Below are 127,906 nucleotides of genomic sequence, written 5' to 3'. Positions count from 1 at the left end.
TCTCTTCAGCACCAGAACACAGAGTCCAGTAAATAGTAGGGGCTCAGTAAATGTTTGCTAAATGGATAATAGGTGCAAAGGAGCTGTCAAGTCTCATGAGCCATGATAGAAATATTACAAAATAGATGTTAACATTGAAATCATTCATGTTTCTGTTTAGAATAATTTAACACTAAAATTTGAAGGTCTGGCAATACCGAGTGTTGGGTTAGGCTGTGACCAGCAGAATGCTCAAATGCTCTGGTGGAGTGTAACTTGGCAGAAGCACTTTGGGGAAACAATGTGGCTAGGTCTACAAGGCTAAACATATGCAAACGCTACGACCCAGCCATTCCACCCCTCGATGGACCTCCAACAGAAATATAGTCACACCCTGCACCAGAATGCCTGTGACAGCAATATCATAATAGCCAGCAGTTCCCATCTGGGAATTACCCAGATGTCCATGAACAGCAAAACAGACAAACTGTGCTATATTCACATAATGGATTATCATACTGCAATGAGAATGAATATTGACAACTATGTGTAACAATATGGATGATGTCCACAGTGATAAAACTGAGCAAAGGAAGCCATATACAAAAGAGCTCATCCTGTATGAATCCATTTCTATAAAAAGTACTAAAAAGGAGAAAACTAATCTTTGTTGTTAGAAGTCAGGAGTGTGGTGACTCTGGGGTGACCTCTTGCTTGGAAGATGGCATGAGGCAGAGCTGCTGGGAATGGACACATTGGCGTGCTCATTTGGTGAATATGCATCACATCGTACGCTTCTGTTAAGAGTGTTTTTCTGTTTCAAAGGTTTGGGAATCTGCAACAATTCAAACACATCAATGACCCAACAACGTGGATTCCACAGGGGTGGCGGGCTTCCTTCCTATCCTGTGCTGGGTGTAAAGACAGATGTTTGCAAAGAACAGCTTGAGCATGACAGCTTCCTCTCACCTCGTAGGTGCTGCCTCACATCAGCTCTGGAGAGCAACTTGAGCAGTAAGGAGACCCTCAGTCAAATCACAAGAGCTGGGGTCTGCCAGCCACTGGCTCTGCAACTCTAAACATGCTACATCCTCCATTCAGCTTTAGGTAAAAGAGCATAGGCTCCTACTGGGAATGAAGAGAGGAATGTGTGTAAAGTGCCTATCCTGGTGCATGGCACAAAGTAAGCGCTCAGGGATATTAACGGAAACTCCCAAAATGATCACATGGTTTTGTTTGAGGCTTTCAAGCCGATGATGAATCAGCCTGATGGAAGGAAGGGGCGAAGGAAAGGGCTAAGGAGGAGGCAGAGGATTGTGGGAGGAGAGACTTACCCTTCATGATGCTCAGGCTCTGCCCCAGTGGACAGAACCCCTTTAGTAACCTGGAATGTTGCATTACAAAAGCTGCACGCCATATGCTCCAACTGGCTCCAACCTGTAACAGAAGATACAAAAACAGGCAAAACAAATCTGTTCGTAGGAGTTGGTCTAGTGACTCCTTGTGGGAGGACAGTGATTAGAAGGGGGCACAGAGGAGGCTCTGGGAGGATGGTCACACTCTGTCTTCTTAACCTGGTGCTGGTTGCACTAATAAGTGAGGTTTGTGAAAATTTCAAGCTCAATACTGAAAATACGTGTCCTTTTCCTTATAGGTCTCAATGTAAGAATCCGGCCTAATTTAAATGCTGGCCTAAGAGAACTAAACTAGACGGATGAACACTACCCTCAGCCCTCTGTAATGTGGACTCCAAGTCAGGAAGGCAAATAAAAAGAATTCGTCCTGTCCCCTGTCCCATCGTTTTGCCAGCAGATGACACTTGTTGTAGAGAGAGAGAATGGAGGAGGGCCCCCTTTCCCCACCTTTGGGCAGTTTTCCTCCCTCCCTCCCTCCTTTCCTTCTTCCTTTCCTCCCTTCCTCCCTCCCTCCCTTCCTTCATATATTTTTATTGATTTCAGAGAGGAAGGGAGAGGGAGATAGAAACATCAATGATGAGAGAGTATCATTGATGAGCTGCCTCCTGCATGACCCCTACTGGGGATCGAGCCCGCAACCAGGGCATGAGCCCTTAACTGGAATCGAACCCGGGACCCTTCAGTATGCAGGCCGATGCTCTATCCACTGAGCCAAACCAGCTAAGACCTTTGGGCAGTTTTCTGCACAACCTGGGAGGCAAACAGCTCTCAGGTTCCTGGTGGACCAGCCCCATTGTAGGCAAAAGGTGTTCATCCTGCCGCAGGAGGATGCGCTGGTGGCCGGGGCCATCAGGTGCAAAGAAACCTGTCACTAAAGGTGTGCTGGGTCTAAGCTGCTCCAGTGCCCCAGTTATGTTAAAATCTGGACTAAAAGTAAAGGGCAGCTGGCTTTGTAGTACAGGTGTTGAGTCTTAGAGGCCAGGGAGTAGGCAGGTAACATGGAAGGAGCCACGTGTGCATGTTTGTGTGGAAGGGAGGTGACTATAGAAAGTGAACATTCTCCAGGACACAAGCAGTTACAAAGCAAGACTGCCAAGGACACTTCCTGGGACAGTCATGGGCTTCTGGTCTCAGATGAGCCCCATGAGGCTTTACAGCAAATAACATGGATAAGACCACCCCCTCTCTGTACAGAGTTGCTTGCCTTATTCTTTTTTTTTTCCAATTTTTTTATTAAGGTATTATATGTGTACATATCTTACAATTGCCCCCCCCCTTGCCTTTTTCTTTATGTGTCTGAATTCATCCAAATTGCTTTGGGTACAGTCTCCCCTATTTTTTGTTTTTTGAACTGCTTAAATAAATATAATTCACATTTACCCATTTCAGTTTGTTCACAGAATTGTGCAAACATCATGACAATCAATTTTAAAACATTTTCATCGCCCCAAAAAGAAAAACCCTCACCTGTTATCAGTCATCCCCCTACTTCCCCCAGGCCTAGGCAGCAACTAATCTTTCTGTCTCTATGGATTGGCCTGTTCTGAACATTTCATATCAATAGAATCATACAGTACGTGGTTTTATGTGCCTGGCTTCTTTCACTGAGCATCATGTTTCCAAGGTTCATCATATGTTGTAGCAAGTGTCAGAGCTTCATTCCTTTTTATGGCTGAATAATATGCCATTGTGTGGATAAACCACAACTGATGGGGTGTTTTGACTTCTTTGGCATTAGTGAATGTGAACATTCATGCTATGAATATGAACAAATGCTGCGGTTTTCCTGTGTACATGTTTCCACTCTCTTGGACATATTCCTAGGAGTAGAATTTATGATGAGTCATGTTTAATCTTTTGGGGAACATTTGCCTTTAGCTTTAAGTGCAAATACAGTTCTATCATCTCATTTATTCTTTGCTTCCTATTAACAGCAAGCGGGAGATGGCAGCTCTTTTTGTAAGGGAGGGGACTGAGGCTGAGAGCACTCAAAGGATAGCAAATACTAATAGTAAAACAACCATGAGTGCCAGCACATGCCAAGCACCATGTAAAGTGAACTAACTGCAGCCAGCCATTCCATCCTCACAACAACCCTAGGAAGCTGGCATTATCTTTATTCCCATTTTGTGGTTAGAAAATTTAAGTATTTTTTAACAAGGCCGTACAGTGATGTGGCCCAAGACTTGAACCTAGCTCCATCTCTGTACATTTTAAGCTCTCACTGGCTCCCAAACACTCTGCTATTTGGTGGATTCTGGAGGGTCAACAAATTCTTACCCAGCCTTTGGGATGGTAAGGTTTGCATGTCCTGTTCTACTTGACCTCTACTGCATGGGACACTGTGGACTACCCTTTGCCCTCCTTCTTCTCTGACCCTCTTCTCAGTCTCTATGGGTCTTTCCAGGATCTGTCCTGGAGTCCTTTCTCTTCCTTAATGGGTCTTCCTGCCTCCTATGTCCACTCTCTTCACACTGCCTGAATGCTCTGCTTAAAACACAGATCTGGTCATATCACAGCTTAAAGGTCTCAACATTCCCCATCACTACTAAACGGGATAAATGCTACACTTCATAGACTGGTCTATAAGACCCTCACCCTCTTTTCCCATCCTCTACACTCCCATTTCATACCCTACAATCCAGCCATAAAGAACAGTTTTCAGGGGGTGCAGTGGAGGGGGTCAATGAGAAAAAAAGGGGGACATCTGTAATACTTTCAACAATAAAGATAAATTTTTTAAAATAATAATACTCTGTTTCTGGGGCATTGTGCTATCCAACCCCCCCCCACACACACACACACACAAAGGAACAGCTTTCATTTCCCCAGAGACATTGTGCATGTCATATCTCTGTGACTTTGCAAAAGCAGTTCTTGCTCCTTGGAGTGACCTTATCCACAGAATTCTTACACATTCTTAAAGTCCCAACTTCAATGTCTCTCTTCTCTCTGAAGCCTCCCTCCTCTGGGTACTCCCCACTCAACTTCTCAAAGCACTTTGCTTTGAAGTCTTCAGCACAAGCTATTATATTAGTCTCCCTTGCTGACCTGTGTTCACTTTGAGAACAGAGACTGGGCTTTATTCAAGCCTGTATGTTTCCAGAACAAGACCTTGCTTGGAAGGTATAGAAGATACATTCCTTACAGCAATGGAATATATATTCTACTAGAGGCCCAATGCACAAAATTCATTCAAGAGTAGGCCTTCCTTCCCTCAGCTGCCGGCACCGGCTTCCCTCTGGCACCTAGGACCCAGGCTTCCCTCCAACCACTGGCTTCATCTGGAAGGTCGTCCAGAAGGATGTCTGGTCTAATTAGCATATTATGCTTTTATACTATATAATAAAAGCCTAATATGCAAATTGACCTAACAGCAGAATGACCTGCAGAACCACTGGTTGGTGGGGGGGCAGGGCCGGCAAGTGGGGGGCGGGGCCGATGAGCAGGCAGCACCAGGCCAGCCAAGATGGGTGCCAGCGGGGGGCCCCCTGATCGCCCCACCGGTTGCCCCACAGACTGATCCTGATCACCAGCCAGGCCTAAGGACCCTACCTAGGCCTGAATTTTGTGAATTCATGAATTTTGTGCATGCATGAATTTTGTGCACTGGGCCTCTAGTTATTTTATAGATATCTTCACTGCCCAATATGGTAGCCACAAGCCACATGTGGCTAATGAGATGTGCTGTAAGTATAAAAAACACACTGGACTTCAAAGACTTAGTGTGGCAAAAGAATGTAAAATATCTCTGATTTTTGTTTGTTTGTTTGTTTGTTTGTTTTTAATTTATTTTTATTGAATTCAGAAAGGAAGGGAGAGGAAGGGAGAGAGAGAGAGAAACATCAATGATGAAAGCGACATCATTGCTCGGCTGCCTCCTGCACGCCCCCTACTGGGGATCAAGCCTGCAACCCAGGCATGTGCCCTTGACTGGAATTGAACCCAGGACCCTTCAGTCTGCAGGCCAACTCTCTAGCCACTGAGCCAAACCAGCTAGGGCTGATTATTTTTTTTATATTGGTTAAATGTTAAAATAGTATTTTGTATACATTGGGTTAAATTAAATATATTAAACTCACCTGTTTCTTTTTACTTTTAAAACATGGCTGGTAGAAAAAAAAATTAAATGACATATGTGCTGGTCTCCCAGTTTTCTAACTGCTTCTTTTAGTCTAAAGAAACCATTCTCAACACAGCAATCAAAATGATTCTTTAAAATGTTAATCAAATCAAATACAGTTGGTCTCATTAGTGGTTATGGTCCATAAATTTGCCACAAACACTGAATTAGAGAATATTGAACCACTGCTCCTGGAGAAATACAGGGTAAGGTTCTTGCCAGACTCTGGTCACACTTGCATATGGATCAATACATAACCATGTTTTATGAGTGTTCCTATTTAATGATGCTGGTTTCATATATATTATTGATTCGGTAACACTGAACTCAATATAACTCATGCCTGTAGAAAGCTTATCTAACACACCCATTTTTCTCTGTAAGCACATCACAGCTTTCTTACACTTTGGAACTTTAGGCAGTACTTCAGCACTATGCTTGGGAGCCTTTTTTTTTTTTTAAATCCTCACCCTAGGATTTAATTTAATTGTTATATTTTATTCTTTTTATAAATATATATATTATTGATTTCAGAGAGGAAGGGAGAGGGAGAGAGAGAAATATCAATGATGAGAGAGAATCATCAATTGGCTGGTAGGGAAAGGGAGAGAGAGAGAAACATTAACAATGAGAAATAATCATCAATTGGCTGCCTCCTGCACACCCCATTATGGGGATTGAGCTGGCAACCTTGGCATGTGTCCTGACTGGGAATTGAACTGTAAACTCCTGGTTCATAGGTCGATACTCAACCACTGAGCCAGGCCGGGCAGCTCCAGCCCTAGGATGTGTTTTTATTTATTTTTTGAGAGAGAGGGTGAGAGAGAGAAACATGCATGGGTTGCCTCCCTTACATGTCAGACCAGGGATTGAACCCTCAACTAGGTATGTGCCCTTGACTGGGATTGAACCCTCAACCTTTTGGTGTAGGGGAGGACGCTCCACCCAATTGAGCCACCTGACCTGGACGGGAGCCATTTTATTATTACCGGTATTAATATTTTTAAATCCTCACCTGTTTTCCACTGATTTTTAGAGAGAGTGGAAGAGAGAGGGAAAGACAGAGAGAAATATCGATGTGAGAGAAACACATAGATTTGTTACATCCTGTACGCGCCTGGCCCAGGAGGAGCCTGCAACAAAGGTAGGTGCCCTTGACAGGATCAAACCCAGGACCCTTTGGTCTGCAGGCTGACGCTCTACCCACTGAGCCAAACCAGCTAGGGCAGGGCGGGAACCATTTTAAACTGCAAAATCACCAACCAAAATGCATAAGAATGAGAAAAACATTACACTAAACATAAACAAAAAGGACACTTGCTTTCAGTATTAGAGCTTGAACAGCAAGTTAAGAGTGCTACCTTATTAATCTTAGCTGGGAAAGTGCACACCAGGCAACAAAAAATCTTCCCCATTCTCTGCATATCTACAGAACGTATAGCGCCCAAACTGAAATGCAGGCGGGAGAAAGGAAAGAGAGTTCATGGGGTCCATCCCCTACATTCCAGTCACTCTCACTAGACACAAGCAGGTCAAACTCCCGGTCGCCAGGCTGCACGCCTTGTTTAAATAAGCCCTCACCACGGCTCAAAGGAACCTTCGTGCACTGCTGGTGGGAATGCAGACTGGTGCAGCCACTGTGGAGAACAGTATGGAGTTTCCTCAAAAAACTGAAAATGGAACTCCCATTTGACCCAGTAATCCCACTCCTGGGAATATATCCGAAGAAACTAGAAACACCAATCAGAAAGGATATATGCACCCCTATGTTCATAGCAGCACAATTCACCATAGCTAAGATTTGGAAACAGCCTAGGTGCCCGTCAGCAGATGACTGGATCAGAAAACTGTGGTACATCTACACAATGGAATACTATGCTGCCATAAAAAAGAAGGAATTCTCATCATTTGCAGCAACCTGGGAGGAATTGGAGAACATTATGTTAAGTGAAATAAGCCAGTCAATGAAAGAAAAATACCACATGATCTCACTCATTTATGGATAATAAAGAACATTATAAACTTGAACAAAAAGATAGATACAGAGACAGTAAAGCATCAAACAGACTGTCAAATTACAGGGGGAAGGTTAGGGAGAGGTGGGGGAGATAAGAGATCAATCAAAGGACTTGTATGCATGCATATAAGCATAACCAATGGATGCAAAACTCTGGGGGGTGAGGGCATATATGGGAGTGGGGTGGGGAGGGCAATGGTAAGATATGTACACATATAATACCTCAATAAAAAAAAAATTGAAATAAATAAATAAATAAATAAATAAGCCCTCACCACGGCTCGGCAGGTGTCGCCCCAGCCCCGCCCACGCGCTGACCTCATGGCCCCGCCCCTCCACGTGACGCCACCAGCCTCGGCCTTTCTCCAAAGCTCACCTGCCTTCTGACGAGCTGTGAGAGTGGCCGTTCCTGCTGTTGCGGCCGCCGCAAGTGCCAAGGAAACTGTAAGTCGCCTCAGCCACTAGAATCGGCTGCCCCCGGACCCCTCCGCGAACGGGGCTGGGCGCTCACGCCCCTTGGGGGGGAGGGGATGACCTCGGACGGCCGAGCCCCCTTGCCGCCGGCGCCCGCGGCGTTCGCGCGTTGTATGACGGACACTGTAGTCACCGTGGTGCGCAGATTGCACCTCGGCCGCACGGAGGGACTCTATCTCCCAGAGGCCTTTAGGCGGGCGAGGGGCTGTGGGCGCGTAATCCCTTCGGGGCTAAGGGTCTCGTCCTCTGAGCGCTGGACGCGGCCTGTCTCGGCGTGGCTCGGCCTGGGGCGCTCGGCCTCTCGAGGTAAAGGGACCCCCGGGGTCGGCGCAGCGGGTCCGTCGCCCGCTTCCAGGACGCTGATGCGACCCAGAGCGGTTCTCGGGGTTTTGACGTCGTACCAGCGCAGGGGTGGTGGCCACCCGCGGGGCTGCAGTGACAGCTTAACCAGGCCAGGGCGGGCGGGCGGTCGCAGGGGCTCTCTGGGGCTGCTGGCCCGCTCCTCAGCGTCCGGCTTATCATAGCTCCCACATCCTATGTCTGTCCGGTTTTCCGCGGTGGCTGTTTGCTCAGGGAAAGGGGATTGTGAAGAGAGTCCGGGCGACGAGCAAGTCCCTGCAGGGCGCCTTGGTGACCTTGCTCTCCCTCCCTTGCGCCTTGGCTCACCGACATCATTGAATCCCTGCACCCACTCTCGGCTGCACGCGCCTGGACCGGTTTGGGAGACAGTGACCTGGCATGGCTTTGGGCCCAGCTTCATGCCATCTAGGATTTTGGTACAGTTGAACTCACGGGGTCATGTGAGCTCGGGGTTGGGCACTTGTTTATGGGGGTGTGTGTGTGTTTCAGTTTTCCTCTAAGTGTTCCCAGGAGGCCTCTCAACAGGTGTCAGGTAAAGAGCAAGCAGCTGTTAGTCTCTCCAAGCGTGGGCCTAAGATCCTCTGCATCAGAATCACTGGGGCCCTTGTTGCAAGGGACAATTCCTGGGGCCCACTCCTAGAGGTTCAGATTCAGCAGTTACGGGATAAGCTCCCCAGGTAATCCTCAGGCACACCTGAGGCTGAGAACCTCTGTCCTAGAGTGAGGAGGATGGAGAGCCTGGGGCATCGTATTTATACCAATTTTGTATGTATTCTGGGGCCTGCTGCTGGGCAGGGCAGTGTGTTTTGGTCCATTGTTTCTTCCCTCAGGGCTGACCTAAGAGTTGGGTAAGGAGAGGTATGCCAGCTCTGCCTTGCTCTCTGCTCATTTAATTATGAAAATTTTCCAACATATAGAAAAGTTGAAGAAATTTTACAGTGAATACCCATAGAACACCATCTAGAACGTATAACATTTGACCATGTTTTTATCATAAATCTAACCATCCCAAAGTCCATCTTATTTCTTTATGCGTGTCAAAGTTGTAAACAGTCTAGTTTCCTCCCAAATAATCATGCTTATAATTAAGTACGGTCTTGGAATTAACATAAGCCCTGGGTATTTGAAAATCTGTCTTGTCTCCCATCCCTGAGGAGCTGGAGGTTTTTCCATGGATGGGCCTCTGGATCCAGGAAAGAGTTTTTCTGTTTTTGTTCTTTGTTTTAATGTCTTTACCCAAGTCCAGGGATCCTTTTAAAAAATATTTATTTATTTATTTATTTATTAAATATCTTTTTATTGATTTCAGAAAGGAAGGGAGAGGGAGAGAGAGATAGAAGAAACATCAATAATGAGAGAGAATCATTGATTGGCTGCCTACTGCATGCCCCCTACTGGGGATGGAGCCTGCAACCCGGGGCATATGCCCTTGACCAGAATCGAATTCAGGGACCCTTTATTCCCCAGGCCGACGCTCTATTCACGGAGCCAAACCAGCTAGGACCAGGAAAGAGTTTTACATGCCTCTTACAAAGATTTTAAAACAGCGATTTTAAATCGCCTGAAGAGTAGACACGTGGATTATGTGACAGAATAATACTTAAGGGACCAAAATTGTTTTGAAGGGGAGCTAATGGAATGTGCCCTGATGGCCCTAGCAGATCATGTTAGCAGTAATGGATTGATGTCATCAGCTTCCATCCTGTTTCTGCTCTTTACACTATAAGCTGGCCCAGTTAGAACCTGGTGTTTTCTAAAGCTCTGGGGAACAGGGCTGCGTAGTCCGGTTGATGAGCTTTGAGTCCCTTGGGCCCAGGTACTTTGTTCCATAGCCACAGACACCAACCCTAACCCTCTTTAATTGTCTGAGAGGGAGAGAAGAGACAGGTCCTGAGAAAATTCATCTCCACTTTCAGAAGCATATTTTTACTCAGAGGACACAGAGAAGTGTGGCTGTTATGGCATCTTATATTAATGTTTCTGTCCTTACGTGGAGAAATGAAGTCTTGTTGTTGAGAAGGCAGCAAGCACTGGGAACTCCTACAGAAAATGTTGGTCCTGCCCTAACTGGTTTGGCTCAGTGGATAGAGCATCCACTGAAGGGTCCCAGGTTTGATTCCAGTCAAGGGCATGTACCTTGGTTGCGGGCACATCCCCAGTAGGGAGTGTGCAGGAGGCAGCTGATCGATGTTTCTCTCTCATCTCATCAATGTTTCTATCTCTCTATCCCTCTCCCTTCCTCTCTGTAAACATCAATAAAATATTTTTTAAAAAAGGAAAGAAAAGAAAATGTTGGTCCTTAGTGGGAGGAGAAAGGAGAGCCAGGCCAGCGGTGGTGGTATGAGGTTTATTGTGCCCCCATGAGGGGACTTGGAAATGAAATTCACAGAATGGGAGTGTGCTGGTTTCTAGGACCCCACAAAGGGCTTCTGTTTCCTCATCTCTACACAATCAGGACTCTCCCAGAGAATTCTGGGACAACAGCTCCCTGCATTGCAATTTAGTGCTGCAGAGGAGAGGGGGTGCTGGGCCGAACCCTGGGTCAGAACCCTTCTCCCTGAGAGGGCCACCCACCTAGGGATATAGAGGTAGGTCACTCCTGAGCCTGCAGACCCATCCCCTTCCCACTACTCTGTGAGTCAGCAGGCTCTGGTGATAATGGTGGGGTCCTAGGACCAGAAATGCCCAGATTTGGCAGACCACGCTGGAGGCCTTTCTGTTACTTCCAAGCTGTGTGACAGGCATTTGCCCTCCCAGAGTCTCACTTGCTACATCTATGATAGGTGCAAAGCAACACCCAGGCCAGATGAAGACCTGTATCCCCTATATGTGCTGAAAAGACTAGGGTCCCCTAATGTTAAGCCAAGTACAAAACCAGGCATTGCAGGGTAAGGAAGTCAGTGACATTCTGATTATTTCCATGAAAGCAGTTATGATGTGGTTTTGGTGGCATAATTTTTCCAGAAGACTTCTCAGCACCGTTTTGGTGTTCCTGATCTGTGGGTGCTATGAGCTCCTGCATGTCTATTGGGTGACCCAGCACCATCTGTTTTTTACCACAAGGAGGTGTCATGCGGGTCCAGTAAAAACTGTTAACATGCTAGATACGTAATGTGTTCAGTAAGTGTTGATTCGGTCTGAATTCCGATTTATTCCAGTGTCTGCGTTTTTCCTTCAAGGAGAACTGGAGGCCAGGGAAGGAAGAAGCATGGAGCGGTTTCCCTGGGTGGGGTCTGAGGAGATCCTAACCCCTTACTAATTCAGGAACAAGTGAAATATGGCTGTGCTACTTTTAATTAGCATTAAGAGCAGTAGCCTTACAATTTACAGGTTGGGGAAACAGCAGGGAATGAAATTTCATTTGCAGTGTGCGCCCTTGGTAAGCGTTCTCCTGGGTAGTCGGCACCGTGGCCACGGGAGGTAGCACTGACAGGAAGCGGCCACGGGAGGTAGCACTGACAGGAAGCAGCCAAGCTACTGACTGACTTGCCCAAGGCTGCTGAATAGTGGAGAGCAGGGCTCCAGACGCCGCTCCCCTGAAACAGCAGGGGCCGTGGGAAATGTGTGCTCTCCCAGCCCCATTGTGAAAACTGCTCCATGGAGTTGACTGTGACTCAAGAAAGGGTGTGTTCTTTTTTCTTGTCTGAATTTTTGGCCATAAACAAAAGCACTTTCATCAAGAAGCATGGACTGCATCTCCGCTGAGGCTCTGTTCTGGCCCAAAGACTATGGGGAGTGGGCATTTGGATTAGACATAATAGCATGGGAACCCTAGTTAATTTAAGTTAACCCCAATCCTCACAGATTTGCTTATTTAACAACAAGGTCCCATGTGCTGATACAAGTGGGAGAGTCCCAGTGTTCTCTGATGGGGAAGAGTGAGGGATGAAAGATTTCCTGGCAGGGAATTACAGGAAAGGGTCAGGTTTGCTGGATAGAGGGTGGGAGAGTGTTTGGAGGCTGAGAGAATGATCTGTGGAGGGGTCCGTTGATGGGGGCAGAGAGGGATTTAGTTTGGAGAAGAGCAAGCTACAGTCTAGGGAGGCTGGAGTGCAGTGTGGTAGAGAGAGGCCAAGTCCAGACTTTTCTTCTTTCACCTGACCAGTAGATGAGATAGTGGATCTGAGAGCTTTTTGAACCATGGGTTAATAATACTTGCTGACAGGTCAAGGATTAAGGTGCAGAGAAAAGTCTGGAAGGCCACTCAGCCATGCATCGTGGTGACGGGAGTAGTGATAACTGACACAGGGCTCAGAGATGGGGAAGAGAGCTCCTGCCCAGGAGTACAGGCTGTGTTCCTCGTGATGTGCTACCTGGGGCTGTGGAGGGACTGGCCCCAAATACTACCCCTGCCCTCTAGGAGGTGCCAATCTGGCTGGGGAGGCTGGGTCCCTGACCACAACTTCCTCTACACCCCCCTCCCACCGCCCCCCATTCTTAGTGACTCTGTTGGCCCAGGCATGGAGCCTCTGTCTGCCTTCCTACAGAGGCTAAGTAGGACCCACCGAGTCCCTGAGGCCTCCTCAGTGCCCCACACACAAACCACCCCGTCTCCCCTGGAGCACCTGCCGTCTCGGATTCTTATTGGGGTTTTGCTGAGTAACTTTAGTAAGTTATTTTCAAGTGTTAACTGGCTTTTCATCTGGATTTGTGGCAACCTGAGAGTGGGGACCACAGATGAGTGACCTCCATGGAATGTTAGCTGAATTAAGGAGTCAGGAATCTTAAGTCTTTTCAAGTAGGTAGTCAATTAAAAGAAAGAAAAAAAAACAAACTTGGGTAGCAAAGGCTCTGCTGAATAAAACTGGTTTATCTTAGAACTAGAATTCTGTGCTTCTGCAGATAGAAGGTCTCATGTGACCATGTGGCCATCACTCAGTTCAGGCTACAGTGTCTGTCCAATGTGGACAGGTCAGGTTACATGTATGTTCACCTGATTTGCCTGGGGAGCACGAAGGCCATGCTGTGACCCATTTCCCCCAAGTGTAGCCCCAATCAAACTGGCCAAAGGGAAACTGTGCCTACTGTTGGTGGGGCCCAAGCCCTGTAGGCTTCCCCACCTCCAGCAGCCACCTATTGGTATCAGGACTCTTAGGGACTCGTGTTAGAACACTAGGCACAGTGCAGGATGCGGAGAGCCCTGGGACAACCTGATTTCTCAGGCCCTCATCTCACTAGGAGTAAAGGTGGATGTCCTTCAGTAGCTGAGGACCTGGCACATCTCCCCGAGCGGCCCGCTAAGCCTCTCTCCCTCAGCTCCTCACATTCTCCTGGCATCCACTCTACCCAGCCCCCGGGGCTGAACTTAGCCTCCCTTTCCACAGCTTCACACAAGGCTTGCTCCTCACCTCTGTCCCATCTGCCTGAATGTTCCCTGCTCAGAGAAACCCTCCCTCCTTAAAACAGCAGGCCACAGCACTCCTTTCCCTGCTCTTTGTTCCTCCACAGCGAGCATCCATACCTGATGTACTGTATACTTGACCTATGGCTGTGCTTTACAGCCCCCTCCCCCGTGGAAGGTCCATTAAGACAGATGGTGTAGTCCCGAGGTGTAGGGACCATGGTCTATCTGTTCTTCATTGCTCCAAGTGTGGGAAATACAGTTTTGAATACAGAGTTTAATTCCCAACTGAATATTCAGTAGTTAAGTTCTAAAGTCAGTTGGTCCTATCTCATAAAGTCCTTGAGTGGCCTGTGAGCTCAGAGGCACTGAAATTTCCCCTGAGGAGACAGCGTGTGCACTCCTTGGTTCCGTTCCCCTTCTGAGCCCTGTCCTCTCTGAGATAAAATCAGGACTGGTCAGATCATTTCAGTGTTTTTTTCTCTTTTTGTTCTGGGTGCATGAAATCCATGTAAACTCACACAATGGAATAACACTGTGCAAAGAACTTTGTTGGGAGTGTAAAATCCTGCTGAAGCATTTTTGAAAAACACTTTGGTGAATGTGTGAAAAAAAGAGACAAGGCAGAGACAGGTGTAGCTGAAGGGGCATTGGGCATGAGTCAGGGCATCTCTTGTAGCCACGGAGCAGCTGGAGGGCGCTTGCCTTGCCCACTGTTATTTCAGCTCTGTACCTGGTCCTGCCTTTGGAGGGTGCTTAGTTAAGTGTTGGAAGACTAAATGAATGGCAGCTGAGAATTGGACTTTGTGATTTCTAACGACGTTTTCAGCCTGAAAGGTGGTCTGATGTATGACTCATAGAGCAATATACACATGGCCAAATATAACGTGAGCTCCCATTTTTCCAAGGAGAAGATCCAAAATAGTTCTATCCCAACCGACAGGGGTAGACTCTTCAGGTCAGATGTCCCTTTAGTGATATGAATTTAGTTCAGCTTCCATATATTATTTCTTATAACATAATTTAAAATACTGTTTAGATTTGTTCCCACTCTTCCCTCTCACCTTTATACACTTCATGTCCTGTTACAGACACCAGCCCATGTGATTGGCAGTGCAGGCCGCTGAGCACCCCTGGCTACTGGAGCACATCCACTGGACTGTTCTACTTATCTTTGGTTTTTTTCATCGGTCCTGTCACACGACTTCTTACTGTGTTCCCTTTAAAAGGATGTTTATGGTAACATTCGACCATTGCAATTATGAGATCTCATGCCAGGAATAATTATCTGCTACATGTCTACTAGTTTTGGGGCTTTTTTCTTTTTACCGATTCCATCCAGGTGACCTCTAGAAGCTTGCCACACTGCCACTAAAGTTACTACAACTAATATTCTTCACCCAGCAGTACTTTATTTAAAAGAATTGAGATTAGCCCTAGCTTATTTGGCTCAGTGGATAGAGCATCAGCAGCACACTGAAGGGTCCTGGGTTCGATTCCAGTCAAGGGTACATACCTCGGTTGCAGGCTCGATCCCTGATCCCCGGCACTGGTTGGGATGCATGCAGGAGGCAACCAATCAATGTGTCTCTCTCACATTGATGTTTCTCTCACTCTCCCCCTCCCTTCCACTCTCTCTAAAAAAAAAAAAAATCAATAGAAAAATATCCTCAGGTGAGAATTAACAAAAATAGTAATAATAAAGAATGTGACTATTTTTTAAAAAAAGAATTGAGGTTGCCCTGTAAAATTAGGAATTGAAATGATGCAGAGACAGAGCCCTCAATGAACTGAGAGGAATGAGGAGGCTGTAGAATATATTCAGATATATATAGGAGCTCTGAGCATGTGAAGGCGGAAAGACAAAGCTATTCTCTTGGGAGTGTAGAGGTTTTCTCTCCCCTGTGGACGGGGGGACTTGGGCAAGGCCTGGCTGCAGGCTGAGCTCCTCCCCTGGGCCAGCTAGGCCAACAGGCATTTGTGTCTGAAATAAGACTCTTCCAACTGGGTGGCAGGGTCTGTGTAGTAGCCACGTGGCTTGGCTGCACTAAAAGGCCTTGCACTTTTTCCTGGGTCAGAATGGTATGTCATGATCTCAGATAACTGATGAAAATAGAGTTAATCCAAAGACTGTTCGTTTTGTGTCAGCTTCCTGAAGGCAAAGGTAAGGATTTTTTCTTTTCGGGGCTCTGTTTTGATTGCCTAAGTAATGCTCTTTAGACTCATTGCAATTCTAAAATTAGTCCGTCTTTTAGTTACCAAGTTCTGCCTGTCCAACAGGTGCAGATGACTTGTTTATTCACTGGTGGGTGCAGCTGTATCTGTTTTTCCACCCTTTACTCCTCATCCTCTCCTGTCTGTATGTACTTCCTTCTGTGCCAACAGTAGAACACAGAACCAAGCTCCTGAGACCCATCCTGCCAGAGAGGCAGCCCTGAAGGCGGGAGGAGGTGGCTGAATGACAAGTTGAAGGCCTGAATTATACTCCTAGCACTGGCTCCAGCTAGTGGCCTTGGGCAAGCCCTGTAACCTCATCAGTCTCAGGTTTATTGTGTCTCTTGGGTTTTTCTTTTCTGCTCTTGTCTGCCAGGTGACCTGTTGGCTCTCCAGGTAGGGTCTCTGAGGCTAGAACTACCTTGGATGGCCTTTATGGTCCAACAACAGGTCTAGACCCTCAGTTTTACTGGAACACTGGGAAGTGACCTGGTACAGAGAACAAACCATGCTACCAAACTCATATGGAAGCAATGGGAAGACCACACACCATCTTAAGAGAGGAAAATGAGCAAACAGCCAGTGCTCCTTGGAGCATTTCTTTTCCTGTGGGAAAGTCACCCTTCTGGACTGAGGAGGAATACACATAAACTTAGCACAATTATAGTGACCATTTTGAGGAAGGAACGTCAAAGGAGTTGACCATACTAGAAAAATTGGAACTACACATAAAAAGTTTCTGTATGTGTGTTTATATATAAAGAAATCACCTAAAATCCCACTCTGCAGAGAAAAGCAATTTGGTGTGTAATATACAGTTAAGCCTTGAACAATGCAGAGGTTAGGGGTGTCAACCCCTCACCCCCCATATACAGTCATAAATCTACGTATAACTCTTGACTCCCCCAAAACTTAACTACTAATAGCCTACTATTGAAACAGAAGCTTTACCCATAACATGAACAGTCAGCATATCTTGTGTGTGTTATTTTTCTTTTAAAAGAATAGTTTATTGACTTTTAGAGAGAGAGGGAGAGAAACATTAATGTGAGAGCGCAACATCGATCAGCTGCCTCCTGCATGTCCCCTACCAGAGACTGAGTCCACAACCTGGGCAGGTGCCCTGACTGGGAATCAAATCCGTAACCCTTTGGTACACAAGACGATGCCATACTGAGCCATACCGGCCAGGGCATATACTGTATATATACTGTATTCTTCTAATAAAGTAATCTAGACAAAAACTGTTAAGAAAATCATAAGAAAAAAAACAAATAATTTTACAGTATTTATTGGGGGGGGATCTGTTTAAGTGGACCCTCACAGTTCAAACTCATTGTTCAAGGGTCAACCTTATATGTAAAAACACACTTTTAAAGTAGAATCACAATACACATACTACTTTTATATGCCTTCTGTTACAGGCACCTCTCACCGGCACCTCTAACAGGCAGCCCCCTGAGTTGAAGGAAGAGGGCTGTCTGCACCCTCTGTGCTTGTCTTTTCATATGAATGAATTTATTTTTTTAAATATTTTTATTTATTTCAGAGAGGAAGGGAGAGGGAGAGAGAGATAGAAATATCAATGATGAGAGAGAATCATTGATCGGCTGCCTCCTGCATGTCCCTCACTGGGGATCGAGCCTGCAACCCAGGCACATGCCCTTGACCGGAATCAAACCTGGGACCCTTCAGTCTGCAGGCTGACACTCTATCCATTGAGCCATACTGGCCAGGGCCATATGAATGAATTTAAATGAGAGACCCTGATTGTGTTGTGATAAAGCCAATTTATTAACATAATTAAAGCAATCAAATTTATTAAAGAAACAAGGCAAGCAAACCTAGCATCTGGCCCAGTGGTCGGCAAACTGCGGCTCTGTTGACTAATGAGTTTGCCGACCACTGCGTAAGGCATTACCCTTACCCAGAAGTTTTGACTTCAGGTTAAAGACAGTACATTATTAAAATGTTTTTTAAATTAAAAAAAAATGTTTTTTAAGTGTTTTTCTCTAAGGCAGTGGTCGGCAAACTCATTAGTCGGCAAACTCATTAGTCAAACTCCCAAGCCGCAATTTGCTGACCACTGATTTGGCCTAACACGCGCAGATGGGCTCTCAGCTAATCCCGGGAGCGAGTTGAGTGAGGGTCCGAGGCGTTATACACCCTCCTGTCTATAGGTTTCAAAATTCCTTTGTTGAATATCTTGGTACAGGTTAATTCTCAAGGTCCCTTTTTACTTTGTTGTGGCCTTCCCACAATTCATAAGAAGCACCTGGCAATTTAATCTTGCCAAGCCTCAAAACTGCTAGCTTTTCTGCTTAGAGAATAAAACTGCCTTCTTTTTCTTTTTTTTTAATTTCCCCATTCCCCCTCCTTTCTTGCATTCTCGTTAGGGAGGCTTTTAACCATTTGCGCTCAATGCAGGGGTTAAGGGTGTCCTTGGTTTGGGGAAGATAATGACTTGTTATTTACAAGTTGGCTGCAAATTGCCCACATTGTTTGGCTTTGTTTTAACTTTCCTATCTCAGTTTCCTTATTCCTCTTGCCCTGGAGTTTTCCTGGCTTTTCACTGTCCTGTAACTTAGTGCTATATCAAAACCAGCTTTCAATCAGTAAAAATAGATCTATATTATTTTTTGCAGGGGTGAATATAGTTATATTGTATGAGTAAACCAGATGGTTAACCTGTCCCTTTGGTTGAACATCAAAACAATGATACTTAAAAACATTTTTAAAAAATATGTTTTTATTTATTTCAGAGGGAGAGGGAGAGAGAAACATCAATGATGAGAGAATCACTGGAGATCACAGCCCAGGCATGTGATCTGACTGGGAATCAAACCCTGACCTCCTGCCTCATGGGTCAGTGCTCAGTCACTGAGCCACACATGTGAATCTTTGCTCACAGGTTCATTTATCTCTAGGACAAATGCCTGGAAATGGAAGGGAGTGAAAAAGAATGTACAGGTAGCAAAACTGTCCTCTAGACCAGTCGTACTAACCTGCACTGCTGAGGCCCATGTGCTGTTGGAGCTCTCTATGGGAGTCAGAGTGGTTTGCCAAGGCTTTGACAGGAATTTAGCATGATGTGAATTGTATAATTAGTATTGTCATCATCATCTTAGTTCCTAGAAATCTTACTGCTTTTTAGTTTAGAACAGTGATGGCGAACCTATGACACGCGTGTCAGCACTAAATATTTAGTTTTTGGTTTATTAAATACAATTATATATAACAATTATACATTTATGTTATTTAAACTATAAATATCGCGAAATAATGTTTTTTCCTCAGAGTGACACACTAGCCGAGTTATGTTCAGTTTTTTGGCGAAGTTTGACACACCAAGCTCAAAAGGTTGCCCATCACTGGTTTAGAACCATTCTTTGAAACCTACATGCCTTTTGATTTTGCTTCTGATTAAGAGCAACCTATATAATCTCTCGTGGTTCTTTTTCTCTTGGGCACTAACTTTCTCATGCTCTACATGTGTCTCCACAAATACAAGTAATGCAAACAATGATTTGTATCTGTTGAACACTGTGACAGGCTCTGAGCTACGTGCTCTTCATACACGACCTTTTTTGTGCCTCAGCACAATTCTGTGGGTCAGGGGCTGCTGCTGCCATTTCACAGGTAAGAAAACAGATTCTAGAAGGTTAGAGAGCCTGTTGGCTGGTGTGAGACTTAGTTCTGTGGGGAGGATTCTGCCCTTCTAGCTTAGCCTGTGACATCAGGGCATGAGCCTTCCTGTGGACATTTGGGGCTTAGGCTGATACATCAGCTCTGAGTTGTGATACTGATCAGAGAGGAATGTGCAGGGCTGGGTGGGAGGAGACAGATGGGAAAATAAGATCTGCTTTCTGGTCCTTTCTGTGTCTTGTTTTGAAATATTTAAAATTCCCAAGGCATCAGATACACCTATGTTCAAGTGTAAAAATAAATGGTTCACAGCCACATGTGATGTTGTCTGAGAGGGATTGGCGCTCTCATCCTGCTTCCATCAGGAAGGGTGATGGAAAATGGGCTGCGTTCAGGATTTCCTGATGCTGCCAGTGCTAGAACTTTGCAGCCCGAGGGCCTGCTGAGCTAGCTGGCGACCTCTGAGGGTGGAGGTGGTGTGAGCTAGAGAAAGCCAAGTCATTGTGTTAGAGGCACTTCTCACTGACACCAGGGAGGTGATACCGGACAGCCCCCTGACTCAGTGGGAGAGGGCTGACGCCAACCGCCATCCTTGTCTTCTCGTATAAACTTTGCGTGTGAAAAGCCAGTCTATTAAAGCAATTAAAGCATGCACCTTTATTGAAAAGGCAAAGCAAGCAACCTGTACATCTAGCTTATGAAGTGCAGATGGGCTCTCAGCTAATCTGAAGGGACTTGGGTGAGGGTCCGAGGCGTTATATACCCTCCTGTCTATACATTTAAAAATTCCTTTGCTGAATATCTTGGTACAGGTTAATTCTCAAGGTCTCTTTTTACTTTGTTGTGGCCTTCCAGAATTCATGAGAAACACCTGGCAACTTTATCTCGCCAAGCTTCAAGACTGCTGGCTTTTCTGCTTAGGGAGTAAAACTGCCTTTTTTTTCCTTTCCCCTTTCCCCCTCCTTCCTTCATCTCTTGTTAGGGAGGCTTTTAACCATTTGCTCTCAGGTGTCCTTGCTGAGGAAGATAAGGGTTTATTATTTACAAGCTGGTTACAAAGCCCACACCGTTGGGCCTTGTTTTAACTTTCCTGTCTCAGTTTCCCTATTCCTCCTGCCTTAGAATCCGGTAACAATTGGGAGTCTACAATGGGAGCTTTTCAGTTATGGACCATCAGTTTATATATACCACTCTGCTGGTTCCCTTCCCCTCCTTTGCCTGCTGGTTCCATTAACTCCACCTCCTCCTTCCAGCTTGCTTGGAGAGATGTTCCCTGACTCCTGCATTGGGCCTGATTTTCTGTACTTCCACAGTCCCCTAGACTTTTCTGTACACCATTGGTGACACTTTGTATTAGGTTTTTGGGTTTTGGTGTGATTATAACACCTGTCTCCCCAACTTGATTGTAATCTTCTGGAAGACAGGGACAACACTTCTCACTCTCCCTGCCTCCTCCCCAACCTACACCCTGCACAAAGTCAGTGCTACAAACTGTTACCACGAACGAACTGTTGGTTATGCCCAGAGGAAGCACCATCCCCCCTCCAAGGGCCTCTGTTAAATGGCCACCACACAAACTGTTCTTAAGCCCAGACTGGGGGATTTGAAGGAACAGGACGATATGTGGCATTGCCCAGAGAGTCAGCAGTCATTCCTGGCAAATAAGTGCCCCATTTGTTTTTGTTGTGTTATTTTGGCTGGTGATTCGGACTGTGAAAGAATTCACAACTACAAGAAGAGATGTAGAGAGGAAGTTTATTTTACTTACCCCAATGAGGAATGAGCCAGTGCATTGCAAATCAATACAAAGGCAAGAAATAAACAGCGGCCCGCTCTTTTAAAACCTTGCTGCTGTTGCTAGGTGACAAGGAAGAGAGGGGGCTTTGGGGGCTGAAATTGAGTAGACATCAAGGTGGTTGTAGTTTGTTAGTTCTTCAGGAGATAGTGGGGCAGGGGCAGATGTCCTAGGGAGGTGTCTTATCAGTATTTTTCCAGACCTGTAAAACATGCTTAGAGTAAAAGTTATGAGGAGTTCAAAAGAGGCTTGTTTGAAGAGAAAGGGGGGAAGGGAACTTTCTATTAATTATCCTTGAGTTGTAAAAAACAGCAGGGAGGAGGGGGATGCAAGAATGTAGCCTTGAGAGTAACTTGTCTTACAGTTTGAACAGCGGGGCTGTTTGAATCAGAGGAGCTAACATACTTGGGGTTTAATTACCAGGTGCTTCTCATAAATTGTGAAAGTCCACAGCAAAGAAAAACAGAAGACCTTTTTTCTATCTTAACACCATGTGAGGACATCTCACATTGCATGGTCTTTCATGGCTAATCACATCCATGTCTCAGTTCTCATGCAGCCTCCAAGGTGGGCAGGTGGAGTGTGGATAATGAAGTCATGTGTGGGCCAGGCCTCCTGGGAAGGGACAAGTTTGCATGTTTGGCAGAGGCAGAGTATGCTCCTCTTACCCCATCCTCTGGGTGGCCCTAGAGACCCAGGGGGCCTAGCAGAGTGTTTGGTTTCCCTCTTGGGCCTCTGCTCCTCTCAGAGCAGTGGGTGCCTCCTTTGTTCAGCAGATGGGAGCTGCCTTTCAGTTTTCCCAGCAAAGCCCAAAGCCCTGTTCCTGGCCAGATGCCTAGAACCTGCCTCCTGGGAACAGAGGAGCCCCTCTGAGGCCAGCTGGCATCCTGGTGTTATGGTTGCAGGGAGGGTGAGCCCTTCTGGAGAGAGGCAGGAGCAGGCCAGTCCAGCCCTGAGAAATGCAGCCCTGCAGCTCCTACCACCAGCATCTCAGGTGGGTGCCCAGGATCTGTGGGCAGAGTACTTTTCCCAGGGCATCACTGACCATGCGCTCCAGGCAGCCCCCTTGAAAGGAGTGATGCTAGTGTTTTAGGCCCTGTAGGAGGATTGCTAGTGTTTCTTCCTTTCCAATGCTTGTCTCAGGAGTCCCACAGAGCACGTGGCCTCCACTTGGCTGTGCTGCAGATGAACTCTGCTGGGCTAGCTGAGCAGGCTGGGTTTGATTACAAGTCCCCCAGGGTCCTGTGGGGAGCGCACACCAGGATCCCCACTTTGTGGGAACAGAAACTGCCCTGGCAGAGGCTCCAGTGCCTGTTTTGTTTTCCTTCCTGTTGGAGGTCATTCACTATGAATGATGATGATAGCAGGTGCTGTTTATTCAATGTTCTTGTGTGCTAGGCCCTGAGCTGCTCTGGGCATTTTGCATACACTGTTTATTGTAAACCTTTCTCCAATCCTGAGAAGTAAACATGAGTGCCCCATTTACAAATTAGGAAACTGAGGCTTAGTGATGTCACACAGCCAGAAAGTGGTGGAGCTGGGTCTGAACTAGTCTGCTGCTTCCTTTAAAGCCTTGCACATTGCAGCAAGCATCCCTGGGGTGGGGCCTTGCACAGCAGCAGGCTTAGGGACTCACCAGGACAGTCCACTCTCTGTCTCAGGGCTCTTGGTCCCTCTGCCTCGCATTCTGTGGGGGTTCCTCTAGCACAGCACAGGCCCTTTAAAGGTGAGGAGCAGTTTCCTGGAGTCTTCCTGCGACGTTTCTATTTTTATAAGCATTGAGATGTTATTCTGTTGCCCTTTTTTATTGTGTTGGCGTTACATTGGTGTGCAAAGTGGGGGAGTTAAACTCCAGCTAGGCTGAGTTCTACCCAAGGCAGTGGCACCAAACCCTGCCAGTCATTGCTGTAATTGTGTTCACCACACATGCACAAGCACACACATGCCAGTTTCATTTAAGAGAAAGCAGTAAAAATCTTTAGCTTTATTAAATCTTGATCCTCGAGTACACAACTTTTTGATATTCTATGTGATAAAGCGTGAGGCACACAGAAAGCACACACGTGAAATATGCTGCCTGCCTCTAGGGCAAGCACAGGTGCAGTTTGAGTTGTGAGCTGATGAACCAGCTGTTTCCTTGTGCTCCATATTTACTTAAGAGAACAACTGACACACATACTATGGTTATTCAGACTTAAGGATTTAGCAGACATTTTCTTGAAAATGAACGCAGTGAGCCTGCTACTTCAAGGAAAACGACTCACCTTTGTTTTGTAGATATTGCCAAATGACAGATTTGTTATTCTATTTGTTGCCAATGATACAATTTGACCTTTCAAATAAAAATTAGTTGGAATTTTGGAAAACTTGTATCTACCACTGTGACCTCGAGAGCTTCCTGCTAGGCTCTGCTGAGGAGATTGGTGGGGGATACTAACAATGTGAGTTTTTGAGGGGGATATTACATAATGAAATGTGTCAGCATTGCTAAATCTACATGATCAGGGCTCATACTTGTGAACCAATATTTTCCAATGGTCCATGCATGCTGTTACAAAATCATGCATGTATAAAATATCCATTACAATGGAAGGTAGGCCAATGATGTTTAATCATCATTGTTGAGGATTCAGGTTCCATATTACAACCTTTAAGAAACTTGTCAAATTTGAGTATAGTATCGAAGAATATCTACAGTTATCTGAAAGACTCTTCAAATGCCCCTCCCTTTTCTAACCACTTGTCTGTGAGAGGCTGGATTTTCCTCAAGTACTACAATCAAAATCCCATATCACAACAGATTGGCTAGAATAGCAGATAGAGCTCAGCTATCTTCTTTTAAGCCAGACATTTAAAGGTTTTGCAAAAATGTAAAACAAGGCCAATCTTCTCATTAAATTTGTTTCAGAAAGTAGTTATTTAAGTTATTTATATTGACATGTAATGAGTTTATTATTTTTAATGAATTAATAAGTACTTTAAAAATTACTCATTTTTTATTTCTAACATGGTAAATAAGTAAGTACTGATAAACATAACCCACAAAACAAATTCTTTTTGGAGTCATCAATAATTGAGTGTAACGGGGCTCCTGAGACCAAAAGTTTTCAAAAGCTCTGGTCGCCCATCCTCAGTCCTCCAGGAGAACCCACTCATGTGTAGATGGGTCTCAGTTTCAAACTGCCCCTCGCCACCCTCTCAGGATGGGCCTTCCTCACGAAGGGGGTGTTGGTGTGTTTCCATTTCAGGTCCTGTCTGGGGTGAAAGAGATGGGGCGGGGGGACTGGCAGGATTGGAACCCCATGGCAGTGTGCAGGACAGTTTACACTGTAGGATCAAGTCTGCAGCAGTGGCTGTAGCCAGTGAGGAGCATATCCAGCTCCCACCAGAGCCTGCCTGGGCTGCCTTAGGCTGCCATTTGGCCGGGCTCTAGCCCTGGATCAACACAGCGTTCTCTGCAGTGAGTGATGAATAGTTGGGAGCAGAGCAGAATGCCCGAAGTGTTTCCCAGGGCCCGGAGGTCTTGTATTTTGAACTCCTCTCTGAGAAATGGGGACACCCAGAGGAGAGAGCAGCTGAAATTGGGCACCAGGAGGTGGAGAGCCTGCCCCTTTTCCTTGTGTCACTAGGAATCAAAGCTGCCTCTCACTGACCTATCCTACAATTGTGCTCTTTTCAAAGTTTTGTTTTTAATTATGAAAAAACACACACATACACACAACAGAACTATAGTGAAGGAAAGCCTTGCCTTTCTGTCAAGCTTTAATTCCAGAGGCGAAGATTCGCCATCTCTTTCATTTATATCGAGCATGCACAGAGAACTTGTGTGGGTTGTTTTTTTTTTAAGATATAATTCACACCATACAGTTCACCCTTTCAAAGTGTGCACACCGTTTAGTGGTTTTAATGTCATAGGTGGGGTTTTTTAATTTATTATTATTATTATTATTATTTTAATATATTTTATTGATTTTTTACAGAGAGGAAGGGAGAGGGATAGAGAGCTAGAAACATTGATGAGAGAGAAACATCGACCAGCTGCCTCCTGCACACTCCCCCACCGGGGATGTGCCCGCAACCAAGGTACATGCCCTTGACCGGAATCGAACCTGGGACCCTTCAGTCCGCAGACCGACGCTCTATCCACTGAGCCAAACCGGTTTCGGCTAATTTTTTATTATTATTATTATTTTTTACAGAGAGGAAGGGAGAGGGATAGAGAGTTAGAAACATCGATGAGAGAGAAGCATTAATCAGCTGCCTCCTGCACACCTCCTACTGGGGATGTGCCCGCAACCAAGGTGCATGCCCTTGACCGGAATCGAACCTGGGACCCTTCAGTCCGCAGACCGACGCTCTATCCACTGAGCCAAACCGGTTTCGGCTAATTTTTTTTTATTATTATTATTATTTACAGAGAGGAAGGGAGAGGGATAGAGAGTTAGAAACATCGATGAGAGAGAAGCATTAATCAGCTGCCTCCTGCACACCTCCTACTGGGGATGTGCCCGCAACCAAGGTACATGCCCTTGACCGGAATCGAACCTGGGACCCTTCAGTCTGCAGGCCGACGCTCTATCCAATGAGCCAAACCGGTTAGGGCTATGTCATAGGTTTTAATGTCACTGTCTAATTCATCACCTCACTGGATGTGTTTTCACCTTAAAGCATTCTTCTCCCCTGCACAGCAGTGTGCCAGGTACTGGGCAGGTGGCATCATCACTGCTCTCACGCAGCCAGCCAGAAGGAAGGGGTTCTAGTCCCAGGTTCCCAGGAAGACTGGGGCTCAGGGAGGGTCCATGATTCACACAATTCAAGGCCAGGGCTGTCTGACTCTAGAGCTCCATACTCTTTCCATGCTCTCCCTGTTTGCCCATTAACTGGCGGACTGACAAATCCTTGCTGCTCTGTGAATGGGAGGGGGTATCTTGGGTTCTTGCCATCCTGGCCCCGCATTGGAAGGCTGCATCCTTTCCTTGGAGCTGTCACATGCCTCAGTGGCTGCTTAGAGGATTGTGTTGGATAAAGACAGGGCCTGGGATTGGGGTTGAGGTGGTGGGTAATAAAGCAGTTTTACTTAGTTTCATGACCACGAACCCTAAAACCCACAGCAGGAGTGTCAGAACAGCACTTTCATCCCCACACATGGGAAAATCCTCACTAGGTCCATCCCAGCTCAGCTGGAAGAAACTCAAGAGCTGCTCTGTGTATATGAGGCCTGATTAGTCTCTGTGACAGATGCTGATGGTGGAGCTGTATGAGGGCTCCAGAGAGGGAGGGGCTGACGCTGGGCTTCCAATATTGGGGTGCAAGCGGAAGTTTCCACTCTGGAGCAGATCAGCACTGAGCAAGCCCAGGCTCTGCAGTGGCTGCTGGGCTGAGGAGGGAAGGTGGGGAGGGTGTGGCTTTGCAGAAAGTGCCTGGCCTGGCCCTGTGCCTGGTAGAACTGTCCTGCCCCACCCTCACGCCCAGAAGCCTGTGCCCTTGGGCAGGTGAGATGAGATTGCAGTAGGGAGTGGGCAGGGAGTGGGTCCACAGACAGACATGGAAGCAGGCTTCATCTCATTTTAGGGTGCCTGGAACAATCCCCTCCTACATAAAAGCACAGTGGGTGCCAGGCTGTGTTTGGTTGTGGGTGCAGGGAACAGATTGGGCCTCAAGTGGTCCCCGTACCATCCCCCAGTGGACCAAGGGGCACATGCAAGGCCACCCTCTCCTCCCTCCCTTACATATAAGGGTCCCAGAGACCACTCATGTTCTCCCTCTCCTGGACACAACATCCCCTTATCCCTTGAGGCTCACCTAAGTCTGTCCCCAGCTCCCCTGGAACTTCACCCTGTGGCCCTCTTCATCCTAAGTTATCTTGCTGATCCCCTCAAGAATGAAGGCCTGTGATGTGAATTACAGTGAACAGCATGGGGAAGCTGCAGGTTCACAGTGTGGACTCGAGAGTCTTGAGCCTTCTAAGTCATCCCACGCTGCCTCCTGCCCTGGACTATTTCTTCCAGGCAGGGCCTCAACCTGAAAATGCAGTCAAGGGACATTGATCTTTGTCAGTTAGATCCTCAAAGCCCCAGAAACCCAGCCTCTGCCCTACACACGTTTCTGGAGTGGCTCTGCTTCCCAGGGGCCAGAGGCTTCTAAAGTAGGAGCCATCGGGGTTGGGGCAGCAGCACATCACTTTTTTCTAGTGCTAAGTGAGATGTTTTCCAGCATCCCCAGAACTGCCCGAAAACAGGTGAATGGGAATTGAAGGCTCAGAGGAGTCCCTTGAAAACATCTAAACGTTTGACTTACAAGGCTCTGTGACCCTGGGCATGTAACTGAGTTGGGTTGACTTTCTCTAAAATGAAGATGCCAAAGAGCCACCCGCAGGCTGGTCTGAGGACTGAGTTCATGCTTGCGCCCAGGGAATGCTGACCTGATTCTGATGGTGGTGTGAGAATACCCTCTAGGTCCTTCCTCAGTGATGTCTCTGGGACTTGTGCAATCCCACAAAGCTTGACAGAGAAGTGTGTTCCTGGAATACACTACCCTCTCAGCCTGTATCGGGTGTGATGGTTGCTAAATGTCGGTGGGCCTTGGACAGGTGTGCCAGTGCTGTTACACAAGGACTTCATTTAAAACTTTTCTCTCATTTAAAGCTTCGGCTCACTGAGAACACCTCTGCCCCCATGCTCATGGGTGAGTCAGGAAGAGCTAGGTGCTCATGAAACCTGAGGCAGGGTGGAGTCTGAGCCCGTGGCCCATCTCTGTGCCCTCACACCTGTGTGCCGCTTGGCGTCTGCACTGCATTGGCTGGTCAGCTGCTGAGCAGTCAGCTGGGTCTCTAGCTCTGTTGTGAGGGAATTTACTTTATTATTTATTTAATCCTCACCAAGGATATTTTTACCATTGACTTTTTTAGAGAGGGGAGAGGGGAGGGAGGAGAGGGGAGAGAGAGAGAGAAACATCGATGTGAGAGAGAACATCCATTGGTGGGCTGGGGATGGGAGCCTGTAGCCGAGGTACATGCCCTTGACTGGGAATTAAACCCGCTCCAATCACTGAGGAAACCAGCCAGGGCTATTATATTATTATTTTGATGGGGTAATACCTTTGCATCCACAAAATCCTGAGGATGTAAAGGGGTATACTGTGTAAAGTCCTTTGGGCCTCCAGAGGAGTTCCTGTTCTGTTTAATGATAAACTTGTGAAGGTTTTCAGACAATTCCCTATTTCTACACAATTCATAGCTACGAAACTTCAATGGGAGGCTGAGAGACCTATCTAGGGTTTCCGGCACTGCAAGTTGACTTCATTGAGCTCCCAGGACCCAGGCCTTGCTCTCCTCTGCTGGGAGCTGCAAACCCACGGATCTTAGCCTCTCATAGCCCATACTCAGGCACCTGCCCAACAGCAAAGTTCCAGGGGCTGAGATCTCAATGCCACGTTTGTGTTTGTAGCATAAATTTGCGTAGTGTGCATTTTTTTAAAATATGTTTTTATTGATTTTTAGAGAGAGGAAGGGAGAAGGATAAAGAGATAGAAGTATTGATGAGAGAGACATCGGTCAGCTGCCTCCTGCACCCCCATACTGGGGATTGAGCCTGCGGCCGAAGTATGTGCCCTTACAGAATCAACCAGAGACCTCTTGGTTTATGGGTTGATGCTCAATCACTGAGCCACACCGGCCGGACTAATTTTTGTAGTATACATTTATTGAAGAACTGTTTGGCTTTCAGAAGTGACTTTTTAAAAAATATTTCATTCCTGTAGTTTTTATTGCACCTTAGACAATGGAGGTCTTTGTTCCTCAGGGTGTGGTAGGTAAGCACTCCCACGTCCTCGTTGAACAGCTCCTTGGCCATGTGCCTGAAGATGTGCGCCAGGTACCCGTCGGAGCTGACACCCGCATGGAGCCTCACCTCCTCTTCCATGTCCAGAGTGTCCACGGCGGCGTCAATGGAGGCGAGGTCACTTTGCTCCATTATCTGGACAATTTCACCTGAAGTTAACACGCAGTCAGCACCCTGGTTACTATGCAAAGCTGTAGGAACATCTTCTCAAAGGGCCTCCAGTTTCTTGTCATAACATGGGGCCACAATGATGTGGAAAATCTTGTCTGGGGACAGGTTTTGCTGTGTGGTGCAGTAATCCTTCACCAGAGAGCCCATGATCTGCTGGGGAGACTTGGTTGTGCAGAGGTGGGGGTGATGGGGTGACCCAGCACACGCTCCGCATATCGGTCCCAGCCGGGGCAGGCGGAGGTCAGCATGGGTAGCCAGGGCTCTTCCTCACAGTGCTGGCAGTACCGACACACAAATTCCTTCCGACTCTCCAGGATGCTGAAGTCCGCAGCTATCTTCATGTCAAAGACAGTGTGCCCCAAAGCTTTTGAGAAAGCTGCAGAGCCTTCTGGATGTATCAGTGACACTGAGGCTGAATTAGCAGCAAAATAAGGCAGAGACTGAGGACACACAGACACTGCCAGCACCTTGTGCTGTGAGGTATCACATTTCTTATTAAGGTTCAGAACACGGAAGAAGTCCTCGGTGTTCTGTTGAGAAACTTGGACTCCTTCCTCTGCGGTCACACAACTGTCACACGCCAGGCAGTCACTCAGAAATATCTTGGCATCGGCCAGCTTATGGAATTCTCCCTTCTCTCCGTTCTCCTGAGCCGGACTGCGGACGTTGACTGTGGCATTCTCTTGGCCATCGGTTTTTGGTTTTTTACTACATTCCTTCCGTGTGCAGTGATCACACTCCATCTGAAGCGGGGCGGGTGGGGCCCAGCTCGAGTGACCTGGAGGGAGCACAGGGAGAGCAGTCAGTCACGGCTGGTCGCCCCTGGTGCTGCTGGCGGTATCCTTTCTTCCTTGTGGAGCGTCTATGGAGGGGAAGCGGCCGCAGTGCCCGAGGCTGAGTTCCAGGAGGCCGGCAGTGCTGTTGGGATCGTGCCAGCTGCTCTAGTCCGTTGGTGCCTGTCCTGTCCTCTGGAGATTGTACCTGCTGGACTACTAAGGGAGCCAGTCCCCAGTTCCGCCCCGCCTCCGCCACCGATTGATTGGAGTCTGAGGGCCAGAAGGAGGGACCAAGAGGCCTTCTAGCTGCTCGCCAGTCCGCCGTGCCACTCACTCCGGTTCCCTGTTAGCCATCCCCTGATCAATGGGAGCCTGCGGGGCCGGGATAGGGACCAAGCGGTCTGCCTTCCACCTGCTCACCAGTCACTGCTGCCATGGATTCATTGGAGCCAGAGGGACCCCGGTTCCCCTGTTAGCTATCCCCTGATCAATGGAGCCTGAGGGCCGGGGGATGGACCGTTCGTCTGGTCGTTACAGACCCTGGGTTTTTATATATTAGGATTTCTTTCACTGGGTAGGGGAAGTTTTCTGTTATTATTTCTTCAGATAGGTTTTCAATATCTTGCTCTCTCTTGTCCTTCTGGCAACCCCATGATACAAATGTTGGTATGCTTGCAATTGTCCCAGAGGCTCTTTATACTGTCTTCATATTTTTGGATTCTTTTTTTTCTTTCTGCTCTTCTGATTGGGTTTTTTGCTTCCTCATATTCCAAATCACTGATTTGATTTTCAGCATCCTCTATTCTACTATTGATTCCCTATAAATTATTCTTTATTTCAGTTTGTGTATGCTTAATTTCTGTCTGGTCCTTTTTCATGTCTTTTTTTTTTTCACTAAGATCCTTGAAATTCTCACTAAGTCCCTTAAAATTCTCATTAAGATCCTTGAGCAACCTTATAACCATTGTTTTGAACTCTATATCTAGTAGTTTGTTTGCTTCCATTTCATTTAGTTCTTTTTCTGGAGTTTCTTTGTTTTTTTCATTTGTGACATGTTTGTCTCTGCATTTTGGCTGCTTCCCTGTGTTTGTTTCTATGTATTAGGTAGAGCTGCTATTATCTCCTAGAATTGGTAGAGTGGCCTTGTGTAATAGGTGTCCTGTAGGGCCCAGTGACTCAGCCTCCCCAGTCACCTTGAGCTGGGCACTCTAGGTGTGCCCCTTGGTGGGCTGTGTGCAGTTTTGTTGCACTTGATTGTTGTTGGCATCACTGGGAGGAATTGACCCCCAGGCCAATTGGCTGTGAGGAAGGACCCGCTGTGACTACAGTGGGAGAGCTGCTATGCAGGCGCTGACACTGTGGAGTAGGACTTGTTTTAATGGGGCTTTGGTGCTCACTGAGTCTGCCCTTTGAGTGTGTCGCTTGTGATGTGTAGAGCAGTAACATGGTGTGAAGCTGTCCACAGGTGCACTGGCTCTGGCCTCCCGGGAGGTGCAAAGTCAGCCTCTGCCTGGGGCCACCCAGCTGGAGCTACAGAGCAATCTACAGATGCTGCTACTTGTGTTGGGCTTAAACAGCAAGTAGCAGCAAGATAGGCTGTTACTGGCCGGGCCTAGAGACCCCAGGCAGGAGCTACGCTGACCTGACGCTGACGCCAGCTGCTGTTTGTTTAACCAGTTAACTGCCACCTAAAACGGAAACCATCCCCACATACCACGATATTTTGAATTTAATTTAAAAAGGTCTGCCGCTTGCGTCTTTTGATGCTTATGGCGTACAAATGGTTAAGATATTTTAGTCTGAAGCCTGAGTCAGGACAGGCCATTGGTTTGGAAAAGCCTCTCCAAACAACTTGGGTGCGGCTACGGATTTGGTGGGCAGGGTCTCAGGGAATCACCAGGACAGAGTAAACAGTGTAGGCCAGGTTGATGGAGACTCAGATGTGGTGCCTGCCAGTTAGCTCTGCAACAGAGGAGGTCTCAGCATAGGAACAATGACCCCTGCTAGCACCTCTGTCTGGAAGAAAGCCACCCCCCAGGTCTTGCCCCAATGCCAGACAATCCAGTTCCTCCCTGTATGTACCTGTATCCCCCGCAAGCCACTGTCCCAGTGCTGGAGCTGAGAGTGAGTAGTCTGAGTAAGTCCATGCACTGGCCATTTAAGAGGAACTTTTTGGGTCTCCAGCAGCCTCCGTGTCACTCCGTGTCAATCCCGCTGGTTTTTATAGCCCGAAGTTACAGGGCTTCTCTTTCCGGGTCTGGAGCCCTGGCCTGAAGGGTTTGGTGTAGGGTCCCAGCCCTCACGGGATACCTCTGTAGCCAAGATTGAAAAACGCCACACACATGGCCCTGGCCAGTTTTGTTTAGTAGTTAGATCATCAGCCCACGGACCAAAGGGTCATGGGTTTGATTCCCGGACAAGGACATGTACCTCGGTTGCAGGTTCGATCCCCTTCCCGGTCGGGGCGTGTACAGGAGGCAACCAATCAATGTCTCTCTTTTTTTATATATATATATATTTTATTGATTTTTACAGAGAGGAAGGGAGAGGGAGAGTTAGAAACATCGATGAGAGAGAAACATCAATCAGCTGCCTCCTGCACACCCCCTACTGGGGATGTGCCCGCAACCAAGGTACATACATGCCCTTGACTGGAATTGAACCTGGGACCCTTAAGTCCGCAGGCCTACACTCTATCCACTGAGCCAAACCAGTCAGGGCCAATCAATGTCTCTTAATTTCAGTTTCTCTCTCACTCTCTCTCTCTCCCCTCCTCCACCTCTCCCTCTCCCCCTCACCTCCCCTTCTTCCCCCTTCCCTCCTCCCCCCCTTCCTTTCCTTCCTCCCTTTCATTCTCTCTCTAAAGATCAATGGGAAAAAAAATCTTCAGGTGAGGATTAAAAAAAGCTGAGTGTGTGTCAGAACAGCCTGTTCTGTGGCTCCACCCCTCCCATCAGTCTCAAAGTGCTTTCTTCTTTTTCTTTTTTTTTGTTTTTTGTTTGTTAATCCTCACCTGAGGATATTTTTCCATTGATTTTTAGAGAGAGTAGAAGGGAGGGGGAGAGACAAAGAAACATGGATGTGCATCGATTAGTTGCCTCCAGCACCCACCCTGACCAGGGCCAGGGGTCGAGCCTGCAACCGAAGTACGTGTCCTTGACCAGAATCGAACCCAGGACCCTTCAGTCCATGGGCCAGCACTCTATCCACTGAGCCAAACCGGCTAGGGCTGTTTTCTTCTTTAATTCTCTAGTTGTAGGACTTCCATTCAGCCAGATTTCAGGCTGATAGTGGTTCTGTATTTTTGTCGGTGTCATCTTAACATTACAAATTGATAGCAGTATCCAAAGTTTGCACTGTCAGTTAACATCATCCTTCACTAAAGGCATAACATGTTGATACCATTTCTGGCAAGTTTAGCTCAAGGAAATAATCCAAGAAATGAAAAGAACATTGGCCAAAGGTATTCCCTGTTGTTGTTTTCTTTAATGAAAGTAATAAGTAGCATTCTAAATGCCTCAGGGGTTGGTCAAATAAACAGTGAGGGCCCATTTTAGGGAATAGTAAAATTGATAGTCATGGGGTCTTGCAAGATGGAGGAAATATATGACATTAAAAGGATTTAAAACTGTTGGTCATGATAGCCAGTATATAAAAATATAGGTGCCTGTGCATTACAGACTAACAGAAACATGCAGAGACTGGCTGCATTAGGATGATAAAATTGGGCAATTTTATTTTCTTTCAGTTTTTAAATGTTTTACTGACATATAATCATATACTATACAGTTTCTCCATTTAAAGTATGTACATAATTCAATGGTTTTGGTATATTCACAGAATTGTACTACCATCATTAGTCAGTTTTAGAACATTTTCTTTCATCACCCCAAAAGCAAATGCCATACTCGCCATTCTCTCTGGCCATCCACCCTCCTCCCCCAGCCCCTGGATTTGCCTGTTCTGTATGTTTTATATAAGGAATCATAAAATACGTGGTCCTTCTATTAAAAATATATTTTTTGTTGACTTCAGAGAGGAAGTGAGGCGCTAGAAACATCAATGATGAGAGAATCATTGATCGGCTGCCTTCTGCACACCCCCTACTGGGGACCAAACCCACAGCCTGGGCATGTATGTGCCCTGACTGGGAATCGAACCGTGACCTGGTTCATAGGTCAACATTCAACCACACCGGCCGGGCCATTGAGCATGTTTTCAAGGTTCATCCATGTTGTAGTGTGTGTCAGTACTTCATTTCTTTTCATGACCAAATAATATTCCACTGTATGAGTATATCCATTTTTCAGTTGGTGAACATGAGTTATGTATACTTTCCAGCTATTATGAATAATGTTACTATGAACATCCATGGGCAAATTTTTGTGTGGACACTATTTTTTAATTATCTTGAGTATATACCTAGGAGTGGAATTACTGAGTCACGTGGTAACTTACCATCAATTGCCATTTTCTACAGCAGGTGCACCATTTTTACAACATCCCCCTCCACCCCCAGCAATCTGAGAGTCCCAGTTTCTCTACATAATACTGTCTTTTTCATTTTAACTTAGTGACTATGAAATGGTGCCTTATTTTGGCTTTTATTTGCATTTCCCTTTTGGCTAACAGTGTTCAGCCTCTTTTTGTGTGCTTAGTGGGCATTTGTTTATCTTTGGAGAAATGTCTACTCAGATCTTTTGCCCACTTTTTAATTGGGTTGTCTTATTATTAATGAGTTAGAAGAGTTCTTTATATAGTCTAAATGCAAGTCCCTTAATTTGCACTCGGATGTCGAGTGTGACTCGACACGGTTAGCATTAGAATAAAGGAATCGAGAAAAAAGCGAGTGCAAAGGGTTAAGCAGACATATGATTTGTAAAAATTTCCCTTTCTGTGGGTTCTCTTTCCATTTTTTTTAATGATGTCCTTTGAAGCAGTTTTTAATTTTAAGGAAATTTAATTTCTTTGTTTTTTGTTGATTGGATTTAGTCCCTCTGGCCCTGACACTAATTCATTAGATTTAATATTTAAGCCTAGTGACTCCCGGACCCCTCTCCCCTGGCAGGATTGTTTGAGGCCTCCATCACTATCTGGTTCTGAACTGAACCTGGGGGCTCTAGGAGGCAGCCACATACACTAGGTGGGTTGCCGTCACTGGATCTTTTGTTCAGAATCTAAACAGTTGCTCAATGAACCTTGTGAAGGAAATGAGGAAAAGTGTTTCACTTAACTGACACCATCTTCCTTCCCACCCTGTTCCACCTAACAAAGAAGGGCACGGCTGGCTCTGAGAGCTGATGCTGGGGCGCTGGTCTGGGCCTGGTGGGGAGAGATGCAGAGGACCAGCCATGGCCCCTGGGAGAGAACAGCTGTGAGAAGGGGAAGGGGGATCTCAGGAGAGGGAAGGTACTGTGCTGGGCAGCAGGGGATGGGGGAGACCAGATGAATGAGGGAGGGAGTGTGGCTTCGAGGAGGCCAGTTGTCCAGGTCCGGCCCAGCCCTGGTGCTAAGGGAGCTGCTTGTTCTCCCCATGAAACAGCTCCCCACAGTCCTGCGTGTCCACCCAGGCCAGCACTGGAAGGAGCCTCACCTGTCTACCAACTCTGAGTACCTAGGATTTGAGGTAAAGTTTCCCAGATCCCCTCCCACAAGGACGACACAGTGCCCTGGCACGGAGGTTGGCACAGCAGTCCTTGAATGTTAGAGAGGACCAGTGCCCAAGCTGCATTGGGGAGCCCTAGATTAGGTTCCCCATGGGGGTTGGGGGTTCACCTCACCAGCTTCTGTCCTCCTTACTGATTGGGTTCTATCCTCCTCGCCTGGTTTCCCTCACCCTCGGGCTTTCACACAGTAAGTGCAAGTGACCACTGAGGTTAGTAGCTTCTTGAAATGTGGAGGATGGAGGCTCTGGGCTGGTCACCCCTGGCAATGTGGGGCATCTGCAGGATCTACAGGGAACCTGGTGACCACTCTCCTCAAGAAAATCAGTCCCAGCCTATCAGCGCTACTCTGCCCAGTGTGGAGATTTACATGGGGTTAAAAGGTGGCCTGAGCCCCAAAAGCAGGGGACACCTGCAGTAGGAACCACAGGAAGCCCCATGTGCTTGGGCTCAGCAACGAGGGTGGCTCTCGGAGGACCATCACACACCTTGTGCAGCAGCCCCTTGACACCTCAGTACCTGACTGGCAATAGGGGAGCTGGGAGCATAGTTCACGTCTGGGTTTTCCCTCCAGGTTCAGGAGAAGCCTCGAAGATGTCTAATGACCCGCCCCCTCCTTATCCTGGAGGCCCCACAGCCCCCCTCCTGGAGGAGAAAAGTGGAGCCCTGCCAACCCCAGGTAGGGTTCAGTGCTCTTTCCCTTGCCCATTCCAGCTGAAGTTGTGCCTGGAGCAGCCCCTCCCACTGACAGTGGGGCTGGGGCCCTCTGCATTTCTTCTCCCTCCTTCTGTCCAGGCCAAACCTCCCCTGCTGTGATGCAGCCCCCGGCAGGCATGTCACTGCCTCCTGCAGACATTGGCCCTCCACCTTATGAGCCACCTGGTCACCCAATGCCCCAACCTGGCTTCATCCCTCCACACGTGAATGCAGATGGAGCCTACATGCCTCCAGGTAAGTTGGGAAGATCCCAGCAGGGCTGTTGTCCAGCCTTTGCTACAGGCAGGCTGGTGTTCTGTGAGGGTGTTTACTGCTGGTTGGAGCAGGGGGGTTGATTGTGGGCATGGAGGGTAGATATGGGAAGATGTCACAGAGCCAGGCCCTGCTGTGAAGGCACTGTGGACGAGCCAGAGGAGCCCAGGGCCTGCCAGGAGGGTTGACTCGTGGGAAGGCTCCTCAGGCACAGTGGCTATGGACTCATGGGTGCTACAGGGGCCACTCCCTGCCAGACACTTGAGTCCATGGTGGAGGCCTGGTCTCCTGCTCACCAGGCAGCTCTTCAGAGGGACTACTTAAGCCAGAGAAGGACCCAGAGTTCCTGCACAGGTGTCCCCAAGTCAAGTGGACCAGATGGCACTGCAGTGCAGGACCCAACACTGGTGGGGAAGAGAGCCCTGTTTGCACAAGAAGGGTTGATAAGCAGCGAGGCTTTCCTTCCTGTGGTTGAGGTCCTTGAGCACAGTGCCCAGTCCCCTGTGTGTCAGAGGCAGGGAGCAAATGCATCGAGCTGAGACCAAGGGGTAGAGTGGGCCTTGTTCTTAGCTGTCTTATCTGGCTGGGTCAAGTATCTTCTCTGTTTTGGTCCCCATGGGGCAGGGACAAGGAAGGTCTAGGACTGGTCCCTCAACTGTGCCCTGGGTGCTGGGGGCTTTGTACTTACCTCTCACGTGAGCACAGTGGGGTGACAAGCCAGTGACTCGTCCGCTCTGTCTTCTCTGTCATTCCAGGTTTCTACCCTCCTCCAGGCCCCCATCCACCCATGGGCTATTACCCGCCAGGGCCCTACCCACCAGGGCCCTACCCGCCAGGGCCCTACCCTGGTCCTGGCGGACACACAGCCACGGTCCTGGTCCCTTCAGGGGCTGCCACTACGGTGACAGTGCTGCAGGGAGAGATCTTTGAGGGTGCACCTGTGCAGACGGTGTGTCCCCACTGCCAGCAGGCCATCACCACCAAGATCTCCTATGAGATTGGCCTGATGAACTTTGTGCTGGGCTTCTTTTGCTGCTTCATGGGGTAAGTGGTATGAGTGCTTGCAGGGTGGGGAGCTGCACTTGCCCATTACCCAGCTGGAGTAGGCCCAGTGCCCTCGGCACATTCTCTTCAGGCCTCTCCTTCTCTGATTCAGGTGTGATCTGGGCTGCTGCTTGATCCCCTGCCTCATCAATGACTTCAAGGATGTGACGCACACGTGCCCCAGTTGCAAAGCCTACATCTACACGTACAAGCGCCTGTGCTAACGGAGCCTGGACTGGACTCCCCGCTGTCAGTCTGGACTCCTGTGCTTTGCTCCCTACACTCAGTGGCTCGTGTCCCCACTCCCGCTTGGGGGTGGAAGGTGTTCCACCAGTCCCCTGGAACTCTTGTCTTCTTTGCCTTGCCCTTCCCTGAGCATCTGACTTCCGGCAAAAATTGTTGGATTTAAGGCCAAGGGTCAGCAAGTGGCAGGGAGCTGGCACTGAGCATGTATGTTGCTGGTTTGCTTGGTGTTTGATTAGGAAGATACACTGGGAAGGGTCTCTGCTGGGGTCTCACTCCTCCATTTTTATATGAGGTGTAAGTTTGGTCCTTATTCTTCTGGGGCCAAAAGCAGCCAGAGCAATGGCTAGTTTTCCAGACCTGGGCCTACAGTGGGGCTGTGCCTGTAGCCAGTTTCTAATCTACTGGGCCAAGAGGGGACGTGAACCCAAACAGGACGGAGTCATAGGCCAGGGTTTCTGGGGTCCTAGAGGTAGCATGTCTGTCGGAAGGAATGACTCCCACCCTCAGAACTCTCAGGAACTCAACACCTTGTCCAGGAGCCACATGGAATTAAGAGAGAGTCGGCACAACTGCAATTCATGGGATAAGTGATTTGGCCCTGGCTCCCCAAAAGACTTGCCTCTCGCCCCTGCCTAGCTCCCCTTCCACAATGCCTCTGTGAACATGTCTTTACTGGGGCCAGAAGGAATCCCCAGGAACCCAGCCCCTCTGTCTAAAACATGTCCTTGCTGTGTGGGGGCATGATCTTTGCCTGGAGGCTAAAGTATTCCAGCTGAGACCAGAGATGGCCAATAGGCCCCTCCCTGTAGGCACACTCAACATTTAAAGTGCTCTCTCTGTAGATCTCTTTCTAATGAACGCTGAGCGCTTCACCCAGGTTGACACTGTCACTGTGCTTGCTCCAGGCACTATAGCAGGAACAACTGTAGCACTGGATTGGGGACCAGGAAGGAGCAACCACAAGTGGCGAAGTACCCTGGTGGACTAGCCCTGCCCTGGGCCTGAGGCCATGCTGTCTCTTTTCTGAATGGTTTGTCAGTGAACTTGCACCTGTGGACCGCTGTACCCTGCTGCCACCCCTCTCCTGGTCTCACACTGCCACTGCATGGCCTTCTCTCACTGTGAATTGTGACCAGTCTGTTTGTAGTTTCTCATTAAATTGGTCCATTCACTCCTCTGACCTGGGCCTCTGCTCTCTTGCCTGGCTTCCTTCTTTTGCAAGGGTAAGAGGGTGGGGCTACAGGTAGTCTTAAGCGTAGGGGGGGTCAAGTCTTCAGGGTCTCTCAGTGCTTATGCTGTACCGACTGCCAGGGATGACACTAACATTTAAGTACCTAATTAAATTTAAAACAAGCCAGAGTTAGTGTGGAGGAGCCCTGGCATTCCAGCTGTGACTGGCCCAGGGCATGTGTTGACTATCTTACTATCTCTAGACTGGTTTTACCCATCTCCACATCACAGCATTCACCATGGGATCTATAGGCTGGAGCCCTCCAACTGAAGCTCAGGGTCATCCTACTCTGGAAGCAGATAACTTCACTCCCTCAGGCAAGACAGAGACACTGGGGCTAAGGCTTCTGGGCGGGGGGCAACAGTCGGGGCCCCCAAGTTCTGGACCAGCTCTGCCCCTACCCTCATCTGAATTGTGGGGGTAGGTAGGTTGGACAGTAGTTAAAAAAAAAAAGTTCCCACATCATTTAACCCTTTTGTGAATAAAATGTTCAGATCCTCAATTATATAAAATAGATGCCTATTAATAAAAATATTTAAATTCACATTTCTATTTTAGACAATCAATTATTATTCAATACAAGTACATGGTTTTTTTATGCTTATTTATAAGGTAACTAGCAGTCTTGGAGCACAGCAGGAGGAGGCTATCAGGGACCAGCGAGGATGACATCTGTACCAGGAAGGAGGAGGCAGCTGTCAAGAGTCCACTTTATTGAGTGCTGTAGCATGACACAGGTCAGGAGGAGACAGGCCATGGCTGGACACACCCCACTTGGGGGTTTCTGTTAGAGACAGATAAGGACTGGCTGCCCAGGCAAGCCTGGCTTCTGTCTCCTCACTGCACGCCCAGGTGAACCCCCAAGTAGAGCAGGAGCATCCCGGGAGTCCCTTCCCTCCCACAGGGCTACAGCTCCTAGCCCTGGTCTGGCTGGCTGCTCCGCTCCCAGCAGGGGAAAGATACCCACCTAAATGATGACACAGCAGGAAGGACGAAAGGAGAAAAACCTCAGGGTGAGAGGTGTGGGTGCCCAGGAGCAGAGCTGATTCCAGAGGCCCAGGCCGGTCACTGAGCTACACTGGCTGTTCCCAGTGCTACAGCCTGGGCGGCTGTAGAAAGGGGGCCTCTACTCAGCTCGGCATCTGGCCCGCAGAGGACACTAACAGGCAGAGGCTTTAGTGTCTGGCTTTTATTGGTTGCTTTTCTCAAACCCAGCATTTTTAAAAAGTCACCTGGGGTGGTGGTTTTGTCACAGGTAGAGGTGGGAGCGGATCAGCAGTCACTCAGGAGGAGGGCGCCAACGTGGTGATGGGTGTTTCACATGTAGTACCAGGCCAAGAGGCCAGCAGCCAGAGCCACACTAGCAGCCAGAATGAACTGGAGGCTGGGCTTGCTCAGCACAGCCAGGGCTATTCCAAAGGGACAACTTCTACCCTCCAGGGCACCTGTGTGGCAGCACCAACAGGAGACATGGCATCAGTGGGAACACTGACACACCTGCCCTGGGAGGGGAGCTGGGGATATACAAGACCTACCTTTGTCTTGGTTAGCAGTGTAATAGGGGCATTTACGCACATCTCCTTTCCCATTGTGCACGGGGAGCCCATCCTCCAGGATTTCTTTGGCCAGCAAGGAGCCAGCCTGGTCCAGTTCATTGAATACCTGCAGGAGCAGAGGAGCAACACCATCACTGGACTGCTTAACTCTGCTTTCAGAGAAAAACCTCTTCTGCACAGAGAGAGCTGGAGCAGGTAAGGTTTGCTCAGCAGGTAAGGTTTGCTCAGGGGTGTAAACCAGCAAAACAGCAGCTCCACTCGGGGACACTGACCTGGCACTTCTCCCTAGCACAACCTCTGGGAAGTATGGTCATACCTGTGCTGTCCAGCAGCCTATGGCTGCTGATCATAGTGGATCTTCCCTGGGCACTAACCACACACAACCCACGACTGAAACTATCCAAGGAACAGACGAGAGTAAAAAAAAACAAAAAACACTCTTTGAGCCATGGTACTTCCCCACTTCTAGCTGCTGGGTATTTTCAGCAAGAAGCAATAGAAAAAGGAATATGGAAGAATAAGGCCCTAGCAGGGCTGACCCATCTTGAGTAGACCCGGGAGGCCCCTGATATCAGGTTAGAAGGCTGACAGGACTGTGGTTAGGCTGATGCTTCACTCCCCTCCAGGGCCACTTGACTGGTGCCTGGATTCTGGGGACAGAATCAGCCTCATCAACCTCAGCCCCATCTAAAGGGTACCTGTAAACTGAGTTATGCTCCTCGCTCTCCTTTGTTCTCTCCCTGAACTCACCAAGCAAGACTTTTCATAGCAATCCATGCTAAAAAGGAAGAACTCCATTCCTCAAAACCAGAATCCTGTGGTGAGAGGAAAAGAGACAACTCCCTTCTCCCCAAGCCCACTTCATGGTGAGGCCTTGGTTTCCAAAAACAAAACACAGAGGCCGTCTATCAAATAGAGCACAGCTATCACTGGACTCATGCCCTCTGTGGCCTATTTGGTCCCTCGAATTTCTCTCGAGCTGGGTGCAGAGCATTTGTCCTAATGCACCAGTGTCCATCCGTTTGGACAGTTCTGATCAGCTCACACCATCAGAGGCCCCTTTCCGCCCGGCCCCAAGCAGTACCTGCATGTTGTACTCAAAGGCCCTGTTGGCCTCCTCCACAATCTTCTCTTTGGTTTTCAGGTTCAGGTCCAGGGCATTCATCCTGGCCCGGTAGAACTGTTTGAACTGTTGCGCGTTGTCCACATTCTCAAACAGGTAAAATTGGGTCCCCTCTCCCGTGCTGGGGAGTTTCAGAGCCCTCTGGGCCACCTTCTTAAGCACCTGGCCCCCCGAGAGGTCCCCCATGTAGCGAGTATAGGCATGGGCCACCAGCAGCTCCGGCTCATTTTGCCCCACATAGTGGATCCGCTCCACATACTTTCGGGTGGCCTCAGAGCACTGCACCTGCTTCTCCCAATCCTCACCAAAGAAATACTCCATGTCCTTAATCAGTGCCTCCTTCCGGTGCAGCTCCATGGGGAAGTACAAGGGAGCGAAGGCTGGATGGTCCTGGTTGCGGTCCATTTCCTCCTCGAGGGCTGAGTATGTGAAGTAAAGTGCAGTAGTGGCCAGCTGTTGAGGGTGATGGGGAGAGACCAATGGAAAGGACTGTGGGCCTTGGGTGGCAGCTCCGAGCCCACCGCCCACCGTGTCTGAGCAGCAGAAAGCAAAGGCTTAAGCAGCAACCCCCCTTCCCGTCCCCAAAAGCCCATTTTTATACAACAAATTATTTCACACTCTCAAAAAACTCATGTTTCTATAGGAATGACATGGTGAATTCTTTGGACATGGATACTTTTGCTTTCTTTACATCACTATGTTATTCCACTTAAGCCATGAAAACTATAGACTGGCATCAGAAAAGTACTAGTAGAGTGTAATAAAGGCCTTGCTTCCCCGTTGGAGCAACTCCAGGGAAACCTTTCTCATGGGACTATGGCCCCCTAACCCAAACCCATCCATGACCGAGGCACAAACCTTAAACAGCTCTTTCTTGATGTTGCCTTTCAAGAAGTCCTTGACAAACTGGGTGTTTTCTGCTCGGTCATGTGCTTCTTTGGTCCCTTCCTTCAGGAGCTCAGAGAGGTCAGTCATCCTGTAGAGCAGCTATTTTCAAACTTTTGCATTTCATGGCACACATAAACTAATTACTGAAATTCTGTAGCACAACAAAAAATATATTTGTCGATCTGACCCCAAAATATGTATAATTTTGATTGATTTATAAAAATAATAATAGTACTTACCTACTCTTTTTGCTTCAAAGTGACTTTAAAAAATCAGGTGCCTATCCTTCCTATATAATAAAAGGCTAATATGCAAATCAACCGAACAGAATGACAGGTCACTATGACTCACACTGACCACCAGGGGGCAGATGCTCAATGCAGGAGCTGCCCCCTGGTGGTCAGTGCTCTCCCACAGGGGAGCGCTGCTCAGCCAGAAGCCAGGCTCACGGCTGGTGAGCGCAGCAGCAGTGGCGGGAGCCTCTCCGGCCCTGTAGCAGTACTAAGGATGTCCGACTGACAGCTTAGGCCTGAGGGACCTCAGGCTGAGGCCACCCCCCGCCCAACTGAGTGCATAAATTTCGTACACCAGGCCTCTAGTACTTGTATATAAGGATTTCTGTTAACCAATCCTTAATTTGTCACGTGACCAATAAAATGCATCTGTGTGTGTGTGTGTGTGTGTGTGTGTGTGTGTGTGTGTGTGTGTGTATGACCTATATATTTATGGTTCAAGACAAGGCAGTCTCTGGATGGCTATTGTGTTGGCTGTTGTCATTTTTCCCTTTTTATCTAAGGGAAAAGAGGTCAGTGCCCCTGACTAAAGAGTCAGGTATTGCACGTTTTAAAAATTCTTGCAGCACACCAGTTGAAAATCACTGCTAGAGAGAGACCGGGTGTGTGTGTGTGTGTGTGTGTGTGTGTGTGTGTGTGTGTACATGTGCATGTATGTGTGTGTGAATTGGCCCTTCCCAGCTCCAGCATGTCGCTTGCTAAGCTGATGGGCAGGGGCTGCTCAGAAACTCAACTCCAGCACAGATGCAGGGTCTTCCCAGAAAGCACAGGACAAACAGACATAAGTCTGCTACCAAGGACTGGGTAACATGAGGGATGACTGTAGCCTGCCTCTCAGCAGTGTCCCTGTCTCTGAACTACCCAAATGAACGCTGCTTTGCTTCTGTGGCCACCTAGTACCCAAAGAAACACACCTGTGTTCCCAGCATTTGCAGACTTCTCCAGGGAATAGCCAGCCCTGGGGAATGTCTCTCCCAGAATACATACAATTGTGAAGGACTGACTGTGGATCTTCTAGTGCAACCTTGCTGCCTTCCTCTCATCTTGGACCCACAGCCTCTTCAGGATTACATGTTGCTGAAAATGGGAAAGTTGGAGCCAGGCAGGACGTGTGTGTGCTGCCTAACAAAATTACACAGGATGAAAACGTGCCGCCTGATGCCAGTTCCAGACAAGGCAGAGAATGCATGACCCTAAAGATGGTGGCACTGGGCAGGGGCTTATGTGTACACACAATCTGTCTACTCGAGTGAGAAAAACTTGGCCTCTCATGGCCCAGCCTCTGCTGGCTTTAGCAGAGTAGCAAGTATCACCCACATTCTGACAATAATTTAATATTAGCAATTATTTCAAGATATAAAAAGAACTTTAAGAGCTCGCCACACTGCTCCCCGCTCACAGCCTCTGCGCCTCGCTCCACTCCGACGTGGCAAAAATGTCCAGCCCTACAGAGACCGAGCGGAGCATCGAGTCTCTGCTGTTTTCCAGAGGTATGCTGGAAAGGACAGTAACAGCTTCACACTCTCCAAGATGGAGTTCCTAACGTTCATAAATACGGAACTGGCTGCCTTCACAAAGAACCAGAAGGACCCTGGTGTCCTTGACCGCATGATGAAGAAATTGGACCTCAACTCTGATGGGCAGCTAGATTTCCAAGAATTTCTTAATCTTGTCAGCGGCTTGGCATTAGCTTGCCATGATACCTTTAAGCATTCCCAGAAGTGTGTCTGAAGAACCCTTGGAGCTGGCCTCCAGCCCCCAGCCCCTTTCCTTCAAGCTTCCCAATCATCATCATTTTCTCACAGACCACCCACACCCTGAGCCCAGCGTACCTGCCACCCCATGCAGGACGCTCCTGCTGGTAGTAATAAAACATTTTTTAAAACACACAATAGCCCTAATCAGTTTGGCTCAGTGGATAGAGCGTCGGCCTGCGGACTCTAAGGTCCCAGGTTTGATTCTGGTCAAGGGCATGTACCTTGGTTGCAGGTACATCCCCAGTAGGAGGTGTGCAGGAGGCAGCTGATCGACGTTTCTCTCCCATCAATGTTTCTAACTCTCTATCCGTCTCCCTTCCTCTCTGTAAAAAAATCAGTAAAATATATTTTTAAAAATAAAACACACAAAAAAGAACTTTGCATCCTGGCCAGTGTGCTCAGTGATTAGTGTCAGCCTGCGCACTGAAGGATCTCAGGTTCGATTCCTGGTCAAGACACACAAGACCTGATCAAGACCATGTACTTGGGTTGTAGGTTTGATCCCCAGCGCCAGTCAGGGTGCATCTGGGAGGCAACCAATCAATGTGTCTCTCTCACTTTATGTTTCTCTCTCTTCCTTCCACTCTCTCTAAAAATCAATGGAAAAAATATCCTCGGGTTAGGATTAACCAAAAAAAGAGAGACAGAGAGAGAGAGAGAACTTTGCCAATGATGAGAGGAGAACAGGCCCTAGTAACTTGAGGCTTAGAGGAACTGGTCCTACCCTATAAGAAAAACCCCTGGAGTTGGAGTTGTTCCCACATTCTAAGGGTCTGCGGAAGATACTGGAAAAGATGCCAGCTTTGCCTCTAATTACTCTTTCTCTCTCCAGATGACAAAATGCTTAGGGTTTTAGAAGAAAAAGGACCAGCATCACCATCAAATCTGTTACTCAGCACCCCTAGCAGTGCCTGTCCTGTCTCCTCCAGGACACACATGGAGAGTGCTGAGCAGCCCAGGGTGCTGTCTGCTGTCTCGGCCAGGCATTTCAAGGGTCACAGCAGCAGGGCTCCTGACTATACCTGGTGCCTGCAGCACACACAGCCACGTGTGCTAGGCATGCAGGCCCTGGCTCGGCCGGTGGACCCATCCTCACCTGCTGGGGGGTTCCCTTTCCGGGGCCTTGGAGCTCTGTTTCTCTGACTCTTCTACCCCCTCGGAGGTCTCCAGTTCCATCAACATTGTTGCGAGTGTGGTTCTTGCTGCCCTTACTCCTCCGGCCCTGTGGAGACACAAAGAGCAAGAGCAGGTGATGTGGAGCCCAGGGCAGTCATTTCCCCAATAACCTGCTGGCTCTGCTCTCCTCGGAGCCACCTCACCAAAGTCACCCACACTTCTCAGGGGTGTTTTCCTTCTAGATAAAGCTCTGCCGTCACTGGGACTATATGTGAATATGGACAGAATTTTATTATGGACGGTAGATTAGGTAACAGGACTATGTTGGTGTGGACTTGTTCTTTTTTATTTTGTACTGTGAATATGTAAGAGAATGTCCTTGTTTTAGGAAGTACATACTGAGGTATTCAAAAGTAAAGGGACAGGCCATCTGCAACTTATTGTCCAATGGTTCAGAAAACGTGTGTGTGTGTGTGTGTGTGTGTGTGTGTGTGTACATACATATACATACAGGGGGAGAGGGAGAGAGGGAGACATGCAAGTGAAGCAAGTGAGGCCAAATGCTTATGGTGACTGGTTAAAAGGTACACGAGAATTCTTTGTACTGTTCTTACAACTTTACTGTATGTTTAAAATTATATCAAAATTAAAAGTTACCTAAAACATAAAATAAATAATCATAGATAAATCTTAAAGGAAAAAAAAGTGCAACAGCTCTGCTTTGGCAGCAAGCACATTTGTAGCCAGGCCGTCCTACCTGTTAAAGGCGTGGTGGCCTCGTGCAGAGGGCAGGGGAGCAGGGCACCAGACCGTTAAGCCAGGCAGTTTGGAGCAGCTCCACTTTAGAGAAGCTCAAAAGGTACCCACAACCTACATCAGCTACACTGAGTCACCAAGCAAGCTGACTGTCCCCAGTCTCCTCCAAACCTGCTGGGCTAAAGGAAACAACATGAGTTGGCTAGTCAGTATTTACTGCCAGGACTGGGCCTCCGTCGTCAGCCAGGGAAACACGGCCCTACACCAGTGGTCGGCAAACCGTGGCTCGAGAGCCACATGCGGCTCTCTGGCCCCTTGAGTGTTCTAACGCCACTTCTTCAAAATAGAGTCGCCCAGGCCAAATATCGACTTCTGCGCATGGGCCACGAAGTTTCAATTGCACTGTACGTGCGCGCCCACACGTGGTATTTTGTGGAAGAGCCACACTCAAGGGGCCAAAGAGCCGCATGTGGCTCGCGAGCCGTGGTTTGCCGACTACGGCCCTACACCATCACAAGCTCATCCTCCACCCTGGAGGCCTCCACTCTTCCAGTGCAAAGGGGCAGCCCCCTCTGGGGACTTACCAGATGAACAGCAGCAAAGATGCACAGAGCTACCAACATGGGTCAAATCAAGCCAAGGAAAGAACAGACCATTTTTCTATTTACTGAGCATTTTCTATCTACTCCACCCAGAAACAGGTGTCAAGGGGGGGAAAGAAGTGTAAGAAATGGTCCTTTTTAAAGGTTATAAAGAAGAAAATAGCCCTGGCTGGTGGTGCTCAGTGGTTGGAGCGTCAGCCCACGCATGGAAGGGTCTCAGTTTTCCATTCCCGGTCAAGGGCACATACCTGGGTTGCATGTTCAATCTCCAGCCCTGGTAGGGCATATGTGCGAGAGGCAGTCGATCGGTGTGCCTCTCTCATGTTAATCTTTCTCTCCACCCTTCCCTCCCCCTTCACTCTAAGAATGGAGAAAATATCCTCAAGTGAGGATTAACAAAACAACAAAAAAAAGAGAGAAAGAAGAAAATAAAAACCAACCTCTGTCTTATCCTACAGAGATAACGGTTGTTGGTACACATCCTTTCTGAGTTTTCTCTAGGCATATAGATACATCTTTGTTACCTTTTGGGATATTACAGTGATTTACTGAGCATGATCTTTCTGAACCTTCTCTTTCCTTTAGATTTAGCATTTATACAATGGGATTAATGACAGGAATTAAATGAGAACATGGAAGATAAGGTTTTAGCATAGCACTCAGTAAATATTAAATAGGATTGTTTGTACTTATATTTTGATTGCGGCTTACTGATGTTCTCCAAGAATGCTTAGAAAATAAATATAAAAAATTGAAATAAGCCCTAGTTGATTTGGCTCAGTGGATAGAAAACTGGCCTGCCGACCAAAGGGTCCTGGATTCGATTCCAGTCAAGGGCACATCCTTTAGTTGCAGGCTCCTCCCTGACCCCAGCCCTAGTCAAGGCATGTGCAGGAGGTAACCAATCGATATGTTTCTCTCACATCGACGCTCTCTGTCTCTCCCTTTTTCTTCCACTTTCTCTTTAAAAATCAATGGAAACATATCCTCGGGTGAGGATTTAAAAAAATAAAAAGTAAAGTAACCCCCCCCTGCTTGATCACCCCACCGGCCATTGGCCTGGGCCTCCCTCTGCAAGGCGATCATGGGGCAATGGCCGGGCCCCTGACCAATCACATCACACCCGCCTTGGCTGGCCTGGCGCCAGTGGGTGTCATAGCGTGGTCCTGGATGGTTGTCCAGATGGTCGTTCCACTGTTCGGCCATTCGGTCAATTTGCATATTACGCTTTTATTATATAGGAGGATGGCCTGAGGTCTCTAAACTTTGGTGCTGCCACTCCTCAGGAAATCTTATACACAAGCTTCACCACTTTCATTTTAATCACTGGGTGAATGCAATCCCACAGTTCACTGAACCGACGACTATTAACTTCTTGATAAAGAGCAAGTTCTGACAAGGAGTCCTGGAAATGTGGGGACTTTGGGGACAGAGCTCTTACATCAGATTTACTAAACATACATTTGCACATCTGGGCAACAAATGACCGGAAAGCAAAACAACTGCTAACTAGTCTAAGGGCACTAGCCTCTTAGTAACCTCAAAAACTGACATTGCTCAGGAAGTCCAAGACTTCTTTGGCAGGCTTTTCTTACAGGGGAGGCAGTGCGCTCATCTCTAGCATGCTCAAATATAACTGAACATTCAAAGTAGATACCAGGACAAAACCTGAAACATGGAAGAGCTCTGAGAAGATAAAGACACTTTAGTCCCATGAGAAGTGTCTGGGGTGTTTGGGCTGAAGCCTTGACTGAATTCTGAAATGGTCAGGCTAGGATTTATAAGAACAAAGCCTAGGCACTACACATCCCACAAGGCTGGCTATAACAGAAAATACAGATGAGACTATGGGTCACCCCGAGGTACCAACAAGCAAAGATTATTCCAACTTTGGAACAATCTAAAAGTATGTGTCCTCTGAACTAAGTAGAGTCAGTCAAATTTCCTTCCACTCAGGTGCAACAATTGTCATCTGTGGTTTCAGCTTCTTTCACAAAAGATGAGTACAAATAGCATTTGGGGGTGGAGGGAGAGAGTGGGTGATTAAGACGCTTCTGCTAAATTTCCGTTTTGGAGAACCTAGAAGTGCTCTCAGCTCCCAGGTGCTTTCCTCTTTACAAAACACAAACAGGCTTAATAGAACCTTAGCAATATACCTAGAGAGGCAAAAGGCCCTCAAGTTCACCCAGGAAAGGATGATGCAGAGAAAGAGAACCAGACTAAAGTCTAACAGACTGGGGCACACCAGGCTGTCACTTTTGATCAGGGATTGATTATGAAGAAACTAAGATCAAGAGAATTAAGTAATATGGCCAAGGTCATTCAGAGAGTTAACAGTCAAGTTGGGACCAAACCTGAGTCCTTCTGAATGCAAGATGATGCCTCCCGTGTCCCCAGCTAACATGCATGAGGGATGAATATGATGTCACCAGACTACTAGCAACATAGAAAGCAAGGCTACATAAACTACACTGCATTTACACGTGCAGGGGACAGATTTTCTAAACCACTGAGTGTCATTTGCTTTTTTAGTATGAGAAGTGAGCTCGATTCTATTTCTGAGAAGTAAACGCTTAGCCTTCCATTTGAAAATTCAAAAGCTGCTGCTGCTTGTCCCTACAGCACTCACCTTAGCTCAGTCAGATTACACGACAACCAGAGAAGATTATTCCCTGAGGAGCCTTGCTTTGGTGGACTAGCAGGGCTGGAGATGGTTGGTCCCAAAGGGGCGGGGGGGGGAGGGAGGATGGCACCCACCACCACTTGGTGGCTGAATGGAAGCAAACAGACCTGCTGGACCTTGGTGGATAATGAAGCCAGAAGCTTGGGGGTATCCCTACACCAGGGGAGGTCACAATTGGGTCTGCACATCTCTATAGCACCCATTGCCATAGTAACTACAGAGAAACAGAAGATCTGGTTTCAAAAATATGAAAGCATGTCCTCCATGTGTTGAGTATTTAAAATCTCTTCAGGCCTGGCCAGTGTGGCTCAGTGATTGAGCATCGACCTATGAACCAGGAGGTCATGGTTCAACTCCTGGTCAGGACACATGCCTGGGTTGTGGGCTCAATGCCCAGTGTGGGATGTTCAGGAGGCAGCCAATCAATGATTCTCTCTCATCATTTATGTTTCTATCTCTCTCCCCATCTCCCCTCCTTTATAAATAAAAAATGTATTTCAAAAAATAAAAATCCTATATAATAAAAGGCTAATAGGCAAACCGACCGAATGGCGGAACAACCGGTCGCTATGACACACACTGACCACCAGAGGGCAGACACTCGATGCAGGCACTGCCTCCTGGTGGTGAGTGCGCTCCCACAGGGGGAGTGCCACTCAGTCAGAAGCCAGACTCACAGCTGGCGAGCGCAGCCGCGGTAGCAGAAGCCTCTCAGGGGTCCCAGACTGTGAGAGGGCACAGGCCAGGCTGAGAGACTGCCCCCTCCCCTCAGTGCATGAATGTTGTGCACCGGGCCTAGTATAAAATTAAATCTCTTCAGTACTGTCTTTCTGGGTGTGTTTTTTTAATACATTTTTTTTTAAATCCTCACCCGAGGATATGTGTATTTTTAATTGATTTTACAGAAAGATAGGAAGGGAGAGGGGAAGAGGAAGAGGAAGAGGGAGAGGGAGAGAAACATCAATGCAAGAAACATCGATCAGTTGTCTCCCAATGCACCCTGACAGGGGATCAAACCTGCAACCTGGGCATGTGCCCTAACTGGAAATTGAACCCATGACACTTTGGTTCACGGGACAATGCGCCAACCAACTGAGTCACTGACGAGGGCCTATCTTTCTGTTTATTGAAAATACATATTCTGTCTTGGAAACAGTAGTGTGATAAACAGGAAGTATTTCAACACAAAATTCTTTTTTTTTTTTTTAAAGAAAAAGATTAAGCAAATAGCAATAGAAGAAACATTAAGTTAAAATCCCTTGATAATGCCGAAACCGGTTTGACTCAGTGGATAAGAGCGTCGGCCTGCTGACTGAAGGGTCCCGGGTTCGATTCCGGTCGGGGGCATGTACCTTGGTTGCGGGCACATCCCCAGTGGGGGGTGTGCAGGAGGCGGCTGATCGATGTTTCTCTCTCATCAATGTTTCTAACTATCCCTCCCCCTTCCTCTCTGTAAAAAAATCAATAAAATATATTTTTAAAAATAATAATAAAATAAAATAAAATCCCTTGATAAAGGCAATCTACCAGAAATCTTCATATTTAACAGTGAAATAGTTGAAGCAACTTCATTCAAGTCATCTGTTTTCTTTTCAGCAGCCTCCTCCCTACCCTTACTCCCACCCACTGGAGCCCAGAGCTGTCCAACTGCTTCAGTGGAGAAGAGGATAGGGAAAGAAAATTTGGTTATTTTTCAAAAATGGTATTCTTACTATTTTACCATCTACTCCAGAAGAGCAAATCAGGGTGGTTTGCTGCAAGTTCATAATGGCAAAAACCTGGAATTAACTCAAATATGCCAAAATATTTTATAAACCACTAAGTAAAATCTAGAAACCTTCCCTGGATGACTTAAATAGCAGTTAAACTGAGACAGAGTAGGTCTGTATTTATTGACCTAGGAAGATCTTTAAGACATAATGTTGAGCTAGAAAAGCAAGTTTCAGACTGGTTGATACAGGATAATACTGTTTGACGACAACAACAACACAAAATCAGTCCTCTGCAGGGAGCACGCCTCCATACAAAAGTTCAACACAAACTTCTCATAAGATCAGCAACTCCATAGGCCAAGGCATTGGTCAATCTAACGAGGTGGCTCCTATCTCTCACTTTGGACCCATAGGAATCTTAACATGTTTCCACTGGTCCACAAAGCGAGGTATTATTCCCAGGCTTAGTCACAATGACTGCCTAGATTCTGGTGGCCAAGCGGGTGGAGGGTACAGGTTGTGGAGAAGGAGCAAGAAACTGGTAACTGCAAGAGGCTGACCCGCCCTGCACAGGCTGTGTCTATGGCAGCAGCAGCTATTACTTTCTCAGAGTAAAAAACTCATCTTTTTTTTTTTTTTTTAAGTAGCAAATTAAGTACTTGTAACACTCCTCAAAACTACACTTAAAAGGCAGAAAAATAAAAGTGTCATAGTGATTATTTAGCAAAATGCCCTTAAACTGTTTTTCCAGATACTCTAGCTCTTCAATGAAGCCTTTAAAGATTGAAGGAAAGAAATAACAGATCATCATGTGCGACTCTGTGTGGTCTATCTATAAAACTTCCACAGCCACACGTTTTACTTTCCTAACCAGTATGAACTTCCCAGGACACAGCTTCCCAAGCAACAGTCGCTGACAGTAACTCAGTGTCTGTATAAGTGCCATATGTGACCATTAATTTAGAATCAAGTGTAAGTCTTTGTATTTCAGTATACATCCATCTGAAAGTTTCTAGAAGATGGGTTCAATAAATGTAATGGCAGACACATGCACAAAAGTTCTTTCTGCACAGCACATGCCAATGTGCTGATCAAAGGAGTTGAAGAAGTGACTAAATTGTATGATGATCTCCAGAGCCAACCTGTGGTAGGCACCTAACACATGTTACTTGAACTGAGCCAGCCGAAAGAGAATCCACTGGCCATATACAGGCTAAGACGCAGCACAGGGATATGGTCAAAGCACGGTTTTTTGTCAGGCACAACCCTGGTTCTTCCACATACCACTGGGTGGCCTTGGATCAGCTACGTATCCTCTCAGAGTCTGTTTCTTCATCTGTAGGTATGGTAATAACTCTACAAGGTAGGTATGAGAATTAAATGAGATAAATTACTTATAAAACTGACATGTCATATGATTCTCATTAATACACTAAGTGTCACTTAAAGTTTAAAGTTAACAAATGTTCCCATATACTTTCAGACAAAAAAAATGTAAATGCCTTTGTCTCTATGAAAAGCCTTATAAGCAATCAAATCTATATGGGGGTCATAGACTTTGAGTTGAAGGCTCATTAGAAAGAACCTCTGTTTTCATTCTGATAAGAAAGGAAGAGAAAAACCTTGGAATTTCTAGCAAAATAAATTTTGCAAAGGACCTAAAAGATGATCTTTGAAAGTGAAGTGAAGGCCCCTTCATGCTACAGAGGATTAGGATGGGGAGCGGGGCACATTATTTTGTTTCTTTAGAGCAGCTCATCACTATAAATAAAGGTTTAGGAAACTGAAAATTTTACTGTGATAAACATGATTTGCATTTGTATCTCATAACAATCAATCCCAATCCAGTAATTCTCAGCTGGGGCCATTTTGCCACCCAGGGGACATGTGGCAAAGTCTGGAGATACGTCTGGTTGTCACAATTGAGCAGTGGGCTGTGCTACTAGCATCTAGTATGGGTAGAGGCCAGGGATACCACTCAACATCCCACAATGCACAAAAAGCACACGCACAAGTGCACACACCCACCACCACCACCACCAATTATCCAGCCCAAAATGTCAATAGCACCTCAGAAGAGCTTGCACCTCAGAAGAGCTATTCACCTGCTTGCACCTCAGAAGAGCTATTCACTTAGGATAATAGGACTATGTTTTCAGAAGTTCCTTGTTAAAATACAGACACAAGCCTGTGCAGGATGGGGACAGCCTCTTGCAGTTACTCTGTATTGAAGTAGTTCAAAAAAGGACATGAGTCTAATACTCTTCCCATCCCTTCACCAGATAGAGACAAGGTGAGATTTGTTTGGGCACTATGCTTCACACCATCTGTCACACCTTTACCAAATATCCTTTACAGAGATTTTGGAGAAGACTGAATTTCCACCAGAAAACAGAAAAAGGTGGGGCAAGTTGGGGCAACTGTCCACAGATAACAACAAAAAGAGTCACAGTACCTTTCTGGGAGCAGGACTGATTTGTTTTGTATTTGAGTTGCTAGAAGGCAAAACCTTTATTAGTATTATTATTTTTAGAGAGAGCGAAAAGGAGGGAGGGGGGAGAGAGAGAGAAACATTGATGTAAGAGAGACATCAATTGGTTGCTTCCCACACGCGCGCCAAACAGGGTTGGGGATCAAACCTGCAACCCAGGTACGTGACCTTGATGGAAATTGAACCCTCAACCCTTCAGTCTGCAGGCCAATGCTTACTTTTTAGTTGTCACTAGAAATTGAGGTTTCTAAGACTTAAGATTTCTAATTAAGATGTTTTTAGTAACAGAAAGTATAAAATATGGAAATACATTTTTTTGAAGAAGTTAAAAGAATGAGGTTTATCCTAAAATAAGGTTGGTTATTTCTGAGTGAGTTAAGAAGAGACAAACTAAGAGGGACTAAGAAAGTCGTAGGTCTGTAAAGAAAGATCTTGAGGAGTTTTTCTATAAGCTGAATTAAGATTGAAATTTAATTAAATAAGTGAATTTAAATATAAAAAACCTAATGCAGAGTAAGAGTTTGGTTCTTTTCCACTCTGTTAAAAAGAAAAAAAAATTATATATCTATTCTACTCCAGATAAGATTTTAATTACACAAGGGCCCTGGTCAAATAGCTCAGTTGGTTAGGGCACCATCCCCAGATGCCAAGGTTGCAGGTTCACTCTTCACTCAGGGCACATACAAGAAGCAACCAATGAATGCATAAATAAGAGGAACAACAAATCAATGTTTCTCTCTCTCCCTCTCTCTAAAATCAATAAAAGAAAATTTTTTAAAGATATTATAGCCTAGCCAGTGTGGCTCAGTGGTTGAGCATTGACCTATAAACCAGGAGGTCACTGTTCAATTTCCGGTCAGGGCACACACCAGGGTTGCAGGCTCAATCTCCAATAGGAAACGTGCAGGACACAGCCAATAAATGATTCTCTCTCATCATTGATGTTTCTATCCATCTCTCCCTCTCTGAAATCAATAAAAACATTTAAAAAAAAGAAGAAGACATATATTTTTTTTATAAAGGAACCAATGCATGCATAAATAATTGGAATAACAGAATCTATGTTTCTCGCCCAGCCAGTATTGCTCAATGGTTAGAGTGTTGGCCCACAGACCACAAGGCTATGGATTTGATTCCCGATCAAGGGCATATACCTCAGTTGTAGGTTCCTCAACCCAGGTAGGAGCGCATGCAGGAGGCAATCTCTCATGTCAATGTTTCTTTCTCCCCCTCCTGCCTCTCTCCCATGTCTCTTTCCTCCCTCCCCCCTCCCAACCCCGCCTTCCACTCTCTGTAAAAAAACAATGGAAAAAATATCCTCAGGTAAGGATTTAAAAGATAAAATAAATCAGAACAAATTTTTTTTTTTAAATCGATGTTTCTCTTTCAAAAAAAATTAAACAAAAATTGAGGGGCACACTTAAAACAACTGAACCTGAGTATCAGAATGTGGCACTCACTAGTGGATAAAGTTCATTCTGTTTTTGCAAAAATGACCCCTCATTGTGGACTTTTGCTATCCTCATGTCCCTGTAACATGGCAACAATCTACTCCTGAATCAGAGAAATTAAGATGAATGAACAGTGGCTGGAAATTAAATGAATAGTCGGGGCAATGGGAAACTCAAGATGGCCATTTGGTTCTTCCCAGCTCCTTGGCATTTTTCAGGTTTTGCGTTCCTTCATCTACCATAGTACATTTTAGCTGTACTTCATTCAACTGCCACTTAGCATGCATTATCAGTATGTTCTTGTTGTGTGTATGTTTTTCTGGATGAGTTGAAGCTTTCATTTGCCACAAGGATGATGCCCTCACAATGACAAAGAAATTGTTAGAAAATATTCCCATTTGGGATATGTCTACGAAAATCTGTAGTGATTGGGGCACCCAGTTCACTGAGCAAATCATGAGAAATTTAATGGACAGCCTGGCAAACTTCTTGGAGTTATCAGGCCAGATGGAGAGAACTATTAGAAAAACTGGATTCAAGCAAAATTAAGTTGAATTACACAGGACTGAATGAACTGATAAGGAGGGTTACAATTTTATGATTTTTTATTTGAAATACTGCTGATTTTAAAAAATCTTTTCTTTTCCAGATGTAAGTAATTTTCCTTATGTACACCTCTATAAGCAGTATTGAGGTGTTTATTTTTTCTCTAATTGATCCCGCTAGACTTTGGAAACTTTTTTTTTAATATATGTATTTTTTAAATATAAAGATTCTTTTTTAAAAATATATATATTTTATTGATTTTTTTACAGAGAGGGATAGAGAGTTAGAAACATCTATCAGCTGCCTCCTACACGCCCCATACTGGGAATGTGCCCGCAACCAAGGTACATGCCCTTGACCGGAATCGAACCTGGGACCCTTCAATCTGCAGGCCGATGCTCTATCCACTGAGCCAAACCAGTTAGGGCCATGGTCAGCAAACTGCGGCTCACGAGCCACATGCGGCTCTTTGGCCCCTTGAGTGTGGCTCTTCCACAAAGTACCACGGCCTGGGCGAGTCTATTTTGAAGAAGTGGCGTTAGAAGAAGTTTAAGTTTAAAAAATTTGGCTCTCAAAAGAAATTTCAATCATTGTACTGTTGATATTTGGCTCTGTTGACTAATGAGTTTGCCGACCACTGGGTTAGGGTGACTTTCGAAACTCTTAATGAGTAAGTATTATTATTTTCATGGCCATATGTTTGTTTACATAAGTTCAAGAAGAAAATGTTCTTTTTATAACAGGACACAATTGAAAACTCTTGACAAGGCTTTGATTGGAATACCATATTTGAAAGAACCATGCAAAGACTCTGGATGCTACCAGAAGACTCCAAGGAATCAAGACTAACTTTTCAGGCCAATAAAAACCCCTCAGAAAAACAGCCTTGTACTTTACATGGTTCTCAGCAGTCTTTCCAGGTAAGGAACCAAGGTTGCTTTCCTGGGAGATGGAAAAGGAAGAACCTCAAGACATTTTGGGGAATCTCGAGAACCAGAGAAATTCACCCAAACTGATAGGTATTGCAGGCAAATGCTGATAGCAACTATGTGGCTTGGCTTCTTAGCCCTGAGAGGCTAATTAAAGTTAATTTAAGCAAGACTTTTGTGACCTGTTATAGCACTTATGTCCTGTTATTTGTTTACATGTCTATTTTTCATATTACAGATTATTTATTTTTGTCTCCTACTGCCCAACACAGGACACCCAGCTAATCAAGGTTTACTGAGTGGCTGAATGATTTCCAAAATGCAAGGTTTTCTCAAAATGAAGGTATTCTCAAAGAGCAGATAACAAAGAAGACAGTTAAAAGTGAATCCCAGAAATAAGAAAAATGGCTGAGTAGTGAGTAAGCATTTTTTTAAAAATATATTTTATTGATTTTTTACAGAGAGGAAGGGAGAGAGGGATAAAGAGTCAGAAACATGGATGAGAGAGAAACATCGATCAGCTGCCTCCTGCACACCTCCCACTGGGGATGTGCCCGCAACCAAGGTACATGCCCTTGACCGGGATTGAACCTGGGACCTTTCAGTCCGCAGGGCCGACACTCTATCCACTGAGCCAAAACGGTTAGGGCTGAGTAAGTATTTTTGAGCAACATTTTCACTACAAAAATTGCTGCTGATGAGAGTCTGAGGTGAGACTGGCCTTGTAGGGGGCCAAATAGGTGATGCTTTGTGATCAAATAACTCACAAATGTTGCATTGCATTGTGTGTTTTTTTAAATATATTTTATTGATTATTTTTTTTTACAGAGAGGAAGGGAGAGGGATAGAGATTTGGAAACATCGATAAGAGAGAAACATCGATTCAGCTGCCTCCTGCACACTCCCTACAGGGGATGTGCCCGCAACCAAGATACATGCCCTTGACCGGGATTGAACCTGGGACCCTTCAGTCCGCAGGCCGACGCTCTATCCACTGAGCCAAACCGGTTAGGGCCATTGCATTGGTTTTTAAACTGGCTTCCTTATATTCCGCAGATACAGCTACTGGGAACACACCGTTTATTTATAGTTACTTAAAGACTTTAAAACCCTGATGAGGAGCATAAAATGCTCCCAACACTCCCACCCCTTTTTTTAAAGAAATGGATAGGCAAAATTTTAAAGGTCAAGCAAACTAACCTTGCCAGCACTCCTCCATCCCATGCATGCACAGGCCACCTGATACTTCCAGATGTCTGCCTCTGAAAAACCTTTATTCCCCCAGTTGGCTTCAGAGAAGGAATTCACACTGGCAGTTCTCTTCTTGTTTGTTACTGCTCTAGGGAAGGGGTCAACCCAAAGAAGGCAGTAGCTGTACAATCTCCTAACAAGCCCACATCCTGTCTCTAAGCACATTTTGGAGGAAAAACATCAAGGCATTAGGTTATCATTATCTCAAGGGAAAAAAGCAAAATGCTAGTGATCACAGCTTACTGAAAAGAAAAAAAAACACAGCAGTCTGACACTGTAAAATCGAAAAACGTCCTATTGCATAAGGCAGCCCTCACAAACTACATAAATTAAAGGTACATGAAGTGGGTGCTTATAATTCCCAAGAGGTCCAGAGAATTGGTCAAACATCATTGTCTCCATTAATAATTATCAAGAAGAAATTCATGTAGCCCAGACCATCTACTAGTACTGTCAACTAAGGACACGATTGGGCAGTAATGAATAACTTTAGGGGGAGGGGATCAGTTGAACAGCTTATAGGCCAAGAAAGGCAGAGAATCACGTGCTCCAGAGCTCTGAGAGGTATGCTCAACCAAACCCTACACAGAAGGCCAACACATAAAGCAAGAGCAGTGAGTGGAGCATCCATGGTTAAAGTGGCAGGGGAGAGCCAGGGACTCAGGAGCTCAGCTCCTCCAGCACCCCAAGGAACTCTGAGCTCAGCCTAGTTCAATGGCTATGGTCTAGGGCCGTGGACGGCAAACTGCGGTTCGTGAGCCACGTGCGGCTCTTTGGCCCCTTGAATGTGGCTCTTCCACAAAATACCACAGCCAGGGCGAGTCTATTTTGAAGAAGTGGCGTTAGAAGAAGTTTAAAAAATTTGGCTCTCAAAAGAAATTTCAATCGTTGTACTGTTGATATTTGGCTCTGTTGACTAATGAGTTTGCCGACCACTGGTCTAGGGCAGCAGTCGCCAACCAGTGACCCGCAGACCACTGGTGGTCCATGAGGTCCAAAAGGTTGGTGACCGCTGGTCTAGGTAAACTAGGACACTAGCTTTGAAACTGCTTCCATTTCCTATGCATGTGCTAAGTGACCACAGCTCTAGGACAGTCTCTTACACTTCTATGTCCAAAGCAGCAGAGGGAAGCTAGTCCTGGAATTAGCCCCTGTTCTCAGACCTGCCCAGGGTTTTCTAGCTGCTGGGCCAGGGCTTCATATACTCTTTCACACCTTGTTTCCAATACTCCAGCAGCTTCTTTTATGTATATACTAGAGGCCCAGTGCACAAAATTTGTGCACAGGGAGGAGGGTTCCTCACCCCGGCCTGCACCCTCTCCAATCTGGGACCCCTCGGGGAATGTCCTGCGGGATCGGGCCTAAACCAGCAGTCGGACATCCCTCTCACAATCCGGGACTGCTGGCTCCTAACCGCTCGCCTGCCTACCTGCCTGACTGCCCCTAACCGCTTCTGCCTGCCAGCCTGATCGCCCCCTAACCGCTCCCCTGCCAGCCTGATTGACGCCTAACTGCTCCCCTGCAGTCCTGATCGCCCCCAACTGCCCTCCCCTGCTGGCCATCTTGTGGCGGCCATCTTGTGACGTGAGGGCAACCATCTTGTGATGACATGAGGGCATCGCACGAGGGCACAAGGACCACCTAGGCTTTTATTAGTATAGATATATGTTTGTTGTTGTTGATTTCAGAGGAAAGGGGAGGGGGAGAGAGAGAAACATCAATGATGAGAGAGAATCATTGACTGGCTGCCTCCTGCACGCCCCCCACTGGGGATCAAGCCTGAAACCTGGGCATGTGCCCTGACCAAGAATTGAACCCCAACCTCCTGGTTCATAGATCGACGCTCAATCACCAACCCACACTGGCCAGGCCTCCAGCAGCTTCTTGAAACACATCCTGACCTTCCAAAAAGCCTGTGGTTTCTGTGTCTTCAACTTACCCCACCCCCAACACTCCTTCTTAGCCCTGTATCAGCCACAACTGACTGTAAGATCTCTGAGGACATACCTGGAGCCTCACCCACACTAGTCAGTGTTTAGTTGCCCTGTTCCTGGAAACCAGATTAGAACACCATGTGTATGTGGGAACATGCTGTCTTTTGCATGAGCACTCATGCATGTCCCATGACAGTTGATGTTCAGTGAAAGGCTGTTTGTTTACAAAGTAATCCTAGGGTTTCTGTCTCTCATCTTCCACCCAAATACCTCCTCATCTGAAAATACGAATTCAGAGAAGTGTATTTCTGAAGATGGAAGGGTATTTGCCAGAATAGAAGAATCATTAATCTTTTTTTAGTTACAGATTCCTTTGAGAATCATATGAAGGCTTCAAACTCTCGCTCCAGGACAATCACATATAAAAAAAAAAAATGTTGCCTATGCCATTCCAGAGCAACCACAGGCCCCTACAATTCTCCCGTGGACCCAGAATTCAGGTTAAGAATCCCTATTCTAAAATGAGAGACATTCTCTTTGTGGATAAAACCTCTGAGACCTTGCTAAAGAGAGGTATCCCCTTTCTTTGGCCTACTCCCTTCTTTTCTCTTTCTATTCTTTTACCTAACCCCAGTGGGTTCAGTTCAAGTTCTCCTGTCTTTTCCATTTCTCAGCTCTTCACTTTCCTGACCTCCCAGAATACTGAGTGTCAGAATGACAATCATAAACCTTACAAAGTGATTTTACTGTTTCGTGTCCCCAGTGTGACTGCCAACTGCTAGTGAACAAGGACTATGCTGGGTTTGTTGTTGTTTTTGCACGCCTCCTTAGCGCCAATACTCTGCACACCATAGAGGCAATACATGCTTGCCAAATGGGCAGATATCACTGTTTCTTTGTCCTTCTATCTTTAGGTATTTGCACTTGAAAATTAACTTCTTTGAAATCTGAGCATATGCCCTGGAAAAGCCAAATGAAAAGGGCAAGAAAACATAACCTGTAGCAGCTAGTCAAACCCCCCCCCCTTTTTTTTAATCCTCACCTGAGCGAATATGTTCTTATTGATTTTTTTTTTAAGAGAGAAACATCAATGTGAGAGAGAAACATCAATATGTTGCCTCCATAGGCACCCCAATCTGGGATCGAACCCACAACCTAGGTATGTGCCCTGACCAGGAATCGAACCCACAACATTTTAGTGTATGAGATGATGCTTTAACCAAATGACCCACCCAGCCAGGTCAGTCACCCCACTTTTGACTTTGCAAACACAAAAAGTCTTACAAAACAGGACAAATATGACACTGAGCAAAGATACTTGGAAATTTTGCTGATGTTGACAGAAACCCAAGTGTGTGATACAGAAATGGAATGTTTTGTTATTTTCTAGTTAGAGGGATACCTGCTATTACTAAGCAAAAAAGAAGGTTTGACTCTCGTAGGAAAATACCCAAGGGAGTGAAGGTTGTTGTTGTTGTTGTTTTTAATGTATTTGAGATTCATCCTTTTTTTAAAAATGTTTATTGATTTTTTTTTTTTTAAGAGAGAGAGGGAGGCCCAGCTGGTATGCTCAGTGGTTGAGCATCTATTCAGGGAAGCAGGAGGTCATGGTTCGATTCCCAGTCAGGACACATGCCCAGGTTGTGGGCTTGATCCTCAGTAGGGGGCATGCAGAAGGCAACTGATCAATGACTCTCTCATTAATGTCTCTCTCTCCTTCCCCCCTCTCCCTCTCCTTCTCCCTGCCTCTCTCTGAAATCAATAAAAACATATTTTTTAAAAAAGAGAGAGGGGAAGGGGGAAGGAGAGGGAGGTGAGAGAGAGAAACATCAATGGACTTCCTCATACATGCCCCCTACTGGGGATCAAGCCTGAAACCCAGGCATGTGCCCTGACCAGTACTCTAACTGGTAACTGGGACTACACTCAACCAACTGAACCACACCAGCCAGGAAGGGAGTGAAGGTTTAACACTCCTTCACTATATCTGCTTTTCTCATCTGCCTTCAAACACTAGAGCCCTCTCCCAACCCACACTCAATTTTGCTTACTGATTCTTTCCCTTCACCTGCCTGCCCTCCTCCAAATTGTCCTGGAAATAGTTCTAGGTCAGTGGTCGGCAAACTCATTAGTCAACAGAGCCAAATATCAACAGTACAATGATTGAAATTTCTTTTGAGAGCCAAATTTTTTAAACTTAAACTTCTTCTAATGCCACTTCTTCAAAATAGACTCGCCCAGGCCTTGGTATTTTGTGGAAGAGCCACACTCAAGGGGCCAAAGAGCCGCGGTTTGCCGACCATAGTTCTAGGTGATAACAGTTCCTCTGCAGCAGCCTGTAGTGGTCTTGCCAGAGAGAACAGCAGGTCCAGTGTCCAAGGAAGGGGATGGCTACACTTGGGCATGTGACATGCCATTATTACCAACAAACATTTATATTGTTTGCAGGCTTCAAGTAGTTCTGTGTGTGTGTGTCTGTGTGTGTGTGTGTGTGTGTGTGTGTGAGAGAGAGAGAGAGAGAGAGAGAGAGAGAGAGAGAGAACACAACAATATGTCCCATAGCAGAAATACTAATTGTGCAATACAGACAACAATGCTAAAGATTCAGCCTTATGTTCCAAATTAACCAGGACAGTTCTGATTCAAATATCCCACCCCAGCAATTAATTCCTTCAGTTCACCTGAATGCTGAAACTATGGGTCCCGTTGTTTGACATAAAACATATGATCAACATAGTGACTGATGAGGCAGGCCAGCCAACTAGGTTAGCTGAAAGCATGAGGGCAGATTGCTTAATCATGCTAGCACCTTCCCTCAGGCCTCAAATAATTATGGGATTGAATACAAGACAGTGAAATTTGAGTTTTCCAACACTGAGAGAGAGCTCATCAGGAGAAAGGCAGGAAGCTAGGAGTATTTACAAAAAGTCAGACAGGTGGAATATAAGACACCTGTCTCTGTTATGCCATTCTTCCCCAAAGCCCTTTTAAAGTTACTGAGAACTATGACAATAATTATGCGCATGATACCCTTGGGAAGGAAACAAATCTATATGTGTGACAAAAATTATTTCCCCCCCTAAACAGATGTTAGAGAATATCCACTTGCTTGGCCTCTTGCATACAAGCTGACAGCAATTATTGCCATGCATCAATTAGCCCTTTCTTTCTTCTTCTGTGGTCCCTTTCCTCATGTATCCTATTCACTTACCTCTCGACCCTCTTGCCAGTCCATTCCCTTTTCTGTTCAGCCTGTACTTTAGACAAAGGGCCCCAAACAAGAATCACATGGGAAATTAAAAACACAGATTCCCAGACCCAAACTTACCAAAACAGAAAGATTTGGAAACGCTTCTTAAATCAATAAGCATTCAAGGCACAAAAGATTTTAAGATAAAATATTAACCTCATTTTTCAGATACAGAAACTACAGCTCAAAGGGTTTAAATGTTTTTCTCATGGTCAAAAATATACTAGCACAGCTTTATGTTTTGGAAGAAACAAACCATTTACTTTTCACCTTCTAATACAAGTGAGTATGTATTTGGATACATATACATACATGTAAAACAAAACTGTCTAGTGTTCAATAGCTGCTTGAACAAAAATGATTACAGGCTGATTGGATTAACTGATTGATTCAATCATTTTGAAGTACAAACAAAAAGTCGGTGTATGCCGAAACCGGTTTGGCTCAGTGGATAGAGCGTCAGTCTGCGGACTGGAAGGTCCCAGGTTCGATTCCGGTCAAGGGCATGTACATTGGTTGCGGGCACATCCCCCGGTGGGGGGTGTGCAGGAGGCAGCTGGTCGATGTCTCTCTCTCATCGATGTTTCTAGCTCTCTATCCCTCTCCCTTCCTCTCTGTGAAAAATCAATAAAATATATTTAAAAAAAAAAAAGTCGGTGTATTTGTACACTTTATTTTGTTTTTGTTGTTGTTAATCCTCACCCTAGGATATTTTTCCATTGATTTTTAGGGAGAGTAGAAAAGAGAGGGAAAGACAGAGACAAGCATCGAGAAACACGTCGATTGGTTGCCTCCTGCATGAGCCCAGACCCACATGCCTTTGACCAGAATCAAACCCGAGACCCTTTGGTCTGCAGGCCCATCCTCTATCCACTGTGGCAAACCGGCTAGGGTAGTGTATCTGTACACTTTACACAGGGTGAGATACTCAAGCATACACTTAAAAAAGAACCTTCCTCAGCATTATACCAGTCAATAGTAAAAATACATGCACTCTGATGCAATTCCTACTCCATAAACAGACTGAACAGCCCTTGGATTACCGCTAAAATATTTGCTTAAAAGAAATACAGGGAGCCCCATGGCCACTTGCTCAGTGGTTAGAACATCAGCCAGCAGACCAAAGGGTCATGGGTTCGATTCCAAGTCAGGGGCACATACCTCAGTTGCAGGCTGCAGGTTCCCCAGCCCCAAATCAATGTATCTCTCTCACATTGGTATTTCTCTCTCTCTCCCCCTCGCCCCTTCCACTTCTCTAGAAATCAGTGGAAAAATATCCTTTGGTGAAGCTTAAAAAAGAAGGAAAGAAATACAGGGTGAGGCAAAAGTAGGTTTATAGTTGTTTGTATGAAAAAGAATACAATAATTAATAAATAATAATAAACTTCTACATACTCACAACTGTAAATCTACTTTTTTTTTTTTTCCCCATTAAGTATATCACATAGGAAACTGCATGTTTGCTAAATTTACATTAAAGTAACATTAAAACCTATTCACTGTTAAGAGCTTCATAAATTTAATTGCTGTTCTGAAATGCCTAGTTAAGGGTTCAGAATATTGCCTTGTAAGGTCTTGAATATAGATGTGGTTGACATGACAACCCAGAAAGAGTTCCCAGCTCCATGTCAGTTGGCCATGGTTATAATTTAGATGCAATCCTCTGTTAAATTATCTATAGTGAACTCCATTAACTATTGTTACTTTTTTAAAATTGATTTTTAGAGAAAGATAGGAAGGGAGGGAGATCAATTTGTTGTTCCATTTATTTACTGGAACATCCATTGGTTGATTCTTGTATGTGCCCTGACATAGGACTGAACCTGCAACCTTGGCATATCAGGCCGATGCACCAACCAAATGAGCTACCCGGCAGGGCAACCACTATTATTCTTAAATGGGGAAGACAATGGTCACTCAGAAAAGATTTCTTGCAAAATATATAAATAAATGTAACTGCATATTCTTTTATATATGTAATGTGACTAAATCAGACCATCAGTTATCTGCTATACTTCACTACTGTGTCAAATTTATTAAAATTAAAAAGAAAATTTCTGAGAGATTCTGCTGTTTTCATTAGTTGGCTTTAAAATGTCTAATACAATGGGAGATAATATCTTATGATAAATAAGTGGAGTCAATATGGAAAATAAACCATAAAGTGAACAAATTACAGAGCACCTGAGTGGTCATCAGAATGAATGAGATATATATATATATATTTTTTTAAAAAAGATCTTGGTATTAGCAGTTATATTAACTATCCCAATAATGGCACTACTTTTCAGCAGCACAAAAATATCAAGAAATTATTCAGATTATAAGATAAAGCTTTTATCCTATGTTTTTGCACAAATAATCCTAACAGATATAATTACTTAAAATCAGACAACATTCACTGTGTTGAACACAAAAGGAGATGTTACCCAGATCTTTTAATTCTCCTACTGACCACTATCAGAAAAAAGATTTCATTAAGTCAGCTATTTTTAACCTTTTTCATCTCATAGCACACATAAACTAATAACTAAAATACAAAAAAAATTTTTTTTGCTGATCTGACAAAAAAAATAAGTATAATTTTGATTCATTCCCACCAGACGGCTATTGTTGCGTTGGCTGCTGTTATTTTTAAATTTGACAATTGAAGGGAAAAAAGATCAGTGCCCCTAACTAAATAGTCTGGAATTGCATGTTTCAAAAATTCTTGCAGCACACCAGTGTGCCTCTTGCAGCACATGGGCTGAAAATTGCTGCATTAAATGACTATTTATAACTTTTTGGTTAACTATGGCCAATAATGTACCAGGAGGTAATTTATAGTTTTTCACCTCTTTTCTGTCCAAGGAGATTCAAGCTAAATTTTAAAGTTTTACATTGAAATATACAACTGCAATTTTCAAAAATATCTTCCTCTTGGAAGAGTGATATTCCAGTTTTTGGTACAATCCTGACCAGAGCCCAACTGAACTCTGAAAAGAGTCAGCTTTAAAAAGAAAACCAAAAAGAATCAAGGTAGCCCCAAGACCCCAGCTGTCCAGTTCTGCTTTCTAATGAGGGGTGAGCTAAATGCAGTGAATGCTTTACTTTCTGTAACTCATCTTTTCATTGACATTGGCATTTCTAGAGTAGCTCAAACTCCGGACTCTAGGACTCATAGCATCTCACTTTATTGGCCCAAGCAGAGGTAAAAAGCAAATCAAGTCAGAAAATGGGATAATCACAGAGTTTCCTCTTCAAACCCCCAGTTAGATGAGGTCACTCAATGAGACCGTATGTTTGCAAGGCCCCTCAAATTTCCACACCCTCACCCAAGGTTCTGGCTTGAGCACCACCGCATTTGAGAACTTTTTCCAATTTCACTAAGTAAACTTGTAAATGCCCAACTGAACTGTGAGCTCCTGGTAAGCTTGTGATGTTTTGTCTTGTGATGTTTCTTAAAAAAAAAAAACAACAACTAAAGAATGAAGCACAGATTTACTAATGTGTATTCCTTATCCCTCTCCTCACAGAAGAAAAACTAAAAATTTTAATACGGGAGTTAAATCAAAACACACTGGTTAATGCCATATCAGAAATTCAAAACAGTACGTTCCGGTTTCCTTCTATTTGGGAGGACAGTTTAAGGGGTGGGGAAAACAGTTTAAATAACCCATTTCCAATCTCTATGACTTCGTTTAGGAAAGAGCATGGGATCTGGAGGCAGCCGACCATGTGCCATCGTCTTGGTTCTGGGATGCAGGTCAATTCCTTAACCCCAGTCTCATCACTAACCCCATTCAGAAGGAGGAAAACGACCAACTCAGAGGGTTTTGGAAGTGGCTGAGAATGAGAGGGCTTCCTGAACTACACGATGTTTATTTTCTGGTTCATAGACTCATACCCATAGCACAATAAGGATGACAGCCACAGGCCACAAAAACCGGTTCATCAGACCAATTTAAATGGCAAGACAGACCGGCCTTGTGCAAAGACTGCGCAAGGCGGTCCTGGCAGCTCTGATGGGGCCATTACTACATGTAGAGAGCACTGTGCTCACGAGGTGACAGGTAAGCTGCCTGCCCAAATTAACCGGCTGCCCTAGGCACTGATCCCTCCCAACCTGGCGCTCTGCACCAGGGCGGCCGCGGTCACTCCCGTAGTCATAACAGTGACTCAAAGGGCCCTTCGGTCTAAGGTGAGTCACATGGAGGCCGGGCAGAGCCATGGCCCGAGGTAAGCCGCCCCGCCAGGCACCCACCTCCGACGCGGGGGGAGGTCCGGGTCCTCGCGGGCCCAAGGTGGAAGGACGTGCGGGCTGGGAGGTCAGTAGCTGCAACCCCCACAGGAAACGCCAAGTCTCCCAGCGGCGACCCCGGGGTCACCTCACGCTGCGCACTCGCGACGCCAGGAGGGAGGGCCCAGCGCGAAATGGCCACCAAGGCTTCTCGGCCCTCGGAAACGTCGTCTACGAAGCGGGGTTCCCCCGCGCCCAGCCACCTCCCCGCTCACCCCGCTATTGCCGTCCCCACCGGATCTTCCTCAGGCCTGCGCTGGGGACACGGCGGGCGGAACCCAGCTCCCGAAAACCAGCGCCGGTCCAAGCCCGCCGAGGACCCGAGAAGTCCGGAAGGGTGCGGGCCACTCACCAGCCTCGGCTCCACTTGGCCGGCCGTAGGTCCGTCCGTCTGCCTGCAGCAGCCCCCGCGTCTGTCAGGAACAGCCGAGCGAGCGGAGCGCGAGGGCGGTCCGACGTGCGCACGCAGCGGGGGCGGGTCCTGCGGAGGCCACGCCCCTGCAGCGGGCACGTGGCTCCGCTCTGGGTGCCCAGGTCTGCCCAGGAAGTTGGGGTGTTGGTGCATGAACGCCAGCACTAATAAGAGCCGGTGTTTACGAGGCCTCCTCTGGGCCACGCGCTTTTCTTGTCTGATGTCACCACCTCTTCAGGCTCGTCTCGCGCTAGGCTTCATCTGTCCTTTCCGTTCCAACCACACTGGCTTCCAGTCATTTCCTTAACCATGGGCTGGCTGCAGATTAAATGACTGGCTGGTAATGTCCAGTGCTGGCAAAGGTGTGGGAAGTTTGCAGTTTTTGTTAGAGTTATTAGTTGTCCACAAAAGAAATTCCAAACCTAAAGAAAAGCTTAAATAGTTTATTAGAACCAAGGATTGGGGGTTAGTCCTGGAAGCAAAATCTCAAAAGACAGAGATAATTCTCCAGGGCAGTGGTCGGCAAACCGGGGCTCGCGAGCCGCGGTTTGCCGCACTGTTGAGTAATGAGTTTGCTGACCACTGGACTAGACTAAATGTTACCGTGTAGTTGGAAGCTGTGAGGATTAGGCAATTGTGGCATATTGTGTGCAAAGAGGCAAAGGGTAGTATTTGACAGTGGTCGGCAAACTCAGTCAACAGAGCGGCAAACCGCGGCTGGCGAGCAGCATGTGGCTCGCGAGCCGCGGTTTGCCAACCACTGCTCCAGGGTATAGCAATTTGGAACTTTATTTATACACCAGAGGCTGGATGCACAACACTTGTGCACTGAGGGTGGGGAGGGGGTCCCTCAGCCGGGCCTGCGCCCTCTCACAGTCTGGGACCCCTCGGGGATGTCCACCTGTCAGCTTAGCAGAGCGGGCATAAACCAGCAGATGGACATCCCCCAGGGGTCCTTAGCGCTGCTGGAGGCGGGAGAGGCTCCCACCACTGTCCCTGCGCTTGCTGTGAGCCCGGCTTCTGGCTGAGCAGCACTTTCCTGATTGGAGTGCACTGACCACCAGGGGGCAACTCCTGCATTGAGCATCTGCCCCCTGGTGGTCAGTGCGTGTCATAGCAACTGGACATTCTGCCATTTGGTCGATTTGCATATTAGGGTTTTATTATATGGGATAGGATTGGATTAGAACCAAAGGAGAAGACCTAAGAAAGGTTACAGGAAATCCATTGGTGGAAGATTAAAGCGGCGGGAGAAAGTAAAGCGGGAAAATCTCTAGCATTGAGTAAAAAATAAAATGGAGAGATGTTACTTTTACATTGATGGATGCAGGATAGTTATCATTTAACATAGTTTATAGAAGTATGCAATTGAAAGAGAACAATGAGGAATGCTGGGATGTCTCCCTCCCCCCCCCCACACACTAGGATGTTTAACTTTACATTCTCACATTTTAAATATATTCTTCTAGATGCACATAAACAATGGACAGGTGGGGGGGGGCAATGGTAAGATATGTACACATATAATACCTTAATAAAAAAAAATGGACAGGGCTTGTTCAAGGTAGAGATTAATTTATCCTATATGCCTTAGGACATGACTTCCCACTATAACCCACTCAATTAGGAATGTGGGTTTTTTTTTTATGTGTTTTTATTTATTTCAGAGAGGAAGTAAGAAAAAAGGGCTACCATAGCAAGCCTGACAAGTTCAATAACTGAAAATAACCACACAGGTTGTTTTGATCATCAAAACATTCCTAACTTGCCTGGCCAGCAGTCGCCAACCACTGGTGGTCCATGAGGTCCGAAAGGCTGGCGACCGCTGTTCTATAGTGTGTTACAAACTTAACCTAAAAAACAAATTTTGAACTCTAAATAATATGTATGCTGGAGTGTTTAGGGGAGAAAAGTACTGATGTCTGCAACTAACTTGAAATGTATAAAAAAGATAGCTGATAAAGCAAATATAGCAAAATGTTAAGAATTGAAGAATCTATGTGTTAAGTACATGGGTGTTCACTATAGTTCTTTCAACTTTTCTGTATGTTTACAAATTTTTATAATAAATATTGTGGGAAAAATATATCCAATATGATCCCTTTTATTTCTTAACTATAAAATGTTATCTTTCTACATGTTCATGTTTAGGTATATAAATGCATTCAAAAGTAGGAAAGGTTTACACACTAGAATGACAGAAAGAGGTCAAGGGTCACTTGTGCTTTATCTGTACTGAGGATTCTAATATCACAATCTTGTGATAGACTATCTGGACCCTTCTACAATTTGGTCTCTGACCTTGCTCCAGTAACTAAGCCATTTTGCAGTTTAAACTCTGACTTTGTCTATCAGACAAACTGTATTCTTTGCATTGTCTGTTTTACTATAAAAAATTGTTTTATTGGTGTATTTTGCAGACTCCAAGGGAAACTGAGGCATAGGCCCCTGCCTTGTGACCTGCCCTGCTGACCATATCTTATGACTCCAACTATTGGCCATATGCCATGACTCTACCTGCTGACCATGAGTCGATTGAAACTACCCATTATTCTTATCTCACAGCTCCACTTGCTGACCATTGAGTCAGCAGTCCCCTAAAAATCCAGTAGCCCCCACCAATCAGAAAATGAATAAGTTATGGTCTTGTATCCCAACCCTTTGGTTAGGAACTCCCTGAAACTCTTCCCTTTAAAAACCTTGCCTTATTTTTCCCACCCTAGAGTGTGTCTTTGGTTCATGCCAAAGGCTACATTTTCTGATTGGAAAATCATATCTGAATAAAACTGTCTTTGAGGGCTGGGCACTAAGATGGCAGCGGCATGAGTTGGATGTTGTGTGAGGGTCCCGGGCCGCCGCGTCGCTCGGGCCCGCCATGGCCGTCACCATCACGCTCAAGACGCTGCAGCAGCAGACTTTTAAGATCCGCCTGGAGCCTGACGAGACGGTGAAGGTGCTAAAGGAGAAGATAGAAGCTGAAAAGGGTCGTGATGCCTTTCCTGTGGCTGGACAGAAACTCATCTATGCTGGCAAGATCCTGAGTGATGATGTCCATATCAGGGACTATCGCATAGATGAGAAGAACTTTGTGGTTGTCATGGTGACCAAGGCCAAAAACAGCTCAGGCACCTCAGTACCCCCAGAGGCCTCATCCACTGCTGCCCCTGAGTCCTCTACATCCTTCCCGCTGGCCCCTGCCTCAGGCATGTCCCATACCCCACCTACCGTCAGAGAGGACAGGAGTCCATCGGAGGAATCAGTCCCCACGGCATCCCCGGAGTCTGTGTCAGGCTCTGTTCCTGCTTCAGGTAGCCGCGGGAGAGAGGAAGACGCAGCCTCCACGCTAGTGACTGGCTCTGAATATGAGACGATGCTGACGGAGATCAAGTCCATGGGCTATGAGCGGGAACGGGTTGTGGCCGCCCTAAGAGCCAGCTACAACAACCCCCACCGAGCTGTGGAGTGTCTACTCACGGGAATTCCTGGGAGTCCCGAGCCAGAACATGGTTCTGTCCAGGAGAGCCAAGTGTCTGAGCAGTCGGTCACAGAACCAGCCGGAGAGAACCCCCTGGAGTTCCTGCGGGACCAGCCCCAGTTCCAGAATATGCGGCAGGTGATTCAGCAGAACCCAGCGCTGCTGCCTGCCCTGCTTCAGCAGCTGGGCCAGGAAAACCCACCGCTTCTGCAGCAAATCAGCCGGCACCAGGAGCAGTTCGTCCAGATGCTGAACAAGCCCCCTGGGGAGCTGGTGGACATCTCTGACATTGAGGGTGAGGTGGGTGCCATAGGCGAGGAGGCCCCACAGATGAACTACATCCAGGTGACGCCACAGGAGAAGGAAGCTATAGAGAGGTTGAAGGCCTTGGGCTTTCCAGAGAGCCTGGTGATCCAGGCCCTCTTCGCCTGTGAAAAAAATGAGAACTTGGCTGCCAACTTCCTCCTGAGTCAGAACTTTGATGATGAGTGATGCCAGGAAGCCAGGCTGCCTACTGCCCCACCCTACCCCCAAATCTACAAACGTTTTATAAAAGAAAAATATATACATATATTCATGTTTATTTAAGAAGTGGAAAAAAGTAAAAAAAATCTTTAAAAAACACACACAACAACCCAACTTCCCAGCCTCCTGAAATGGCTCCTATTCCCATCTTAGCCTGAGACGACCTGGGCTAGACAGCTGTCCACCCATCCCCTGCCTTAGCTCAGCCTGCTCCTGCTCCAAGGAGCTGGCAGGACTGGGGGTGACAGATGGGCCCCTCTTGGCCTCTGTCCCAGCTCCCTGCAGCCAGATGGAGAAGCGGCTGCTTGCTTCCCCATCCCCCGAAGAGCCCCTAAGACCACCTCACCCTGGAAGGGTGAGGGGAAGCTGGAGCCCCAAACTTTGATCCTCTGTTGGAATGGCCCAAATCTTCCCATCTGGGGTGAGCACATTCTGGCCTTGGCCTCCAGCCTGCATCACTTCAATGGGAGGAAGCGGCCAGGCTTCTGTCTGGGGAAGGGGTAACGTCAGAGCTGCTCTGGAGGTCAAGGCCACCCCAGAACAGAACCCTGTCTCTGCTAAAGGGTTTGAAGTGAATAAAGTTTTAAAAGCCCGAGAGAAACCAAGATGGCGGCATAGGTTAAACACCTAACCTACAGCCGGGCACAACAATTTCAAAAACACAACTAAAAATCAAAACGGACATCATCCAGAACCACAGGAAAGCTGGCTGACTGAAATGCCCACAATTAGAAGGAAAGAGAGGACCACAAGGAAAAGCAGAGAAGCCGTAAAAGCTTGAGGTATGGAGACACGGGCGGAGACACGAGCCCGCGCGCGTGCGGGGAAGACGGAGCTAGAGAGGAAGGGGCGGCTGACAGCCGGGCTGGCGTTCTCTGGCGGGAAGGAGATAAAAGCGCCAGATTGTGCTGAACCCCAGCTCCGACTGCACTGAACCCCAGTTCCGGGCGAAACCCTGGGAAGCCGGGCTCATGCTGGGGGAGTCTGGGCTGTGGGGCAGAGACACGGAGGAGTTGCGCCGGAGCCGCGCACGGGAATGTGCGCAGAGGAGGGTCTGTTGCCTGTGCCGCTGGATTGCCCTAGCGGGAGGGAGACAAGGGCTCCGGACTGTGCTGAACCCCCAGTTCCAACTGCACTGAACCCCAGTTCCGGGAAAGACCCGGGGAAGCCAGGCTCATACTGGGGAAAGCTGGGCTGTGGGGCAGAGGTGCAGAGAGGCGGCGAAGAGCAGAGCACCGGAGGCGCGCAGGGGATTGTGCGCGGAGGATGGGCTGCTGACTGTGCCGCTGAGTCGCCCTGGAGGGAAGGAGACAAAAGCGCCAGACTGCGGTGAGCCCCAATTCTGACTACACGGAAACCCAGTTCCGGGCGAGAATCTGGGAATCCAGATTCATTGGGGGAGAGACTAGACTGTTTGGCAGCGCGCGAAACTCCAGGGCGCTTTTCTCTCAGAGGTGTTTGCTGGGAGTACAGAGGGACACTGAGACACAGGAACCTCATAGGGCGGGGCTGACGGGAAGCCAAGGCGGTAGGCTCCGCCCTGTAACTCCGCCCCATCCAAGCTGAACACAGAGGCTTTTACAATTTTGCAAGTCTAGTTGAATGGGGCTGTCTCCCGGCATAGACACAGCTGATCCTCACAGCCAATTGGACTGGAGGTCACATCCTCCCAGTGTACCAACAGCAATCAAGGCTTAACAACACCAAGACTTTGCACTCAGCCCACAAAGGGGGGTATCAAGAGCGAACACCTAGAGAGATTGGGGAAGCTGAGCGATAGGGAGGCAGCCAAAAGGGGAAGACACCGAAACAGGTCACGAATATAAGGGATGCTGTGGTTCATGCTGGGGGGGCCACAGGCAGTGGCTGGCCTGCACTCCATTGGAGACCCAGAAACGAAGGCATCTAGTGGTCGGTGTGAGATGACGCCAGATTTCGGCCACTCCCATAGGGGACACATTCAAGAGGCAGACGCAGTGAGCGCCAAAGCCTTGCTGCACCAAGACCCGGCACATAGGCGTGTCTCCCTCACGGCAACTCTTCCTTTATAGACACAGAGGGTCCGCGCGGCCAATTGGCCTGGAGGACGGTTCCTCCCAGTGACACCAACAACAATCAAGACTTAACTATACAAACAAGGACCAAGATGAAGGCATAGGGCAGAAGCCTGATTGCTGCCTACCACAACAATTTTGAGACTACGACGGGAGAGCAGAGCAGACACCATCCAGAACCACCGGAGGGCTGACTGAGCAGATGCTCTACAACTAGAATAAAAGAGAGGGGTACGCGGGATGAAGCTGATGCTGGTAACCCAAAGACCACACTTTAAAAACTACGGCTCAGGCGACACAATGGCGGCCTGGATCGTGCTCGGCGCAGTTCCCCCAGCGGTCTCCGGCTGAGGGGAAGGCTTCACTCGCTGCCGAGCACGGACAGACGAGCCCCTGGGAGACATGGGGTGGGAGACTACGCGCTTGCTGACCTCCGAGTCCTTCAAGAATCTCAACGCCCCGGAAGCGGCCAGGTGCGCACGCTCGGCGACCGGCCACCACTGCAGACCCAAGGGCCGACGCAGCCACCCCGGACCAGCCCGCCGCCGCGCACCGGGCACACCGGAGCTTCACCGAGCCCGCCGCCCAACGAGTTCTGCGGTGGCTGCCCTGGAACTCTGAGAAAATGGCCGAAGGAATTGCTGAGAGGGAATTGACCAACAGGAATTGGGATCAAGAAGATGAAACCCCGCTGGGTCCCGGATCCGGGTGAAGCCGCGTGCCCCTGGGTCCGGGTGAGGCTGGGAACTGGGTCAGGGTGAGGCTGGGCCCCGGGTCCGGGTGAGGCCACGTGCCCCTGGGTCCGGGCAAGGCCATGCGCCCCTGGGTCCGGGTGAGGCTGAATCCTGGGTCTGGGCGAGGCCGTGTGCCCCTGGATCTGGGTGAGGCTGGGTCCCGGGTCCGGGTGAGGCCGTGTGCCCCTGGATCCGGGTGAGCCTGGCCCCGGGTCCGGGTGAGGCCGTGGGCCCCTGGATCCGGGTGAGCCTGGCCCCGGGTCCGGGTGAGGCCGTGGGCCCCTGGATCCGGGTGAGCCTGGGTCCCGGGTCCGGGTGAGGCCGTGGGCCCCTGGATCCGGGTGAGCCTGGCCCCGGGTCCGGGTGAGGCCGAGGGCCCCTGGATCCGGGTGAGCCTGGCCCCGGGTCCGGGTGAGGCCGTGGGCCCCTGGATCCGGGTGAGCCTGGCCCCGGGTCCGGGTGAGGCCGTGGGCCCCTGGATCCGGGTGAGCCTGGGTCCCGGGTCCGGGTGAGGCCGTGGGCCCCTGGATCCGGGTGAGCCTGGCCCCGGGTCCGGGTGAGGCCGTGGGCCCCTGGATCCGGGTGAGCCTGGCCCCGGGTCCGGGTGAGGCCGTGGGCCCCTGGATCCGGGTGAGCCTGGCCCCGGGTCTGGGTGAGGCCGTGGGCCCCTGGATCTGGGTTAGCCTGGGTCCTGGTTCCGGGTGAGGCCGTGGGCCCCTGGATCCGGGTGAGCCTGGCCCCGGGTCCAGGTGAGGCCGTGGGCCCCTGGATCCGGGTGAGCCTGGGTCCCGGGTCCGGGTGAGGCCGTGGGCCCCTGGATCCGGGTGAGCCTGGCCCCGGGTCCGGGTGAGGCCGTGGGCCCCTGGATCCGGGTGAGCCTGGGTACCGGGTCCGGGTGAGGCCGTGGGCCCCTGGATCTGGGTGAGCCTGGGTCCTGGGTCCGGGTGAGACCGTGGGTCCCTGGATCCGGGTGAGTCTGGCCCCGGGTCCGGGTGAGGCTGTGGGCCCCTGGATCCGGGTGAGCCTGGGTCCCGGGTCCGGGTGAGGCCGTGGGCCCCTGGATCCGGGTGAGGCCACGCGACCCTGGGTCTGGGAGAGGCCACGCGCCCCTGGGTCCGGGTGAGGCCATGCGCCCCTGGGTCCGGATGAAGCTGAATCCTGGGTCTGGGCGAGGCCGTGTGCCCCTAGATCCGGGTGAGGCTGGATCCCGGGTCCGGGTGAGGCCGTGGGCCCCTGGATCCGGGTGAAGCCGTGCCCCTGGATCCGGCCGAGACCAAACCAGAGGGAGTCGGACCTGCATTACCACCATTTGTCCACCATCCAGAGCTGAGGGGTCAGTGCCGACATGTACTCATAAGGAACTGGTGGACATTGATATTGGGTCTCAAAAGAACTGTTGGACCAGAAAGAAACTCACTACAGACTGATTCATTTGCCTGTCAGCATAACTATTATTGCTCGTCGCACATTCAATTCTTATAAGTACATCTCTAGTGACACATGATTTCGCTCATCTAGGGGAAATGATGAACAACATAGACTGATGAACAAGAACAGAACCAGAAACAAGGAGGCATTGATCGGACTATCGGGCCTCAGAGGGAGGATAGGGGAGGGTGGGGGGAGGGGGGAGAGATCAACCAAAGGTCTTGTGTGCATGCATATGAGCCTAACCAATGCTTAAGTTCAACAGAGGGTTGGGGCATCCATGGGGAGGGGTGTGGGATGGGAATGGGGGGATGAGGACAAATAGGTGACACCTTAATCAATAAAGAAATTAAAAAAAAAAAAAAAAAAGCCCAGGTCATATTGTGTTAGACAGTTGGAAAATGTGAAGTTGATTGGTAGATATTATACGGGGGGTGGGTAGGGAGGATCAATTTGATCAACACATCCATTGTGACTCTGTAATGGCAAAAGGCCTAATAAAAAGTCTATGGAGAAAAAAAAAAAAAAAGCCCCCCCCCCAAAAACACACACACACACACACACACACACAAGAAAACAAAACAAAAAAACTGTCTTTGATCCTTTAGAAGAGTCCTATGGAACTTTCACTTACAGTACCATTTACATTTTTTTATGAGAATACATAAATTCATTATGCATTACTTGGCTCTCAAAATCAAATAAAAAAGAATGAATTTTAAGAAAGGGGTAATGGGCCGAAACCAGTTTGGCTCAGTGGATAGAGCATCAGCCTGCGGACTGAAGGGTCCCAGGTTCGATTCCGGTCAAGGGCATGTACCTTGGTTGCGGGCACATCCCCAGTGGAGGGTGTGCAGGAGGCAGCTGATCGATGTTTCTCTCTCATCGATGTTTCTAACTCTCTATCTCTCTCCCTTCCTCTCTGTAAAAAAATCAATAAAATATATTTTTTTAAAAAGAAAGGGGTAATGGGAAGTATACATTGTACTACCTGCACCCCAAACACACACACACACACTTGAATTAATCTGAGTGTCACTGATTGAAGGAAGGGTTGCTTCAAGGGGTCAAATGAGTTAATGTAGGGTTTAGCTTGTACCTGATACATAGCATGAGCCCAGAAAAGGGTTCACCAACTGTCATCATCATTAGTACATGTCATTGGGCTGGTGAACTGGAAGGTGCTTTGTAGGAAATTCTTTGTCAAATATAAATTACCACAGAAAGTGCTGCGTCACAGTTGAGCATACACTAGTCAACAGCTAAATCTCTCCACTCAGGCCTTAAGGGACCCCAGGGTGGATGGGGTTTCAAGAGAGAAAAACCTTTGCCCAGGCTGCGAATATGTCTGCCCTCTTCCAACTCTCTATGTTACCATAGAGAGTCAGGGGGTGCCAGAAAGTCTCCTCCATTGGCCAAGATGGTGTAGGGCAGTGGTCGGCAAACTGCGGCTCGCGAGCCACATGCGGCTATTTGGCCCCTTGAGTGTTCTAACACCACTTCTTCAAAATAGACTCGCCCAGGCTGAAAACCAACTTCTGCGCATGGGCCATGAAGTTTCAATCGCACTGTACGTGCACACCCGCACGTGTTATTTTGTGGAAGAGCCACACTCAAGGAGCCAAAGAGCCGCATGTGGCTCATGAGCTGCGGTTTGCTGACCACTGGTGTAGGGGGAGGTTATTACACTGAGCACCTTGAAAACTAGCAAGATAATTGGATAGAAAAAAGACTTCCTCTCCCTATCTCTATAAGACAACAAGCTTGAGCAGGAAGTGGGGATGGTCTTTGAGATGGGACTCTACCATTCTCCAGGTCATGTGGCACCTAAATAAACCTCATTCCTTTTGCACCAGCACCTATCTCATGAGTTTGGCTTTTGTTGCAGGAAGCAGCCGAACTTGTGTTTTTTGTTACATCCTGGCACCAGCACCACTAACCAGAAGCCCAGGGGCAGAGATATTATTCTCTGCCACTTATTGTCTGTACTGGTTTCTGAAGCTGCAGGTTCAGCAAGACCAAAAGACACTGGAGTTGCTTGCATCCCCAAGTACCTGTGGGATACTACTCTCTCTTTTTCTTTTTTAAAATTGATTTTAGAGAGAGAGAGGGAGAGAGAGACCATCAATTGTTGTCCCATTTATTTATGCATTGATTGGTTGATTCTTGTAAGAGCCCTGACAGGGGATCAAACCCGAAATCTTGGCGAGAAGGATAATACTCTAACCAACTGAGCTACCCAGCCAGGGCTCATACTAGGTCTTTATTGAGTTTCTACTAAGTTCTGGACATTGTGTCTGGAGGAAGAGATGTAGAGACAAACAAGAAATGGGGCCAGCACTCAGGAAGCCCTCAGTCAATATGACAGAGACAATTTTACCAGAGGGATAGAGATGGGAGTGGAATAGGAGTAGTGCCTAGCCTAGGGATCAGGGACGGCTTCCTGGAGGAAGTGATGGTCATGTAGAGTCTTAAAGAATGAGTAGCCCTAGCCAGTTTTGCTCAGTGGATAGAGCCTTGGCCTACGGACCAAAGGGTCCCGGGTTTGATAATGGTTAAGGGCATGTACCTTGTTTGCAAGCTCCTCCCCCACTCCCCTACCCCTGTCCCAGGTTGGGGCATGCAGGAGGCAACCAATCGATGTGTTTCTCTGACATTAAGGCTTCTCTCTGTCTTTCCCTCTCTTCCACTCTCCCTAAAAATCAATGGAAAAATAAACAAATAAATAAATAAAACATCTAAAAAAAAAAGAAAAAGAAAAAGAATGAGTAAGCATTAGGCCTATCTAAGGAGGTGGGAGGGAGGTATTCCAGGCAAACTTTACAGTCTAAGCAGAGGCATAGCATAACAGGGTGTGGCGGAGACTCTAAGATATTTATGCAAAATAAACAATAGATGATACCTTTATTTACATATAAATTAACATAAATGTGTATTTATTAAAATAAACATATGCATCTTATCATAAAGACCAATAGTTTACATAAATAAAATACACATTCTCATCTTGGCAGGGTAGCTCAGTTGGTTAGAGTATCGTCCCTGTATGCCAAGGTTGTGGGTTTGATCTCTGGAACAACAAACAATAAGTGGAACAACAAATCAATGTTTCTCTTTCTCTCTCTCTCAAATCAATAAATTAAAAATATATATATACATATTCCCTTGTGGGGTATCTTCACAACTAGATTCAGGAAAACAGTGTCAGTTTTAGCTTGAGTACGTGCCTCGCAGATGTTTAGACAACCAATCAGCCTACTTTGTGTCAATTACTGTTTTAGGAGCTGGAAATTCAGCAGTGAACACAAATGCCTGCTGTCCCAAACCTGACATTCCCGGATGAGTTAATACGTATTTTGTTATCATCGTTTCTTAGTGTGACATCATTTATTTATTTTTTTAATCCTCACCTGAGGGCATTTTTTCCATTGATTTTCAGAGAGACTGGAAGAGAGAGGGAAACAGAGAGAAACATCTATGTGAGAGAAGCATATTGGTTGCCTCCTGCAGGAGCCTGTAACCAAGGTACCTGCCCTTGACAGAATGGAAGCTGGGACCCTTTGCCCCCAGGTTGACGCTCTAGCCTCTCGGCTAGGGCTAGTCTGACATCATTTAGATGATTATCAAGCTCTTGTGATAATATCAGGTCATCAGAGCCCTAATAAGCAGCAGGCCTTGAACCTGCCCAGAATCACCCCAAGGATCTCCTGGCCCACCACCTTGACCACTCGCCCACAGCCACACCCATACATATTATGGAGTGAATTAAAAAGCAGATGTTCTTTTTTTAAAAAAATTTCTTTATTGATTAAGGTATCACATATTTGTCCTCATCCCCCCATTCCCATCCCACACCCCTTTCCCCCCCCCCCCCCACGCATGCCCCCACCCCCCTGTTGTCCTTAACCACTGGTTAGGCTCATATGCATGCACACAAGAAAGCAAATGTTCTTATTCAGTCAGAATAACTTTCCAGAAGAGTGAGGGTCAATTTTGAGTTTTAGTTGAACACAAAGAAATCTCACTTTTCTGTTAAAAATCATTCAAATCTGTGCAAGTAGCAGCAACCTCAACGTGAGTCAGGCAGATAAGCAATAACTCCGGGCCTTGAAGGGGTGAAAACTCACGGAAATAGACTTGCTCATCTTTAGGTGACACCCCATATCTACAAGTTCAGACATTCCTGCAAGATAGGAGATTGAGGCGGGGGCGGGTCCAAAAACCCCGCGGATTCTCGCGCGGACCAGGAGGAACCATCTCTGTCCGCGGGCGGGGGTGGCGAGCCGGCCTGCGCGGAGTGGGGACCAGGACAGCGAGGCTCTAGAGCCGCGCAGCCTAGGAGGTGCCTGTGTGCAGGGCGGCCGGGAAGGGGCGGCCTTGCAGCGCAGGAATGAAGCTGCGGGCCGGGGTGGGCACCCTCCGTGGGATTACATCCCCCCTCTCCGTGGTGGACTCGGCTGCAAAAATCCAAGTCCCCCTTTATCCGTAGTCTTTCCCACCCAGGCTGTGGTGAGGAGGGAACGCAGGTCGGGGCAAGGGTCCGAGACACGGGCTGGGGAGGGGGTGTCAGGCCCGGGGGTGAGGCCAGGGGCCGCGGATCCCGACCTCTCGTGGCTGACGCCCCCTCCGGTGCACGCGCGTGGTTCAGGGCGAGGACCCCTGGCCCCGTTGCCCACTCCGCGCTTCCCTCGCCCCCCAGGCTTCTCTGGACCGCATTTCCCGCTCCCGCTCGCATGGCGGACAAGAAGGTGGTGGTGGTGTTTGGAGCCACAGGTAAGTGGAACCCCACCCAATCTGAGGCCCCCAAGCGCAGGACCTCTCACCAGCCAGGGCGCCCCCGCCCCCAGCTCAGGGAGACATCCCCCAGGGGTCGGAGGGAGGGTGAGATAGGTTGGACCTCTGGCCCCGGATGGGGCCGTGGGGACAGGACCTGAGCGCAGATGTCCTTTGAATCTTAAAAACATGACTTTAACTTCTTTGAATGAGTAGTAATTGCCCATCCTACCGACATTAAATCTCCCTCCCACTTCTGTACCCCCCACCCCATCCATCTCTGTTACCAAGTTTCCTGAGTATCCTACCAAATTAGAAATATCTAAGTTATTTTTAAACAATAGTGTTTTATTTTGCCCCCACCTGTTCTTTCTCTCCCCCCAAAATGTATACATTTTGAATAGTTATTAATTCCAATGGGTTAAATCTAAAAAGAAACATAAATTGAGCTATCCGCTGTTAAAGTGTGTATACATTTTGGGGGAACCATATATATGTACTTTATATATATAACATATATTACATACTTATGTATGATATATACTTAAATATATATTTTAAAACATACAGCAGCTTTATTGAGGTACGATTCACATATTGAGGTATGATTCACATACTGTTTACTCATTTAAAGTGTGCAATTCACTGGTTTCTAGTATATTTGCAGAGTTCTGTGACCATCACCCCGTATCAGTTTTAGAAGATCTTATCACCCCAAAAAAGAAACCCCCATATCTATGTGAATGAAAAAGAGGCCACATACTAAACCTGACAAGCTCAGGAGAGGCCTGCATGGTGGGCCTTACAAACTCGAAGACCAAAAATAACCACACAGAATGGTCTGTTATATAAATTCCTAACTACAAACGGGTTATGGCAGGTAGTTGAGTTCTAGGACTGTAGCTTCCCTGACCAACCTACCTTAAGGGAATCTATTATCTTTTTGCATCTAAGGTAACATACTTTTTTTTTTAAAGTAATTCTTTATTGTTGAAAGTATTACATTTGTTCCCTTTCCCCCTCCCCCATTGATCCCCTCCAGCCCTCCCTGACCCGCCCCCCCCCCCCAATCCCAGGTCTTCAGCACCCTATTGTCTGTGTCCATGGGCCAAGCATATATGTATACAAGATCTTTGGTTGATTACCTCCTGCCCACCCACTCACCCCTCCTTCCCGCTGAGATTCCACACTCTGTTCTATGCTTCCATGTCTCTGGATCCACTCAGTTCATCAGTTTATTTTGTTACTTAGATGCCACATATGAGTGCGATCATGTGATACTTGTCTTTCTCTGACTGACTTATTTCACTTAGCATAATACTCTCCAGGTCCCTCCATGCTATCTCAAAGGGTAAGAGATTCTTCTTTTTTACTACTGCATACTATTCCATGGTATAAATGTACCACAGCTTTTTAATCCACTCATCTGCTGATGGGCACTTGGACTGTTTCCAGGTCTTAGCTATTGTAAATTGTGCTGCTATGAACATAGGGGTGCATACATTTTTTCTGATTGGTGCATTGGATTTCTTAGGATATAGTCCTTGAAGTGGGATCACTGGGTCAAATGGAAGTTCCATATTTAATTTTTTGAGGAAACTATACTGTTTTCCATAACGGCTGCACCAGTCTGCATTCCCACCAGAAGTGTACTAGGGTTCTAAGGTAACATACTTTTGAAATGTCAGAGTTATCTTTTCCAGACCCCTAAAGGCACAACCGCTAGCACCAGAGCACAAGACCACAGAACTCTTACCTTCTTGCCCACATACCACCTCTACATCCTGTAAATGTTAACTGTCCTGTAGCCACCAATGTAAAGGAAGTATGTGTTTCTGTTTTGCTTTTTATGCAATCCCAGAGATCCCCCCCCCCACCTTTGCTTTCTCTCACCCCCTTAATCTACCACCAATGGATTTCATTACATCCCCTTTTATTTTTTTTATCCTTACCCGAGGAAATGTTTATTGATTTTTAGAGAGAGAGGAAGGGAGAGAGAAACATTGGTTGCCTCCCATATGAGCCCTAACCAGTAATTGAACTCACAAGCTTTGGGTGTATGAGACAACGCTCCAACCAACTGAGCCCCCTGGCCAGGACTCCTTAAATTTTAATGTATAAAGTAAGCTCTAGGCCCTGGCAGGGTAGCTCAGTTGGTTAGAGCATTGTCCGAATATGCCAAGATTGTGGGTTTGAGTCCCCGTCAGGGCATCAACCATTGAATGCATAAATAAGTGCAACAACAAATTTCTCTCTCCCTAACATCAATGACTTTTTTTGTTTTGTTTAAAAGCTGCAAAATGTTCATTCTCCAGAGCATTTTCTCAATCTGTTGAAATTTTGCTTCCTGGTGATATGTCGTCAGTTAGGCTTAAATAAACTTACAAAGCCCTAACTGGTTTGGCTCAGTGGATAAGAGCGTCGGCCTGCGGACTGAAAGGTCCCAGGTTCGATTCTGGTCAAGGGCATGTACCTTGGTTGCGGGCACATCCCCAGTAGGAGGTGTGCAGGAGGCGGCTGATCGATGTTACTCTCTCATTGATGTTTCTGACTCTCTGTCCCTCTCTCTTCCTCTCTGTAAAAAAAAAAAAAAAAAAAAAAAAAATCAATAAAATATATTTAAAAAATAAACAAGCTTACAAAAATTATCTACAGGTTTGGACGTTTCTTGTGTGAGCACCTACTAGCAGTCATTCCCCATTTCCCTCAATTTTCCTCGGCTCCTGGCAGCCACAATCTTTAGGTGTATAGATTTCATTTGGTTATTGTTAGTAATGCTGCTGTTAACATTCATGTACCAGTTTTTGTGTGGATGTATATTTTCGGTTTTCTTGGGTATATACCTCTGAGTAGAATTGCTGTATCACATGGTAACTCTATGTTCAGCATTTTGAGGACCTGGCAGGCTGTTTTACAAAGTGACTGCCATTTTACGTTCCCATCTGAACCTGTGTGAGGGTAATTGCAGTTCTGCAATTTGCCTTTTCCACTGCAGGACACATGCGCACCTATCCAAGCCATACATACAGATCTGCCACATTCTTTTTAATGACTTTGTGTGGATTTATCACTTATTTAGCCAGAATCCTGCCAAAGGACAGTTTGTCTATAAATGTCCACCCTTGGAAGTAGTGCAGCAGCCAATGTTCTTGTACATATAGGGATGGGCAAAAGTAGATTTACAGTTGTTTGTTTGGAAAAAAGACATGGAGGTTATGGTTATTACAATAGTTTTACTAACTCAAAAGAATGTCACTATGGCACAGTAAACCTGTTTTTATGGAAAATAATAAGATAATTATCTATATATATAAAAGGCTAAGCAACTGTCCAACCGACCGGTAGGTATGACGCACACTGACCACCAGGGGGCAGGTGCTCAATGCAGGAGCTGCTGAGCTGCGGTGACTTGGCAGTGGTCGTTCTCTGATGACGCACCCTGGAACCAGAGGGGAGGGAGCCTGATTTCGGGGTGCATCACCCGAGAACCACCCTCTCACAATCCGGGACCCCTCGGGTGATGTCGGAGAACTGGTTTGGGCCCTATCCCCGCAGGCCAGGACGAAGGACCCCTCCTGCCCGAGGGACTCCCGCTCACTCTGCAGACGCCCTTCAAGCCACGGTGCCCCCCAGGTGCGGCCGGCTGGGGAGGGATCGCAGGCGGTTGGCTTCAGGGCGTGTCCAGCCCATCTCGCCCAGTCCCACCCCACTGGCCACCTTCTAATTAATTTCCTTTCAATGTGCACGAATCTGCATGGGGCACTAGTTAGATAATAATAAAGAATAACCTGTTTCACGTACTCACAACTGTAAGCCTACTTTTGCTCCACCCTATATTTATTTGTTTATTTTAATCCTCATTAGAGGATATTTTTCCTTTGGTTCTTAGAGAATGGAAGGGAGAGGGAGAGAGAAACATCGATGTGAGAGAGAGACACATCAATTGGTTGCTTTCTGCACGTGCCCCTACAGCTGAGGTATATGCCCTTGACTGGAATCGAACCCGAGACCCTTCAGTCCATTGGTTGATGCTCTATATACTGAGCAAAACCAGCTAGGGCTGCTCCACCCTGTATGTATGGATGATTTTTATTTTCTTCCGTTGGATTATTTTAATTTTGTCATTTTCCCAATCTTTTTTTTTTTCTTTCTGAAAAGGTATAGGTAATATTTTACTTCTTAAGCTAAGTGGTGGGTACATGAGTGTCATTATCCCTTTTTGTATCTGTAAATATTTCATAATACATTTTTAAAATTTTATAAAAGGTATAGGTGTGATGGCTGCTAAAACATGGATGAACCTTGAAAACATGTTGAGTGAAAGAAGCCAGAAACAAAAATCCACATGTTGAAGGAGTCCATGCAAATCTGTAGAGACAAAACAGATTAGTGGTTGCCAGGGACTGGAGGGAGGAGAGAATGGGGAGTGACTGCTAATGGATATGATTTTCTTTCTGGGGAGATGGAAATGTTCTAAAATTGACTGTGATGATGGTTGTACAACTCTGAATACACTAAAAGCCACTACATTATACACTTATTTTTTATTGATTGATTTTTAGAGAAGAAATGAGAGAGAAACATCGATTTGTTGTTTCACTTATTTATGCACTCATTGGTTGATTTTTGTATCTGCCTTGACCGAGGATTGGACTTTGGTGTATTGGGACAACGCTCTAACCAACTGAGCTACCCGGCCAGGGCTGCACTATACACTTTTAATTATGGGTAAATGAATTCTATCTCATTAAAGCTGTTATTTACAATTGGTGTAAGGCAGTTTAATGACAATGAGAGGGGACAGGTGTCTTGGGTGTCCTGCTCTGGTGGAGCATTCCCTTTGGGGTTTTAACCTTAGCAGGACTCCCAGGCACATTGGACCCTGTAGGTCTTTTTGACTCTTCGCAGGTGCCCAGGGGGGCTCAGTGGCCCGGACCCTCTTGGAAGATGGGACATTCAGGGTTCGGGCTGTAACCCGGGACCCTGGGCAGAAGGCAGCAAAGGAACTGAGGCTGCAAGGTGCAGAAATAGTGCAGGGAGACCAGGATGATGAGGCCAGTATGAAACTGGCTCTGACTGGGGCTCACGCCACCTTCATCGTGACCAACTACTGGGAGAACTGCAGCCAGGAGCAGGAGGTCAAGCAGGTGAGGGCAGGCAGGAGGGTGTGGGGAGGCTGGGGTTAGCTGCAGTGCATCTTAAAAGGAGCTCCCAGGTCCCTGTTGGTTCCTTGGAGGCAGCTTTAACTTGCCTGTGGGGCCCACTCCGACTAGGACCCCTGACACTGCAGTCCTTTCCCTCCCTTCCATGCAGCCCTCCTAGATTTTGATGAGGGTAAGAGGAGGCTGCTTTCTCATCCAGTGACTTTTTTTTGTATTCATGTACCATACAAGTCACCCTCTTAAAGTGTGCAATTCATTGTTTTTTTAACATATTCACAAAGTTTGTAGAGCCATCACCACTACCTAATTCCAGAACATTTTCGTCATTCCAAAAAGAAACCCTGTACCGGTTAATAGTCACCCCTGACACCCTTCCCCCCAGCCTCGGGCAACCACTTATTTCCTTTGTCATCCAATGACTTTTTATACTTTCTAAAAATCTAACTCTATTGACCCATAATTTCTTATAATAAAATGTACACATTTTAATTGTACAGTTTTAAAAAAATTTTTTTTTTAATGACATTTTTATTAAAAGTCTGAAAATGAAGAGACAATGATTAAACACGGGTCTGGAATTAAAAATGACAATTGGTTAGAATTATCTTGGTTAGTTTGATAAAATTTGAAAGTAAATAAACCCATATAATTGCCTTTTGATAAAAATATATTTCCATCTACCCAGAAAGTCCCCCGGATCCCTTTTGACATGTTTTGTTTCTCTTTATTCTGTTTTCCACCCAGATTCTCTCTAGTTAGGTGGTTATTGAACCTAGATGGTGGTGGCAGGGATATGAGAGGAACCATGAGACATGGCCATCTTTTTGTCTCATTGAAGATCGAGACACTGCAGAGAGCCTGCCACATAGAGGACACTCAGGTTTTTGTGGAGGGTATATACTTGGTGCCAGAGGAAAGGCCCTAGGCTGGGAGTTACGCACTTCAGTTTTCAGTCCTGCCTCAGCTAGCCACAGCTATGTCTTTGGACCTGTAACTTCCCAGCTCTGGTCTGTTGGCTTCCTCTGTAAAGCAAAGGGGTGTTGGACTAGATCACTGGTCTCCAAACTTGTTTTTAGCCTTGACCCTTTCTTTGGTTATTTCTTACATGGAAGCTCATTCCATAGAGAAGACAAAGACAGCTTCTCTGGTTGAAGCAGATCTCGTCTCATCCTGATAGCCTGTATTAGTGCCCCACCGCTGCCGTAACAAGACCACAAGCCAGGTGGCTTAAAACAACGGGAATTTATTCTTTCTCAGTTCTCGAGGCCAGAAGTCCAAAATCAAGGTTTTTGACAGGACCAGGCTCCTGCTCCCTCCAAAGACTCTAAAGGAGATGTTGTGCCTTGCCTCTTCCAGCTCCTGGTGGCTGCCACTTCTGGTGGCCACATCACTTCAGTCTCTGCCTCTGTCTTCATATGGACTTCTCTGTGTCTTCTGTCTCTTATAAGGACGCTTGTCATGGGTTAAATGGATAATCTCATCTCAAGTTCCTTAATTATACTTGTAAAGACCTTTTCCGAAGGAGGTTACATTTACAGGTTCTAGGGGTTAGGATGTAGACAGATCTTTTTGGAGGCCACCAGCCAATCCCTTTCACAACCTTATGCAGCAGGTAGTATTGTGGTCCCCATTGAACTGACGAGTCCAAACGATTAGATCGCCTGTCCAGCATCGCATAGTGCAGTGCAGAACCAGGACCGGAACCCAAGTGGCCTATGTGCTTAACCACTGAGCTGCAGCACCTCCCTTGTGGAATCCTGGGCTCTCCAAGGAAGAGGGCTTAGCAGCAGATTGCACAAAGGTGGGCTGCAGCCAAGCACATCAGAAAGTGAACAATCCAGATGATCTAGAGAAGTGATGCAAGGTTCTGTGGGCGGTATAGGCTTACAATCCCATGTTAAAGGGTTTGATAGCATGTGTGAGCATCATTCTGGAAGAGGGGCCTTACCTGAAGAGTAAGTGGTGTCGGGCTCTTAGCCTCAGGCACAGTGGCAGCTTGGGTCGGAGAGCTGGGATGTGACTGGGGACACACATCCTCCCTCCTAGCTTTGTGGTTCCTCCTCTACTGCCATCCAGGGAAAGCTGCTGGCCAATTTGGCCAAGCGCCTGGGCCTTCACTATGTGGTCTACAGCGGCCTGGAGAATATCAAGAAGCTGACGGCGGGGAGACTGGCAGCAGGCCACTTTGATGGCAAAGGAGAGGTGGAGGAATATTTCCGGGACATCGGTGTTCCCATGACCAGTGTGCGGCTGCCCTGCTATTTCGAGAACCTCCTCTCCTACTTCCTACCCCAGAAAGCCCCGGATGGAAAGAGCTACTTGCTGAGTGAGTGCCCTTCCCCCTTGAGCGTCTGCTCCGTGTGGCACTCTGGCTGTCGCAGAGAGCTATGGGCTTGTCCTCACATGGTTCTGGGCCTGAGTCCTGGCTCTCACGTTAGGTCTGTGACTGTAAGCAAGGCAAGGAACCTCGCTGGGCCTCTGCTTCCTGCTCTGCGAAATGGGCATAACACTGACTTTCACGGGGCAATGAGGAAATCTACAGAGACGTGGTGACACGGTCTCTGTCTGGTGGAAAGCTTTACAGAGACAAGTGCAGTTACTGTTATTTCTCCTTCAAAAATGAGAGGATTTGGAAGACGAGACCCAGTTGTAGGTTTCACAAAGTGGAGAGCACTTGCTTCTCAATGCCCATGTTTGCAAATCTCTACATGGCTGGCTGTACTGGACCCTGGCTTGGAGGGAATCTTATACAACTTGTGCCTTGTCCGTAAGCCAGCGGATTAGAGCAGGATGCCCAGGAGGCCCGAGTGGGACGGGTGAGTCCCCTCAGCGGGCCACCCCCACCCCTTTGTGCGTAAACACTGGCTCACCCTTTCTCAAGACCTGCCCGCCGGTGAGCACGCAGTCTGGGCCATGTGTTGGCACATGGGCACCGCCCTTTATAGTTTGCAAAGCTAGTCAGAGGCACCCCTTGTGTTCTGATTTAGACCTTCATCCCCACAAGATCCCTGGGGGATCTGAATGGGCAGTTGCTATGGCCCCTTTTTATGGGTGAGGAAAAGGGCATGGTCCAAGTGCCCACATCTAAGCACTGCGGTCCCTTTCCATCTACAAAATCACAATTTGGCAGCGCGTCATTCTCTGGGCCAGGTCGGCCTCAGCTTGTCAAGCATTCCTGTCAGTAGAGTTGGTGTTTGGAGAACCCACCCACCGGTTTCCACATGAGAAATTCAGGATATGGCCAGGTACACTCAGGCCAGTGTTTTGGGAGCAGTGGGCCCCGGAGTAGCAGTTCTTGGGGGACCTTTTGAAGCCCTTTTCTGTCCCTTGTCCCTGAGAGAGGTCGGCCGGTCCAGGGTTCTCCCCACTCTAAGAATGGCGTAACACAGGCTCAGAGGCTTTTTGTTTTGTTTTTAAATATATTTTTATTGATTTCAGAGATGAAGTGGGGGCAGGGGGGGCAGGGAGAGGGAGAGAAAGAGATAGAAACATCAGTGATGAGAGAGGAATCATTGATCGGCCGCCTCCTGCATGCACTACACTAGGGACCGAGCCTGCAACCCGGGCATGTGCCCCAACCAGGAATTGAACTGTGACCTCCTGGTTCATAGGTCGACACTCAACCACTGAGCCATGCTGGCCAAGCTTGAATCCCATTTTCCAACCCAGTTCCACTGCTGCTTCTGCTGACATAGATACACATAGGAAGTGTCTAAGTCAGTGATGGCGAACCTATGACACGCGTGTCAGCACTGACACGCGTAGCCATTTCTGATGACACGTGGCCGCATGCCGAGGATGAAACATTTGCTGCTCCTGAGGATGAAACATTTGCGACTAGAGTCTTGGAGTTAGTTTTTTCCTCAAAGTGACACACTACACGAGTTATGCTCAGTTTTTTGGCGAAGTTTGACACACCAAGCTCAAAAGGTTGCCCATCACTGGTCTAAGTCATGCACGTGCTGATCTGTGCAGGTGTCTGGTTGGTTGGCTGGTGGGAACACTAGTCTCTACCCCACTGTCCCCTCCAGGACATGTCACGTGCCAGCATGTCTCTCTTCCCCTTCTCCCCCAGGCTTGCCCATGGGTGACCTACCCATGGATGGCATGTCCGTCACCGACCTGGGCCCTGTGGTACTCAGTCTGCTGAAGATGCCAGAAGAATACATCGGCCAGAACCTTGGGCTCAGTACCTGCAGGCACACAGCGGAGGAGTATGCTGCCCTGCTCTCCAAGCACACTGGGAAGACCGTGCACGATGCCAAGGTGAGCCCCTCGGCCCCTGCTGGTCATTTCAAACCCCCAGGAGTTGAAGGTAAATCTGAATTCATCACAACTGTGAACATCCATGTTGTGCTGTTCTTGGGAGCCAAGTATGGCTGCTGAGTGAAATTTCTGGCATAGGTGGTTGACCAAGTGGGGAGGAAGGTTTCCAGAAGAGGGGACAGTAGGGGCCACGGCCAGGAGTGAGAATGCAGGGCTGCTGGGCTCCTTTGGGATGTGTCTTGAAGGAAGGAAAGAGGGAAGAGGCCAGAGAGATGGCCCCCACACACATACATGGCCTGGCTGGGTGGGCGGGAGGCCCATAGAACCCTCCTTTCCCCACTGACACACAGTCTTCCAGTCCGGACCCCGGTTTCTTGTTGTCATTCCCATTATGAAAGTAAGACCTTCTCATTAAAGAAAACCTCATTAACACTCATAGGTGTTAAAAGACAAAAGCTACCTGCAGAGCCCCCAGACCCAAACAGAGTTATGATGGGAGTTTGGGGCCAGATAAACGCCCCCAGACTTGGATCCCAGTCCCTGCCCTTAACACCTATCAGTGTATAATCTGAGGCATGGTCCCTGACCCTTCTCTGCTTCCGTTTCCTTATCCATGAAATGGGTGTGTCAGTAGTGTCCCCTGCTTGAGTTGTTATGAGGCTTGAATGGAATAGACCTGGAGCTCAGCACAGTGATGTGCACTAGAAAAGAGGCCCTAAGTGGCCGTGTGTCACTGTGTAAACAAAGAAAAGCTTGAGGCTGGTTGTGGAGGATCTGAGGGGTTCAGATCCAGTTCAGTCTGGAAAGGGGAGCAGCTTTGGTTTCTGAGCAAGAAAGTGATGTAAACAGAGTTCTGATTTGTGAGGAACTGAGGTTTCATCTCAAGATCTTAAATTGACCTAGAACAGTGGTTTTTAAACTTGTAAAATGGGCTCAGGGGGACTTAGCAAGGACCTTGGTAGGGACTGAGGTGTCCCCCAACCCCTATCACCTCAGCGGGATGCTGAGGTGTTGATGGATCCTCACAGACACGCGCCCCCCCCCCCCCTCCTACTTCCAGACAACCCCTGAGGACTATGAGAAGCTTGGCTTCCCTGGCGCCCAGGACCTGGCCAACATGTTCCGTTTCTATGCCTTGAAACCCGACCGGAACATCGAACTGACCCTGAGGCTCAACCCCAAGGCCAGGACACTGGATCAGTGGCTGGAGCAGCACAAAGAAGACTTTTCCAGGTTGTGACCCTGCCCACCTCTCAATGCCATCTGGGGGGAGGGGAGGCACAGTCACAATGATCCTATCTTATGTTACAAAAAAGTTATTTTTTAAATAAAAACCATTGTTCTCACAGATGGCTTCCAGAAGAAAGGGGCTTTGTTTCTGGGGCTGGCAGCTGCTGGGCACTGATTCTACCAGGAGACATGGAGTGGAGGGGGGCCAGTCCTCTCCTCCTGCAGGGACGGGGCGTGCGGGCGGAAGAGGTGCTTGGTAAGGACACACAGGACTCAAATGCAGTTTTACGTTTAGTCTAACAGTTGTGACACAGCACTGTGACCACAGCCAGGGAGTGGCTCTGACCACCCTGTTCCACATTTGAAATTCACTCAAAAGCGTGGATAGAGCCCATGACACAGAGGACTCCCCCCACCAGCCAGGAGCAACACTTTTTGTCATCCCTGCACACACACCCTTCATCGCCAGAAAGCTAGTAAGGTCAATGTGACAGCTTATTCCTTCCTTGAATTGAGGGTGGGGCCTGCCCTGGGTGCAGCCTCAAGATGTGTGTGATCGTCAAAGCAGGCTGGAAAAAAAACACATGGGCCCTAGCCAGTGGTGGCTAGAGCGTCAGCCTGCGGACTGAGGGGGTCCCAGGTTCGATTCTGGTCAAGGGCACATGCCCGGGTTACGGGCTCGATCCCCAGTGGGGGGCATGCAGGAGGCAGCCAATCAATGATTCTCTGTCATCATTTATGTTTCTCTCTCTCCCTCTTCCTTCCTCTCTGAAATCAAGAAAAAGATATTTTTAAAAAAGAGCTCAAATTAACTATAAAAAAAAAAAAGCACATGGGATGTGGCAGATCTGTAGCCCCAGGTCACCGTAATTGGACACTGCTGAGAAAAGGTGATGCTGCTTGCCCTGGCTGGTGTTGCTAAGTGGTTAGAGCATAGGCCCACAGACCAAAGGGTCTCGGGTTTGATTCCTGGTCAAGGGCACGGAACTGGGTTGCTGGTTCACTCCCGCCCCCTGGTCAGGGCATGTGTAGGAGGTAACGAATCGATGTGTCTTTCTCACATCAAAGTTTCTCTGTATCCCCTTCCCTCCCTCCTTTCCACTCTCTCTGAAAAGCAATGGAAAAAATATCCTCTGTTGAGGATTAACAAAACAAAACACACACACACACACACACACACACACACACACACAGGTGACACTACTGCAGCAAAGGCTAAGAATGAAACCGAGAAGTAACAGCCCTGCTTTGTCGAGTCCACCAGGCATTTGGAGGCAGGTGGTGCAACCATCCATTTCCTGTTCACTTGAGAGAAAAGGAACCAAGGCCTAGAGAACACAGGCTACTCACCCAAGGCTCAATGGCCAAAGGTGCTGCGGCAGGCTTCTTTTCTCTGGGTTTGTGCAATCTCCATCACAGCCCTTTTTACTTCCCTTGGCACCCACAGACTCATGGAAAGGGGTGGTGGTTCTACCAAATTCATGCCATCTGTTTATTAATTTAAAAAGCATGTCTTTGACAACTTACATTGTGCTGGGTTCTAAATACAGTGCTAACCAAAAATGTGACGCTCCATGCCTTGAGGAGAGCCAGATACAAATATGCAATAAATAATTACAGATTGACATAGAGCTGCAGAGAACAAGAAGGATAACAATTGGAAGTGGCCTTTTTAAAAATAAATTTTTTATAGGTTTTTAAAATAGGGAGAGAGAAATTTCAATGAGAGAGAAACAATGATTGGCTGTCTCCCACACGCTCGAGCCTGTAACCTGGGCATGTGCCCTGACCGGGTATCGAACCAGCGACCTCTTGGTGCATGGGTTGACACTCAACCACTGAGCCACACCAGCTGGGCTAGAGGGGCCTACTTTAACGGGGATGGGGACAGCCTCTGAGGTCTGAGGGGAGGACAGTGAGCCTCTGAGGCAGGGTAGGAGGGAAAAGACCATGACAGCTTGGGATTCCAACCCGCCTGGGCCAGCAAGAGAACATGAGAGATTATTTGCATCCAGCCCTCTGTGCCCAAGTCCCACAGGTCCCCTGGTGGGAAACTTACCTGTCTGGGGCTGTGGCTCAGGGTGGACCTGCCTGACTTCAAATCACTACAGTAAAAAAGCACATGCCCTAGCTGGTTTGGCTCAGTGGGTAAGAGTGTCGTCTGCGGACTGAAGGGCCCCTGGTTCGATTCCGGTCAAGGGCACATGCCGAAGTTGTGGGCTTGGTCCCCAGTGGGGGGTGTACAGGAGGCAGCCAGCCAATGATTCTCTCTCATCATTGATGTTTCTCTCCCTCTTCCTTCCTCTCTGAAATCAATAAAAATAAATTTTTTTTAAAAAAGTGGAGCAACAAATTGTTTTAAAAAAAGCAAGCAAGCACATGGGGGGTCACACCACATGGAGGGGACTCGCAGTGCCACCATGTTGTCCTATAGGCTGAGGTGTTCCCAGCGTAAGTCCTGATCAGGTGGACTGCCATGTGTGCCTGGTCTTCTAAGATTTGGTCCCTGAAATACATCAGTTAGCTGTCATTTATTTGTTACTTTCTTAGCTATGGTAGAATATTCATAACATAAAACTTACTATTTTAGTCACTAAAAATATTTTGATTTTTAGAGAGAGAGGAAGTGAAAAGGAGAAGGACAGAGAAACATCTATGTGAGACTGGAACATCGATTGGCTGCCTCCTGCCCGGCCCCTTCCAAGGATTGAGCCCACAACCCAGGCATGTGCCCTGAACAGGAATCGAACTAGCAACCTTTTTTTTTTTTTTTTTTTTATTGATTTCAGAGAGGAAGGTAGAGAGATAGAAACATCAAAGATGAGAGAGAATCATTGATTGTCTGCCTCCTGCACACTCCACACTGGGGACCGAGCCCGCAACCCTGGCATGTACCCTTGACTGGAATCGAACCCAGGACCATTCAGTCCACAGGCCGACGCTCTATCCACGGAGCCAAACCGGAGCCAAAACAGCTAGGGCAAACCAGCAACCTTTTGATGCATGGGACAACACTGGCCAGGCTATTTTAGTCGTTTTTAAGTGTACAGTTCAATGGAATTAAGTACATTCATTGTTGTACAACCATCACCACCATCCATCTCCAGAACTTTTTCATCATCCCATACTGAAACTCTGTACTCATTAAACTTTAACTAACCCTCCTCCCTCTAGCCCAGGGGTGGGGAACGTCCAGCACACATGCTTTATAAGGCCCTGGAAATCATTTGGTCTGGCCCTGCCAAGGCAATTGCAGGCGGGATTCGAAGTTCAATAAATCTAGGAGCTCTTTTTCATAGCAACATAAATTTATATTAAGTGAATTATATTAAGCAAATGACATTAATATCCAAATGGCCCTTGACAGAAAAAAGGTTCCCCACCCCTGTTCTAGTCCCTGGCAACCGCCCTTCTACTTTCTGTCTCTATGGGTTTGACTATGCCAAACATCTCATATAAGTAGCTGCCAACATTTCAAAATGAGACATTCACAGCAGTATTATTGATAATAGCAAAAGAGGAAATAGCCTGAATGTCTGTCAGTGAATGGGGAAAAAATGTGGTCTATTCATATAATGGAATATTATTCAGCCATAAAGAGAAATGAAGTATTGATTTATGCTACAACATGGGCAAACCTTGAAACATTATGCTAAATGAAATGAGAACAGAACCACAGAAGGTCACATATTGTATGACTCCATTTAGATAACACGCACAGAACAGAATTGTGGTTGCCAGAGAATGAAGGACTTGGGAGAAAAATGGAGAGTAACTGCTAATGGATTTGGAATTTCTCTTTGAGGTAATGAAATTTTTCTAGAATTGAGTGTGGTGATGGTTGTACAACCTTGGAACTAAAACCCACAAAATTGTACACTTTAATGGTGAGTTGAATAGTATGTAAATATCTCAATAAAACTGTTACCTCAAAAATGAGGTAACTCTCTACATAAACAATCTGGATGCCGCCCTTGTCGGTGTTGTTCAGTGGTTAGGCGTCGGCCCTCAAACTGAAGGGTCCCGGGTTTGATTCCAGTCAGGGCATGTACCTGGGTTGCAGGTTCCCTGCACCAATTGGGGTGTATGTGGGAGGTTAACCAATTGATGTAGCTCTTAAACATCTATGTTTCTCTCCTCTCTCCCCCTCCCCCTCCCTTCCACTCTCTCTCAAATCAATGGGAGAAATATCCACCAGTGGGGATTAACAACAAAAAGTGTCAGATTTGCCCTAACTGGTTTGGCTCAGTGGATAGAGCGTCAGCCTGCGGACTCAAGGGTCCTAAGTTTGATTCTGGTCAAGGGAATGTACGTTGGTTGGTTGCGGGCACATCCCCAGTAGGGGGTGTGCAGGAGGCAGCTGACTGATGTTTCTCATCGATGTTTCTAACTCTCTCGCTCTCCCTTCCTCTCTGTAAAAAAATCAATAAAATATATATATATTTTAAGTGTCGGATTTGATTCCTGGTCAGAGCACATACCCAGATTTCAGGTTCAATCCTCGGTCGGGGCATGTGCAGAAGATAGCTGATGGATGTTTCTCTCACATTGATGTTTTTTTCTCTCTCCTTTCCTCTAAAATCAATTTTTTAATAAAAGTCTATTAAAAAATATATGGATGCCCAGCTTCTCTTGGAAAGCACATGATATGGCAGCACTGGGTCTGAATTTCTGCATTAACCCCCTACCCTGCCTTGGGTGGAGCTGAAGAATGGCTGTCCCCTTTACTAGTAAACTGGGCAGCCAGTCTCCACTCCCTACTATCTCCTGGGCACTGAAGCTGCAGGTCAGGGCCACTTTGTTTCTAAGTATATTTTTCCACTGATTTGAAAGAGAGGGAAGGAGGATGGGGGGAGAGCAAAAAGCATCAATGTGAAAGACACACTGATTGGTTGCCTCCCGGGGATCAAACCTGCAACCCAGGTACGTGCCCTTGACCAGGAATCGAACCTGTGACCCTTTGGGCTCTAACCAGTGATCCACACTGGCCAGGGCTTACTTTGTTTCTTTATGTAAAGTCCCTTGACTGGGCCATGTGTTTGACCCTTCATAAGGATCATGTCAAATAAAGCAGAACTGGTTAAAAGATATAAAGTTCAGGTTTCACAGTGTTTATTAACAAGAGTGCTACATGCCTCCCACAAAAGCCATGACAGCTGATATAACAAAGTATTCAGTGACGGGCTCCAATATTACAGAACAAAGTAAAGGGCAGGGACAGTCCTGGGAAGTAGGCTTGTGGGATTGGAGAGATTCTTATACACTGAGGGGGGTTTTCATGACAGGGAAGTAACGTTGCACTCAAGTCCACCAGAGCGCAAAGGCCTGAGGAGGAGGATGGCTCAGGTGGGAAAACAAATCAGAACAGAGGCCTTCAAGTGGGGATGAAGACAAGGTTCAGTGGCCAAGTTGGCCTCATCCCCATGTGACTGTGCCTTCCCTCATCCATCCTAACGTTTCAGCAAATGCTCAACACCCATCTACCTTTGCCCTTCCTCTCAATCTCCAAAGGCTTGGGGCCTAGAGATAATTTTTTTTTAATGTCTCATCTCATGCTCCAGCCCCAACTCAGGCTGCAAAGTTGTCTGGTGACAAATGCCTCAGGAGCCAACTGTGGGAAGAAGCCCAATCCAGGCCTTGAGTGGGACTTGATGCTAGATTTGCACTGGCACCTTCCTACATCTGCGGAAAGGACCCTCACTAAGCAATAATGGTATTGCTAGCAAGAAAACCCACTTTTCTCTTTCAGTCTTTCTCTAAACTTCTGCTTCCAAAAGACAGGACATGAGTGGGACCCCACTGACTTCTATAGGAGATAAACTAAGCTGTCAGGAGATGCTCCGCCTAGCTTCCTGCTGCTGTACCTGGGTCTAGGATCATGAAGGGACCCATGCTGAGAGTCCACAGCAGACACTCAATACAATCTGCTTGAATGAGTGAGAAGTATCTAACACTGGCAGGAGGTCACCGCTAAGCTCTTTTCTTGCCCATCAGGTCTTTCCCATCCTCTTCACACAGCCCAGCCAGTGTGCTCCAACTGCTCAGCTCAGAGCCCAGGGGCTGGTGGGAGAGATGTGCTCGGGACCCACTCCATCTGTGCCAGCATTGGGGCTTTTGTGAGACAGTCTCTGCTGGGAGCCCAGACTAGTCAAACTACAATGAGCAAAATTTTTCACACACACACACACACACGAAGTTAATATTCCTCTAAGCATAATGGGGGGAGAATTAAATCTAGCAAGGGAGACAGTGATAGAGGAGGCTGTACTGCACATCTCTCATGGCACAGGCTCCCCCAAAAGAAGCTACCCACCAAATTCTAGAATATTCATTCAAATCAGTTGTTCCATGGCAAGCTCCCTGCTCTGGGACCTGGGCTTGAGAGGATTAGTACTGTCAAAGCACACCCACCCATCACTGTGAGCGTGCTCATAGGCAGGCAGGACTGTGGATGAGGAAGGCCAGCAGGAGCGTGGCACAGCCTGTTCTGCAGAGAACACCATATAAGCCCCTGCTAAGCCCCCTGTAGAAAGCTGCTTGAACTCTTTCAAAAAAGAAGTATCCACAATGTAGGTTTTAAATATCTTTTTGCAGTAGATAATCTTTTACATTGATACAGAATCATTTTACATTCGTAGATCAGACACTAAAAGATGCTTTATTTTAGTAAATTATGACGGGAAACTATTCAGAAGTGTTCTCCATTAGCCTGTCTTACCACAACGGGAGGGTCTGGAAACGGAATCTACACATCCTAGAAGCTGAGGTTGAGAAAACTGTTTTGCTCTGGCTGGATGGTGGAGAGCCTTCACCTGCTTAGACTGTGCTTTCCTTTTCTGAACAAACATTTATACAGGAAAAGACAATGATTCTTAGCATTAAATAATTTAAACACACTTCTGCAAACAGGTGTCAACATTGTAAGTGGTGAGAACCAAGCTGTAGCAGGCAGTGAGGGTAAGGCTCTGGGATAAGGAGGCCATTAGCTAGGCTGTGGCCAAGGATGGCTGTGGTCCAGCAGAAGGGCAGGCTCCACTCACACCTGGCTTCAAACAACAGAACTCAACAGTCATGGACAAGAGGCCACCCCGGTGGGGTGGGAGGGAGGACTATCCATCCTGACAAAGATCATAGCCCACGCCAGGAACAGTATCTCCAGGGACCCTCTGTGTATGAGTCCCCAAGATCCAAGGCCCTCATGTTCCAGCTGCGTGGTACCCTTGGGAATTAAAACAAATTCCAAGAAGAGCAAGGGATATGTCTACTGAGGGACAGACGACACTGAGAGGGCCAGGCCCTAGTTCCTGGAAAAGACAACCTGTCAGGAAAGACTCATTCCAGAACCTCCCGGAGGTTTGATGAGAGGGAAATTAATCACTTCACAACTTGGTGCAGCTTCAGGCTTCATTTTTAAGCTGTAAGCATAGCCTTTAATTCTTTACTAAGATTTCCACCACATTTGATTCCAAATTAGAGTTTTGGCTCTGCAAGAAGTATCCAGATGTCTTACTCTGTCTGAGCCAGAAGAGGCTGAGTTACACCCATGGAACAAGAACTTCTACCAGCCCTTAGGCATGCCATGCCTTACTGCCCAGGGGCTGTCCACCATGACCATTCTGTGGAGAGGCGTGTTGTCACATGATTTTGCTGTTGCCAAGGCGGTCCAGAGGGCCTCTGCAGGCAGGGCTCGGTGCTGCAGTTCTGGAATCCTCCTGCCTCCAAGGTGCCCAGGCCATGAGGAGGAGCTGCTGCTCTCAGCCTAGTTTCCAGTGGACCGTTTTCCTGAGCCAAGACACAAATGGTTACAGTTTACTGGCATTGCAAGAATAGCAAACTCCTGTGCGTGAGCTTCTATCATCCCTGGGAAGGAGCTATGCCAGGAGCCACAGCCATCAGGAACCCACACAAGTATAAAGTTGGTCCCAAGAACCCAGTTACCAAGCACAACTCCTGGCAGCCCCGGAGGTTACATGGTGCCCTACATCCCCAGGCAGAACAGGCGCTATGAAACAGGCAGGGAGTTGGGGAGATCTGAGTTCTAAGTCTGGCTCTGCTATGGCTCACCCCCTGTGACTGTGGGCAACATGATTCCCACCACTGTGGGATGCAGCCCTAGGAGCTGGTGGAGGGAGGGCTGAGAGGCAGCCCCCAGTGCAGCCTCTCCCTATGGTCTGCTTCAGCCCTGCACTGCCACTGACTCTGCCATATTACCTAATGCAGGTGTCTCCATGGGCCAAGAAGCTTGGCTCCAAGGGGAGCTAGATACACTATGCCTGAGCCTGGTACCTCTTCCAACAGTGGGGGCGAGGGGGCTGAAATTGGTTAAAGTAAGGGAAAACAGGGATTAGTTAACAGAGCAAAACAAAGGGTTTGAGAAACCTCAAGGGTTTTCCTACCTCGGCTAGGTATCAGGAGGTAAACATTTTCTTAAGTTTGGAAAGGAATCCCTCCTTGTCCTCCCCAGCCTCAGGCCTAGCCTTGCCTCCTGCGGAGCTATCCATGGTGCTGCCACCTGGGCACAAACAGCAGAAAAAACTGGGGTCAAGGGCGCACACCTCCAGGCGTCCCATCCCAGGCCCCACCTACCCCCACCTGGTCACCCAAGAGCTCAACAATCAGGAAGCCACCAAGAGGAGAGGGGCAGCTCCCAGGTTGGCAAGGCTGTCATGCCTTTTCAGATGACTGAAGCAAACAGGCACTTTATTGTATCCCAACTGCTACCTGAGTCACTGGCCCAAAGGAAGGAAATAAAAAACAGCCAGACAATCACCAGATATCTCCATCTTAACAACTGTAACAAAAAATATAGCCCAGTGCCAGATGTCTTCTTGGCCAGGCCACAAAATTTCAACATTAGCTCATTTAATCCTTAGGGATAACCTTATAGGTAAATTTCAGAGGGGAAAAAACACACACACAAAAAAAACCCACAAATAAAAGTTTGCCTAAGATCACAAAATAAATGGGAGTTCAAACCCAAGCCGTTGGACTCCAAAGCCTAGGTCTTAACCACCATGCCACCGACTAAGAAAGTGAAGAACAATGCCAAGACCAACCGACCAGCTTCCATACTCCTCACATGCGCATGTCTCTGGGATACTCAGGGAAGGATTCACTGCCTTTCAGAACCCCAGGACATATGTACTTCTTATCTGTAACGACAGCAGTGGAGGACCCTGTATGTTACTGGGCACAATCTCCCCATCTGGGACATCTAACCCTAAATGCTCCAGAAAAAGGGAGATTGCTCCCTGTTTCTTTAGGGCCCAAGCTGAGACTAACGGGACTAACTCTGCTGTACAAATGCATCATTTTAAAGATCTACAAACCACTAGGTAGGGAGGGCAAAGTTTTGTTATGAGTTAGATTACAGACCTGTACTCAACATTTTATTTTTTTAAATATATTTTATTGATTTTTTACAGAGAGGAAGGGAGAAGGATAGAGTTCGAAACATCGATGAGAGAGAAACATCGATCAGCTGCCTCCTGCACACCCCCTACTGGGGATGTGCCCATAACGAAGGTACATGCCCTTGACCAGAACCGAACCCGGGACCCCTCCGTCCACAGGCCAACGCTCTATCTACTGAGCCAAACCGGTGAGGGCCAATTCTAAGATTCTTAAATGCCATTTATGCCCTTGCAGGGTAACTCAGTTGATAAGAGCATTGTCCTGATGGGCCAAGGTTGTGGGTTTGATCCAAAGCAGGGTGCATAAAAAAATCAACCAATAAATGCATAAATAAGTGGAACAACAAATTGATGTTTCTCTTTCTCTCCCTTCCTCTCTCTCAAATCAAATCAATCAATCAATCAAAAATAAATAAATAAAAATTTATGCCTGGGAGCCAAATTTTCCATTGGAATACAACTCTGAAATCACAATGGGAATAGAAAAGATATATAATTTGGCATACACATTTCACTTTATAAACAACTTTTCAGAAGTGCATCCAATGCATATATTAAAAGTTAATCTATACTCAGTAAAACTGTCAATAACAAAAAAACTTTACAAAAAATCCCCACCCGCCCTAACTGGTTTGGCTCAGTGGATAGCTCATCAGCCTGCGGACTCAAGGGTCCCAGGTTCGATTCCGGTCAAGGGCATGTACCTTGGTTGCGGGCACATCCCCAGTAGGGGGTGTGCAAGAGGCAGCTGGTTGATGTTTCTCTCTCATCGATGTTTCTAACTCTCTCTCCCTCTCCCTTCCTCTCTGTAAAAAATCAATAAAATATATATATTTTTAAAAATCCCCACCCAAGGATATATTTTTTATTGATTCTAGAGAGGATGGGAAACATCAATGTGAGAGTGAAACATCGATCTGTTGCCTCCCACATGTGCCCTGACTGGGGATTGAACCCACAACCTGGGTATATGCCCAGACTGGGAATCGAACCCAAGACCTTTCTGCACATGGAACGATACTCTAATCAACCAGTCAGGGCAATATAAATCTTAAAGGAAGAACTGGCAAAGTACTGTATCAAACACACAAGAAGCTCCCAATAAATTCTGGCTGAATAAGACAAGAGGAAGTTAACTATCAGGACAAGGAACCATAAAAATAGGGAGGGTTCTAAGAACACTCAGAAGCTGACTATATGATCAACTCTCAATTTAAATGATCAGAAAGGGGTTTTAAAAAGCAACAACAGGCCCGACCAGTGTGGTAAAGTGGTTGAGCATCAACCTATAAACCAGGTCACCATTCAATTCCCAGTCAGGGCACATGCCTGGGTTGTGAGCTCGATCCCCACTAGGGGGCATGCAGGAGGCAGTCGATCGATGATTCTCATCATTGATGTTTCTATCTCCCTCCCTCTACCTTCCTCTCTGAAATCAATAAAAACATATTAAAAAAAAACAAAAAAGGCAACAACTGGTGACTACTAATACCCAGCATTCTAATATAGTGCACAAGGCCCATGTGCTTGTGCGGGGCTCAGCTCAAGAGATCCCAAGTTCTGGGTGGGTGCAGAGAGGAGGAGGACAGGCGAGAGCTGTCTGCAGAATAAATCTCACATGCTATGTGATGGTGGTAGTATTTGGGATTCAGAAAGGAGAAACTGGAAGTGTACATTAAAGTTACATGGAATAACTATTCCCACTATTTCCACTTTTTTGTTCAAGGGTATAAGAAAATAAGGGGAAAGTATACATATGTACCATACCATTTAAAACAGTATCTCATCCATGCTTGGTTAGGCCACAGGATTTGTGGTCGCTACTTTTTCACAGAGGACTTGGTCTCTTGGACTCAACAGGAGTTCAGCAAAGTCCATGCAAAAGCTGCTCCTGCTGGGACACCCCTCCCTGCTGGGTGGAGTGGGAAGTGAATCCAAGACCAAGCCCTCTACTTCACTGGGAAATCCATCCCCTGCCCCCATCACCTGCTCTGAATGACCATATACTAATCTAATACTATTCAAGTTCTGAAAACACAAGAGGTCCAGACAGAAACAAAATGATGCAACAAGGAGGAAACATGTTTACAGCTGAAGCTAATTACACTCTCAGTACATCCTGTCCTAACCAAGCAATCGTCCAACCAACAGAGAACCAGCATCTCCACAATACAGCAACCCCCTCCCACGGGAAAAGAGCTGTGGCCATGGTTTCCCATCACTAGAGCTTCTGCCTGAAAGCATTTTGGTGTCAAATATCACTAATATTTAACTATACTCTGTAGACAGAGCGTGACATTTGAGCTCAGGGTAAATAAGGCACCTGTTCATTGCCAGAAGAATTCATTTAGACCTGCTGGGAATAGGCAGATTTGGAGCCAGGTGACGATGGTTTTTATTGATGTGGAAGATGTTTATCAGATACTCTGCAATCTTGGTGAAGCATTCTGGGTCAGGAATGCATAAAGCCTTCCATCCCTCTTCTTAAGCTGTTAAAAGGAGCTCTACTGTGGTGATGTGCCCAAGGTCACAAGGCAAGTGGCAGAACCAAGGATAGAACTCCGAAGAGCAGCTCTCTGAGACACAGGGCTGCAACCTGGCAGGAAGCCATCCAAAACTTTCTAACACAGAGGAAGGAGCAGCTGTGCTCTGAAGCACAGTTACACTTGGCTGTTCTGAGCCCTCAGCTCCCCTCTTTCTTCTGTGCGCTCTGGAGGCTCCATGAAGATCCCTAAGTGGAAACAACATGCTTCAAAGGGACTGAGGATGCCCATGTGTTGTTGTGCCACCTTACCGGTGCTTGTGTTGGTGATGCCATTCACTGTCCCCTCCACATCAGTCTCATCCTCAGCATAGCTCAGGATCAGGTTGTGTTGCCGGCTTGTCAGTCTCCTTTGGAACAAGTACAGTCAGTGTCAAGCGTTTCCTCTGGGCAGCTCTTTGAAGGATGAGGCCTAGGCCAGTGTAGGAAATATGGGACCCCAACCCAGACAGAGCATACAGCCTGACCTGAAGAACCACATCCTCAAAGCTTCTGTAAAAAAAAATCTCCTAAAATACCCTAAGTGTTTCAAACAACTGCCACTATGGCTGTGCTAAACAGTTTCCTGGGGCGGGCCGAGGAGCTTTTATAAACGTGGGGGGGGGGGTGGGGAATTAAAAGGAGTGCTGGCAATCTAGTTCTCCCAAACAGAGTCGGCATGCCTGTTCTGGATGCCCACAGCATTCTGCTTGGATATTCCTTCCAGAGGATGTGGGTATCCTGTGCCATGATCTGATTATACATCTGTTTCTCCCACCAGAATGTGACCACCCTGAGAGCAATAATAATAAAAGCAACAGCAGCAAAGCTAAGCATTCTCTATGTATTATTTATTTAATTCTCCAACTCAGGGAGGTCAACCTTTTTCATTATGTCCACTTTGCAGATGGAAAACCTGGGCAGGACACACTAACTTAAAGAAGTAGCCTGCCCAAGCCCCAGCACCGTGGTGGTGCTAAACCACTACACTGTCACACTCAGCATAGGACCTGGCATGTAAAAGGCCCTCAAATGGCCCTTGCTTGATGGTGAAAGTGTGCAGGAATCCCACAGGCCTTGCCATGGCTAAGTGGGCACTTACTTTGGAACTCTTATCTTGATGTGAATGTAGTGATCTCCGTAGCCATAACTGTTAATCCGAGGGATGCCTTTCCCACTCATCCGAATCTTCTGGTCTGTCTGGACCCCCGGGGGGATCTATAAGGAAAAGAAGCCTGTGGTTTTCCTCGCTCCAGTTGCCCACTTGGGTTTCTAGACAGAGCCCACCAACAACATGAAAACTGGCTAAGCTGGGGTCCACCCTGAGCAGAGCCAGTAACAAGGATATAGGGGCAGGTGATTGGGGAGGTGAGCCGAGGGAGGGCGCACGGAGAGCCAGACCTCAAGAGGCAAAGCCAGCACAGGAGTGTACTACTGAAGCTGCTCCCTGGCTTAGCAAAGGAGGGAATGGGACTTAAGAATCGCTGTCCCTGGTGATGACACCATCAAGGCCCAGAGTTTGTGACTGAAACTCAAGGAATGGCCAGACATTCCTCCTGTCTCCCCCAAATTTCATTTCCCCTGAATCCCTGACATGTTGGTTGTTTACAGGTTCTAGCCACTTGTCAGGCATTTTCCATTTCAAGGGGGGAAAAAAAAAAGGAAGCAATGAAGTAGGAGGGTGGTGAAGACAATTTGCCTCTTACCGTCACGCTGATTGTCTCGTACAGGCCCTGGGCTCTGGCTGTACCGCCAAGAAGAGCCTGAGCTATGGAAATAAAGAGGTCAGAGTGGATGTCTGCGCCGTCCCTCCGGAACACGGGGCTTTTCTCCACCTAGGGTCAAACACAAGAGATGGGCATTATACACAGAGAGGCCTTCTGGAAACTGGACATCAGCCTGTGTCAGCAGCCCGAGCCCAGGGCCAGTTACACTGCCTCTACGCTTGGAGTGTAGCATGAGGAGGAGAGCACACTCACCAAAGTGAAGCACTATACCAGGTTACACCTCAGATTCATTTCTATACTGTAATGCAAGAGTGCCTAGATTTCCTCCGGCTCAGATCAAGCCATTCAAGTATGAACAGAAATAAAGTAAAACTGGCTTATTGAACATTTAAAAAATCTTACTTTACTAGAAAGTAAAGAGGAAGACAGACTAATAAATCTACAAAGGCAAAAATGGTTTTCCAAATGGTCATTTGGCACAAACTACCTTTAAGACAGACTGTCAACACTAGAATTATTTTGATTTTGTAAGTACTGTTTTTGTGTGTGTATTTTATATTTAAAATATTTTTATTAACTTCAGAGAGGAAGGGAGAGGGAGAGAAAGAAAGAAACATCAATGATGAGAGAATCACTGATTAGCTGCCTCCTGTACACCCCCTACTGGGGATCGAGCCCGTAACCTGGGCATGTACCCTGACCACGAATCGAACCATGACCTTCTGGTTCAGAGGTCATGAACTGAGCAACACGGTCGGACTACCAAACTTTTCTTATCTATTGGCTTCCAGCTTGCTGTCTTTGTCTTTCTCAGTCTAGAATATTCACCCTTTAGATTAGTTTTGTCTGTTTTAAATCATGAAATATTTCACATGTATATAAAGTAAAAAGTAAATAATATACTACTACTAGTAGCCCATTTGCAGGAAAATCCTGCAAGCAGCTGCCGCCGCCTTTGCGACCACCGAGCCTGCACCCGCGCGCCGCTGCTGCCCGCCCCGCTCCGCCCCGTTCCACCCTGCTCGCCCCACCTGGGCTTTCCCTCTGGCAGCCACCTTGCTTTCCTCTTTTCCTCCCTCTTCCTTCTAAGTTGTCTTCAGTCTTCACTCCTCCCTCTCTCAGCGTATGCAAATTAACTGCCATCTTTGTTGGGTTAATTTGCATACTTGCCCTGATTGGCTGGTGGGTGTGGCTTTGGCTGGTGGGCGTGGCTTGGGTATAGCGAAGGTGTGGTCAATTTGCATATTACTATTTTATTAGGTAGGATAAATAAGATGTTATGAATGTAGGTGAAGTCTCCTTGCTTCCTCACCTCTCCAGAGTTAACTACATTGCTGAATTTAGTATTTATCATTCCTACAAGCATCTTTTCACTTTTACTACATACTTATGTGTCCTTATTATATTACATCATCTCAAGTGCTTTAAAAGGTTATATAAATTATCTTCCTTGCACCCTCTTGCAACCTTTCTTTCCCTCCTCTTTGTAACTGAGAAGTCTTGTTACACATGTGGTCCAGTTTCTTCCTTCTGACTGCTCTTCAGTTGTCTGCAACCACAGAGCAGTTCACCCACCATTCTATTCTCCAAGGACAGAAGGTTGTTGTCAGCGTCTTGCTACAATGAATGAGGCATCACACACATCTTGTGCCTCTGCCTGCTACACTTGTGTGGGCTTTTCTCAGGTATATAGCTAGTGGAATTGCCATTATCTCCTATAAGGTTTCCCTTATCTCAGAAAACCAGGTTTGCCCTTGTATATACGTAGTGGGTAAAACTGTATCTTTGAGACTTACTGTCCCTACCAACAATTTGATACATAAGTAAAAACACAAGATGTTTTCTGTATTTTTGTTTGTTTCCAACTAATAAATATCTTAAAGCAACTCTATTCTCTCCACACCTAGCACAAAATATTGATGATAACATATTTAATAACCCCACCAAGGTGGCCACTGTTCTCCTTGGAAACTCGGTTGGCAGAACGTATCCCATGAAGCTCCCACCTCTCCATGAGAAGCCATGGCCGCACTTTCTCCACAACAGTAAGGCCCAACAGAGGCTGTGCAAGCAGAGCACCTACCCTGAACGTGATGAAAATTTCTCTTTTTCCTACAGGCATCCTCACAGTCTGGCCATCCTCTACTCCTGCGAGTGAGAACAAAAGTTCAAAAAAGAATGATTATTTGGAGATCTCCCATGGCATTTTCCACTCAAGATTCAAGCCACTGGAAGCCTTCCTCATTCCTGTTTCTCGTTAATGAGAACACCAGTTATTAAATATGGCAACAAGTACAACTTTTCAACACTGCACCATATAATAACTCATAACCAAACACGGGCACCTTCCATTTATTAACTGAAGCTTGCTGAACACCTGCCTCTTACCAGGGCCATGTAGTACCTCAAGGAGTGTCCAGTCCAGTAGCAGAGAAGAATATTAATCAAATAACAACTCTAAAATGAGTTGTTTCAAATAGAGCCATGTTCTCAGAAGGAAAGCGTCACAGCTCCAGACTAACGTACATCTAAGGAACAGGAAGGGTTCCAGGTGGCTTCCCTGGGGGAAGCCCAAAAGAACAGAGTTAACTGCTGAAAAGATGATGGAAAGCAAGTTTCAGACACAAGGAACAGCAATATGAAAGGCTGTTCTAGGAGGCATGTCTTGTTCAAGGAGCTGGAGGAAAGTTGGGAAGACTGCAGGGCAGGCAACAAGGGAAGGCTCATAAGAGGGGAGGCTAGAGAGGCCAGCACAGGCCAAGAGAAGAAGCCTTTTCTTTGCCCCTGAGTCACTGCAGGATCTTCAACAGGGTGAGTGGCATGATCAGATTGTCCTGTGAAAAGAGCACCCTGGGAATAAGAGCCAATTGGGGAGAGCAGTCTCAAGCTGCCCCTGCCTCCAGGAGGGATGGTGGTGCAGACTGGGCTAGCAATGGGGACAATGCTGGCCTTGTGGAGTAAAGACGGAGATGAAGGAGCTCCTTCACCATGCACGGGGAAGAGTCAACATGTCAGGTCCCTCCTCCCCCAAGTGACATGTAAGTACAGATTTTAAGGCTAACTAGTGCAAAGAGAAAAACGCAAGGAGATTCTAATTCCTCTTCCAGCCCAGGGCTCTAGGGCCATAACACTGGCTTTTATAAGAGCCAAATCACAAGGAGACAATGTTTCAGCTCTCAGTCCTCTGTGTGTGGAGGAGCCCAGAACTTACCTGCAGGCACAGGGATAACCACTTTCTTCTTCTGCTTGGCCTCTCCTGCTCCTCTGCATATAACACATGGAGTTGTGATGATGGTGCCTCGGCCACCACATCTCCGACACGTGGAGCGCATCACAAAAGGGCCTGTATTTATGGTTTCCTGATAAAAAGGAGTAGAAAAATGAAACCCTTAAGTACACAGGTAAACTCTGACAGCCAAGGCTTTTGGACCACAATATGTACAATATAAATGTTTCATTCAAGACTCTTGTTCTACTCTGGCCAGGTAGCTCAGTTGGTTATAGTGTTGTGCCGATATGTTAAGGTTGCAGGTTCAATCCTGTCAGGGCACATACAAGAAACAACCAATGAATGTATAAATAAGTGGAACAAATCAATGTGGTTTATTTCCTCTCTCTCTAAAAAGAAACCCACAATAACGCATGTTCTGTGTGCATGTGCACTAAAACATACTGCCTGAGAACACAGGAGCAGGTGCACAGGCTCAAACTGTTAATCTGACCTCTGACCTTCTAGAACCGACTGACTTCTGAATTCCAAATCACTAAGTTCCCAAAACACTTAGGAACTGAGCAAATACATTTTATTTTCTTTGTTTACCAGAGGCGCCATGCAGGAATTTGTGCGAGGGCGGGGACAGGATGGACACAACCGTGGAAGGTTGGCTGCCAGGCCCGAGTAGGGAGCCGGCACTCCTGGGAAAGGGGCTGCATCTGCCGCCACCCCGTCATCATGGCAGGCAGCCCCCGGGGAAGGGAGAGGACGGGAGCGAAACAAACCCTTGTGTGGAGGGCTGACTTTCAATAGATCGCAGCGAGGGAGCTGCTCTGCTATATATGAAACCCCAACCCAGAAGCAGGTCTCTACAAATGGTGAAGCACGAGGGGCCGATGGAGGCCGGCCAGGGGGAGGGGCTACAGGAGGTTGGCAGGTGCATCACAGCGACTGGTTGAACGGTCGGTCGTTCAGTCATAACGGTCACTTAGGCTTTTATATATATAGATTTACTTATTTTGAGCAAATACATTTTAAAAAGAGTATTCCTCCTCTAATTACAAAAGTGAAAGCTGGGAAAACAGAAAAATAAATAAAGAGTAGAATGACAACTGAATGCCATCCCCAGTCTGGTCACTGACCCTGCTATTTTGTCCACTCCAAGGGAGGAGCAGCACAGGCCTCTACTCCCTAAAGGCCAAACAGGAACAACTGGGCTGATTTTACCAACCCCTCCGACCCCAGGCTCCTGTCCTACTGTCCCCACCGCCTAGTACCTGGCAGCAATGAGGCAGCAGCTCCTCTTATAGGCACTGGTGCTCCTCAGGCTCCTCCTCCTGGAATGTCTTTTCCCTATTTCCCCTATATAATCCCCCAATCCTTCAGGAGCCTCCCCAGCTCCTCCCAGAGTTGGTGAAGCCTTAGCATGTGTGGCCACCATCAGCTCCTCACTTGCATTTTTTTTTAATATATTTTATTGATTTTTTACAGAGAGGAAGGGAAAAGGATAGAGAGGTAGAAACATCGATGAGAGAGAAACATCGGTCAGCTGCCTCCTGCACACCTCCTACTGGAGATGGGCCCACAACCAAGGTACATGCCCTTGACTGGAATCAAACCTGGGACCCTTGAGTCCGCAGGCCAACGCTGTATCCACTGAGCCAAACCAGTTAGGGCCTCACTTGCATTTTAATTAACCTAACAGCTTTGAAATTTTTTAATTTTTTTTGGCATTTTATTTTTATTTTTTATTGTTTAAAGTATTACATATAGTAGTACATATATCTCCCTTTTTTCCCCCATTGACCTTCCCCCAGCCTCCCCTACCCCCTGAAATTTTTTTTTTATTACCAAAAACATGTGTATCAAATACACTGTTGTGGCAAATCAAAGGCCACAGAGATATATAAAGAAAAAAGTTATGCCCTAGCTGGTTTGGCTCAGAGGATAGAGCATCGGCCTGCGGACTGAAGGGTCCCAGGTTAGATTCTGGTCAAGGGCACATGCCCAGGTTGTGGGCTCAATCCCCAGTGTGGGGCGTGCAGAAGGCAGCCAATCAATGATTATCTCTCATCATTTTTTTTAAAAAATATATTTTATTGATTTTTTACAGACAGGAAGGGAGAGGGATAGAGAGTTAGAAACATTGATGAGAGAGAAACATCGATCAGCTGCTTCCTGCACACTCCCTACTGGGTATGTGCCCGCAACCAAGGTACATGCCCTTGACCGGAATCGAACCTGGGACCTTTTAGTCCACAGGCCGATGCTCTATCCACTGAGCCAAACCGGCCAGGGCTCTCTCTCATCATTAATGTTTCTCTCTCCCCCCCCCCTTCCTCTCTGAAATAAATAAAAGTTAAAATAAATAAATAAATAAATAAATAAGAAAAAAGTTATGCCCTGGATGATGTATTTAAGTGGTTAGAGTGTCAGCCCGTGTACCAGAAGGTCACGGGTTTGATTCCCAGTCAAGAGCATTTACCTGGGTTGCAGATTTGATCCCCAGCCCTAGTTGGGGCACATGGGGGAGGCAACCAACCTCCCCCACTCCCCCTCTCTCTCCTCCCCCGCGCCCCCCCCCCCCGCCTCCTTCTCTCCCTTCCACTCTCTAAAAATCAATGGAAAAAATATCCTCAGGTGAGGATTAACAACAACAAAAAAAGTTATTAATCTCCCCATTTTGATTCCCAAGGTTACCAAATCTATTAAGTTCATAGTTTGAAGTATTCTTTCCACAATTTACTCTCTATATAAAAAAGTCTTTTTAAAAGTAAAAATATTAGTTTATTGTACATATTGCTCTGCAACTTCCTTTCCTTTTTTTAAAAAAAAAAAAAGGTTTTTATTGCTTTTAGAGAGAGAGGAAGGGAGGAGAGATAGAAACATTGATTAGAGAGAAACATTAATCAGCTGCCTCCTGAACACCAGAAATCAACCAGCAACCTCTTGGTACATGGGACAACCAAGTGAGCAACACCAGCCGGCTAATACCTTTATTTTTATTTATTTCAGAGAGGAAGGGAGAGGGAGAGATAGAAACATCAATGATAAGAGAGAATCATTGATTGGCTGCCTCCTGCACGCCTCCTACTGGGGTTCGAGCCCGCAACCTGAGCATGTGCCCTTGACCGGAATCAAACTTGGGACCCTTCAGTCCACAGGCAGACACTCTATCCTGAGTCAAACCAGAGAGGGCAATATCTTTATTTTTTATAAGACAGATTCCCAAAGGAGAAATTGCTGGGACAAATAATTACTATATTTAAAATTTTGCATATTACACTTATTTGAAAAGCTAATATGTATGCATGGTATAAAATTATAAAGTAAAAAATGGAGGTGCAGTGAAAAGTTAAGTGTCTCCCCCCATTCCTGAGCCCTAATTATTCCATGTACCTTCCCTAAAGGCTCATATTTTAAGTCATCTACATGCATTACAAGTTGTCAGTTAAGCCAAAGTAGTATACTATGTATTCCGTTCTACAGCTTTTGTTTTGTTTTTACAATTTAATATCCTAGGCAAGCATTTTCCATCACTGTAGTTTTCCATTATATGGATGCACCATGATTTTCCAGACAACTCACTCGTGATGGTCACTGAGGTTGTCCAGGCCTTTACTATTATGCACAGGCTGCAAGGGACAGCCTCTGCATGTGCAGCTTCCATTCCCAAAAGCCACCCTGGTTTCTACTTCCATCATCAGGGCACGTGAATGCCTACGTCCTACAGGCTTGTCAGCATGCACTGTACCAATCTTTGAAATGTATGCCAATCTGGAGGATGAACCAAAGGCATATTCTTATTTCCACTTGCATTTCCCTGACTGCTAGTGAGAAATGTTTACTGGTCACTTGCATTTCCTCTTGTGTTCATTTTGATCAGTTTTTCCAATGAGCTGTTGGTCTTTTTCTCATTATTCTGAAGGAGACTTTGACATACAGTATTAGAAAAATTAATCCTTTAGCAAATGTGTTGCAAATGTTTTTCCCAGTCTCAAATATTATATTTTAAGAGAAATACACTTTAGCTTTACTGTCTTACCTCAATGCTCACTTCAGAAATGTTTTTTAAAACTTCACAGCAATTCAAGGACTCAGAAAAAAGACCTTAGAAGTGAGAGGGAACTGGAGACAATCAATAAAACATATCTAAATATCTTTAACAAGTGAAAGCAACTTGGCTCACAGAACTGTAGCCACAGGAATTCATCCTCTCCAAGAGCACCCTCTCTCAGAGGAATGCAAACTCACTACAACTTCGTTACTAATTTCAAAGGGAAAAATAACTTTATATGGAGAAACCTCATAGACACTACCTTAACTAATTATGATCAAATGTAACATTATCACTAATGGGACAAACTGACACTTTATGTCCATTAATATGATCCACTGAAAAAGGCACTATATTTCTGAGGTATGAACTCAAAGTGAGAGGAATTCTATTAAAAATAGCTGTCTTCTAATCCTAAAAAAAGGTCAGCCGAAACCGGTTTGGCTCAGTGGATAGAGCGTCGGCCTGCGGACTGAAGGGTCCCAGGTTCGATTCCGGTCAAGGGCATGTACCTTGGTTGCGGGCACATCCCCAGTAGGGGGTGTGCAGGAGGCAACTGATCGATGTTTCTCTCTCATCGATGTTTCTAACTCTCTATCCCTCTCTCTTCCTCTCTGTAAAAAATCAATAAAATATATTAAAAAAAAAAAAAGGTCAAGGTCATAAAAGAGAAAAAAAGGATGAGAAACTATTTCAGATTAAAGGAGACAAAAGGTAAGATAAGCAAGTGCCATACAAGGTCCCCATTTGGATCCTGGGCCGGGGGGGGGGGGGGGGGGGGGGGGGGGGGCGGGAGGAACATTGTAAGGACAATTGAATTAATCTAAGTACTGTACAGATAATGGTAGTGTATCAACATTAAATTTCTTTATTTTGAAAACTGTACTGTGGTTATGTAAAAGAATGTTCTTGTTCTTAGAAAACACACAGTGAAGTATGCAGGAATAAAGAAACAGAATGTTTGCAACTTACTCTCAAATGTTTGGGGGAATGTGTGTACATGCATGCATGTGTGCAGAATACATACACAGGGAGAAAGGGGGGGAGGAAATAAATGAGCATACCAAAATGCTAATAATTGGTGAAGCTGAGTAAAAGGAATAAAGGGTGGTTCGTTATACTGTTCTATAAGCTTGAATTACATCAAGTTACAAAAAAGAAAAAAAATGATTACACTTCAAGCAAAGTGTCCCCCAACAACCCCAACTTGGATTCAAATTATCAAAATATCAGCTTGGCTGGCATAGCCCAGTGGTTGAGCATTGACCTATGAACCAGGAGGTTATGGTTCAATTCCCAGTCAGGGCACATACCCGGGTTGCAGGCTCGATCCCCTGGGGGGTGCAGGAGGCATGTTTCTATCTCTCCCTCTCCCTTCTTCTCTGAAACCAATAAAAATATGTGGTTTTTTTTTTTAATTATCAAAATATCCCAAAGCATATTTTTAGAGAAAGAAGATAAGGTTTTTTTGCTCTGTCTGTATTACTGACCAAGACAGAGCATGCTTGAAAAAATACAAAAGGTTCTAGATAAAACAGTCCCATGTAGTTATGAATTCTCAAAGCCCTAGGTACTGCTCAAAAAAATATTCACAGAAACATAGAAAAAAGGAATGGTGGGAAGTATGGATGGGCATGAGGTAGGAGTCCCCTGAGTAGGTGGGAGGTTGGGGGGTGGCGGGAGGGGGCAGCTCTAACTTGCTCTTACCATGCCGGAGCCACCGCAGTAGTGGCAATGCTGCACCTTGGTGCCAGGCTCATTCCCCTTGCCATTGCACCGCTCACAGGTATCGGTGATGTTCACAGTGAACTCCTTGTTGACACCCTTGGCAGCTTGATTGAATGTCAAATCCATGATAAACTAGAGAAATCAAGGGATGGCCTGTCATCTTTCTTAAAATAGGGGAGGGTACTAGCCAGCAGTTTGCAGTTACTTTATTTTTAAAGACTTTATTTTTTAGAACAAAAATTGAAAGGAAGGTACAGAAATTTCCCACATACACCCTGCCCCCACCCATGTACAATTTCTCCCATCATCATCACTCACCAGAGTGGTACATTTTTTAATCAAGGATAAACCTACACTGACACATCATAATTACTCAAAGCCCACATTTACATTAGGGTTCACTCTTGGTGTTGTACATTACTAGTATATGGGTCTAGACAAATGCATAATGACAAGCATATACAGTACATCATTATAGATCAAAGAGAGTATTTTCACTGCCCTAAAAACCCTCTGTGCTCTCCCTATTCATCTCTTCCCTCCCTAGTTACTTAACTTTGCAACTGCTCTACTTATCTGTACTCTGCCAAGTAAGAATAGATGGGACTTAACTGTTTATGCCCTACTCCTTAGGATTTTAAAGAGGTAATGTTTGTTGTAAGTAAAAATGCATTTTTCAACAAATTGTTCACAAATAATACTTGTATACAGTCCTTACAATCATAACTTAAGTCATAAACATTCCCCCTTTCTCTTCAACTCTGAGAATGTCTTATTAGGACATAAATATGGAAGTAGGACTGGGAATGTCTTCCTACTAGATTGAGCTCTCCTGGATAAAATATACCCTAATAATGGACTCTGAGAGCCTTAGGTGCTGCCTGGTTAAGCAACAGTAATACTTAAGTCAAAATAGATGTACAATATAGTACATTACCTATATGATTTTTCAAATTTTGAAATTATTTCTTATCAAAATGGCTGCTTCCAGACCATTCCATTTAAGCTGCTTTGCCTTTTCTTTGAGAAACAGAAATTGATGAAATCTGTTTACACCACACTTAGCAGCTAAAATATGAATGGTTCTTCAAAATGAGCTTACCTCCTGAGGCTGACTGAATACACTCTGGAAATCTCCAAAGGAAGATGATGAGAATTCCCCAAAGATCTTCCTGAAGAGCTCCTCTGGGTCAACAGTGGGGCCTCCTTTCCAGTAGCTCTGCCCAGAGCCACCAGCCCCAGGATCAAAGCCAGTGGAGCCGTAGGCATCATACTGCTTCCTCTTCACTTCATCACTCAGCACCTTCCACAAAAGGCAGAGCAGTTAGGTGTTCCCAGGTCTCTAGAGACCCAGGGACAGACACCAAGTACAGACAATGACACTATCAACAATAAATGTTCTGATTTTGACAATACTATAGTTATGAGAAAGAATATTCTTATTCTTAGAAAATACTGAAATACTTAAGCCGAAACCGGTTTGGCTCAGTGGATAGAGCGTCGGTCTGCAGACTAAAGGGTCCCAGGTTCGATTCCAGTCAAGGGCATGTACATTGGTTGCGGGCACATCCCCGGTGGGGGGTGTGCAGGAGGCAGCTGGTCGATGTTTCTCTCTCATCGATGTTTCTAGCTCTTTATCCCTCTCCCTCTCTGTAAAAAATCAATAAAATATATTTTAAAAAAATATTGAAATACTTGGGAATAAAGAGATACAAAGTCTGTGACTTACTCTCAAAAGGTTGGGGGGCCAATGTACATACACAGAGGGCAGATATATCCTATATATTCTGAACTCTTTGGGCATGGTCAGAATCTGGGAAGAAGGCCCACTTTTATTTATTTACTTATTTATTTATTTAATCCTCACCTAAGGATATTTTTTTCATTGCTCTTCAGAGAAAGTAGAAGGGGGGAGAGAAACTTCAATGTGAGAGAGACACATTGAGTAGTTACCTTCCACATGTGCTCCGACTAGGCCTGGGGATTGAACCTGCAACCCAGGTATGTGCCTTTGACTGGAAATTGAACCTGAGACCCTTCAGTGCTCAGGCCAACACTCTAACCACCTAGCAACACTGGTCAGGGCAAGAAGTCCACGTTTAAATAACTCCGGAATTGTTCAGTAGTTTCATGTATGTTCTGTCCCGGATTACATTTTAAATTGCTCTAGGGCAGTGGTGGTCTTCTACTTTTACAGGATCCACCATCCCCTCCAGAAAGCAATGCCCTAAGTTGGAGAGAGGCGATCAAATAGGTGCACAATTAATCCAGCAAGGTGTTACCAGACCCAGCTACAAGTCCAAGCTTTGTTAATATAGACTGGACCTTGTTTTTTGTTGAGATTCCAAGTTAGATCTAGCGTGAGACCTGGAAATCTCTTTTTTCTTTAACAAGATGAGCTGGTGCAGGGACAAAGCCTTCATAGTGGAACTTAGGACACATCAGGTTGCTCTGTGCAGCACACTCTGATGCATACATGCAGCTAAATGACTGACTGCACACACCAGTGGTTCAAGTTACCTCATAGGCTTCTGCCAGCTGGGAAAACTTCTCCTTGGCTTTGGGATCATCCTTATTTGTGTCTGGGTGATATTTCTTGGCAAGCTATGGGAGGAAATGGTAAATTACTATGAATACAAAATGATTACTAAAACTGAATCCCAAATACCTGTCACAATTTCGTCTCCATAGTAGTTGTCTCTCTAAAACTTTACAAACAATAGCAATAACACAAGGTTTAAGACATCAAAATAAACCATGTCTTCAAATCTGAGGTATATATACATTTTTCAACTACAACAAATCTCTACCAAAAATAACTAATTATTTAGAACTTGAACACTTTTGTGAAAGATGCAAAATAGTGTATCTGGTACACTTTTTTAAATTGCTCTAGGGCAGTGGTGGTCTTCTACTTTTACAGGATCCACCATCCCCTCCAGAAAGCAATGCCCTAAGTAGGAGAGAGGCGATCAAATAGGTGCACAATTAATCCAGCAAGGTGTTCTACATAAAAAAGAGATGAAAATAACTGGATGAATAGATTTTTGGAAGAACATACAATTAAACTGCTAACACTGCTACAGGAGGAATATGGATGAATAGAAAAGAAGACTTCAATGTTTACTACCTTGTACTTTTTGAATTCTGAATAAGAGGAATATATTCAAAATATACATTTCAATATTAAAAACAAAACTAAGTCTTGCTCTTTGGTCTTAGCAGCAGAAGCAAGATGACGAAGGGGACGTCATCATTCGGCAAGCACCGCAACAAGACGCACACATTGTGCCGCCCCAGTGGCTCGACGCCTCCACCTGTAGAAGTCCACCTGCGGCAAGTGTGGCTATCCCGCCAATGCAAGAGGAAGTATAACTGGAGTGCCAAGGCTAAATGACGAAACACTACCAGAACTGGTCCCATGAGGCACCTAAAAATTGTGTACCATAGATTCAGGGCTGGATTCCGTGAAGGAACGACACCTAAATCCAAGAGGGCAGCAGTTCATCTTAAGGATTTCAATGATTAGTCATGCAATAAATGTCATGGTTTAAAAATTTTTTAATTAAATTAAAATTAAAAAAAAAAACCCTAAATCTCACTTGGCTGTCCAGAGCATATATGTGTGCTGAGCAGCCCTAAAGTGAAGGCTACCTTCTGGCTGTGCTGAGTAGTGTTGTGTGCTTTGTAGGTGTTCACCATTGTTTGCTAGACTCCTGGCCTTCCAAGTTTGGATTACCACAGGTCCCTTATGTGATGGCAAGGAGGTGCACGAACAGAATCCTAAAGCTGACAGTGTCTGAGGAGGCTGTCTAGCTCCATCACTGCCAGCAGCTGGCTGCTTAATCTGCTTCTGGAGATGCTGGTCCTCACACCAGCATATGGATGCATGTCAGAGGCTGTGAGCTAAGCACTGAAGGAGATTGGGGTGGGGGAGGGGTCCCAAGCATGGCCAGGCTACAAGGCAAGGCTGATTCCAACTCCAAGGCAAGATATGTCTATCTACTGGCAGGTCCCGAACTCCAAGATAAGATATGCTAAAACATGAGACTCACACAAGGAGCAGAGAGGCCTTTTATAATCAGAAAGATCTGTACGTTTAGTCTCATGTATACCACATATTAGCTGTGTGGCCTTGGATGTGTGTCATAATCTCACCAAGCCTCTTGCCATTAGGATTTATCAAGATCTGAGTCCAGCCTGGCCAGGTATGGCTCAGTGGTTGAGTGTCGACCTATGAACCAAGAGGTCACTGGTTTGATTCCTGGTCAGGGCACATGCCTGGGTTGGGGGCTCAATCCTCAGTGGGGGATGTACAGGAGGCAGCAGATCAATTATTCTCTCTCATCGTTGATGTTTCTATCGCTCTCTCTCTCTCTCCTTCTCCCTTGCTCTCTGAAATCATTAAAAATATATTTTTAAAAATTATCTGAGCCCTAGCCAGTTTGGCTCAGTAGACAGAGCGAGCGTTGGCCTGTGCATTGAAGGGTCCCAGATTCAATTCCGGTCAAGGGCACATGCCCGGGTTGCAGCTCAGTTCCCAGTGGGGTTCATGCAGGAGACAGCCAAACGGTGCTTCTCTCTCATCATTGATGTTTCTATCTGTCTCTTCCTCTCCCTTCCTCTCTGAAATCAATAAAAATATATATATTTTTAAAAAGATATGAGTCTAGTAATTGCTCCATAAAGGCATCTTTAAAAGTTTCCAGTTTTAAATTGCACAGCTTTATCTGATCTTTATATTTCCACAATTAAATGGATTCCTACTCTCTTTTAAATGAAAGCTGTAGCACTTGTTAAGGGCCTCAAATGCCCCATTAATTTGGTCACAGCCTCCATCTTGTTAAGCTTCTCCCACCCTTGCATCATGTACCTTACCTTCCAGCTCAAACGAGACATGCTATTCATTCTTCCCACGCTAGGATCTCTGCCTTCCTTGTGGCTTTGTTCATTCCATTACAACCCAGTAATAAAAAGATTAACTCAGAAAAATGAGCGAAGGGTCTGAATAATATTTACAACAAATGACTGGTAATCACATGAAAAGATGCTTAACATCATTAGCCATCATGAAAAAGCAAATCAAAAACCACACTGAGACACCACTTCACACCCACTAGGGTGGCTAGCATAAAAAAGATAGTGTTGGCCAGGATGTGGAGAAATTAGAAGCCTTATATACTGCTGGTGGGAATGTAAAATGGTGCAGCCACTTTGGAAAATAGTCTAGTAGTTCCTTAAAAGGTTAAACACAGAGTTATCATTTGACCCAGGAATTCTACTCATTTGTCCAGTGGTCGGCAAACTCATTAGTCAACAGAGCCAAATATCAACAGTACAACAATTGAAATTTCTTTTGAGAGCCAAATTTTTTAAACTTAAACTTCTTCTAACGCCACTTCTTCAAAATAAACTCGCCCAGGCTGTGGTATTTTGTGGAAGAGCCACACTCAAGGAGCCAAAGAGCCACATGTGGCTCGCGAGCCGCAGTTTGCCGACCACTAGTCTATACTAATAAAAGGGCAATATGCAAATTAGACCAGGAGATCTTCCAGACATCCTTTCGTCCTTTAGTCCTTTCGGACAAAGCCATGGTGGCGGGGCCAAGGCAGAGGCGGTTAGGTGAGATCAGGCCAGCAGGGGAGGGCAGTTGGGGGCGATCAGGCCGGTGGGAGGGGGGCGGTTGGGGGTGAGCAGGCCGGTGGTGAGGGGCAGTTGGGGGCGAGCAGGCAGGCGGGGGGGGCAGTTGGGGGCGAGCAGGCCAGCGAGTGGGGGGGGACAGTGGGGGCAAGCAGGCCAGCGGGGGGAGGGGGACAGTGGGGGCCGTTGGGGGCAAGCAGGCTGGCGAGGGGGGGAGGCAGTTGGGGGCAAGCAGGCCGGCAGGCGAGCAGTTAGGAGCCAGCGGTCCCAGATTACAAGAGGGATGTCCGACTGCCAGTTTAGGCCCACAGGGATCGGGCCTAAATCGGCAGACGGACATCCCGTGAGGGGTCCCAGATTGGAGAGGGTGCAGGCCGGGCTGAGGGACACGGAAATGGACACGGACACACGGACACACAGACACACACACACACACACACACACACACACACACACCCATGCATGAATTTCGTGCACTGGGCCACTAATATATGTATAAGTGTGTGTGTGTGTGTGTATCCAAGAGTAATGAAAACATAGGTCTACACAAAAATTATACATGGATATTCACAGCACCACTACTCATAACAGCAGAAAAGTGGGAACAATCCAAATATCCATCAACTGATGAATGGACAAATAAATGTAGCATATCCATGTAATGAAATATTATTTGACCATTAAAAGGAATGAAGTAGTCCAACCAGCATGGCTCAGTAATTGTGCATTGATCTATGAACCAAGAGATCACGGTTCTATTCCCGGTGAGAGCACATGCCCAAGTTGCAGGCTCGATCCCCAGTGTGGGGTATGCAGGAGGCAGCCAATCAATGATTCTCTCTCATCATTGATGTTTCTCTCTCTCTCCCCCTCTCTCTCTTCCTCTCTGAAATTAATAAATATATATATTTAAAAAAAGGAATGAAGTAACAACATGGATGAACCTTGAAAATATGCTAAAGTGAAAGAAGACAGCCATTAAAGGCTATATGTTGTAGGATTTCATTTCTATAAAATGTCTGCACCAGGCAAATACATAGAGATAGAAAGGTTAGCAACTGCAAGGGTAGAGGAGAAAGAATGGGGTCTAAGAGCTAATGGTATGGGGTTTCTTTCTGAGTTGTTGAAAACGTTCTAAAATTGATTGTGATGATGACTATACAATTCTAAATATATTAAAAATCAGTGTACTAGACACTTTAAAAAAATTAAGAGGAGGAAGTAGCAATCCAAGCCATAACCTGTTAGGTCTGTCTTGATCAGTACTTGGTTCACAAATATTGGCCTTGCAAAGTTTTTGCTCACCCACAAAAAAATTTTTTTTCAATTTAAACAATCTTGTAGTAAAGTTTTCATAAAGGTAATTTATTTTTGTATTCAGTTCGTATTTAATTTAAAGATCTCTTCTTTATTCTGATATTGTGGCTTTCCTATTTTTATGGTGTTTAGATACTCTTTCTCTTACCAATGACATTAATAGGCTGTAGTTATTTTTAACATCGGTATTAGACAAAATACAAAAGTTGGCACTCCTACACTGGTGTCCCCATTTTTTATTTTAATTTAAATTTTTTATCAGAGCAAAAACCTGGGAACCACTGGTATAAATAACACACATGCCACTTTACGAATAGTCCTAATACATTCTGGGATCTGATGATGGAAATATCACACTTTTTGAGTTAAGAGAAGAAATAATTTTAAGTCCATAAACTTTTATCTGAATGCAAAAAATGACTACCTAAAACTTAAACCAGCATGCCTACTACAGAATAAATTTAAGTACAAAACCAGCTATTTTAAAGAAAAGAAAAAACAACCAGCTGTGGCCAGGCCAGCATGGCTCGGTGGCTGTGTCGACCTATGAACCAGGAGGTAACAGTCCAATTCCCAGTCAGGGCACATGCCCGAGTTGTGGGCTCGATTCCCAGAGTGAGGCATGCAAGAGGCAGCTGATCGATGATTCTCTCTCATCATTGATGTTTCTATCTCTCTCTCCCACTCCCTTCTCTGAAATCAATAAAAATATATTAAAAAAACACACACACAGCTGTGAAAAAAATATTTTTTAATCTCTTTTCTGAAGCATTAATGGGTACAGTATCATGCACTGAAAAACACAGTTCAACAAAGCCCATCTTTATCATATCATTCTATACTATCAGCAGCCTGTGTCCTATTCGTATGGGTGTATACACATGGCACTAATCAGTATCAGACTAATCAATAGCATTCCTTCTACAATCTTGTCTCTAAAATCTGGCTTTCATACAGACCTGGTAATAGGCTTTCTTGATCTCTTTCTGGCTGGCATTTCGGGGCACTCCTAATATCTGGTAATAATCCTCTTTGGCCAGAGGGGTACTCGTGTGGAAAGAGGCAGTACAAACAAAAGGGTAACTTTTTACTCCTAAAAAAGAAAAAAGAAAAGAAAATCACTTGGGAATATGCTCAACAAAAGGAAATTGTGAGTAAACTAGCCAGGTTTTACCTGTGAAGTAGCAAATAGATCACAACTTTAGAGCCTGTTCTCCACTGCACTTCAAAAATGGCTAAGGTGCCTGGCTGGTGTGGCTCAATGGTTGAGCGTTAACCTATGAACCAGGAGGTCACAGTTCAATTTCAGTCAGGGCACATGCCCAGGGTTGTGTGCTTGATCCCCAGTGTGGAGCGTACAGGAGGCAGCCAATCAATGATTCTCTCTCATCACTGATGCTTCTCTCTCTCTCCCCCTCTCCCTTTCTCTCTGAAATAAATTTTAATATATATATATATATTTTTTTTTTAATGGCTAAGGCCAGCACAGCTGGTGTGGCTCAGTGGTTGAGCATCGATCTATGAACCAGAAGGTCATGGTTAGATTCCTGGTCAGGGCACATGCCAGGGTTGCGGGCTCAATCCCCAGTGTGGGGCGTGCAGGAGGCAGCCGATCAATGATTCTCTCTCATAATTGATGTTTCTTTCTCTCTCTTTTTCTCCCTTCCTCTCTGAAATCAAAAATATATTTTTTAAATGGCTGAGGCCACTGTATACAAAGAATATAACACTGGGTGGGGCTGATCCTGCTGGATTAAACTACCAATGTAGCTCATTAAACCACCAAACAAACGGTACCCTAGATGGGGGCTGCACCTGGAGATGACTAAAAAGGGAGTTAGCTCCCATTACACTGCTTGAGAACTCACCACATGCCAGGTATTTTCATAGACTTTATCTCAAGTAATGCTTAATAACTCCTCAGGTTCTTTCCCTCTACCAAGCAACCTTGGATATCTGCTCACAGGATAGGGTGGTGCCAGAGTGTGGTCCCAGGAACAGCTGGATTAGCTGTTCAGCTTATTACAAATGCACATTTTCAGGCCCCCCTTACCCCCCCCCTCCCCACTAGCCTGAATCAGAAATTCTGAAGGTGGCTCCCCAGCAGGCTGTGTTCAACAAGCCCTCCAGGTGATGATCCTGTTGAATGCTCAAGTTTGGGAACCACTATGTTAATTAAACGGTTCTCAGTAGTCTTTAGTGTCACGCATCTCTCAGAGAATCTAATAAAAGCATTGACCTCCTCCCCTAAAATAATACATGTATAGACACACAAGACTAAAAAGCCCTGTGGCAGAACCTGTTTACCACAGAGCAAACAACCTGAAAGGAATCAAAGCAAAGGCAGGTGGCCATATGCCCTGCCTCTTGCATCAGCAGCTAGGTGGAAAGGCCAACAGACACATCTACTCAACTGCCCTTTGTGCATGAAGCAGAGTGCTAACATTGCTGTCACAAGTGAAGCCTGGGGAGCTGCTCTGTAATCTTCAGTGCTGCCTCCTAACCCCCAACCCATCCTGTGACAACTGGAAGATAGGAGGGGGGTGTTAAGGCAGAAGGGATAAGAGGGTCAAAAATGAGGATCATGAGGCAGCTACATGTTTTCAAGTCAAACGTTAGTCTGGAGAGGATAAGTTCTGTATTCACAATTTATTCATTCAGCAAATGCTCACTGAGCCCCTACCAAGCACTAGGCTTCACAATGGGGATTTGACAGCCAGCCTTTCAAAGGCACTGCCCTCCTGAAGCTTATATTTACTCAAGATCTTAACACTGCACTAGGCACTGAGGATATAAGATGAGTAAAAGAGTCAAAACCAATGCCTCCAAGTTCAGCAGTCCCACAGGGGAGTCTGGAAGGCAGTGTGAAGATATATTAGAACAAGGACAGGCAGAGTGAGAAATACACGAAATAGTCACCTAACCAAGGTTTCTCAACCTCCGGCAGTGGAGGATGGGATCAGTTTCAGCAGGGGATGGAAGCAGGAGCTGTCCTATTGCTGGTCAAAACCATTTTGAGCCCCACCTGCAAATCCCTATGTTGACGTTCTAACCTCCAGCACCTCAGGTGACTGTATTTGGTGATAGGATCTTTGAAACAATCCTGACAAAACACTGACCTTGGACTTCTAGCTTCCAGAACTAGCAAAAAAAGGAAAGTAAGTTTCTGTTGTTTAAACCACCCAGTTTATAGTACTTGGTTATGGTGACCTTAGAAAACTAATATACCTAGTATGTATTATAGGATGTTTGGTAGCACTCCTGGCCAACTAGTTACCAGTAGCATCACCTACCCCGTCTCCCACTCTATAGTTGGCAGCTAAAAATGACATTACTAAACATCCCTTGGAGGGTAAAAATCACCCACTGGCAACCCAATCTAACAAGTTCAGGGGAGGTCTTCTAAGGCTCCTGGTGTTAAACTGTAGACTAAGGAGGGGTTTAAATCCATCCAGATTTATCCCAGTTGTCCTGGCATTATCTGCAACAGCATCCCCTTTGACTTTCAAAAGTGCCCTGTTTGGTGACTAAATCATATGATCACCTTTGGTTTAGAGGGAGTGGTTCATTCCTGGGCACTCAGGAACTGCAGGTACTAAACTCGAAACGTGTATGCATGTGAGGCTCCAGCCTCTGTATAGTGTTTGTGGTGATGGCAGGGATGATAGTTAGAGGTGGGGTGATTAGAAATGATGATGATTAATGGGGCCTAGAAATAAACAGAAGGGCCTCTAAGCTATGCTAAGAGTCTAGATTTTATACTGAGGGCAATAGGAAGCCACTGCAAGTGTTAAATAGGGAAGCGATCAGGTTTGCATGAGGAAGAGCTCTCAAAACAAAACAAACAAGGAGGACTGGGACACTACTTAAAATTAATCTGAGCATAAAAGACAACCAGGGTGTTAAGCATATGGAGAAAGGAGGCAAGATAAGCGATAGCCCAGACTCGGTTAGTTGGAGCACTGTCCTGTACACCAAAAGGTGTGAGATTTCTGACCAGGCACATACTGGCTAGCCGCTAGGGAAATAACTGCCTTCCTTCTGTGCTTGGGAGAAAAGTCAAGTGTTTCTATGTCACCTAATTGTACTACTTGATTTGAGATGAAATCGCAGACCAGTATTTGGGAGCTAAGTTGATGACTTTAGATGTGATATCAGAATGCATTTTGAAGGATGCCACCTCTCACCTGATACAAAACATACCTATTTTGGGCTGTGGGCTCTCTGGAGATACCGGTAAAAGGATAGCTGACTGCAGTTCCTTAGTAATGGCTGCATATAAGGCTCAGCACTTAATACTTGTCTGTCTCTCTCTCTCACTCACACACACACACACACACACGCACACACACACACACACACGCACACACACACACACAAAATTATCAAAAATGCTCTCCAGCCCAGCCAGTGTGACTCAGTGGTTGAGCATCAACCCATGACCTCCCCGTCAGGGCACAAGCCCAGTATTGCAGGCTGGATCCCCAGTAGGGGGTGTGCAGGAGGCAGCTGATGGATGATTCTCTCTCATCACTGATGTTCTCCCTCTCCCTTCTTCTCTCTGAAATCAATAAAAACATATTTTTAAAAAATGCTCCCCAACTTGTACAAATGTAATATGAACAATTTGTTGTTGTTGTTAATCCTTACCCGAGGATATCTTACCATTGATTTTTTTTAGAGAGGGGAAGAGAGAGAGAAAGACAGAGAGAAACACATTGATTAGTTGTCTCCTGCACGCACCCTGACCAGGGCCCGGGCCCAAGAGGAGCCTGCAACCAAAGTACGTGCCCTTGACCAGAATCGAACCCAGAACCCTTCGATCTGCGGACTGATACTCTATCCACAGAGCCAAACCAGCTAGGGCTGTAATATGAACAAATTTAGCTAGACATTAGAAAATGTTAGCAAAATATAAAAATGACCATTTTTACTCATACTGAGAAATACAGAATGACATCACTCCAAATAATCCTGAGGAATCTTGGGCAGACTACTGCTCCATCTATGAGGCAATACAGATGGCAAGAACAAAATTAAAAAATGGGATAACTTGACCAAAATCACAGCCAATCTTGTATCCCCAATACCTAGAACAGAGGCTATCGCATAAGACAGACTCTCAGTACATACCTGCAAATGAATAAATTTTCAGGTAAGCAAAGAAGCTCAAAGGGATTAAATAATTCATACACACACACACACACACACACACACGTGAGGTAAGTGTGCTCACTGTATGAAGTAATCGCAATTACTAATAGTTGAATGACAGCATTAACAAAACTGGAACCCAATAGGAAATTATCTTGTCAGGGCCCTTTAATTAACCACCTTTGTAAGGTTACAGATAGCTTAAATTTCATTTACACAAATTCTAGGGCACAGAATCAACTAGCACAATTCAGGCACATTCAGGTTCAATGATTCCTCCTTCCTTCTCTCACAATAATGGAAGCCATCCAACACACAACATGAAAAACTATCATGGCGAAGCACCTAAAGCCTTAATAAATATTAATTCACTATCACCCAGGCTATTAAGTAAGCAGCAGGCTTTGAATCAAGGTTTTACCACTTTTTAGCTTTATGACATCCTACAAGTTGTTTAACATCCAAGCCTCAGTTGTTGGTTGTTTTTTTTTTTAATCTACAAAATGGAAATAACAAGTGTCTATCACATGGAAATGTTCATGCTTGGTGCATAGTAAGTGCTCAACAAATGTTTGTATTTTTTAATACAGTTACCAACTTAAGGACTTCTAAAAGAGACTGTTCAGTGTAACCTTCAACTTATACCATGTGGTGGAAAGCGTGAAAATTATGAAAGTACAGTTCTGGGCTTGAGACAACTTTTCTTAATCTAACTTTATGACCTTGGGCAAGTCAGTTCCCCTGCTAGAATTTCAATTTCCCATTCTTTAAAATAGGGATGACAATTCCCACCTTGCAGGGTGCTGTTACTGTGAAATCAGATGAGGTACGAAGTGCCTAGCACAAGAGTAGATGCTCACCAGAATGGCAGTGACCTCCTCCCTTCCGCTACAGGCTAGAAGGTGCAGGGAAGAGAAAGGAATGGGGATAGGGCGCAGCGGCAGGCAGGAAAGAGGCCTCCAGAAATGTTGACACAGAGGTGAAGGTTCACGGCCTACGGGACGTTTCTCCCTCGCCGCCGGGAGCTCCAGGCAGCAAATCTCGTTCACCGAGTAGTCACTGGGGCCTCCTGCTTGCCCGTCTCCCCAAGCAATTCCACATACGCATCGTTAATCACCCTTCACCCCGCTACTCCCCTAACTAGAGCGAGGTGAGTCA

At 46.5% G+C, this 127,906-nt stretch overlaps 5 protein-coding genes and 2 pseudogenes across 15 annotated transcripts in view; 4 read left to right on the top strand and 3 right to left on the bottom strand.

Annotated features, from left to right (window-relative positions):
* Positions 1-7,859: 7,859 nt before the first annotated feature.
* Positions 7,860-39,815, top strand: CDIP1 (cell death inducing p53 target 1). 2 transcript variants are annotated; one of them, XM_079785940.1, is made up of 6 exons: positions 7,860-7,978; positions 35,691-35,774; positions 36,386-36,490; positions 36,607-36,762; positions 37,536-37,824; positions 37,937-39,815. In XM_079785940.1, the coding sequence occupies exons 3-6, from the start codon at positions 36,406-36,408 to the stop codon at positions 38,046-38,048; spliced, it is 642 nt and encodes a 213-aa protein (XP_079642066.1). In that variant the 5' UTR covers positions 7,860-7,978; positions 35,691-35,774; positions 36,386-36,405; the 3' UTR covers positions 38,049-39,815. The 2 variants fall into 2 exon arrangements, with proteins under 2 accessions (XP_079642066.1, XP_079642067.1); XM_079785941.1 differs by lacking the exon at positions 7,860-7,978 and adding an exon at positions 8,064-8,314.
* On the bottom strand, positions 25,834-32,885 carry LOC307112013 (nuclear prelamin A recognition factor-like; annotated as a pseudogene). Its single transcript has one exon. The product of its transcript is annotated as a nuclear prelamin A recognition factor-like (transcript).
* Positions 39,816-39,847: 32 nt separating the features above from the next.
* On the bottom strand, positions 39,848-68,375 carry HMOX2 (heme oxygenase 2). Of its 2 annotated transcripts, none has more exons than XM_079785918.1 (6): positions 68,271-68,375; positions 46,015-46,140; positions 42,839-42,956; positions 41,942-42,433; positions 40,837-40,963; positions 39,848-40,746 (listed from the first exon to the last, which is right to left on the bottom strand). In XM_079785918.1, exons 2-6 carry the CDS (start codon positions 46,098-46,100, stop codon positions 40,619-40,621), a joined length of 951 nt encoding a protein of 316 aa, XP_079642044.1. In that variant the 5' UTR covers positions 46,101-46,140; positions 68,271-68,375; the 3' UTR covers positions 39,848-40,618. The 2 variants fall into 2 exon arrangements, with proteins under 2 accessions (XP_079642044.1, XP_079642045.1); XM_079785919.1 differs by lacking the exon at positions 68,271-68,375 and adding an exon at positions 58,405-58,544.
* A 2,786-nt stretch (positions 68,376-71,161) lies between these two features.
* On the top strand, positions 71,162-72,883 carry LOC307104908 (UV excision repair protein RAD23 homolog A-like; the record flags this gene model as incomplete). The annotated part of the gene is given in 2 exon segments (XM_079780168.1): positions 71,162-71,180; positions 71,183-72,883. Coding segments are annotated over 2 exon segments (1,134 nt in total). The 3' UTR covers positions 72,298-72,883.
* Positions 72,884-80,836: 7,953 nt separating this feature from the next.
* On the top strand, positions 80,837-92,423 carry NMRAL1 (NmrA like redox sensor 1). 6 transcript variants are annotated; one of them, XM_079794093.1, is made up of 7 exons: positions 80,837-80,888; positions 81,246-81,319; positions 86,228-86,466; positions 88,528-88,807; positions 90,557-90,747; positions 91,808-91,980; positions 92,097-92,423. In XM_079794093.1, exons 2-7 carry the CDS (start codon positions 81,280-81,282, stop codon positions 92,275-92,277), a joined length of 1,104 nt encoding a protein of 367 aa, XP_079650219.1. In that variant the 5' UTR covers positions 80,837-80,888; positions 81,246-81,279; the 3' UTR covers positions 92,278-92,423. The 6 variants fall into 6 exon arrangements, with proteins under 6 accessions (XP_079650219.1, XP_079650218.1, XP_079650217.1 ...); XM_079794092.1 differs by lacking the exon at positions 80,837-80,888 and adding an exon at positions 80,921-81,055; XM_079794091.1 differs by lacking the exon at positions 80,837-80,888 and adding an exon at positions 81,059-81,072.
* A 1,920-nt stretch (positions 92,424-94,343) lies between these two features.
* Positions 94,344-127,906, bottom strand: part of DNAJA3 (DnaJ heat shock protein family (Hsp40) member A3) — a 33,841-nt gene continuing 278 nt past the window's right edge. Inside the window, exons 2-12 of one of the 2 annotated variants that reach the window (XM_079787974.1) lie at positions 122,554-122,687; positions 117,158-117,241; positions 115,740-115,940; positions 114,617-114,769; positions 108,850-108,997; positions 107,722-107,786; positions 105,618-105,746; positions 105,014-105,129; positions 104,185-104,282; positions 100,374-100,489; positions 94,344-99,759 (exon numbers count right to left, since the gene is read on the bottom strand). In XM_079787974.1, coding sequence (XP_079644100.1) covers positions 100,386-100,489; positions 104,185-104,282; positions 105,014-105,129; positions 105,618-105,746; positions 107,722-107,786; positions 108,850-108,997; positions 114,617-114,769; positions 115,740-115,940; positions 117,158-117,241; positions 122,554-122,687 — 1,232 coding nt within the window. In that variant the 3' untranslated portion in view covers positions 94,344-99,759; positions 100,374-100,385. The remainder of the gene's footprint in view (positions 99,760-100,373; positions 100,490-104,184; positions 104,283-105,013; positions 105,130-105,617; positions 105,747-107,721; positions 107,787-108,849; positions 108,998-114,616; positions 114,770-115,739; positions 115,941-117,157; positions 117,242-122,553; positions 122,688-127,906) is intronic. The other variant, XM_079787975.1, reaches the window with a different exon arrangement.
* On the top strand, positions 117,251-118,259 carry LOC307109292 (large ribosomal subunit protein eL37-like; annotated as a pseudogene). The gene has a single exon. The product of its transcript is annotated as a large ribosomal subunit protein eL37-like (transcript).

Source organism: Cnephaeus nilssonii, assembly GCF_951640355.1.
Source record: "Cnephaeus nilssonii genome assembly, chromosome: 2".
Lineage (NCBI taxonomy): Eukaryota > Metazoa > Chordata > Mammalia > Chiroptera > Vespertilionidae > Cnephaeus > Cnephaeus nilssonii.
The sequence above is the reverse complement of the archived record's forward strand: the minus strand, read 5'-3'. Positions and strand labels throughout refer to the sequence as shown.

Excerpts from the sequence above, each read along its gene's own strand:
- HMOX2 (XM_079785918.1), bottom strand. The coding sequence starts at position 46,100 with ATGTTGATGGAACTGGAGACCTCCGAGGGGGTAGAAGAGTCAGAGAAA. Across the intron at positions 42,957-46,014 it reads GAAAGGGAACCCCCCAGCAG|GATGACTGACCTCTCTGAGC; the intron begins GTGAGGATGGGT and ends GCTGCTCTACAG. Across the intron at positions 42,434-42,838 it reads TCAAGAAAGAGCTGTTTAAG|CTGGCCACTACTGCACTTTA; the intron begins GTTTGTGCCTCG and ends CACCCTCAACAG.
- NMRAL1 (XM_079794093.1), top strand. The coding sequence starts at position 81,280 with ATGGCGGACAAGAAGGTGGTGGTGGTGTTTGGAGCCACAG. Across the intron at positions 86,467-88,527 it reads AGGAGCAGGAGGTCAAGCAG|CTTTGTGGTTCCTCCTCTAC; the intron begins GTGAGGGCAGGC and ends CCTCCCTCCTAG. Across the intron at positions 88,808-90,556 it reads TGGAAAGAGCTACTTGCTGA|GCTTGCCCATGGGTGACCTA; the intron begins GTGAGTGCCCTT and ends CTTCTCCCCCAG.
- CDIP1 (XM_079785940.1), top strand. The coding sequence starts at position 36,406 with ATGTCTAATGACCCGCCCCCTCCTTATCCTGGAGGCCCCACAGCCCCC. Across the intron at positions 36,491-36,606 it reads TGGAGCCCTGCCAACCCCAG|GCCAAACCTCCCCTGCTGTG; the intron begins GTAGGGTTCAGT and ends CCTTCTGTCCAG. Across the intron at positions 36,763-37,535 it reads TGGAGCCTACATGCCTCCAG|GTTTCTACCCTCCTCCAGGC; the intron begins GTAAGTTGGGAA and ends CTGTCATTCCAG.